The sequence below is a fragment of the Anomalospiza imberbis genome, chromosome 20 (assembly GCF_031753505.1).
Source record: "Anomalospiza imberbis isolate Cuckoo-Finch-1a 21T00152 chromosome 20, ASM3175350v1, whole genome shotgun sequence".
NCBI classification, from domain to species: Eukaryota; Metazoa; Chordata; class Aves; order Passeriformes; family Viduidae; genus Anomalospiza; species Anomalospiza imberbis.
In genome coordinates, this window is record NC_089700.1 from 193,198 (window position 1) to 315,093 (window position 121,896).

The 121,896-nt window shown below is 52.9% G+C and overlaps 6 protein-coding genes and 2 long non-coding RNA genes across 13 annotated transcripts; 3 read left to right on the plus strand and 5 right to left on the minus strand.

The window, feature by feature from the left end:
• Window positions 1–2,321: 2,321 nt before the first annotated feature.
• FKBP6 (FKBP prolyl isomerase family member 6 (inactive)) lies at window positions 2,322–26,962 on the minus strand. 2 transcript variants are annotated; one of them, XM_068210079.1, is made up of 8 exons: window positions 26,893–26,962; window positions 20,444–20,533; window positions 19,660–19,862; window positions 18,391–18,510; window positions 17,213–17,407; window positions 16,815–16,924; window positions 13,506–13,593; window positions 2,322–2,442 (listed from the first exon to the last, which is right to left on the minus strand). In XM_068210079.1, the coding sequence occupies exons 1-7, from the start codon at window positions 26,945–26,947 to the stop codon at window positions 13,518–13,520; spliced, it is 849 nt and encodes a 282-aa protein (XP_068066180.1). In that variant the 5' UTR covers window positions 26,948–26,962; the 3' UTR covers window positions 2,322–2,442; window positions 13,506–13,517. The 2 variants fall into 2 exon arrangements, with proteins under 2 accessions (XP_068066180.1, XP_068066178.1); XM_068210077.1 differs by lacking the exon at window positions 26,893–26,962 and adding an exon at window positions 21,881–22,088.
• A 720-nt stretch (window positions 26,963–27,682) lies between these two features.
• On the plus strand, window positions 27,683–31,010 carry NSUN5 (NOP2/Sun RNA methyltransferase 5). The gene is made up of 10 exons (XM_068210076.1): window positions 27,683–27,861; window positions 27,981–28,103; window positions 28,230–28,404; window positions 28,482–28,590; window positions 28,852–28,990; window positions 29,364–29,479; window positions 29,797–29,975; window positions 30,055–30,259; window positions 30,331–30,483; window positions 30,589–31,010. Exons 1-10 carry the CDS (start codon window positions 27,769–27,771, stop codon window positions 30,689–30,691), a joined length of 1,395 nt encoding a protein of 464 aa, XP_068066177.1. The 5' UTR covers window positions 27,683–27,768; the 3' UTR covers window positions 30,692–31,010.
• A 221-nt stretch (window positions 31,011–31,231) lies between these two features.
• On the minus strand, window positions 31,232–44,004 carry POM121 (POM121 transmembrane nucleoporin). Its single transcript, XM_068210066.1, has 13 exons — window positions 43,746–44,004; window positions 43,455–43,658; window positions 43,045–43,209; window positions 40,817–40,897; window positions 40,369–40,540; window positions 39,380–39,471; window positions 38,576–38,646; window positions 37,761–37,885; window positions 37,250–37,352; window positions 36,859–37,029; window positions 34,792–36,534; window positions 33,837–33,965; window positions 31,232–33,626 (listed from the first exon to the last, which is right to left on the minus strand). The coding sequence occupies exons 1-13, from the start codon at window positions 43,979–43,981 to the stop codon at window positions 33,532–33,534; spliced, it is 3,387 nt and encodes a 1,128-aa protein (XP_068066167.1). The 5' UTR covers window positions 43,982–44,004; the 3' UTR covers window positions 31,232–33,531.
• A 1,608-nt stretch (window positions 44,005–45,612) lies between these two features.
• Window positions 45,613–90,082, minus strand: HIP1 (huntingtin interacting protein 1). 4 transcript variants are annotated; one of them, XM_068210071.1, is made up of 31 exons: window positions 89,899–90,081; window positions 60,693–60,756; window positions 60,005–60,147; window positions 59,401–59,457; window positions 58,849–58,929; window positions 58,134–58,210; window positions 57,913–57,974; window positions 56,534–56,674; window positions 56,100–56,157; window positions 55,205–55,280; window positions 54,624–54,755; window positions 53,932–54,029; window positions 53,706–53,778; window positions 53,155–53,338; window positions 52,971–53,059; window positions 52,763–52,879; window positions 52,575–52,676; window positions 51,659–51,853; window positions 51,407–51,554; window positions 51,229–51,315; window positions 51,021–51,128; window positions 50,478–50,614; window positions 50,261–50,371; window positions 50,084–50,142; window positions 49,881–49,974; window positions 49,442–49,542; window positions 49,224–49,329; window positions 48,970–49,093; window positions 48,426–48,487; window positions 47,789–47,900; window positions 45,613–47,320 (listed from the first exon to the last, which is right to left on the minus strand). In XM_068210071.1, the coding sequence occupies exons 1-31, from the start codon at window positions 90,013–90,015 to the stop codon at window positions 47,196–47,198; spliced, it is 3,240 nt and encodes a 1,079-aa protein (XP_068066172.1). In that variant the 5' UTR covers window positions 90,016–90,081; the 3' UTR covers window positions 45,613–47,195. The 4 variants fall into 4 exon arrangements, with proteins under 4 accessions (XP_068066172.1, XP_068066168.1, XP_068066169.1 ...); XM_068210067.1 differs by having other exon boundaries at window positions 45,613–47,171; window positions 89,899–90,080; XM_068210068.1 differs by lacking the exon at window positions 89,899–90,081 and adding an exon at window positions 68,516–68,660 and having other exon boundaries at window positions 45,613–47,171.
• A 431-nt stretch (window positions 90,083–90,513) lies between these two features.
• On the plus strand, window positions 90,514–91,670 carry LOC137485548 (uncharacterized). The gene is made up of 2 exons (XR_011005362.1): window positions 90,514–91,028; window positions 91,380–91,670. It is a non-coding gene; the product is annotated as an uncharacterized lncRNA (long non-coding RNA).
• Window positions 91,671–101,861: 10,191 nt separating this feature from the next.
• On the plus strand, window positions 101,862–107,577 carry TRIM50 (tripartite motif containing 50). Of its 2 annotated transcripts, none has more exons than XM_068210075.1 (6): window positions 101,862–102,530; window positions 103,185–103,284; window positions 105,127–105,350; window positions 105,455–105,477; window positions 106,039–106,151; window positions 106,652–107,577. In XM_068210075.1, exons 1-6 carry the CDS (start codon window positions 102,093–102,095, stop codon window positions 107,221–107,223), a joined length of 1,470 nt encoding a protein of 489 aa, XP_068066176.1. In that variant the 5' UTR covers window positions 101,862–102,092; the 3' UTR covers window positions 107,224–107,577. The 2 variants fall into 2 exon arrangements, with proteins under 2 accessions (XP_068066176.1, XP_068066175.1); XM_068210074.1 differs by having other exon boundaries at window positions 101,863–102,530; window positions 103,185–103,280; window positions 105,120–105,350.
• Window positions 107,578–109,147: 1,570 nt separating this feature from the next.
• Window positions 109,148–110,300, minus strand: LOC137485549 (uncharacterized). Its single transcript, XR_011005363.1, has 2 exons — window positions 110,099–110,300; window positions 109,148–109,598 (listed from the first exon to the last, which is right to left on the minus strand). It is a non-coding gene; the product is annotated as an uncharacterized lncRNA (long non-coding RNA).
• A 4,392-nt stretch (window positions 110,301–114,692) lies between these two features.
• LOC137485534 (C-C motif chemokine 4 homolog) lies at window positions 114,693–116,407 on the minus strand. Its single transcript, XM_068210058.1, has 3 exons — window positions 116,070–116,407; window positions 115,472–115,586; window positions 114,693–115,023 (listed from the first exon to the last, which is right to left on the minus strand). The coding sequence occupies exons 1-3, from the start codon at window positions 116,137–116,139 to the stop codon at window positions 114,936–114,938; spliced, it is 273 nt and encodes a 90-aa protein (XP_068066159.1). The 5' UTR covers window positions 116,140–116,407; the 3' UTR covers window positions 114,693–114,935.
• Between the last annotated feature and the right edge of the window lie 5,489 nt (window positions 116,408–121,896).

Here is a 121,896-nt window from a genome sequence, read left to right on the forward strand (position 1 = left end):
GAAATACAAGACCACTGCTGAGCTGGGACCAACCTCTGGAACAGCTTCTCCAGGGAACACACTGAAGATGTTTGTCAAAAACTATTTCATGGAGAGTAGAAAGGGAGGCATTTTGGCCAAAATTAAAAATTCCAGTAGGAAACTTTTCTCTGATTCAGTGTTTTTTTGACTACCACCCCAGAAGTGTGGCTCTCTGTAGAGATTTTTGTCTCTTTCGCTCAAGAACTAGTATTTCTGCTTTAATGCCAAGTCAGGATCCAAGCATACCTCTGATTTTGCCCAGAGGCCAAAAGATTGTATTTCCTCCTTTAATAACAAAAAAGAAAAAAGGAGGAGAGAAAGAAGCGGGGGAAAGAGGGGGAAAAAAGAAAATAAAAAAAGGAAAAAAAAGAAAGCAGTTTTTGGACATAATTTGGTAAAGAAAAATGCACTTCAGCAAGATCTACATCACCATGGGAAGTCTCCAACAGCAAAAAACTGCCTGCCAACAGACTCTGGGTAAAGTACAATTAACCAGCATGGCCTGGGTGGCAGGGAAGGGTGGCTGCTGTTCCTGAAGTGTGCACTGCTGGCAGCAGGACGGGAGTGGATCTTCCAGAGGCTTGGAAAGCTCCTCACTGTGCCACAGCAGCCACACCAGCCCTACACTTCAGATTTAGCAGATGAAACGTCTTCCTCAATGGACTCTGTCCCCACAGTTTGGGGTCCAGGAGATCCTGCCTTTCCAAGGTTGTTGGTGGACAGAGATGTGCTACGTCTCCACTCATGGATCCAGCTACCCACAGTGGTTTGACCCAAGGGCTGGCAGGGAAGTGCCAGCACGGCTCACATCAGGGAACTCCAGGGAGGCAGAGCTGGCCCGCTCTGGAAAACTTGTCTTGTTTATGTCTTCAGAACTATCTTATCCCAGGAAGCACAAGGTTCTCTGCTTGTAGGGAAGAGGCATCAACTCCCAATCAGAGTTACTACAAAATTTATGCAGAGAAAGACACATAGCCAGATTTAAAGACCATCAGAAAGGAGTCCCAAACACTGCTGGGAAGGAGGCATTGCCATCTAGTGACAGGCTAGGAAAGAGCTCAGGGACACACTGGCCCTGCAGCAGGAGCTGAACTGGATAATCCCAGTGGGTCCCTTCAGCTCAGGATAGTCCATGCTTCTACAATTCTCCTCTTAGTGCCATCCCAACCTCTATTGACTGGAGATACGGTTTTAGACCCTTCTGCAAAAAAGGCCAAGAACATGGACAGACAAGGCCACCTGCAATGCATGGATGGCTGGGAAGCCCTGGCTAATATGGCTGGGGAAGTCAGAATCATGGAATGGTTTCAGTTGGGAGGGACTTTAAAGCTCATCTTGTTCCACCCCTTGCCATAGGCAGAGACACCTTCCACTAGACCAGGGTGCTCTTAGCCCCATCCAACCCTGCCTTGGGCACTTCCAGGGATTCAGAGGCAGCCACAGCTTCTCTGGGCAAGCTGTGCCAGGGCCTCACCATGTTCACAGGGAAGAATTTCTTCCCACTATCCCATCTAACCCTCCCCTCTATCAGCGGGAAGCAATTCCTCCTTGTCTTGTTACTCCAGCCCCTTGTCCAAAGTCCTTCTCCAGCTCTCTTGGAGCCTCTTTACACAGAGAAGTGGGCTCTAAGGACTTCCTGGAGCCTTCTCCAGGTGAACACCTGCAGTTCTCCCAGCCTGGCTCCAGAGCAGAAGGACTCCAGCTCTTAGAGCATCTCTGACTCTGCATTTATTCAATCCCAGCCACAGTCTCATGTTCTGAGCACACGAAGTTCTGGAGTTTGCTCCCATGCTGGTATTATTCAGCAATTTTAGAACTAGCATCAACATTCACAGGAATGTTCAGCCAAAACAAAGAGTACAACAACCAGTTGCCCACGAAGGGAGCCAGCTCTACAGACCCCATTCCAAATTCCAGCTCCTTTCAGGCATTAATCACTCTTGCAATCACTTTTATTTGTGCAATAAACTGGCACAAGTCCTGCCAGCTTTAATGTTCAGGTTGGTTTATTTCCTCAGCACAAAAATACCAAACATTTGTTTTTAAGAACAACCTGTGTAAATAGAAAACTTCATGGCATCCTCCTCCTACTTACAAATTCCCTGAAAGCAGCCCGGAATCTATCTGCAAGAGGCAGGACGTCAGGAAAGAGTTTTCTTCAAACAGTGTGCATGGGAGAAGAGAAAGAATTTACACAGACCCATTCCTCTCTCCAACAGCACGAATTTAATTATTCTGGAATCTGCTTCAAAACATAGCAAACAAATCAAACTTCAGGAAAATCAGGAAAATCAGGAAAATATAAACACTGAACCTTAACTTCAGTCTCTTGAAGTAAGACAGTGCTCCTGCCCCTTCTCCCAAAACTTGTATGTGATGCTGAGATCTCCATGTGCCAAAAGGTGGATGGCTGCAACAGTCCTAGGATGACAAAGTATCACAGTCAGTGTTTCCCCAGCATCACCTGTACAGTTTATTGAATTTCAGCTTTCAATGATCCATGGTTACCAGCATACACCTCCAGTGGCCCTGAAAAAAACACCTAGAATTCCACAGATTAGCACAAGTGGAACAAACACAGTGAAATCCCCTTAAAATCCATTCAACTTCCTCATGAAAGACTTGGAGAAAACAGAGGATTAAGTGACAAGAGCTAAAAACAAGCCAGGCCCCCTCAGGGAAACCCCCAGAGTACTCCTTGGGCCACTTCCCTTCCTACACAGGGTCATCCATGCTTCCCATCGCTTACGTTTTTCCTCTCTGGTTCTGGGAAACTGAAGCCTGGATAACTTACTCTGCCTTTGGGAGAAAGGTGAATCTTGTATGAGACACAGGAATTTATCCTCAACCCAGATTTCTGCTGTTTCTTGTATTTCCCTGCTCCCAGCTCCTTCCTGTGGCAGGACAGGAGCACGGGAAGGCTTGGCCATCTGGCTGCATCCCAGCAATGGATCACAGAGCATCCCCAGCACTTAGGGCAATTGTTTACCTCACCCCATCAACCTCGCAGTTGGGTCCTTGACGGTCTTGAAGCCCTGGCAAGGGAAATGACAATTTCCACATCCAGCAAAATCCCTTTATTTCATCTTAGCCTCCACCCATACCTCCCCTTCTTTAGGGTAACCAGAAGGAAATCTGTATCTTGGTGCAGCATCAGCTTGGTCTGGGTAAGAACCAGGACTATTTTTAAGTGGTGATTCCTCCCTCCTCAGCTCTAAATTTGAAAGGGGAACCTCTCTGGTCACTGATCAGGACTTAGTTCACCTACCTCACCTTCTAATGGCTTCACTGACCTTGTTGCCAAAAGCTCACTTGCTCCTCCAGTGCCTCTCCCAGTTGGGTTTTCCCTCTGCTCCTGCAGAAGCAGCACCTTCCCCTCCCTGGTCCTCAGGAGGACCTTTCCCCTGTGTCTGGTGCCACAGGTCCTTGATGTAGCTGCAAGGGGCTCCTCTCAAATACCAACACAAAAAAACTCCTATTGGAAGTATTTCCCCAATTTTTGAGCACAAAAGACACCAAAATACTGTTGGAACATAAGCCTTGTCTCTCTCTCATCCATAGGATTACCAGCAGAAGGAAAAATAGAATGAAAACCCAAGAAAATCCTTAGAAACCTGTCCCCAAAACAACCCAATGTCTGTCTCCTACAGGAGCTCTGAGGATCAAAGGATCCCATTCAAAAGGTGCATGACCTGCTCACAGCTCAGGAATACCAGGAGCCCAAACCAGTCTTTATGCTCTTCCAGCATCTGCATGCCACCACAGCTGGCCCAGCCAGCTCAGCTGGCCATTCCAGCACATGTAAATCAAATTACTGGTAGCAAAATAGGGAAGCCTGTGCCTCAGAAGATATTGAGTTACAGGCTGCTAACCAGGAGGCAAAAAACAAAACCCAGGAACTGTGAAGGAAATAGCTTCTTTACAGACTAAAAGAGGAGAAGATGAAGCATCACATGATGCTCAAAATCCACACCTCATTCATTATACATCCTTGAAAGGCACCACAGGATCACGAGATAACTGGGGCTTTGAGGAACACCAAGACTCTCCAGCCCACCCCAATGACTCATCTCCCTCTGATGACCCTGGAGCAGTGGGATCATAAGTCCATGTGCTCAGAGCCACACAGAACCCATGACCAAAGGCCACCCTGCCAGAAAACTGGGTCTGAGTCAGCACAATATGCCTCTTACAAGGGCTGCACCCAATTTAAAGTTCGGAGTAATAAAAGCACAAAAGAGTTGAGGAACTTTTAATACTGTCAGAAACACAGGAGTGAGAGTTCCAGCCTACCACAAACTGTGAGTTAGTGCACTCACCAAATCCCATGTTACAGCCTCATTTAATAGGCCCCCTTGTACTGCCAAACCTTCCAAAACTGGGGGGACACGAGGTTCCTGACACACAAGATATCAGTTGTCAGTCCAGGCTGGCAGCACTTTCCAGGAAAAGGGGGAAAGGAAGTCCATAAAGAAGGAAAATGACTGAAAGACACGTCAGCTGATCTCCTCTTTGAAAATGAATCAGAGAGAGAAACACTTAAATCATTTCTCCAGTTCACAGCAGAAAGTTCTTTCAACCAGGAGAAGGAAAGAAAGGCTTCAAGTGGGAAAAAGGAATCCTTATCCTGGATGTGCTATAGTGTTCCCTGCATTGTTAAACTAAAGCATCCTTGCTCCTCCTACAAAACTGATTTCCACTCTGCTCCTTGCCAGTCTAATCCCATCCCCAAGAAGCAGTTCCTTCACATGTTCCCCACAGGAATACTTCAAAGCTGGTCACTGGGTGTTCCCACCAGCTGGTAGCTGGGGTTTGGGGTGTCTAATTTGGAACGAGCCTACAGCTACTGAGGCTTCTTGTACACCAGGAAAATAAGGGATCAGACCAAGAGGTTCCTGGTTTCATGGTTGCTATTTGAAGCAGTAAAGTCTTTACGTGTAGCTAATTAAAAAAATATTCAAACTGAAATCCTAAAGCCATTTCAGGGAGTGTTTGATCAGTTTATCTCTTTCATTCCACCAAACGGCTCCACAATCAGAAGAGAAGTGGAGGGGAGTCACAGGACCCTGCAGACACAACAGCTGGATGGGGTTCAACACCAGTGCTGCTCCTGCATGGAGGAGAACAGCACACTCCAACCAGAACCCTCCTCCAAGATTTGTTTCCTTCACTACAGCAGGTTGGCAGCAACTCAGCCATGAAATCCAGCAAGGCACATTCAGATTTCAAAGGTCAAACACAAGCCTGTTGGTCTCAGCTATTTTAACTCATCCTTTGAAACTACAAAGCTGATCATCAATTCATAGGGAGTAGCACACCAGGTCATGGGTCATTTATAATCATAATTATGATATCATTATAACACCTTTACTCTGCATTAAAACCACAATTAACAGTTAATGCTTAACTAAGGCTTTACAATTTGTTTAAGCTGCTTTTCTGCATAAAAGACTGCAGGTGCATCTTCCCCAGCTCCCCCTTTCCTGCCTCTATCTCTAGAAGGGCTGTAGGGAGGCACCAAACACAGCAGATAAAGTTCCTGTCAAAACATGAGGAAACTGGAAAACTCAGAATTGTGCACTTAAACATTGCTCCTGCCAGTTCAGCCCTCACTGCCCCCATGCCTTGAGGCAGCAGCTCCCAGAGTGCCCCACTGGGATAACACTCAGTGAGAAAAGTGCTCCTCAAGGCAAGTATCCAAGAAATCAGGTTGGTGGTGGCAGTCTGGAAAGCTTTCACATATGAGAAAAGTGACCTCAAAGGATATTCAGAGAAATGCAGCCTCCTCTCTTAGGGGAAACGAACATCTTCTCTTTAATGCTTCTGTTCAGATCTAAATGGGACTCACAATTGAGCATGGAGAAGAAAGGAAGGGAAGTTGTGACTCAGTAGCCAGAAGAATAAAGCACATCCTAACACCGCAGCTCCACATGAGCCTGGCTGGGAAAGCAGATGTTATGAGCACACATCAGCAAAGAGCCAAAACCGTGAACAGCAACTGCCTGAGAAGTGCTCTTCACTCAGAGCCTGACCAGTCCCACAGGCACTGACACTGGAGAAAAACCACTGCGACCAAGAGAGAATAATCTCATGGACTCCACGAGAGGTTTCTGACAGTCTACAGTGCTCTGGAGTGCTGAGATGAAATTCCAGCAGCACCAGGGTGCTCTCAGCAGCTGATAACATTATGTGCTGGGCAATCCACCCTGACATCAGGAGAGGAACAGCTATTTACAACACCAGCCTGTCCTGATTTATCTGGGCATGAGTCACTGCCATCCCAGGGAGCTTTCTCTGAGCAGGTGACATGCCTTAGGGAGAAAATTCCCTAATTAGGGACCATATATATGCTCTCTGTGGAAGTGGCTCTGCAGTCAGCCACGCTTTCTTCTTTTCTCTGTAAATGCTCTTTAGGGATGTCCAGCTGTGAGGGCTTCAAGTGGCCACTCCAACGGTTGAGGTGGCAGTGGATATATTCTCAGAGAATGGCAGCACACAAGCACAGACACTCACCCTTCCCACATCCAAAGTCAGAGCCACATCACAGATGTCCAAATCCACAGAGGAAAGTGGAAGGAACAGATATGCTGCTCCTCTTTTCTAGAGCCAAGCCACATAAACTTGAACTGCCATCTCAAGATCTGCACTTCCACACTTTTTTCCCTCAGGACTTTTTTTTCCAAGTCAATTTACCAAGATTCTCAGCTCTGCAAATGATCCACAGCGAGTTCTAAGAGCTGTGTGTATGCTAGATAGACACTCTTTAGCAGGAAGAATTCTTCAGAGATCTGTAACAAGTCTTGACTCCGAAGGCCCTGAATGCTGATGACATGCACTATCATCCCAAACCTAAAGCGATGGAAGGAAGAGCTGTGAAGTCTGCTTAGATCTGGGATAAGACAAGGATACATAAAGCAAAAAGGAAGAACACAAAGCAGAGCTCTTTCCCAAGCACACCTTAAAAAAAAAAAAAAAAAACAAACCCAAACCCTTAAAACAGCAACCAGCCAAAGCAACAAAAGTTCTCGTTCAGAGAGCAAGAGGTCTCATAAGAGAAACGATTATGGGAAGGCGAAAGAAGTGATGAACTCTTCAACACACACTTCTGACTCAGGAAGGACTTCACCCAGCAAGTGGGGGCTGAAACTGATCCTCGGAGCAGCTCCCAGTCCTTCAAAGTGCTCAGATAACCTCTATGACAATAATGTTCAGCATTCTATGGAATCAACAGCCTCTGATAAAGCAGGGTGGGCTGCACAAGAGGCACATTAAGGTCATGTCTATCCTTACTGGAAATAACTTGAGCTCTGCAAACCAACTCTCAACAGTGCCAAGACACTCCCTGCATCTGAAGCAAAAAGACTTTCCAAAAGCTCATTCCCTAAATATGGAGCCCTTGTGGGGCCTTCCTGCTGCCGACAGCCAAAACCATCACCTGTTTGCAAAGTGCTGCTGCCACTGTGTCAAACACAGCTGCTAGTGCCCAGATGCTGTTTCAGCAGGGATGCATCCCCCAATTCCATCAGGTGCTCTATGCTGCTGATGATGGAAAAGACACTCCAATATGGTGCAGCTGAGGGAGCTGGGGAAGGGGCTCAGCCTGGAAAAAAGGAGGCTCAGGGGGGACCTTCTAGCTCTGCACAGGAGGGGGCAGCCAGGTGAGGGTCAGGCTCTGCCCCTAGGGAACAAGGGACAGAACAAGAGGGAAGAGCATCAAGCTATGCCAGGGGAGGTTTAGTTTGGATATTCTGGAAATTCTTTTTCACAGGATGGATAGTCAGGCACACAACTGCCCAGGCCAGCTGTAGAGTCTCCATCCCTGGAGGGGTTTAAGAGATGTGTGGATGTGACACTTGGGGACATGGGTTAGTGGTGGCCTTGGCAGTGCTGGGGGAACAGGTGGACTCTGTGATCTTAGAGGGCTTTTCCAACCTTAACAACTCTGTGATTCAGTGATTCTATGCACAAGTGAACAAGGGTGAACAAGGCTTAGGAGCTCACAAGCAGATGAGTGTTTCTCAAAACCACAATTAACACTTTTGAGGGCCCTCAGCACTCATCACATTAACCTCAGCTGCCCCTGTATCATGACAGCTACTGCAATGTCCAATTAGAGCATTTAAAACTCTGCTCGAGTTTGTGTTTCACTGCTCACTAGAGCAGAGAGCTGGCAGGACTCAGACTAGCACCAACACTCTCTCATTACCAGGAGAGCACTTCCCCTGAAGGGTATGAGGACAGTAATAAGCATCCATGATCATTTAAAATCCCTGGATTAAAGACTAAGGAAAAACAGGACAAAGACATCTCTGTTAATTCAAAGGGAAAGTCTGGAGCCTCCAAAGCAGGAGGACTGGTGCCCAGACAGAGCACAACTTGAGGTGAGAAAGGAGGCCTGAAAAATTATAACTCAGAGAAAAACTTAGGATAATCATGTGCCTCTTTGCTGCTAGAAGTGAGGGATAGTAACTCTGAATGCTCTGCAAAGCTGAAACTTCATTAAGAAATTCCCATCTTACACATAGCCAATTCTGTTTAAACTCCACCTGCATGATAAACCAGCTGTTATCATGGGAACGGAAAGAGCCCAGCACCTTTTTCATGTTCTACTCATTTGTAACACCAGAATATTTTATATTAGAGCTGCTGGCAAAGGCTCTGAGAAGTAAAACCTCACACGGGGATATCCCTTGGGGTCTCAGCCTGGCCTTCCCAGGACCAGTGCCAGGTGACAGGCAGGAGGTGGAGGAGAACAGAATCACAGAAGGCTGGACAAACCCTCTAAGATCAAGTCCAACCATCAATCCAGCACCACCACATTCACCACTAAACCATGTCCTGAAGTCCCACATCCACACATTTTTGGAACACTTACAGGAAGGGTGACTCCACTACTGCTCTGGGCAGTCTATTCCAATGCTTTACAACCCCTTCCATGAAAATTTCCCAAATACCCAATCTAAACATGGTACCACTTGAGGCTGTTTCCCCTTGTCCTGTCACTTACCACCTGAGAGCACAGCCCACCCAACCCCACCCGGCCCCAGCCTCCTGTCAGCAAAGTTTCCTTTCAGCACTGCAGCCAGGAATCTGCTCCTACCTCACCTGGGAGCTTTGTGTTTCAACACAAAAGGAAATTACAGGCTTTAGGCACTTCCTAAATCAGAGAGAACAGCCGAGGGCCCATCCTTAGATAAGGCTGGAGGACCAATACTTCACCACAGCCTTGAAGGACAGGCACAGTGGGACACTGGGATATTGCACAGGTCTCTGTCCTTTCCATTTCACATCATCTTGTGGCTTCTAAGCCCTGGCCAGACCTCCCAGTCTGGGCAAAGCCAGCCCTAGTGCATTCAGACCCATGTCCAGTACATCCCCTAGGAAAGCATATCAGGGACCCCTAAAACCAGGTGCCACAGTAATTTCTTCACTTTCCAGAAGAAAACAGAGCCAAGGATCCTTACAGAGAGGTATTGCAGGTACTACTGCAGGCAGGAACTGTAGAAATCCTCAAAAAAAGTGCAAGATGCTAGAAGAGGAGAGAGCTAGAAGGAAAACAAAACCCCCAACTCAACAACTTCATTAAAGCTTTTCTCCTTCCTCTGCTTAACAAGGAGAATGCTTAATTAGGTCCTCCTTCAAGGCTTCCCTCTCACCTGGGAAGGCTCAGCAGAAAGCAGAGATGTAACAATTTCCTCTGCAGCACAGGGCACCTCAGTGGGACAGGAATTTGCATATTCTAAAGGAGCAGTGAATCGCTGGTTCGCTATTGTTCAGCCACAGTGGGGAGGGACATTTCAGCTCTGCTCAGGAATAAGAGAGAGCAGGAGGGGAAGGAGAAAGTTGCTGTTTATTCCAAGTCTGGAGCTTTCCCAAGGCAGGAGTTTGATTGTGTTATGCACAGACTTCTCAGTTTATTCGCAAGTCTCTTGCAGCTTAGTAGGTCAGTTCAACTGGCAACTGCTGCTGATTTTAAGCCCAATTATAGACACTTCTACCTGGTGACACAGCCTCAGTTCTGTAGCCAATTCTCACCCATTAATGCCTCCAAAATTGGTAGAACTTGCTATTCATGGCAATCACCAGTTTGACCTCAAAGTTACTATTTCCTGTCATAAATTCAGTCTTATTTGTTTTCATGGAACATCTCCCTGTGTGTTCCCATCTCCTGGGACCACTTCTCCTGTGTACTGAGCGCAGATACACATTGGAGACAAGCTTTCAACTCTGGCTCACCTGTAACCAAAAAATAAGAGCGCAGAGACTCATCCTCCTGGGACAGAACCATCACCAAGGTCCCTCTACTAGAATCCAGACATTCTTAAGGAAGTTGTCCCCAGTCCTCATGATTTAGTTCTCTTATGAGAGAGAATCCACAGCAACACAACAATGGATTTTTTTTTTTTTGTGATGGGTCTTTCAATCAGAACAAAAAGCTCCAAAAAGCCAGAGGCCTCAGCACACCATTCTGCAGTTTAGGGGACACCAAGGAGGACTTCCAGCTCTGCACATCCCAGCAAACTAGGCTCTACATACCTGTACCACACAAAGTGAAGAGACAGGTAAATAAACCAAACCCTCAGAGGGGCCAGCTTGAGGCCCAAGGGATTTAGAAGAAACTGCAGCAGGATGGATTTTAAAAGGAGTTTGTGCTTCTGTCTCCCTCTGAGTACTTCTAAATTCCCCCCAAGAAGCAACACAAGCAGCCTTGCATTTTGCCAAAGGGAAGATCTATTCTGACACAAAATTCCATTGCAAAGTTAGGAAATGTGTTCTGAGCAAGATGTTTGTGGCAATTAGAAGAACTGGGCTCTACAACTGGCAGGGGATATAGAAATCATGGAATAGTTTGGGTTGGAAAGGACCTTAAAACCCATTGGTTTCACTCCCTGCCATGGACAGGGACACGTTCCACTAGACCAGGGTGCTCAGAGCCACATCCAGCCTGGCCTTGAGCACTTCCAAAGATGGTGCAGCCCCAGTTTCTCTGGGCAACATGTGCCAGGCTCTCACCACCCTCACAGGAAAGAATTTCCTCCCTATATCCAATCTGAATCTTCCCTCTTTCAGCTTAAAGCCATTCGCCCTTTTCCTGTCGCTACAAAATCCCTTGCAAAAATATCAGGCAGAAGGAAGATGCTCAGGTGCAGCCAGGTTTGAGCATAATTATACAAAACAGCCCTGAATTATTCAGAACAGAGAAATGAACTTTGTTCTTGTAACACAGCAGGGTTCAGCAGAGGTACAGCAGTTTCAGCTTGGAAAGAGCTCTGAAGCAAGGGATGGATGCAGCAATGTTCAGGAGGGAAGAGATGCTACAACTACAGCTCTGAGCCATTCAGGAGCTGGACCACAGGTCAGCTCAGTGCTCCACAAGCACCTGTCAGCTGGTATATAGGGAGGTTTTCTATAACTTTTGTGATTCCACTGGTCCATTAACCATGGACTGCAGACAGCATTCCCAGTCCATCTCCTCACTCAGTGTCTAAGAGAATGGATGAAGCTGGCCTGCCAAACTGCCCCAGTACAGCCTGTACCCTAAACTTTACTGGTACAAAGCTGATGGAAAACACTAAAGAATGTTCTGTCTCAATGTTGACCAATTACCAGTGTCTTTGACAGGGAGCAGGAGCTCCTGCTGGAACTGCTTTGCTCCTCTCTGAATGTATAATGAAGTTTTAAAGCAGCAGCAGCCCAAACTTCAGCTCACACAGGGCCCTGCAGGAACCTCCTCCAGCAAAGGACTTCTTTTGCCATGAATAAACAGTAGATTTTTGTTTGGGTATCAGTGATTCATGTTCATCTGGGAGACTTAGTTTCCTTTTGATACTGCAACAAAAATCAACTTCAAGGAAGCTTGGAAATATTTTTGACTGACAGCTATCCATCAGCTGTGTAGGGTGGGAGAAATCCACACACAGGAATCAGTGGATAAATAGGCTGATAAGCAGTTCAGCCCAGCACAAAAGCTTACCTACAGAAGAGATTTTGCCCTTTTCCTTTGTACTTCTCAGTCTCCTCTAACCAAAATCACTGGTTTTACTTAGACCAGATGTGTGGAAATCAGAATCTTCACAAGATGCTTTTTGGGAAACAAGTAGTCACACAATCTTCCCAGGGGAGGACCTGTATGGTGCTCCAGCAGATCATTACAATCACTCTGACTCCCACCAGCTGATCCCAGACTCTCAGAAGAACTTCCCAGGTCAGACACCACCAGGGATGAGACCCAAGGTCCTATATGCTTCCCAACTGCAACTTCCTGAAATGCAGCAAGTGGAAATCAGAGCCTCTTGCCAAGTCTAGAGCCACAGACTTCCTGCACAAGATCTCATCAGTCTTACATCCCCTTTCAGAGCTCCTTTCCTGGGGGCAAGCACCTGCTAACACACTTAGTAAGTCTCATCCCAAACCCAGGGCAGGGATGACTTGTGCTCTGAGATCACATGCCCAGCTTGGACCAGAGCACAGGGGCAGCAGGAAGGGTAACGGCTCCACAAGGAGTCATGTCCAGTCAGGAGAAGGTTGTGTTCCTTTAGGAAGCAGTGTTCAATCCAATCTCTTCCTCAAACACTGCCTTAGCTTCCTCACAAGCACAAAGAGACAACCTTAAAACACCAGAGCTGATGGAAAGGCTGCCAATATTCATTTTCTGCTAGCAAAGAGGTACTGTCTGTATTGCAGGAAAGACAACAGCAGCAAACTAATGGTCCTGAGCTGGGGATGGTTCATGACAGAAGGATTTTGTCATTTTCCAGAATTCTTTCCCTAGGGTTTCTCCCAAAGCAAGAGACCAGAAAAGATTTCTGCTCCTGCTTGCACCTCACTGAAGATTTTGAGGAAAAAATGAAGGATCAAAGAGCCTTTGTGCATTTATAAACCTGTATTTATAAACCTGTCAATTTTGCTAGAAGATTTAAGGCTTTAAAGAGTCCAAAACATCTACTTCAAGTTTTCTATCCAAACAGACTTATTTTAATACTTAAAAAAAAACCCCAGAAATAAAATATTTGGATTTTTCTAAAGTGAGGCATTCTAGAGACAGAAGTGCTGAAGACAGAATTCCAGACAGAAGTGCTGGAGGGGAGGAGGAAATCCAATTCTTAAGTTTGACAGGAACTTTTCTTTTTTTTCCCCCTTTCTTTTAATTGGCAGAGAAACAAGACTACAGAGCTATTTCAGCCCCTGGCTCTGACCAGGAATAGCTGGGATGAGCAGCACAGGAAACAACAAACCAAACTTACTCAACTGCTGCCAGTTCCAGGTCCCTGTCCCACACATTTGCCTCACAGGAAAGATTCTTCAAGGTGATGATGTAGCAGTATTTCACCCCACCATCCTGCCCTTCCTCTCCACACACTCCCATCACTTTCCATTTTGCCTCCAAAAGCCTCCCCCACAGAAGAGAAGCAGGCTCTCCACCTGAGAACACTACAGGCATGACAGGTTTTGGGAGAGCTCAGCCCTTTTCAAAACCTGGTTACCTTGATTTCTTCTCAGCCATAAGAATTGAGAGGGTCAAACATCTGGCAGCACATTTCTTTTTCTGTTTCCATGTACTCCTTGTAGTATCTGCAAAGTAGAGCACAGGATGGTGTCAGAGGCTGGAGTCTGTCTGTGTCACCCCCTGAAAATAATGTTATTTTTTGGATATAAATAAATTAACATAATGGAAGAGTGTGCTGGCAGCAGAGGCACAGCTCTGCCAAGCCCTTCTTTCTGCAACGTCAGGGAAAGAGAGCTGGGAATGTCATGCCTCACCCCCTGACCTTGGATCTCTGCTCTGCTTGGGACTAATTAGATCATTTGCCTTCTGTGAGACAGATGCTTTCTACACTAGTTTTGGAAACATGAGATAGTGCAGAGGAACTCCACTTGTGTGTTGTGGGATACTTTTGTGTGTCCTTATGCAAGCTCTTTTAGCACCCAGGAGACACTGTTCGACAGCCATACAGCAGGATATAGGATCTGGGCAGAGGATGGGAAGGAGACAGCAGGGATTTGTGTCTGGACTAAGCGGATGACAAGCAGATGTATCCTCCTCTGTTCTCTCTTCCTTGCCGGTGTGACAGGATGGCAAAAGCTTTGCACTCTGCTCCATTTGAACTTCTTCAAGTGCAGCATCCTCTGCTCTCTGTGCTCTCACCTCACTGGTAAGGAATCTCTAAGCTGCAGGCTGACTCAGTTTGGGAACACTGTTCCAGGGATCAGTGGCTGCCCACGAGTTCAGCTTTCCTGCATCTTGCTGCCTTATAAGGCCAAAAGCAAAGGGTTTTGTGCAACACACTAGAACCAGCCCCAGTGAGAGGCTGGCTCAGGTTCTCTCAGCCCCAGCATCCTTGGGGCACAGAACCTTAGAGGGTACGAAATCCCAGCACAACTAATCTCTCCTGGTAAGTCTCACACAGAAGTTGCTGACCAAGGATGCCCACCTGTAGCTGGCACATTCCCACACCTATGATAGCAGGGAATCCAAGGGCCCCTTGTTTGGATGAACAGATTAATGCCAGATTTTGGAAGAACCCAAATTCATTCTGGTTTTGATGCAATGCAAGCCTTCCAATAGAATTCCTAGATCCAGCAGCAGAATTTGCACCAAATCAATCACAGCTGGTACCAGACACATTCTGCATACCTCTCACCCTGGATTCTGCCTGTTGTTTTCCAGAGCATTTTGCATGCATTCCAAAGCTTTGTTTTAGACAGCAAAAGGGAGCTTGCTAATTACCACACAACATTGCTTTTAATGAAGTATAAATGTACTCAGACTCAGCAAGGAAGGGAAAAGCCACTAAGAATAAGGTTTTGATTCGTATTCGCTTTCTGAAGCATTTGTCAGCTCACACTACAAGTTCTCAGGCAAGGCAGGCTGGCAACATTACATATCTAGCCAGAGGTAAGGCCTCATAAACAACACCCAGTAACACTTGCTTCATCTGTTTCACACTAATTCCACTCTTTGTCACAAGCAGAAGACCTCTCCTGCAGTGCTGCCTCCAGCATGGAAAACACATACAGCTGCTGGAGCAAGTCCAGAGGAGGCCATGGAGATGCTCCAAAGGCTGGAGCCCCTCTGCTCTGAAGACAGGCTGGAAGAGCAAGGGTGCTCACCTGGAAAGAACTCCAGGAAGACCGCAGAATCCCTTCCTCTGCCTAAAGGGGCTCTAGGAGAGCTGGAGATGGACTTTGGACAACGACAAGAGGTAATGGCTTCCTGCTGCCAGAGTGCAGGGTTAGATGGGACATTCCCTGTGAGAGTGGGGAGGCCCTGGCACAGGTTGCCCAGAAAAGCTGTGGCTGCCCCATCCCTGAAGTGTTAAAGGCCAGGTGGGACAGGGCTTAGAGCACCCTGGTATGGTGAAAAGAGTCTTTGCCCATGACAGTGGAATGAGCTTTAAGGTCCCTTCCAACCCAAACCATTGCATGGTTAAAAGCAAAAAGTACACCAGTTTTAACAGGAAGTGAAGCAGGAACGCCAGGACAACAGTGCTTTAACGTGCACTCAATTCTGACACATGCACACTCCCTGAGCATGCTGTTCTCTACAGAGCTGGAGCTGACAGAGGCAGAAATGCCTTGTTGCTTCCCAGCCACACCACCTAAACACCATTAGCACAATTTCTCTTTTATCTACCAACATATTTCAAACAAATCTAAGTGAATACATGAGGCTTCTAGAATCAGGCCTTCTAGCACTACACATGTACTAGCCTCCAAGAGCAGCCAGCCAGATCTAGTTTTTAACTCCCCACCCTCAGTGGACAATATGGTAGCTCCATACCTAGTGGAAGATCAGGATGAATACAAGAGATTAATTTAAAATTTCCAGACCAGCAGCTAATACTGCCTTCAAGCTCTTTGTACTTCAGAAGTAACAGAACAAATTTGCAGACTTGGTGTTATGACAGACTACTAAAGATAACATGGATACGCAGGACAGAACAGCCCTCCACCAACATATCCCCTGGCAGAAGGCACTCAGCCCACCAGACTGGCTTTTCCAGTAGCACCAACCACTCTTTTTAGGTGTTACTGCTGCCTTTCTGCAAGTGCCTGGCACTGACATACAGAAGAGGGTTTGTATTCAAGAGCTGCTTTGTGAGCTCCAGAGCCGAGGACAGCATCGCTCCTGCCTCAGTAAACAGTGCCAGGAGGGCAGCACACACTTTTAGGAAAAAGCTAATGCTTTTGGCAGTTTCAAAGGAAGATCATCATGAGGGCATATATAAACATTAGTCATGTTTTGGTGGGGTGGGGGCATGACTAAAGCTGGCAGGATAGTCCTGAACTCAGTCTGTGGGGAAAAGAAGAGTTCATCTTCAGGGCTGTTTATTTATTATCTCCAAGATGGTAAGAAATTCACTTTTAATGAATATTAGTATTGTGCATTGAAGCACCTGCAGCTGTTGAAAATAACCAACACATCTTAAAGGGAATGAAAATCATACTTATTGAGAACATTAACAGCTGGATCATCAGCCAACTGTATTTCACTGTATTTGAGATATTTTAGTAGCCCCCACATCCCTGTCTTCATCCTGATCTGCTCACAAGTCAGGAAACACACATCCCACCAAAGAAATATATGGAAAGGGTGGGTACTCCGAGTTCCTGACTTGCAGCTTCTGGGCCTGAAAAATGTTTCAAGCTGTTTTCTCCACATGTGTTTTCCCAAGTCACTTATTAACCCAATAGTTTGGGGTTTTTCTTGAATATTTTAAATATTTTGGAATGGCTATTACAGCCTGTCCAAACACTCTCTCTTCCCCAGGTATGGAAAGGAGGGCTCTCACCTTGCCAACTTTTTCAGCTCATTGTTGATATCACGGTTGAAAGGCTGGATGCACTGAGCTCTGGCCAGGAAATTCCGGGATTTGCTGTACTCCTTCATGTAGAGACAAGCCTGTCATGGAAAGAAGTTAGATGCATCACAAGATAAATACAGACCCACAGCCCTTCTTCAGGCCTCATGCCAAAACAAACTTTCCTGTGACAGAGAAAAGTAATTCAGGAACACTCCAGGAAAAGCTCCATGTGACACATTTCCAGAGAGCCAGACTTTCCAAAAGGGCAGATGCAGACAAACCACCTTGACTACTGCAGCAGCCCAGAATTCAGAGATTCTCCTCAGTTTATTCTGGGCTCCCTCCACAGCCAGGCTGGGATGTTCCATGATGATTTATTTGCCCACCTGGCCACACCTGAATAGCGCTTTGGCATTTCCTTGGTCCATCTCCAAGGCTAACTCCCCGTATTTCAAAGCTTGGTCAGCACGTTCCAATTTCAGGTAAGTGAGTGAGAGATTCAGGAACAGCAGCAGTTTGGAAGCGTTGATCTGGCTCTGCTCTGCCTTACTGGAAGAGCTGCGACCCAGGATGGAGAGCGCCTGAGCAGAGAAGGAAAACCAGCCAGTGCACAACAAATCCATCATGGAAAGTGAGAAATCCATTTCATCCAACAGCTACACCCGTATTTCTGTTCACCTAGGTCACTAAAAAGTATTAACAATCAAAACTCTAAATACAGGGCATGGCATTCTCAGCATGACTAGTCATGCTGACCATATGACCACAGGTTTAGAAACTAACAATGAAAAGCAGCAGAATCAAAAAAAAGGACCCAGGACTCAGATTTAATATGGATATCTTACAGGACAAACATCCATATCTTACAGGGGAGAAAGCAAGGCAAATTACTTTCGTTTCAAAAATACCAAGCAAAGGCAACTTTGAATCATCTCTACCTCTGAAAAAGTAGCAGATGCCTTCCAATTTGAGAATAACTGAGCATTTACCCTGCTGGGAGAGGGAGCTGAAGAGGCTCAGACTGGGAAAAAGGACCAGGGGATCATCTTCTCACTCTCTACAATTCCTGGACAAGAAGGTGCAGCCAGATGGGGGTCAGGCTCTGCTCCCAGGTAGCTGGACAAGACAAACAGCCTCAAGCTGCAGCACAGGAGGTTCAGGTTGGATACTGGGGAAAATTTCTCATTGAGAGTGTTGTCCAGCCCTGGTACAGAGGCTATTCAGGGCAGTGGTGGAATCCCCACCCCTGGAGGGATTTAACAGTCCTGTGGATGTGGCACTTGTGGACATGGGTTAGTGGTGGCCTTGGCAGTGCTGGGGAACAGTTGGACTTGGTGGTTCCAGAGAGCTTTTCCAACCAAAATGATTCTGTGACTATTCCTTCATTTACCACTGCTGCTCACACAAAACCAGGTGTGCAAGCCCTGTTCTGAAGTAACAAACTATGCCTGGAAAATTCCATAAAGTTATTTGATCTCTGACCTGTATCTGTTGTGGTGAGCTAAAATAATCCCTTCTTTCACAGCTTTCCCAAAGCACACCCCACATTTTCCTGGTGTCATACCCTCTTGTATCTGTCCTTGGCAATCTTGAAGCACTGCTTATAGAAGAAGTAGTTGCCAAACTCTCTCTCTGTGGCTGCCACTTTCAACAGCTTTTCTAGAGGAAGTCTATCCCGCTGTTCCTGTGTGAAGAAATACCTGAATTTCAGCTCAAACTAAAGAAAACAGGCAGAGAGCTCAGACAGGGCAGTCCTGAACAGCCCTCTCCTATTCACAGAGCAGAAGCCAGGTCCTTACCAAGGCCAGGCCACCACCATGTTGTATCTCCCCAGCCAGGCTGAAACATTACAGTGTTCTTGTGCTGATTATTCCCAGTAAAGAGGTCAGGAAGCTCCCCAGGCCCAAAGTGGGACTGAAAAAAGCAGGAATGTGTTCTTAAAACCTGCCCAACTCCTTCAGCACACAGTTGAGTTAACACAAATGCTGCCACTGGCACAAAGCTGCTTGAAAGGTTCTGTTGCTCTAATTGCTCTCAGGCCAGCTCTGGGACAGCCTGACACTCCCAAAGACAGCAAAACAAAAATCCCAACAATCGTTAAGTAAAAAAGATAAAAATGGAGGGACAGGTTTTCTTCTGGGTTTGCAAGTTGGAACCAGCTCATAGAGAGAGGTCAGTCAGCCAAAATGGGTGGGCAAGGAGGGAGCACAACAAGTGTGGTTTGCTCACAGGGCTCTGGGGAAAAGTTTGCCTGTGCAGGGGCTGGAGGGGCTCCCCCATTAGCTTCTGCCTCCGCTCACTGACCCACAACGAAAGCCCAAAGCCCTTGACATGAAAAGGTGAATTAACAATAGCACTGTAACTCACCAGGAAGGAAAAAAAAGGGAGCACTTGGGAGAGGAGCCAAGAGGCAGAGACAAAGGGTGGGGGATGGTGGGGCACTGGGACACTGCAGACTGAAAAGGATTGTTACAGCCAGCTCCTTACTGTTCCTTAAAGAAATTCCTGGAAGTTAGTGCCCTCTAGTGCAACCATGAGGTTTCTGGTAAAACTAAAAATAAATGGGAGCCATTCCACTGTCTCCATCCAGCACAGAGGAGCAAACAAAGGCAAATCTCACCTTCTCCCTCTGCATGGGAGGGCAAACAGAGTGAGACATGGAGGGACACAAAGGGCAGGCACATGGATCAGAGCAGAGTTGGGAGCCCAGGGACTAGATACTTGCACCAACATTCACCTGAACACGTCACACACAAGCCACAGCAACTGTGAGACAGGACAATAATGGTTCACCCTCCAGATTTTGGCCTCAAGCCTTATTAAAAAAACTCACATAAGTCAACTCAAAGAAGGCATCGCACTCCTCTGAATCTATGAAGTCCAACAGCTCCACCTTGAAGAGGACCGTGGTGTTTGGGGGGATGGAGGGAGGACAGCCCCGCTGGCCGTAGGCGTATTCTGGAGTGAGGATGAACAGTGCAGCCTCGCCTTTGGTCATAGACAGCAGCCCGATCTCCAGTCCCCACAGCGTGATGTCTGTCACAATGAGGGGTGGGACAGGTGAGGTTCACAAACAACAACACCCTCACACACCAGACAATGATTTCTCCTTAAGCCTGAAGGAAAAAAAAAATCCCTGGGAGCTCCTGTCTCAGCAACTACAACAGCCAGCTGCTCCAGAATGGATTATCAGGGGGACTGCTGCTGTGTGACTGAGCATGTGGTATTGTAAATCCAGAGTGGGATGAGTTGGAAGGGGCTTTAGAGATCATCCAGTCCAAGCCCTGCCACAGGCAGGGACACCTTCCACTAGACCAGCATGCTAAAAGACCTGTCCAGCCTGGAAAACATCATCTCCTCTCAAGAGATTTAAAACTACCTGAGGGCAGGTGGCAAACACCTCCCCTACCACTCCCAGGCAGAGGGTGAGCAGGTCCAGATTCCATCTCCTGTGTGAACCAGGAGGATTTTGGACTCCATGAACAAGTGTTAAAGGTTTCAAACAACCTAAAGACACCAAACAGCATTTAAACTGAAATGCCTTAATACAACTCCAGTTCCCAAAATGCCTTAATACAATCCCAAGCCCCAGGACAAAGTTTGTGGCTCAAACCTACCTTTTCCAAGTTTCATCAGCCTTGGATACTTGCTGTTCCCATGTGAACAGAAGAGCTTATTCCAATTTCCCAGGTACCCGGAGTACTTCACTGTACAGCCCAAAGCGAGGAGTGGGGAGAAGGGAAAAGCAAGAGGTTGATTTCATATCCCATAACAGCAACATCAGGAGCACACCAGGAATTGTAACCACTCAGTTATCCTGCTTCTCCTTTCCCACTCTGCTATAGAACAGCAGAGGCAGCAAAAACCCTGCTGTTTTACACCAAAAACCTGGTCACATCCAAGCAGCCAGCTGCTGTGTGTTTTAGCATCATTCCCAGACAAAGCAGCTACTTTACAGTCCTGATCTATTGAAGAGATGTGATTTTGCACATTTAAGAATTGGAAACTTCAGCCGAGTGGATTAAAATGCCCCAGTTATATGCAGAAATATTTAAAAATAACTCCCTAACCAAAGCTGGAGCTCTAGAAAGAGGAACAAAGGGGAAAATGTACCGCTACCCCAAGCTCTGCATCAGTAACTCCAGTTCTGTCTCAGAAAATACACTGTACTAGGCCTCTCTTGACACAGCATAAGGGCCCTGCTTCCAATTTCAAACTTCTCTGTGAGCACAGGCGGGTCCTAAAAATCCTTCATTCCTCAAGGTCAAGATGTCTTTTCATTTAATGTTTCAGCCATGAGAAGTTAAACAGAGTATCCCAAGTGTTAAAATACTGATAAGGAGAGGAGACAGTCTAAGAAACAGAGACACACCACAGTATCATATCAGCACTTTTAACTCCTTGTTGTGGTCTTTGCCAGTCACCAGCATGTCAACATTAAAGTCTTGAGGGATCTTTCCCAACAGGCTCTGCCCTGTTTTCCTCAGCACCTGCTTCAGGTCCAGCTACACAGACCAAACTTCACATGGAGACACAGGTGACAGAGATGAGCACCAGATCCCCACTCCAGCCCACACTTCCAGGGATTTTCTCGTTCTTAGTCCTGCTGAACACAGGCTAAACGAAACAATTCCTATTTAAAAGCTGCTCAGGAGATGGTTACTGATGGTTACTGGTGCCTGAACTACCAGTGAATTCAGGCACAACATTACTGCAGAGCACCCTGAACCCCACCCCGGGCAGTCAGGCAGAGCTCAGGCAGCCTCACTCCAGGACACCAGCCCTGGAGAGACTGCGAGACTAATGGAATGGTTTGGGTTGGAAAGCACCTTGAAGATCATCCAGCCCAACTCCCGGCGCATGAGCAGGGACACCTTCCACTAGAATAGGTTTCTTCAGCAGGGCCTTTAACATTTCCAGGAATGAGGCAACCACAGCTTCCTTGGCCAATCTGTGCCAGAGAGCTGGGACATCCTTAACAGGGGTGCCCGGCCCTGGCCACGGGACCTCTCAGGGCCCACAGGAGGCTCCGGAGACCCCAGACCCGGCTCTACCTGCCACGGAGGCGGATGGCGGCACGGGCTGCCCGGTGCCGGGGCGCAGCTGCTCCTTGCGCACCCCTCCATCGCCGGTCAGGTCCTGCAGGGGTTGGAGAGACTCCGAGGCCAGAGACAAAGACGGTGTCGAGGCCGGGGTCGGGTCCAGGTCCGGGTCCCGCCAACCGGCTCCGAGCCCCTGCCGGCCGGCGCCGCCCGCCATCATGGCCGCGCCGCGTCTCTGCCGCGCCCCGCCCGCTCCGCCAAGCACCGCCCCCAAGCGTGGCGCCTCCAACCAATGACGCTCCGAGCAGCGGCCCCGGCCCAACGCGCAGCTTTAGAGCACGCGGGAATGGACACGCCGCTGCTCTGGACCAATGGCAGGAGGGACGTCACGGAGCACCGCGGTGCACGCTGGGGGATGTAGTCCGCGGTGCGCACTGCCTTCCGCACTTCCTTAGAACAAAAACCCCAAACCAACCCAAAGCTCAAAAACCAAAACAAAACCCCACAAAAACAACATCAAAAAACCCAGACAAGTCACAGAAAAAAACACACAACTGCAGAAAACAAACAAACAAACAAACAAAAAACCCAAAAACCCAAGTCAAAACCCAATCAAACAAAAACCCAAACCAAAGGGAGAACAAAACTAAAAACACCCCCACCACCAACCAACCAACAAACCAAACAAACAAAACCAAAAATAAACAACCCCCCCAAAACAAAACAAAGCAAAAGCAACCCCCCCCGAAAAAAAACCAGAAAAAAACCAAACAAACAAAGGAAAAAAAAAAACAAACAAAAAAGAGAACCAAAACCCCCAACCCAACCAGCCAAAAACCATCACAGGCGTTCTTCAGGCACTTGAAATTTTATAAATACAAAACTAGTGAGAATGCAAAATAAAAGCAGAAAGAAACCCACATTATTGAGAATTTGAGATCATCACAAAAGAACATAAACGGGAGGGAGGGAGGGAGGGAGGGAAGAAGGAAGGAAGGAAGGAAGGAAGGAAGGAAGGAAGGAAGGAAGGAAGGAAGGAAGGAAGGAAGGAAGGAAGGAAGGAAGGAAGGAAGGAAGGAAGGAAGGAAGGAAGGAAGGAAGGAAGGAAGGAAGGAAGGAAGGAAGGAAGGAAGGAAGGAAGGAAGGAAGGAAGGAAGGAAGGAAGGAAGGAAGGAAGGAAGGAAGGAAGGAAGGAAGGAAGGAAGGAAGGAAGGAAGGAAGGAAGGAAGGAAGGAAGGAAGGAAGGAAGGAAGGAAGGAAGGAAGGAAGGAAGGAAGGAAGGAAGGAAGGAAGGAAGGAAGGAAGGAAGGAAGGAAGGAAGGAAGGAAGGAAGGAAGGAAGGAAGGAAGGAAGGAAGGAAGGAAGGAAGGAAGGAAGGAAGGAAGGAAGGAAGGAAGGAAGGAAGGAAGGAAGGAAGGAAGGAAGGAAGGAAGGAAGGAAGGAAGGAAGGAAGGAAGGGAAGGTCCCCACTGCCTGTCCCCAGCCCCCCTTTGGAGAGAAGGTGCTTCATTCTCTGCTTTGCTGTGTCTCAAAGACCTTCAGTGTAAGGCTGGGGGACAGCCCCAGGGTGATCCTTCCATCATCACATTCCTGAAGTTGGACACTCCTCAGGGGAGAAGCCAGGACCATCCCCAGCTCCCTGGGAGATGCTGAGAGGGAAGCCAGGGGATGGGATCATGATAGGATTCGTATGAAGGATGCTCATAAGCCAAACACATCCATGAACCAGGAGTTATTATATGAGAAACTACATTTGTTTCACAATCAGACAAAATAAATCCTTGTGCCTTGACCCACACATTTAGAGCACTGTTTGGTTTCCTTGTTTTTTTCCCAAAAGCATAACAGGTTTTCACCACACCACAAAAAACCCCACCAGTTTAACAAAAAAAAAAAGTAGTTAATAGCAAAGTTAACCTAGTTGATAACTATATCCTAAAGTCAAGTCATCTTAAACTTAGGTGATAACAAAGTGCTTTGTTGAGAACATTCTCTCTGTTGCAGTGGGGATAAGGGAAGTCCTATGGGGACTTGGAGCCCCTGGCTGCTGTGGGAAGCAAACATGGCTGGTTCTTCTCTTGGTCCTGTCCAGTCATGTGCTATATGTGCCCATGCAAGGCTTCAGGCAGCCCTTCCTGGGGTGTGCAGGGACAGGACAGGGAGACAAGAGCCTGCCTGGCTTTCCCTGGGAGCAGGAACATCCCAAAGGGGCTGAGGCTGCAGGAGGGGAGCCACTGGGGTCCCCATCCTGAGGAGGAGCTACCTTGTCTGACTGGGTCCTATCAGCTTGGCCAGGAGAAGCCGAGGAAGGTTGGTCGGGTCCATGCACTGGGAGACGCGGAGCTGGAGAAACCCGTGCAGGCCACCTCAGTGGTTGGGTATAAGTTGGGTCTCTGGGAGGTGTTTCTCTGTAAGCACATGAGGGTGGTCCCTCTGCTTGTGCTCTGGGGATATCTGGTGGATGCCTGAGCTTCCCTTGGTTCACCCCACAGCAACATCTGACACCAGCCCAACTCAGGTCACAGCCTCCCTCTTTCCCTGGGGAAGTAACCAAGCTCCTGACTTCAGGTTCATTTTCTTCAGTTTCAAGGCCATGTGTTTGACTTGCCCAGGTGTCTGGCAGCTCTGTCCCAGCTGCAAACAGCAGGGAAGGCAGTGCTGCCTGAGCCTTACAGCTTGGAAACACACTGCTCTGTGCTCCCTGAGGCTGATGGGAGAGGCTGGGATTTCAGCTCACATCTTTTGGGGCAGAGCATGGAACATGGAAGCAAGTTTCAAGCTGTGCCTCAGCTTCCCAAATCCAGGCCCCCATCTCCAAGATAAATGTTCTTTTCATGTTTTCCTTCTGCTTCTTACTTAGATGTATCACTTGAGTGATGCCAGTCTTTCTGATGATGTCCATGTGCTGAGATAAGCCCAAAGAGATCTGTGGGAGTTCATACAGGGTCAAGACTGGGATTTTTCAGCGGAAAATCCTTCCTGGCTGTGTCTGAGCCCTGGAACACAGGTAGGACTCCACTGTAGTCTGACATCCCTGCCTGGGCCAAGGTGGGAACAGCTTGGGGATGACTGCTGACACCTTGGGCAGACCCAGGACACATGGCCAGGTGTGGGCCAGGTGTAGCCACAAACCCATTATGGGTTCAAATCATCATCTCAGACTTTGGAGTTTTAAGGGTGGGTCTGTGCTGCTGATCTTGGTCTTCGAACAGGACTGATCTCCAATCAGTGTTTCCCAGCCCAGATCTGTGTGGGAAGGTGGCAGGACGGCTCAGAAGACGAGCATTGACAAGCTGGAGGAGCAGCTGCTCCATCCCATCTGCCTGGAGGTATTCAAGGAGCCACTGATGCTGCATTGTGGGCACTTGTCCTGTCAGCCCTGCATTCTGTCCCTCCCCAGGCTGCTGGAGGGGCAGCTCCTGTGCCCTGTGTGCTGCCAAGGAGTGGCCTGCAGTCCCCTGGCACCCAGTATTGTGCTGGCCCGTGTCATCAAGGTGCTGCGGAGCGAGGGCAGAGCCCACCTCAGAGTCTTGCCCAATGCACTCCACAGGCATAGAATCATGGAATGCTTTGGCTTGGAAGGGACCTTAAAGATAATCTTATTCCACCCCCCTGTCATGGGCATGGACATCTTTCACTAGACCAGGCTGCTTCAAGCTCCATCCAACCTGGCCTTGGACACTTCCAGGGATGGGCCAGTCCCAGCTTCTCTGGGCAGTCTGTGCCAAGGCCTTTTCACCCTCACAGTCGTGGGATGATTTTTCCTCACAGGGAAAAATCTCTTCCATTTATCTAACTTAAATTTCCTTTTTTTTTTCAGTTTGAATGCATTTCCTCTTGATCTATCCAGTTCCTGATGAAAAGTCCTCCAGCTTCCTCGTAGCCCCCTTCAGATACTGGAACTTTCTCTTCTCCAGACTGAACAGCCCCAGCTCTCTCAGCTTATCTCAGTTAAGGCTGTGGCAGAGTTGTCCTCCTGTGGAAACTGTGGTGCTGCACAACAAACTCCAGCAAGAGTCCTTTCCTCTAAGGACATGAAATGTCAGCCTTGACCTCAGCATCCCCATCCCCAGCTTACCACACTGAAACACAGCTTACCTGCCAGGATGTCCCCACGGGAAAGGGCTGTATGCCTGAAGAGGGTGAGCAGTGAGTGTTCAGGGTCTTTGTGGCCCATCCTTCCCAACAGAGTTTGAGGTGGGTGGGCTGGTTGCTGGCTGACACAGGGACCCTCTCTGAGAGAACAGCACAGCTGGAGCCGAGCAGGCAGCCATGGTGAGAGGCTGCTGAAGAGGCAAGTGGGAGCACAAAGGCAGCAGGTCAGTCCTGGTCATTTCAGCTGCCCAGGGCTGTGAGCTGGCATGGGGGACTGTGAGCCCAGTCTGCTAGGGAGGGACACTGCCGAGGGCCATGGGCTGAGGGGAGCAAGGCACATGAGGGGCTCAGCCACACCCTGCACACAGCCCAACAGTGGCTCCTGCAAACTGCAAAGGGTCACCAGGGACCCACTCCTTGGGCCTGTCACCAAAATGCACAACCAGCCTGTGCCAATCAGAAGTCAGGGAATAAAATACCACCACCAAGATAAATGTTTGTTCCTGCATCCCTGCCAAACCAGGGCTCCTGAATGTGCCTTTCCACAGGTTCAAGTATTGTAGAATTATGGAATATCCCAAGTTGGAAGGGACCTACAGAGATCATCGAGTCCAACTCCTGGCACTGCACAGACACCCCAATAATCCCACCTTGTGCCTGAGAGCATTGTACAAATGCTGCTGGAGCTCTGGCAGCCTTGGGGCTGTGAGCATTTCCTGGGGAGCCCATTCAGTGCCTCAGCACCCTCTGGAGGAAGAACCTTTTCCTGATACCAAACTAAACCTTCCCTGACAGTGACAGAGCTCCAGCCATTTCCCCAGATCCTGTCACTAGAATAAGATTCTTACATCCTTTGATTGTTCAGGTACAAGATGACTGATCCCCAGCACCCACTGCTAACCCTTCAGACCCTGCAAAGCAGCTCTCACCTGTTCCTGGATCCAGGTGTCCCTGAAGCTGGTCGTGCTGGAGTGACTGATCCATCGCACCGGATGTTTTGGGGGCAGTTTCAAAGCCATGTCCAGGTTGCTGGGATACTGCCTTATGGTGGCTGTTCTGGGGTATCCTTTACCCTCATATACAGCTCTGAGCTTCCCAGAGCAGATCCCTCTTTCTCAGAACAGATCTCTTTCCTGGAGCAGACCCCTTTTTCCAGGGCTGGGCATCCTTTGCTCTGTTTGAGTGCATCATGAACACCACTAAAGTCTGCAGCAAATCCCCACCAACCCATCACCCACAGGGTCTAACAATCAGTAGTAATGTCAGTGTGCTTCCACATGCAGGGACCGGATGGGGTGTCCGGGGCTGGTGACCAAGGTCACTGGGGTGATAGAGGTGGCTGGGATGGCCGAGGTAACCAGGATGGTCAGGGTGGCTGGGATCACCAGGATGAACAGGGCGACAGGGGTCACTGGTGTCACTGGGCTGGCCAAAGTCACTGATAATGGGGTGGTCAGGATGATGGGGGCGACCAGGGTCACTGGCTGGCCGGGGTGACCAGAGTAGTCGAGGTCACTGTGATGATGGGGTGGTCGGGGTGGCCAGGGTGGGCAAGGCGGCTGGGATCACCGGGGTAACCAGAGTGATGGAGGTGACCGGGGTGACTGGGTTGGCCAGGGTCACTGCGATGATGGTGTCGCCCGGGCCCTTCCGCCGGCGCTGCCCGCCTAGCAGCGTCCGCACGGTGCCCGCTCCGCTCCGCTCTGGGCCCTCCTCCCGCTCGGCCCCGGGCACCGAGCCCGGAGCGGGGCCGCGCTCGCCCCCTGTGGCCCCGGAGGCCCCGGCGGAAGCGGCGAGGGGCGCACATGGCGCTGTACAGCGCGGCGGCCGCGGTGCTGGTGGGGCTGGAGCGCGGCGAGGGTGGCCTCAAGAGTCTCGTGTACAACAGCGGCTTCCCGGTGCGCCCGGAGGGAAAGGGGCTGCGGGGCGGCCGGGGGGGAAATCGCACCCGGGAGGCCGAGGGGAGCCCCGGAGCCCGGCGCGGGCCCGGTAGCGCTCACCGCTGACTGCTCCGCAGCATGTCCGGCAGCTGTACGCGCTGGTGTCCGAGACCCTCCGCTACGCCTCGGTGCTGGAGAAGCTGCTGGATGGAGCCGCGCTGCTGCAGGCCGAGAAGAAGCTGGCGCCGCAGCTGGCGAAGGTACGGGCATCCGCGGAATCCCTGGGCCGCGCTGTCCCGGATTCGCAGAATCCCTGGGCCGCGGTGTCCCGCAGCCGCGGTGGCCTGGGGCGGCGGGGCCGGGCTTACCTCGTCCCCTCCCCGCAGGTCTTGGTGTATGACCTGCTCTTCGGCAAGGGGCTGAAATGCGGGGGCCGGTGGAAGGCCGTGGCCCGGCGGCACCGGGCACGGCTGGAGGCCGAGCTGGCCCGCATGAAGGTGCGGCACAAGGTGAGCCGCAACGAGGACCTGCTGGCCTCGGAGAAGGCAGTAAGCGCCGCAGGTGAGTGGGCTCGGGCTGGGTGGGCACCCTGTTTTGGGAGCAGTGGGATCTGTGTCTGACCTGTCCGGCCCCTGCAGCCTCCCAGGTCCCGCGCTATGTCCGGGTCAACACCCTGAAGACTTGTGTGGATGATGTGATCGACTTCTTCAAGTGCCAGGGATATGCCTATCTGGGCAAGGCAGCCAGGTGAGTATTTCTTTCTGCTATCCCACCTTTCCCAGAATGTCAGCAAGTGGGATGAGGTCTGGTGGGTTGAAGGGTTGCTGAACTTGGTGCTCAGAGTGGTTGGGTTGGGGTCTCTATCACTCCCCACTCCTAGATGCTGCCTGGAGCTGGAGAGGAGCTGTGGAATGAAGGGATTTCTCAGCCTGGGCTCTGTTGTGAGCCCTGGGCTCTGCTGTGAGGGATTAGGACTTTGTATTCATGCTCCCTGTGTCTCATGGACAGTGTGGAGGAGCTGAAGGCCCTTTCTGGAAAAAAATTCTTGCTGGATCTGCATCTTCCGGAGCTGTTGGTTTTCCCTTCGCAGACAGACTTCCATGACAACCTGCTGTATACTTCAGGACACATAATTCTGCAGGACAAGGTGAGGGAACTGGGGAGCAAAAAGTTTCAGGGGCAGGAAAACTACTGACAGGGATGAAAGTTGAGCTCCTTCCACAATGGCTCAGCTTGCTGCAGCATTTAAGTCAAAGCAGACACTGTGGAACTCCCCTGGGAGTTTTCCGTTGGGTTCAAACTTCCATTGTTTGAAGGTTCAGGATGAAATCCTGGGGTATAAAATCCCTTGGGAGTTGGGAGGAGCAGGGGGCTGTGGCTTGGGCAAGGCTTTTGGTGGAGCGTGGTGGTGGCCTTGGCCCTGTGTCATGGTGGTCCCTGTGACCCCACAGCATCAGCCATGCCTGAGGAGGGGCCAGGTGTTTCTGCCCACCCTTCTGATGATCTTTGCCCTCTTGCAGGCCAGCTGCCTCCCTGCCTTCATCCTTGGCCCTGTTGCTGGCTCCCATGTCATTGATGCCTGCGCTGCCCCTGGAAACAAGACAAGCCACCTGGCTGCCATCCTGAAGAACAAGGGGTGAGGGCAGGGTTGTGTGCAGGGATGGAGGGAAGGGAGGAGGCGGCCCTGGTCCCCCCCGAGCCCACAAGAAGGTGGCAGGAGGAGCTGCAACCTGTCACCAACTCAGGCGAGCCGGTTACTTCTGGGCCACTGGAAGGACCTGAGGGGACATGAAGTCACATGGAGGTTCACTCCCAGCCCCCGGCCCTGGGCCTGTTCCATAACCCTGCCGGAGGGCAGGCAGCTCTCAAGGTCTGCCTGCTCATTATTTGAGTGTTCCTGGGGGTCAGGTGGTCTGTTCATGGCTTGTCTTAGGCACTTGGCTCTGCCTTCAGACAGATCTTTGCCTTTGATGTGGACCCCAAGCGCGTGGCCACCATGAACACGCTGCTGACACGGGCAGGGGTCACTGGCTGCCAGCTGGTCCAGCAGGACTTCCTGACCGTGGACCCCAGAGACCCCAAATACAGCAGAGTAACCCACATCCTTCTCGACCCATCCTGCAGCGGCTCAGGTAATGTGTGGGGCTCCAGCTGCTCTCCTGGAACTGGGCTGTGGGTGTGCAAACCCAGGTGACAGCTCCTGTCCCGCAGGGATGGTGACCCGGGGGCCAGGGGAGGAGGTGGCCCCGAGTGCTGAACGCTTGCAGGCACTGGCTGGCTTCCAGCGCCACGTCCTCAGCCATGCCCTGAGCTTTCCAGCTCTCCGGCGCCTGGTCTATTCCACCTGCTCCCTACACCGGGAAGAGAACGAGGATGTGGTGCAGGCTGTGTTGCAGGAGTGGGGCTCGACCTTCAGGTGAGTCTGGCTCAGGGAACCTGGGGGGCTGTACGGCAGGGTTTGGTGCTGACCCCTTTTCCATGCTGCAGGCTGGTGACTGCCTTCCCATCTTGGCCCTGCCGAGGACTCGCGGCCTTCTCTGGAGCAGAGAGCTGCCTCCGTGCTTCCCCTGCAGAGACCCTCACCCATGGCTTCTTCGTGGCTGTGCTGGAACGATGCAGGGAAGGGGCTGCTGCCCCCAGGTGAGAGGGGGCTGTGGGGGACTTCAGCTGCTTCTGGGGGGGCACCAGGGAACCCCGGGGAGGGTGTGAGAAGGCGTGGCTCAGGCTGTTCGCTCTTGTCCACAGCTCCCTGCCTGCAGCAGCCAAAGAGAACCCACAGCCAGGAGAGGGAACAGAGCCAGGGGCAGCTCCCAAGAGGAAAAAGAAAAAGCAGCAGATGAAAGAGTGAAACATTTTCTGGACAAACCCCTGCACAGCTGGGGACACATACTGGCCTGAACACATGTGCTAACTGCAGTCATAGTGAGAATTCTGTAACACCAGAGACTGAGTGCCAACACTGGGACCTGGTACCAGGAAGGGGCAACCGCTTACCCAGGGCTGCCCCTTGCAGCCAACCCCTGCCCCAAGTTTACCCCCAAGGCAATCCTCACTCTGCACCCTGCAGGGCTGGGGTCCTCCAGCTGGATTAAGGGTGGTTTATCATGTTCCCTCTCGAAAAAAAATCACTGTAGGGATGAAGCAGATTAAAAGTTTCTCTCTCTCCACTGTTTTTTCCAGTGTGTTTGTGTAGTCCTGCCCTGAAACTGCCACTGCTTATAGCAGAGGCAAAGTGGGGGGAAAGAGGTGAAATAATAATAATCCTATCCCTCTCTTTGAACTGGGGGAGCAAGGACATATGAGCCAGAGGGTGCTGCACCTGAACTCCACTAGCATGACCCTGCTCTGGGAATCCCAGCCCCAGGAAACACACATGGGCACAGCCAAGTGAACACAGTCATTTTATTTTAAACCCGAGACATAAGAAGCAAGGAAACAAAAATTGCACATTCACACTAAAATCCTCATCAGCCACACCAGGAATGGTCCAAGTCCTCAGTCAGTTAAAACTCAGCCTCCACCCAAGCACAAGGGGCTCTCCCAGCAGGGCCTGTGTGGCAGGGAAGGGACAGCCTAGCTCCTCACGGGTGTGTGGGACTACGTGGGGAAGCCACTTGGGGGCAGGACCCACAGCCAGGGTGCCCTCAACCTTCTCCCAGCTCATCCCCATCTTCTCAGAGCTGACCTGGCCAAACCCTGGCACCTCAAGGATGGGGAGCAGGTGCTCTCCTGGCCAAGAATCCTAACTGGGGCAGAGGGAAGGACACCCAGGGTCAGTCTTGGCAGGCACTAGCCCCTGGCCCTCTGCTTCGTCCAACCCCAAGGACACATTTTCCCAGCCTGGCTGCTCTTGGCCCACTGCACCCTCAGCCATGCTGGCGGGTGATGGCCAGAACATTCCCACCAGCACTTGCAGGTCCTCTATGTCCCCTTACTACAGGGCTGTGTCCCCTCTGTGTCACACAGAGCCCATCACCTGCCCTTTCTGCTGGAAGAGATGCCTTGACCCTAGCACTCAGCACCATAACATGAGAGCTCCTGCTCTGCACCCTCAGAGAAATAATTAAAAAACTTTAAAAAACAAACAAAAAAAGGTTTAGTCACATCCACATACATCACATTCAAAAGGAAGGGGATGATGAACAGCGGTGGGGAGCATGGTAGAGCCTGCAGGATGCAGCTGCCTTTCCCAGCACAGGGCATTCCCGCAGGCACAGCCAGGGTGAGAATAGCTAAACACTAACAGCTGCAGGGTAGGCAACTTCACTGAACCAAGCTTGAAGGAATTTGAAGGCAATTTAGCTTAAATATAAAAATAAATTTTTGTTAAAAAATGTTTAAATATTTGTGATTTTTTTTTGTTTTGGTTTTTTTTTTTTTTTTTTTTAATTTAGACCTCAGCAAACACACACACTCACACGGCTCGGAGAGTAAAAATCTGGCAGCAAAACATTTCTGGGAATGGAGTGCCCATCCCTCAGCAGGGCAAGGGATGGCTCTTTGGTGACCCCCAGCTCTGGCAGTCTCTTCCCACAGAAGTTCCAACGCAGGGAAGGGAGAAATCTCACTCGTGGCTGGATGGGGACAGGGGAGGCAGCACCACAGTTCCTAGGAGCTAGTAAAACCCACTGGGATGGAGATGAGCTGAAAAATTAAAAACAACTTGGACTTGGGATGGACGGGAGAATGCATCTGCTCTGGACTCCTTCTGTGAGCAATTCCAGAGCCCCCTGAAGTGCTGAAGAGGTACTAGGAGAGAAGGGAGGGGAGTGGAGAGACTGCCACAGTTGGAATCCCCTGTCCTAGCTGCCTTTTAGTCACGACGTGGAAGGGACAACTCCCCAGCACGAGCAGCCACGCAGTGATGCTACTGTCAACACCCAATTAGCTGGGGCACGTCTCCCCCAAGGACTGGTGCCCCCAAAAAAGAAACTCCAAACAGCAAATCCGGCATAACCAACATGCCGCCACACACACGGTTTAGCTCTTCCTCCAAATTCGATTCAGTGAGTGCAGGAACAGGAGCATGGATAAAGCAGAACCAGGGAGCAGGGTGGGGGGCAGCCCACAGCCCCATGGAGCAGGGGAGATGGGAGAGGGGTGGGGGGACCCCCATCCTCACCCCGTGCCTCCAGCCCAGGACCCGGGCTATGGCATGTCCTCAGCTGGAGGTAGCAGGACATTAGGTCCCAGGGGTGTCACTCAGCCACACCCATGCCAGTCACCTGTGGCACCAAAATAGAGCCAGGTTGGAACCAACCCTGGCTGCAGGCATGGGACCATGTTCACCAGGCCATGGGATGAACTATGGGAAAGATTTCGGGACCTGGTGAAGACAGTGTCTGACAGCAGCTTGGAACCACAGCATGTTGCTGGCCAAGCTCTGAGTGGGACACGGCCTTGGGGCTGGCTGAGGGCTGGGGAGGAGCACGGAAACAGCTAGAAGAAGCAAATGGGGAGAAATGTACACATTATTAAACAAGGCAAAATAAATTGAGGGAAAGAACATTGTGGATATGTACAGAGATTTGTCCAGCCTTTTCTCTGGAACTGTTCAAGTAACAAGAGTTTGGTTTATCCAGCATGGTCTCCAGTGGGTGTCAGGGACTGGGCCTGGTCCCAACATAGGGACAGCTCCAGTCCACAGCCCCCCCACACATGAGCCAGTGGAGCCCAGCAGCACTAGGGTTACTTTTTGCGGGTGTGCTGCCTCCGTGCCTGCAGCCGTTGGCGAGTGCCCGTCTTGGATCCTGCCCCAATGGAGAAGGTGGGAGTGGATGAACCTGGAAGCAGAAAGGTTGCTCAGATTGCTAGCTTTGGGATCAGTGCAATCCTCACCCTGGGAGGAATGGAAGGCTTGGCATCCCTGAGAGTCCAGCATGAACTCCCTGAGCCATCTGTCAGAAAACACCTGGCCCTACCACTGTCCCCAGCCTAAGGGCACACCATGACCCATGAGCTCCCCAAGGCTGCAGCACCAACTCCCTCCTTACCAAAGGAAGTGCCGACTCCTCCAAAGCTTGAGGCAGGAGTGCTGGGTGTCCTGAAAGAAATGGTGCTGCTTCCACTGCCCACGGCTCCAGGGACAGGTGTGCCCTGCCCAAAGGTGGGCACTGGAGATCCTGGAAAGCAAGATGTCACTGTGAGTCAGGGTTGGCAAAGGAGAAAGAGCCTTTGGGAGCCGGTGGCACTCAAAGGAGGCACAGGATGCTCTGGGGGCTGAAGCACCACAGTCCATCCCCCAGAACCAGCCTCTGCTGCTGAAAAGCCATTTTAATGCAAAAGTTACACTCTCCAGATAATCCCACGGCTCTCTGAACAGCAGGGCCACACAGAAGGATTTGCCAGGGAGGAACAAAGACCTTGGCCTCTCTAGATCAAGGAGTTGCTCACTGTGTGGGTTTCAGTTCCATGGAAGCTGGGAGTATCCAGCGAGGATCTGAAGTGTTAGGGAAACCCTGAGAGCAAGCACAAAGTGATGGCAGTTGCTGGTCGGCAGCATTCCAGCTTGCTAAGGTGTTCCAAGTGGTTCTTAAAGACTCAGACAACTTCAGCTCCTGTAGGACACTTGGATGGGCAGAGTTGGGGAGCTGGTGCCTTCAGAGGGGCCAATGAGCAGAATTTAGGGATTCCCCTCCCCAGAGGAGCAGGATATTAACAGGGAGTGATGGGAGTGCCTTCCCTTTGTATGGCAAGGCTCTGCACTGGCCTCACCAGGGCTGTGGAACCTGGGAGCCTTGACAAGGTCCATCAGGAATACTACTGTGCCCAACTCTAGAACCTCAAGATGGCCTGTCTGCTCCCATCCCATCCTGGAAATGTCCAAGGCCATGATGGACAGGGCAACCTGGTCTAGTGGAAGGTGTCTTTGCCCATGGCAGACGGATGGATCAACGTTATCTTTAAAGTCCCTTCCAACATGACCCATTCCATGATTCCATGACTCACCTCCAAATGCAGGCTTGCTGTTGGGAGTGCTGGTCATGGTGAAGGCGAAGGGCGTGCTCTGGCCCTGCGCTCCCAGTGCACTCTGCGGCAGAGATGAGCCAAAGGGTGCTGCTGCCGGGGCTGCCCCGCTCTGCCCAGCCCCAAAGCTGAAGGCCACAGCCGGGGACCCACTGCTGAGGCCTGGTGTACCCATCCCGAAGGCGCTGGTGGAGGGGCCCGGCTGGGTGCTGGCCCCAAAAGTGAATGGAGATGGGGTGGTACCAAAGACAGTGGCACCGGTGCTGTTGCTTGTGGTCTGGGTGGTGCCACCAAAGCTGGATGTGGTGGAGGTGGCTGTTCCAAAAGAGAACACCGAGGTGGTGGTCCCAAATGCTGCCTGGGTGCTGCTGGTGCCAAAGGAGCCCTGGGCACTGGTTGTGCCAAAGGCGGGCTGGGCACCACTGCCAAATGCTGGCTGAGCTACTGACTGTGCTGGGGGGGCTCCGAAACTGAATGAGGGGGTGAAGCTGATGGGGCCAGAAGCAGGCTTGCTGGTGGGCACCTGGCTCTCAGCAGCCCCAGTGCTGAAGGTGAGCTGGCTCCCAGTGCTGGGGTACAGTGGCGGTGGCTTTGTGCTGGCTGAAAAGCTGCCAAAAGCTGAAACGGAGGAGCCGAATGTCAGCGGCGCTTGAGCTGTGGTGGCTGGGGCAGAGGTGGTCAGTGTAGTGCCCCCAAATATGCTAAAGCCCACGGTGGTTGAGTTTGAAGGTACCTGGCCAAAGGCAGGGCCTCCTGGGACACTGGTGGTGGCAGTGACTGTGGCTGGAGGCAGCTTCCCAAACTGGAACACAGGCCCTGAGGTGGCAAAGCTGGTTTCTGGGCTGGGAGCAGAGCTGGAGAGGCCCCCAAACAGGAAGGGCTGTGTTGTGCTGGTGGAGGTGGCAGCAGTGACAGTCACACTGGCAGCAGGGCAAGTGGAAGTAGGCGGGTTCGGTCCAAAGCTGAAGACAGGTTTAATGGTGGCATCCGTGGAGGAACTCTGGGTGGTAGCAGCTGTAGCTGCAGTGGTAAAGATGACGTTGGGAAGACCCGTGGCTCCTGCCAGAGCAGCTGTGGAGGCAGTTGTCGGCTCTGAAACTGGCTGTGCCGCGTGTTTGAAGGCGAAAGGAGAGACTTTTGCTGGAGATGAAGCTGCACTGATGCTGCCAAAGATGGGCTTGAATATGGAGGATGTGGAGGACGTTGAGGCAGGGCCTGAGCTTACAGGCACGGTGGCTGTGGTGGAAGTCGTGCAAACGGCCGCATTCTCACTCTTCGGCACAGCACCAAAGATGGGCTTGAAGATGGGGGCTGTGGTGGGCACGGCAGTGGGCGGGATGGGCACAGCAGTGGATGCAGTGGGTGTAGCAGTGGCCGTGGTAGGCATAGCAGTGGCTGTGGTGGGCACAGTAGTGGCTGCAGTCACTGCTGGCTGGCTGGCTGGTGGGGTGTTCAGCATCCCAAACAGGATGCTTGGCTTTGGGAAGGAGGGAGGCTTGCTGGGGGTCTGGCCCAACTCAGTGAACACAGGAGAGGCCAGGCTGCTGGGGGGTTTCACTACCAGCGCAGGGGGAGCACTGGGGGCAGATGTGCTCAGTAGAGGCACAGGCTTGGTGTCAGCAGAGATGGCAGGCAGAGAGCTTGACTCCAATGACACAACAAGAGCAGGTGGTGGCTGTGCAGCTGACGGAGGTAGCTGGGATGCTGCCACAGTTCCACTGGAGTCTGGAAAGCAGAAAGAGCTTATTTATGGACAAGGGGACACCTTCAGAAGCCCACCCTTCTGCCAGGTACCCACCCACAGCTGCAAAGGTTCCCAGAGCTCCCAGCACACCCAGCTCTCCATGGTTACCATAGCCTGGAGCAGGACCAGGGGCTCAGCATCCCCCGAGGCGTCCCCTCAAGCCCTGCATGCTAGCTCTGCTGCCAGAAGAGCATTTGAATAGAGGGTTTAGTCAGCTGCCTCATGCAGAGGCAACGAGGAGTTCCTGCTGCATCTGCCTGACTCTGCTGGCACTCCACTGTGCCAGCTCTCCTCCTCCTCCTCACCTGGTGTTGTGGATACAGTCTGGCTGCTCTGCATCGTCTTTAAACTGTCCAGAAGTGAGGAGCTGGCTGGGGCAGGAGCTGTGGAGGCAGGCATAGGCCCAGGGGAGGTCACAACAAACACCGGCGGCTTGGACACAGGCATCATCTCTGCAGTGGTGCTGGGGACTGTATCTACAGGGAAACAGAAAGGTATCGGGACCCACAACTGGCTGTGAGGAACAAACCCTTAACAGAGCTTCCCAGCAGGCAGGGGAACTGCACCTACACCCTACAGCCCTGGGCAACCTCACCCACCACCACAAGGCATGAGACCTCTTCAGCTGGAAGGCATCAAGAGCACCCCCAGACCTGAGCTTGTTCATACCCCTCCACATTTCCAGCCCATCCTTACCAGCCTTATCCTCCAAGACACTGTTGAACCACTGCAGCACTGCCTTCTTCTCTGCGTCCAGGTCCTCTGAGGTGATGGTGTAGCCCAGTTGAGGTGGCGGGGGCTGCCAAGAGAGAGCAGCAGCAGCTTAGCTCCTTCCCAGGGAAGCGGGCAGAGCCTCTCTGAAGGTGTACTGGCGACTGTCTGTGGTGAGCCCTGTGAAGCAGGTGGTCCTGCCGCAGCTACTCCGGTCCCCAACTCTGGTGGGCCCCCAGCGTGGCACTCAGGGCACAGCAGGCCTTCCCCAGGCCATTACCTGGTCCGGCAGCAGGCAGCACAACCACGCACAGCCCACCAGACACTGGGGCTGGGGAGAGCGTCACTTCCCACTCGATCAAGGACGGGGCCTCCTTCCTGAGGGCAGGCAGGTCAGTGTGCCCCCAGCCCTGCAGAAATTGCAGTGAGCACATTCTATTGCCCATTCTATTTGGTCCCAGAGCAGGACCAAAGGGGCTGTGAGACAGCGACGTACCAGCACCAGCTGGTCCCCACAGAAAGACGACAGCAACGGGATCTTCCGCTTGCGCTTCCCACTGCTCCCCGAAGCAGATGGTGGGCTCGGGGAATTCTGCTTCTTCCACACTGGTGACTCCACAACTATAGAAGGAGACAAGTCAGGCTGAGCTCTGGGCAGAATAGTGTTTGGTTGTAGTGATGGGTCTGTCCCTTCTGACCCCACTCTGGGTGGCCCCGCTCAGAGGGCAGGGCCAGGGGCATGGTTTGAAAGTGAGGACAAGGTTGTGATACCCTGAAGAACAGCTTCACATCTAGTAGGTCCATGACATGAGGCTGGTGGGGCAGTGGCCCCTTCCTAGCTCCATGGATTGTGCCAACACACTGCCTTACCCAAACCACATGCCACAGCTGGCACTATATCATGGGACCCATCTGCCATGGGCACAGAGGATTTCCTCTCCATTTTAGCTGAGGAAACATTGGAATAAGATCAGACTGGAATTTGGTCAGAGTGCTACTCATGCCACTGCAGGTTGTGGATCAAGGCTAACACCTGACCCACGCTGGGTTGGGAGCAAGAACTCCCCCTTGCAAGCCAACTCCCAGGCATCTGCTAGCACCCCAACACTGTCAGCACACCCTTATCACTTGGAAATCCCACTAGGGCAGTCACTGAGGCCAGCAGAAGTGCCACTGCCTTGGGACCAGTACATGCCAAGTTTCCAGGTGACCCCTCAGGCCAATCCCACTGCAGACCTCAGCTGCCTCCTGTCTCACTCTCTTGCTTGCATTGGTGACCCGGGTGCAGTGTCGGGGCACACCTACACTTACCTTTCTCTGTCTGCAGCTCCTTGTCTGATTTCACTGGGGTGGAAGCGTTGGAACGATGTGACTCCTCTTCCCTGTGTAAGCAGGAGGGACAGTTATGGTCAACCCTGGGCCCAGCCCTGTCCGCAGGGAGCAGGATGAGACTGAACAGGCTGAACACTTGCACGGGTATCCCTGGTGTTTATTTGCCTCCTGCAAACAGATCTCAAGACAAAAGCTTTGCCCAGCTCCAGGCAGAGGAACTGCTTCCTGCTCCAGACTCAGCTTGGCTGAGCCTGTGCACCCTTCACAAGATGAGTCAGCCTCAGGAGGGTAGCTGGGGGGTCTCAGATGGCAGTCACTGCCCCTCGCAGGTTGGACCCATCCAGGTGGTTGTGTCAGTTTTAGTTCTGACATAAGATCAGGCTCCCCTGACTTGGGGAAGAGGAGAACACAGGCTGTTCTCCAAGGCAGGCACTAAAATACAGATCCCGGGATTTGACTTTGACATGGCAAAAATCAGAGCCTCTCTCCTCCTAATGATCCGGCAAGCCAGGCTATGCCAATGTCACCAGGCACCATTGCTACTGTGGCAACCTGTGCCCTTAAATCTCTGACCTGGCTTTGGAATGGGCCAGAGGTGACACAGCTTAGACATGCCACAGCATGACAAAGGTGACAGGGAGACCAACTGACACAAGTGAGTCTCTACATCACTATGTGTAAGACAGGGGCCTGGACTGTCCCAGCTCCAGTGGAAAGTGGGACCTGCATGCTAAGATGGCTGGGAAAGACTGTTTTCTTGCTGGCTGGCCATCAGCTGATTACCTGGCTTTCTTGAGAGGCCACTCTGGTGTCTGGGGGCGGGAGGATGCTGGGCTGGACAGAGGAGACACGCTCACACCTCTTCTCTTCCAAAGCTGGAATGCAGAGAGATATCAGCAGTAACTTGGCATAGGTCTGGCAGAGAGCCCAGGCCCCCTGCTCACCCTCAATAAGCCCCATTGCCCAGGGCCATGGTTGTTGAGCCAAATGAGCTCAGAGCATCTCCTGCTTCACCACCACTTAAACTCCCCTCCGTATTTTAGGGAGCACAAAATCTGGCCACCCTAATCTGAATCCACATAAGGAACAAGCAGCCTCCAGGGCTTTTACTGCCCTGGCTGAGCCCAGGGAGGGAGTACACTGCTGGACCCTTGCCTTTGTGTGACACAGGTAGAGACCACCCTACTGCTTTGGACACCCCTGTGTGTGGGGCTGTTCTGGCAGGAGCCAGCACCTCCTTGCCAGGAGCTCAAACCAGATGGATTCCATTGCAAGGGTGAGATTCTTTGCAGCCCCAGCACACCCCTCCCTCCCACTGCCTGGAGCAAACCTTTCCCCACACAGACAAAGCTCCATCACAGTCAGCAGGTGCGACCTGGGTCAGAGTGGGAACACATGGCTCCCACACTGCTGACTCCCACTGAAAATATGGCAGCACAGCAAAACTTTTTTTTTTTTTTTTTTTCTTTCCCCTCCTTCACCTGGATCTATCCAGTCTAGGAGGCTGGCCAAGAAGCAAGAGAGAGGGGAACACAGTCTCGTTCTTGGTTTGGTGGAAAAGCAGCAGTACAGCTCAGCCTGGGACTCCTCCAAAAACAAAGTAATTGCTGCTTGGCCCACGGCCTACAGCTCACCTGCTCCCCAGGGTGGTGCGACTGCCAGGTTGAGCCACACTGGGTCCAGACACACTGCCACACCAGTGTCTCCTCATGAGCCCAGAGCTGGGATCACATGGGTGATCCCAAAATAATGTCAAGATACAGTGTCCCTACCTGTGTGAGGCCCCGGGTAGAGCTGTAGGAGCTGGCAATGGCATTGCGGATGGAGCTGGGGATCCCACCAGCATAGGTGTTGTTGAGGGAGCTCATGGAGGAGGTGCGAGACCTCTTGTTGGAGCAGTCATCTGGGCAGTGTGAGATGAGGCCTCTCTTCAGAGAGCCTGGCCTGGAGGGGGATGAAGGTTTGATGAGCTCCTCACCTCTCCTGCCCACCAGTCCTTTTCATGCATGGCAGGTGGAGGAAGGAAATCCTGCTTAGAAACAACCCTCAGCAGCAGCACAGCCTTGCTGTCACAGGGTGACAGACTGAAGGCACATCCACAGTCTCTCTTGCTCTGCCCTGAAGCCAGGCTCTGCAAGAAAAACCCAAGTCCCCTTTTCCAGACCCCAGACATTTGCTCCCTCCCATTCTCGGAGTTGCTTTTGGCTGTTGGGCACTTACTTGGGTATGAGAGAAGCAGGGGCACCATTGGCTAACAGTGGCTCAAATGCTGACTGCCCACTTCCACTGCTGTCGTGGCGCCTGTGGGAAGAGAGTGTGAAAGCCTATGACAGTGTGGAAGCCTCTCTCAGCCTGGGGAAAGGAGGGCTGAGTACCCAGAGAGAGATTGAACCTTGCTTTTTTCCTGGCACCCAACACTCAGGACAGAGCTTTCTCCCACCTACACCCTGCTGCAGATTTTCTCTCCCTGTGGGCTTGTCCTCACTGACTCTCACCCCAAACACCAGCAGCTCCTCCAGCTGCCTGCTTGGCACAGGAGTTTAGTGTAAAAAACAAAAACAACAAACAAACAAACAAAAAAAAAAGCTTAAATCCGTTACTCTAAGCCAAAATACTTCCAGAAATGAGCTGCTCAGTCTTTCTGAACAGACCTGAGCTCTGAAACTCCCACCTCTGACCTCTTCTTAACCAGTGCCCAGGACAGTTCAAGTCAAAAACTGAATTCCCCTTCCCACTATGATTTCATGAGGATCTGAAGTGCCAAAATTACAAAAGACACCCTGCTGTAAAGTGGAACTGGAGGTGTAGAACAGCCCTGTCACTTGGTCATTTGGCCAGGCGCTCCCCTCAAGCCCAGGGCAAGCTGACCCCAAGGCACAGGTGGTCCCACACTCTCCAGCAGACACAGCTCCCTTCTGTCCATCAAGGAAATTTTCTATCTACAAGCATTCCTTGTGCTTGCCAGACATTAACGCCTTCAAAATTGGCTTTTGTGGCAGAGCTGTGTATTGGCGTATTACAAAAACAGTTTGAAGAAAATACTCTGAGCTGATCTTGTCTGTGCGCCGATTCTGTTGTTGTCCTGATTTGCTCTTGTGGGGCTCAGATCCAATGAGCCAAGCATTCAGAGAAGGGAATTCCGTGCTGAAGGAGGACGGTGTGCCCTGCTTTATCCTGCTCTGCTCCCTGGACCACCTCCAGCAGCAGCCCCAGTGCAGGACAATGCCCCAGACACTGCCCAAGCAGTGTCTCAGCTCCCTATCCCAGCCCAGATGGAAGAGCCTCCATGGACACAACTAGGAAGGACAAGGCAACTGTTGGAGCAAATCCAGAAAAGAGCTACAAATTCAGTAAGGAGACTAGAACGCCTTCCCTATGGAAACAGGCTGAGACATCAGGGGCTGCTCAGCCTGAAGCAGAGAAAGTGGTGTGGAGATCCCAGCAGCCTTTCAAGATCTGAAGGGGCCTGCAAGGAAACTGGAAAAGGACTGCATCAAGAAGTGCAGTCATAGGACAAGGGGGAAAGGCTTCAAATTGAAAGCAGGGTAATTTAGGTTGGATACACAGAATAAACTCTTCCCTCTGAGAGTAGTGAGGCCCTGGCACAGGTTGTCCACAGAAAGTGTGGCTGCCTCATCCCTGGAAGTGTTCAAGGCTAGGTTGGACAGGGCTTGGAGCAACCTGGTCTAGTGGAGGGTGTCCCTGCCCATTACAAAGGGTGGCAATGGATGAGCTTTAAGGTCCCTTCCAAACCAAATCATCCTGTGATTCTAGGAAAAGCAGGAGGGTGGGATAGCAAGGCAGTGCTGTAGCTGGGTGGTTGGAAAGGCTCTGGCAGACAGCGGCTCTCAGGATTTACTCCTTGACCTTCCTGTGGACACTGGCAAAAACATAGCAGCCTCCCTCCTTCGAATTCAGGGATGGAAGTTGCTGACCTCAAGTAACAAAAGCAGTAGACAGTGTCTCATTTACTCTCTTGTTTCACCTCCCTCTGCTAGATCAGGTCACAAGGGAAGTGCTTGGAGCTCTCCAAGTGCAATGCTTCCACTTGGTAATCCCATCTCTCCTGGGAGCCTGGGGCTGACGGAAGGATAGAGTCCACAGCAGTGGACTTTCTTAGTCTTCAAACCCTGGTGAGGAGACAAGCCACTTCCCACCCAGGCTTCCCAAAATATATCCCAGCCAGGCAGGGGAACACACTGGACCCACACCTAAACCACATTCCTTCAACTGCAAAGGAGGGCTTTTAGACGAAGCACCAAGAGCTGGGTGATGCTGGGTGTGCTTCCTCTGCAGTTCACTTCTCACAGTACTTTTCCAGCCCTGACTCCAGGTCTCATGGGGCCTGGCATGCTCTAAGACACATCCCATTTGTCACCTCTGGAGCAAGAATCCCATTTGTGACCTTCCCAACACACTGGCTGCAACTTGAACTGCTCCCTTTTTACCTTCTTTTGTTCTCCTGATCATTCCCAAAAGTCTGGGCGTCCTCCTCCTCCTCCTCCACAGCCCTTTTCCTGCTCTCGCTGATGGCATTCAGCACAGTCTCCTTTGCACATGGGTCAGGGCTGCTTGTGGCTGGGAAGGCCAGAGGTGAGACCAGTTGTTCTAGACTGTGGAACAGAGCAGAGTGAGGTGTGAGGCAGGCTGGGGTCCTCGGTGTGATCCCCCCACAGAAGGGAAGACACAGCTCTCCCCTGCAGCCCTTCCCGGAGGTTTGGGCAGCACTATCCCCCCCAGCCACATGGCAGCGCTCGGGATGGGATGCTGCTCCCGGGCACAGCACAGTCGGCTGAGCGCTCCCCACGGTGCGTCCTGGTCCCCACAGTGGCTGATAACCGGTCTCCCCCGTACTCACGCCGGGGAGCGGGCGATGCCGACGGCCGGCGGGGCGATTCTCACAGTGACGGGGCTGCGGAGCGGCCCGGCACGGCGAGCCCAAGGCGCGCTGCGGGGGGAGCCGCCCTCCCAGCGGGCGGCGGGCAAGCACAGCGGCACGGCCGGCCGGGCCTCAGGCAGCGGGTACCGGCGGCGCGGGGCCTGCGGCCGGCAGCGCGGGACCCTGTGGGGACAGAGCGCGGTCAGCACCTCCGACGCGGTCTGGGGGGGGCTTCCCCGTCCGCTTTACCCCCATTTTCCCCTTGCTTACCCGGGCTGGGGGCGACGCGGCGCGGCCCTCGCGGCCGGGCCCCCGTTGGTGGCGGCTTTGCCGGGCGGGCGCGGCGCGGGCGGGCCGGGCCGCATGGCGCACCAGGCGCCCGCCGCGCCCAGCGCCGCCGCGCCCAGCAGCGCGCCCCGCAGCAGCAGCCAGGCCAAGGCGAGCGCTAGCGCGGCGGCCACGGCCAGCGCGGACCTCACGGCCCCATCCCGCCCCGCGCCCGCCATCGCCGCGCGCCCGCCGCTCCCGGCGTGCTCTGCGGGGCGGGGCGGGGCGGGGCCCGGGGCGGGGCTCAACAGCAGGGCGGGAGTTTCCCGAGTGGGCGGAGCTTAGCGTGAGGGCCGCCGGCCCTCGCGGCGCGTGCCGCGGGGGCAGGGCTTAGGTGGAGGTACACGCGCAGTAGGCGGGGCTTCCCGTCTCAGTGCGGCGAGTCCTGCCCGCATGCGCGGAAGGGCCGGGGCCCCACGGGTAGGCGGGGCTTAATGGGGCGGGCGGGGCCGGCCCTCTCGCTTCAACGGGGGGACGGCGGTTTATGGGGCGGAGCTTCTGGGGTGGGCGGCGCTCCCAGCTGCGCGGGAGAGGCGGGGCCCCGCGGGAGCACGGCAGGGCCCGTCTCCGCGGGCTCCCGGCATGCTCTGCGCGGGGCGGGCGGGGTTGCTTCCGTCTCTGCCCCCCGTCCCACCCCGGTGGCCCCTAAGAATGCCCCTGTCCTCCCCTCTCGTTCCCCGGTCAGGGTCTCCCCCCCGCCCCGTCATCCATCTCCCGTGCCCCAGGCCACGTGCCCCTCTTCCCACCGGGACTTTCGGGCTTGCCCCACCCCCATCCCTTCCCCACCACGTCTCCCCCACCCAGCTTCCAATTTCCCCATCTCCAATCCACAGCCCTGTTTACGATCCCAATTCCCATGTCCTCCCTCTCCCGGTCCCTGTGTTCCCGCCCTGTCTCTAACAGTCCCCCTACAACATTCCAGCCGCTGTGATCCCCCCTCTGCCCCTCCCTATGTCCCTTCCCCCATCCTGTCCCCTACAGTCCCCCTATACCATTCCAGCCTCTGTGTCTCGCTGTCCTAGTCCCTGCATGTCCTCATAGGTCCCAAATCCCGACCCCGTATCCCTCATGCAGGATCCCGGGGTCACAGTCCTGCCTCTCCCCAGTCACCCAGCTTGTCCCCTTGTCCCAGCTGAAGGGTGCCATTGCCACCATCCTGCTCTGAGGACAGGGCTGGGAACTGTGGGAAATTCCCTCTGGCTGGCTGAGCCCTTGGGCTCCTCTGGAGACATGGCTATCCCTGGGGATATCCCACCCTACTGCCAGTCAGCTGTGTTCTGAAGGGCAGGGACCGTGGCAGGCAGGGACAACAGCAGGGAAAACGACAGGGACAGTGGCTGCTGTCACAGAGCTTTCTGCATCCCAGGCGTCCAGGTGGCCCTGGCAAGGCTGGAGGATACTAGGTGCTGCCCAGGGTGGGTCAGTCATGCTTAGGAGGGGACATTCCCGAGATCCCTGTCTGTGGACTCCACGGGCCACCCGGCTCTGCCGGGGTGACAGGATGATCTGCATCGCCTCCCCACTGCAGCACCATCCTCCCAGGAAGGGAGGACAAAGCCATCCGTGCTCCTCAGGGCTGGGCTGGGACCACATCCTGGTGCCCTCACAGCAAAAAGAAGTGACACGCAGGCTGGCCGTGGAGACAAGCAGGTGGGGAACAACGGGGGCAAAGGCTGGAGGTCATCACCAGAACAACACCCAGGTCACCTTGACACCAAGTGATTTTGGGGGCCACTGAGCACACTGATGAGGGCAGAGCCCACAACCCCCTTGTGACACGGGTCCCCTGTGTCCCCCTCAAGCTGTGGGGCTGGGCTGAAGGCTTTATTGAAAAATCCAAAACAACTAACATGGTCATTATCATACAATGAAAACCCAAATCAACTTGCCCTGCAGTGGGGGGGGCACCCCTGCCATCCCCGTCACCAGCTGCCATCACTGGGGACACCGCAGGGACCCTCCGCCCACGGCTGGCTGAGATACAAAAGGGACAAGTGGATTAGGCTGAGAGCAGTGCAGCTGTCCCCAAGCCCCCACTGCCACTGTGACCCCCATGCCGCTCCCCAGCCCCAAGGCCTGAGGTAGTTGGGCGTGCAGGCGAGACTCCCCCCCAAAAATAGTGGGGAGGGTTTTGGGGCTCCTTGTGTCCTGCAGGAATGGGATGGTTGGTATTGCATCCGAGGGGAGCAGGTGTGGGTTGAAGATGGGAAAGCAGCAGGAGCCCCAGGGGCAGGCCTAGGTCCCTGCAACAGGCTGGCGCACAGAGCAGGTGGTCCGGCAGCAGGGCTGGCAGGGGACAAGGCAACAGCAGGTCCCTGCACACTGGACGGCTGTGTGGAGGGGTGGCAGCTCTGAGGCCACGGTGGTGGCAGGTCCCACTGCTCCAGGTGCCAGCTGGGTGCTGACAGGTGCGTGTTGCTGGGAAAGCACAGTGACAGCCCAGCCTCTTCCCAAAGGAAGAAAGGCCAAATCCCGTCCTCAGCACCCCGAGTGGAGGGAGACTGGCCCCAGCAGGGTCACCAGCAGGACTGTGGGGGATGGGGACATTGCTGCATGGTCTGACGTCACCATCTCCACTGCTGCGAGATGAGCTGGGGGGCCCGGAGGTAGCTGATGGCCCCTGCCCTCTGAGTCCCCTGCTCAAGGCACAAAGGTTCCCTGGCTGGTGCCAGCTCCATGGCCACCCCCGCCCACAGCCACACTGGCCCTGGTCCCCCTGCACCCAAGAGGGTGGGAATGACACCAGAGTGGCACCAGTGGCACCAGCTGCTCACTCTGGCTTTGGGGTGCTCTGTTTTTGGGGCACTCTGGCTTGCCCCCAAACCCTCTGTGCTGCTGCCCTAGAGTCACCCCCCCCATCCCCAGGAGCTGGTGGCTTGTGGTGGCACTGTGGTGGCTCAAACCCACACCCAGCACCTTGCGGAGGGTTTATTGCTGGCATGAACACAGTGAACTGTCAGGGCAGAGCAGCCCAACTCAGGGGGTGCTTGGGAGGTGTTTTGAGGACCTGGAATGAGGGACAGGAGCTCATGGCAGCATCCCTCCTGCTGCTGCCCTTTTCCTAGCTGTTCCTAGTACTCTGTGTCACTGGCCAGGGTATCCCAAGGGAACACCACCTCTCAGCCTGCAGTGGCCAAAGGCACTCGGTGTCCCCGCCGAGGGGGAGCACACTTAGCACCAAGCCCATCAGCACCCCAAAGGCTGTCCCCCACCCGGTGGTACCCCCGGGGCCTACAGCAAGCTCATTCCCAGGGCGGGGGTACGTTCATGTCGAGCCAGGGGCTGGATTAAGGCTGGAAAAGCAGCGAGAGGCAAGAGAAGCCCAACCGCTCTCGCTCAGCCAGAGAAGGCTCTAGGAGTTCCCAGAATCTGTGCAAAAACAAAACTAAAGGGTTAAAGGTCCCCGTGTAGACACGCCCCCCACCCCCAGCAGCTCCAATAAATACAGGTGCGGTTTGCGCCCTCGCCCCAGCCCTGGGGTCTTGCTGGCGGCTCAGCTCTGGTGTTGGAGGCAGCTTCTGGGGGGACACAGGGGATGTGTGCTTCAGGGGGACTTCTGCACCACGTCCTTGGGGTTCTTCTCAACAGACTGCACCAAGTGGGGTCCCAGGGGTGTCCCCCACAGGGTTCCAGGTGTCCCCTGTGGGCTGCTTCTACCACTGGTGCTAATCTGCAGCTGTAAGTGGGAAGACAGGGTCAGGGGGTGTGCTGCCCACTGGCATCCCTCTGCCCCATCCCTCTGGGATCACAAGGCTGCTCTAGCAGCACCTGAGCCCCCTGCCTGGGGATGATGTAGATCCCACACGTTGGGTTTTTTCCTGTGGAGAGGCCCCATAGGATTTGCCCATGTGTGCCAACTATCCTCAGGCTGGTGCCAGCAGCAGCAAAACCTTCTCACTGCCATGGATGGCAGGCAGGGCTTCTTCACCCTGCCCCACCTTTTCTGGGAGCAGCTGCCCAGCTGGAGCAGGGCTGGCACCACTCACCGTCCTCCTCCCAGCCCTCCGCCACGCCAGCCAGCTCGTAGTGCTTCTTACGCAGCTCCCCCAGCTTCTGCCGCTCCTTCTGCAGCTGGTTCTCCAGCTCCAGCACCCGCACCTGGGGACATGGCCCAGAACATGCCCACCCCAGTACAGAGCTGGGCCAAGCACCCCGCTTTTACACCTGTTATGCCCCCAACATCGAGCCCAAAGACCAGAGAGGTGCATCCCACGAGTGCTCCAATGATGAGTGGACCTGGGGAGGGGATGGAGCTCAGGTGGGCACTGCTTGTGCAGACAGGTGAAGGCACAATGATCTGTGAGGGCATCCCAGGAAGGGGAATTCCCCCCTGGGAATGAGCTGCGCCATGACAGGCAGAGGTGGGTGCTGTGGGTAGCACATGGGGGGCAGGGATGGCCACAGGCTGCTATGTCATGATGGGAACAGCATCGGGGAGGGATCGAGGACCAAGTGGATGTGACTCCTGGGCAAGCCCATCTGTTGCCTTCACACATTGGGCTTTGCCTTTGCTTGTGCTACCTGGGGGCAGCTGGGCATGGTGACCCCAATTTGATGCCCCACCCCAGGCAGCCCAAAAGAGACTTGCCTGGGTGTGTTTCTCAAAACGTGGGAATCTCCTACCTGCGAGTCCATCTCCTGACGCTTGATCTGGGTGAGTGTCATGCTGGAGAAGTCCATGCTATCTGTGGAGAAACACACCACCGGCCCCCCTCAAGCTCTGCTCCCCCAGTCAGACCCCCCAGCAGTTCCCATGCTGCTGGCAGGGTCTGGCACCTTGGGATATGCAGGGAGGGAGCGAGGGGCAGCCATGGGCAGAGACCACAGGGGCACAACCAATCAAGAGTGGTGAGTGCCAAGAGGAGAGGTTTTGGGGCAGGTTTGTGCTCCAAGCATTAGGACCAGAGAAAACAGCCTCAAGTTGTACCAGAGGAGATTTAGGTTGGAAAGAAAGGAAAATTTCTTCAGGGAAAGGGTTGTTCAGCACTGGCAGAGGCTGCCCAGGGCATGGTGGAGTCACAATTCCAGGAGGGATTTAAAAACCATGTAGATGTGGCAATTGGGGACGTGGTTAGTGGCGGGGGAACAGTTAAACTCAATTGTCTTAGAGAGCTTCTCCAACCTTAGTGATTACACGATTCTAAGATCCCTGCAGCCCAACACTTACCTTTCTCCTCCACTTGAGACTTCCCAGCCTTGGTGGAGGCCACCACACTGGCCGTGGCCTGGTTGACGCCCCGGGAGGCTTGCTGGAGCTTGCAGAGGTTGGTGCTGTCTTTGTCTGCCTTCACCTGACAGGACAGTGAGGAGGGGGGTCACACCCTGCCAGGTGAGCAGAAGACCAGCCCCAGGATTTGGGGTGACCACATGGTGCACCAGCATCACCCTGAACCATGGGAAGGGTAGCAGCCTTGCTCCTACCTTGGAGGCTGCCACCAGCTGAGCAGTGCTGGCCGCGATCTCCCGGGAACAGACCATCAGCTCCTCAAACGTCCCCTTGCCTTGCACTACCAGGTCAGCAGCATCACTGCGGGACAGCAGAGAGGAGCTGAAGCATCATCCTGCCACCCATGTCCCCTCCCTGTGATGATGGCAGGACTCTGCCATCCTCTCCCTGCTCTGTTGACAGTGGCACTTACACCATGACAGTGGCACCCCAGCCCACTGCCTTGGAGGCAGAGATGAGACCCTCAGTCCAGCGTGAATTCTTGGCATAGAACTCCTTGGGGGATGCTGCACCCTGCCATTGGTAAAGGCACAATCAGTTACTGAGCACCCCCAAATCCCTGCTCTTGGGGGGAAAGGAGGAAGTCACGGTGTCATTCAGGATGTGTGTGGGAGGAGGGGACACACTGAACTTCGGGGTTGTGGGGTCCCCTGTATGGGAAGGGAGATCAGGGATCACCATGAGACGCCAGGAACCATAACCAGGGTGAACCCCTGGGGTCGGCAAGGAGCTCCAGGCAGCTGGTGGGAAAGTCCCAGCGGGACAATGGTTGGAGCAGCATGTCCCAACAAATGCACGATGACCTCCAGCTGGACAAGCACCCCCTTGCCCCCACCCCTGTTCCAGCTCACCCGTCCACTCTCCACGATCTCTCTCTGGAGATCCTTGGAGGCCAGGACCAGGACACGGATGGCCTGCATGAGGCCTGTGCAGGAGCCCAGAATCCTGTGAGACAAACACCACTGAGTCCCCTCTGTGGAGCAGTGGCCCTGCCTGCAGCATCTGTCCCCATCCTGTCTGCCTGGCTCTGTCCAGTGCTCCGATCACCACTCACCTCTCGTTAACTTCCAGTTTGACCCCAGTGTCACCAGCCCGTGCCTTGCTCAGCATCTCCTGGTTGAGGGGAGAGAGGCTGTACTGAGCCAAATGTGTCTCTCTGGCTTCTACAGTGGTCTCAGCAGGCCCCCAGCATCGTGCCTGTGGGCACGTCCTTGCTCGTGGTGACCCTCACCTCAATACGAGCAGATGCTGTTTCGATCGCCGCGGCCGTTGCTGCCATCTCCTTGTCCACTAGGTCACCCAGCTCCTCCTGCTTGACGTCCAAACCTCTGGGACGCAGCTCCTGGGGATAGGATGAGATGAAAGGAACCGTCCAGGAGCACTACAGTCCCTCTGGTGGTGCCTGCCATGGCTTGATCCCATCCCACTAGCCCTCCTGGGCCACCCACCTCCCCAATAGCGCTGATCTGGCCCAGGCAGGCTGTCACCAGGCTGCAGTCAGCAGTTGCCACCATCCCTGGGTCTTGCAGGGCGCTGAGGTAGCTCACAGTCTCATTACCACACTGCTTGCACAGCTCCAGCAGACCTGCGTGGGCAGCATGGGGGGTTGAGGGGGCCACATATGGGGAGGAGATGTCTGGTTCCTACCCTCCACAGCATCCTGCCTGTGCTGGCCTCTGCCTGCCCTGGTTTCTGCCCACTTTAGCACTCTACTTGCCCCAGCATCCTACCCACCTTATCCCAGCATCCTGCCATGACCCCTGCACACCCTGGCCTCAGTTCACCTCAATATCCTCTTTGCCCTGGCGCCTTCCCACCTTGACATCTACTCACCCCAGCCCCTGCTCACCCTGATCTCCTGCCCACTCAGCCCCCTGCCCACCCCAGCCCTTGCCCACCCTGACCCCTACCCACCCCAACCCATGCTCACCCTGATCCCCTGCCCATTCGGACCCCTGCTCACCCAACCCCTGGCCTGGGGCAGCACTCACGGTCAGCAGGCTCCACAGGGGCCACATGGGAGGTTGCACTGCCCTGCAGGAGGGTGTTGCTGACCAGGTGGGCGAAGAGTGCCAGACAGGGCAGCAGGGAGCCCACGGCTGCGGCAGGACAGCGGGCACAGGCCTCAGCCCCCACTGCGCTGCCCACCTGCCCCGTGTGCCAGGGCTGTGCCCAGTGCCCGGGGCTGCCACCTCTCACCTGCACTATCTGAAAGGTACTTGCTGTGTGCGTCCCGCAGCCGCTCTGTGCACTCGGAGGCTGCCAGCGCCTGGGACAGGAGGCAATCTGCAGGCAGACAGCAGGCAGGGCTCAGCTGGGACCACAGGGAGGAGGCAGGCTGTGAGAACACCAGATTTGGGAGCAGCAGGGGCATCACCTGCTGAGCCAGTGCAGCTGATATGAGCAGGATCCTCCATGCGAGCCAGGGCATCCTGCACCATGCGCTCGGCCTCGTGCGTGGTGCCCTGCAGCAGGGACAGCTGCTCCTCGGCCAGGCGCTGCTGCAGCGCCCGCTCTGTGCTCTCCTGCTGGGTCAGAGCCGGGCTCAGAGCCCCTGCCGAGCCTGCACCCGGCTTGCCCAAACCCCTCTGGTCTGGCCAGAATGGGGATGGCAGGACCCTCATGGTACCTTGTCTCTCAGCTGGGTCTGCAGCATCTCCAGCTCTGTCCTGCTGCTCTCCTGCTCGCGGCTGAGTGTGTCCCGCAGTTGCTGCAGCTCAGCCTGCAGAGCTGCCATTTTGTCCCTGTGCTGCTCTGCTGCTTGGTTCAGCCTGTCCCTCTCCTGCTCCAGGCTGGCAATCCGAGTGTTTTGCTCCGCTCCTGCCTGAGGGGGCATGAAACGGCAGTCGGGGCTGTGCTGAGGGTGAACCCTCCAGTTTGGGAACCCATTCTTCGTCCAGGCTTGGGCCACCCCAACTGTCCCTGCTGGGTGCACCATGGCCTGCACAAGCACAGCTTCCCCACACCTGATCTTATCTGATGATAAGCACTGATGATGTTATCTGGTAACAACCAAGGCTCCTGGCCTTTTCACTTTTATCAGTGAAAATGCATTTTTATCACAACTGTCACCATCCTGATGGAGGAGTGGATGCAGGGTGGTGCCTCTGCCCCATCCCCATCCTGCTGCTGAGTCTGCCCATCTCATAGATGGGTGACTGCAATTTCCTGCCAGCTTCTGCCTCCTACAAGCCCAGGCACCTCTGCTGTCTTCCACAGCTCTGTGGGCGTGGGTTGCCTTCTGGCACATCTTGCAGTGTGATGCCACACTGCTACCTGGGCTTACAGCAGGCAGAGCTGCTGACTGACCCTGTTCTTCCAGGCATTTTTATTCCACCATCCCTGCTGCTGGAGTCCATTGCTCCACATACTACCACACTCAGGAGCGTGAAACTCCCCTATGTCATATCAAACCCACTTAGATGTGGCAAAGATGATGACAGGGAGCTAGTTTTGAGGCCAGTGGTGGGTATCACCTCTCAAATGGTTAAGGCCTGGCTATCCAGCCCAGAGGGGTGCTAGGCCCCCCCCCCATGTGCTCTCACCTGTGTGCTGGACTCCAGTGTGCCCTGGAGGACCTGAAACTCCTGTCTGCTGGCTGCCAGCTCCCGCTTCAGTGTCTCCAGCACCTCTGCCTGCTCCTGAGACTGCAGCAAGGAGAGAGGTTGGCAGCACTGATGCCCCATGGGGAGCCCCAGCTCATCCCTGGTGTGTCCCCCCCATCCCTACTCACCTTCCTCTGTGCCTGCTCGCTCACACGCTGGAAGGAGTCCTCCAGCTCCTTCTTCTCTCGCTCCACATCCCCCTGGGCCTGCCTGGCCACTGTAATCTGCTTGGTCACCTCGGCGTTCTGGCGACATCAGAGAATGAGCTGAGCAGCCCCTGGTATCAGAGGGCACGGCTGGGAGAGGGGACGCTGGGGGGCGGTTTGGGGAGCCCACCTTGCGCAGCAGGTCAGCGTGGTTCTGCACCAGCTCGCTGTACTTCTCCTTCAGTTTGCTGTACCGCTGCTCATTGGCCTGTGCCCGTCCTGCCATGCACGCAGGGACACAGAGCTGAGCACCTGAGACCCCCCCGCCCAGGGCTCACCCCCACCCCACGCCAGTGCTGGCACTCCCTGCTCACTCTCAATTTCAGTCAGGCTCCGCTGAGCCTTCTCCGTATCCTCCCGCTGCTTCTTCAGCTCCTCCAGCTCTGCACGCAGGAACTCACTCTCATCCTGTGCCTGCTGCTTCAGGTGCTGCTGCTCGGCCAGCTCAGCCTCCAACTCGCTGGCAAGGCCACGCAGCTGCACTGCCCCCCTTGCGCTCTGCGGGGACGGGTGGGGGCTGATGGCACTCTTCAGTGCTTGCCAGGACCATTCAACGCCCACTGGTACCACCCAATGCCCACCAGTACTGTCCAGCAGCCCCCCCCATGGGTATCACCCTGCCGGCCCCCAAGTGCATCTGGGCAAAGCACAAGGATGCTGGGCAGTGGGCCTGAGCCCACCCTCCCGACAGGGATGCAGCCCCCTGGCACACCTGGGGACCCCCTGTATGGGGGAAGCCACTGGGAAGAGGGCAGGACAGAGATGAGGTCACTCATCCCTGGGTGATGTGTCACCCAGGGACACAGTCACAAGCCTACCCAATATTCCCAGTGGGTCTCATCCTGCCCACCTGGTTGTCACCCACCTCAGCCTTGAAGTTTTCCAGCTCCTCCTTCAGGGCTGCGATCTCCCCATAAAGCTGCTCAATTAGCCGGTCCCTGGGAAGGAGACATGGGATACACTCTCAGTGCCATGGGAACACAGCCTGGGAGAGGAGGTATCCCGTGTGTCACCATGGCTGTGATGCCGTTCCAGGCAGGGAGCTCCTATTACCATCTTGGCCATTCCGCAGCATTGCCAGGATTGCTTACTTGTCATCCTTGTTCATCCCGTTCTGGCTGTTAAAGTTGAAGGGGTCACAGCTGAAGGAGCTGCCAAAGATGTCATCAAACTTGTTGTCAAACAGGCTCTGTGGGAAAAGCAGGACAGACCTAGAGTGACCCCACTACCAACTTGGGAGCTCTTTCCCTCTGTGTCCCCAGTGTCACTGCCAAGCCAGCCTATGAGCTGCCTAAACACCGGGGCTGGTTCCCCCCGCTTCCAGGACACTGAATGTGATGAACTTGATGAACATGGAGCATCAGTGGTCCATCCCCACCTAACTCCTGGAGGGAGAAGGTCCCCAAAGCCACGTCACTGCATTCTCCTTCCCCTCCCCACTCAATGCCTGAGGACAACCCTTGGTGGAGAGGAGGGTGAAGACCTAAAGGTCTCCATGGCAATGCTCGAAGACAAACCTCTCCTTGCCTGTCACTGGAGGGCACCACACCACTGAGCAGCACTGGGAGAATTCAGACTGGGAGAGTTCAGCCCCAGCAGCACCCAGACAGGACACCCAGCATCCAGATGGGACACCCAGCACCCAGTTACCCAGCACCAACCCATCTCTCTCCAGTGACACTCCTCAGCTCCCGAGGCCATCCCCACCATCTCAGCCCTCACCGCAGCATGGATTTAGAGAAATAACCCCAGCTCAGAGCCAGAGAGCCCCCACCATCCTCACCTGCGAGGCTGCGTCCATCTCCACCAGGTCTGTGATGGGCTCACTGTCAGGCGAGGACGCCTCAGCGGGGATCACCACCACCGGGCTGATGTGCTCTGACAGCGCAGAGGCACGCAGGAAATTGGGAGGGTTCTGGGGAGGGAGGGGAGCAGGGCTAAGGTGGAAGGACTGGCACTGCTGCTGGACTGAAGGCACAGTTGGTTGAAATCCTGCCCTGGAGCCGAGCTGGCCATGCCTTGACCCATGAGAATGGAGCCAGGACCCACAGGGATGGAGTCAGGATGCGGAGGAAACGAATCAGAACCCGTAAGGATGGAACCAGGACCCACAGGGTTGGCTCTCAGCAAGGGCTAAATATCAGTGAAAGAGGGGATCTCAGCTTCTAGTTGGAGGGCAGCTACATCCAGTTGGATGCCACAGAGTGAGGGATCAAAGAATCCTAAAGGCCCAGGAGCCCCATGTTGCCACCAGACCTAAGAAGCTGGGCAAGGCAGCAAGAGGCTTTTTTGGGCTTTTTGCCAGTGCCCCCACTGCTGCCCCTGGGCACAGGAGCAGGGAACATGGGGACAGCAGGGTCTCACCTCTGGCAGCTGTGGGATCTGAATCAGCCGCTTGAAGTACTGGAGGTTGCTGGAGCGATAGAAAAGGTCCTTGAGCCTGCAAGGAGCAGGGAATGGTTAGGGATGGTTCTTGTTCAACCTGGACAACCCCTTGCCTAGCTCCAGGGGTTGTCACCTGGCCACCATACTGCTCTGGAGGGGAATGTGTTTTGTGCTGCCACCAAACTCAGGGCAGGTCCTGGAAGTCCTCCTACTGCTGGAGGGTTTACCTCACAAATCCCAGGCCTGATGGGCAGGGAGAAGGACCTGAAACTTGAGCAACCTGGTCAAGTGGAACGTGTGCCTGCCCATGGCAGGGTGTTGTACCTGATGACCTTCAAAGGTGCCTTCCAACCTAAATCAATTCCTGCCTACCCAAAGTTTTCAGGAGCAGGGGGCGCGTCCTGCCTGGAGCCAACACCCTCACCTTCAGTTCTTGCGGAAGCATCTTCCCCAGAAGCAGGGTACCTCCCTCCAGATCTTAAAGTTTTGGGGAGGAGGGACAGTACCCAGCCACACCACTCCTAGCTCCCACCTCTCCCAGTCACCTGAGCATCCCAGTCAGGATCTTGGCGCTGTGCTTACCACACTGTTGATCCCTGTCCCAAGGTTAGTCTTTGTGTGGTCAGAGCACAGTCAGCACTGCTATCTGCTCTTTGAGTTTGTGACCTTGAATCAAGCTGTCTCTCAGCACAACGACATCCTCCTCTGGCGCCATGACATCCCCTCCCTGCTGCCCTGCTCTTGATGGCCAGTTTTTGTTCTGGTTACTCTAATCACGTACCAGAGACCACAGCACGTCCCTGCTCACTAATTTTTGATCTCAGTGCCTTGGGAGCACTCCCAGAGCACCAGTGCTCTGGATCTGGGCACCTACTTTCGGAACTGCTCCAGGAAGCGATCCCGGTGGCCCTGCAGTGTATCTGCTGGCAGACCTGGAAGAAGCAGAAAGTAGAAATGTCAGCGAGTGTCTTCATGGATCAGGGAACAACCCATCAGCACAGGCACGTGGAAATAGCTCTTTCCCAGAGATGGCCACCCTCCTCTGGGGGTCCAAATACTCCCCGCAGTGTCCCGCTGCAGGAGGGGACCAAACCCCACACTCCTCAGGGCAGAGAGAAGTGTGGGCTGGTGTCTGCCATAATTCCAGATCCTGAAGGATATGGGTTTTGCCATGGTGACTCCCTTCAACCCCCAAAAGAGGTGGTGGAAGAGGTGGTGGTAAACAGCCCAGGCTCATCAGGGTGGTGGACCCAGTGCCTCCCTGTGTGTCCCCCCCCCATCAAAGGCAGTGGTGCTGGGGACACTCACAGGAGTGGAGCTTGAAGAGCAGCTTGACAGTGTAGTCATAGAGGTGGCTGCAGTCCAGGATCACCTGGATGAGTGGGGCCAGACGGCACTGACCTGCTGCTGTCACTGACACTGAGCGTGACATGTCCAGAGAGCTGAACACTGCAGGGAAGGAGTGCAGGATCAGATCTGGCAGCAGCAGCAGCATCCGAGGGTGCCATACTGTGTCTGCCAAATCCACAGATGTCATCCAGAGCAAGACACCCACTCGCCCTTAGGGACACAGCCTGCCACCCTGCAGCTATTTGTGAGCTCACTGGGAGGCAAAATTCCCACCCAGGTCTCCCACCCAGGCCTGGGAACACTCCAGCCTGGCACCATAGGCCTCCAACTGGGACCGAGCCCTAGCCGTGTCCCTGGGCAGAGCTGAGACGTGACCCCTGTCCTCTGACTGTCACTGTTGTCCCACTGGCCACTGGAGTGTGCTGGGTGTGCCAGATGGAAGATGCTCCAGAACAGGCTTGGAGCAGCTGAAGACCATCTCATTCCAACACCTTCCACCAGACCAGTGTGTTCCAAACTCTATCCAACCTGGCCTTGAACTCTTCCAGGGATGGGGCAGCCACAGCTTCCCTGGACAACCTGTGCCAGGGTCTCACCACCCTCACAGCCAAGAATTTCTTCCCAATTTCCCACCTAACCCTGCCCTCTGGCAGTGGGAAGCCACTCCCCCTTGTCCTGTCACTCCAGCCCTTGTCTAAAGTCCCTTTCTGGTGCTCTTGGAGCCCCTTTAGGCACTGGAAGGAGCTCTAAGGTCTTCCTGGACCCTTCTGATCTCCAGCTGAACACCCCCAGCTCTCCCAGCCTGTCTCCAGAGCAGAAGGGCTCCAGCCCTCAGAGCATTTCTGTGGCCTCCTCTGGACTTGCTCCAGTAGCCCCATGTCCTTCCTGTGCTGGGACACCAGGGGTGGAGGCAGCTCTGCAGGTGGGGTCTTACCTAAGTGGGGCAGAGGGGCAGAAGGGCAGAATCGCCCCCTCACCTGCTGCCCATGCTGGGGGATCAGCCCAGGGCATGGGGAGTTTTGGAGCACACATGGCTGGGGCATGTTGAACTCCTCATCCTCCAGCATCCCCAAGTCCTTCCCGGCAGGGCTGCTCTCCATCCCTTCATCCTTCAGCCTGGATTGATACCAGGGTTTGCCCTGACCCAGGTGCAGCACCTTCCACTTTGCCTTGTTGAACCGTAATTCAGGTGAAGCGCCCATAGAAGAGCTGAGCTGTGGTGGCCTCAGCCAACATCCCCTGCCAGAGCCTCATCCAGCTCGGATCAGCCCCACAAAGGGGCTGGACTCCAGCAGATCTCTCACTCCACCGTGCCTCAGAGTAATGCAGGCTTTTACCTGTCTGGAAGAGGTTCAGCTCACACTCCAGGTAGTCAAACATCTCCACCGTCAGCTGAAAACTAGGAAACAGGGTTGAGGATGGTTGGGGACTGTCCCCAAAGACACCCATGAGGAAGGGTCCTGTCCCTGCTTGGTCATGCTGCCAGTGGGGTTGGGCAGATTGTGCCACCCACCCGCACCCACTCTCCCTCCCAGACCTTCTCCTGCCCTGTACTCACAAGTTATTTACGTCGTTCTCCCCAGCCTCATCAAGCTGCCGGTCAGACATCTGCAGATTTCCAGGGAATCGGGGATTCTGTGGGGAAAACAGGAGTAAGGAAAGGGTTCCAGAGGATCTCCTGGTCTGGCCACAGCTCTGGGAGCACCAGGGCTGTGATCCTGCAGCCTCAGAGTCAGCTCTTCGCTGAGCCAGGGGAGAGATGTGGGGGAAAAGGGAGGTAGCACAGGGTCTCAGAACCTTGGGTGACCACAGCATCCCTAAAAGCTGATTCTTCCTGGGCTGAGAAACCTGCCTAACAGGGAGGAGACAGGGCTGCCAGCAGAGAGCTGGACAGGATGGAGTGGTATCTGCCCCAGGGGGTACCTGCTCTGGCCTTTTGGGGAAGGTCACATCACACTTCCAAAACAGGGTAATGGGCACAGAAAACACCTCTTTCCAGCAGTTTTCCCATCTGGGATAGCTGGGGGAGAATAGGGTGTGTGTGTCTCCTACTACTTGCAACCCACCAACTCCCAGCCCAGCCCAAGGAGCTCTGGGCCGCCAGGAATCCTGCCACCCCCGAAGCATTGGTCCTTGGGCCATTTTTGATGGCCACTGGCAGCTTTGGGAATATTTAATGAAGGCAGCAGGATGGCCATGCTGGTACCTTGCTGTCACCCCAGTGCCCACCCCTTGCTACATACAGCCTTGGGGACAGGGACGGGGAGGCTTACCTTGGTGTGAAATTCCATCTTGGTTCTCAGCAGTTTGAGGTAGATGCTGCAGAGCTGACCGTAGCCCTCACTCAGGTGGCCCTGTGGGGACCCCAAAAAGCTATTGAGGTCCAGCACAGGCTGTGGAAAAGCTTTTTTCTGCTGCAGAATGATTGACCTCTCCCTTATCTCCCCAAAACCACAGCCAAACCCTCCTCAATTGCACCTGGATGCAGACTGGCTGTACTGAAGGGATTTGGTCAGACCTTCTCATCACCTTCTCTGCATGTTTCAATGCTTCATTTGACTGTCAGAGTCGAGTTTTTACTGGGTTTTGCCATAAAATAGGAAGGAGGCATCTGATTTTGGTGGAAGGGAACATAGAATGCAACTGAAACCCAGCCCATGTAGGTGATAATAACCACAGGTCAGCCATGACTGTGCTCTGCTTCCTGGGAGAGGGAATATCCTAAGCCTACACCAACCCCCCCCCCCCCCCCCCCCCCCCACCCCCAGCCTGGCCATGGCAACCCCAGGGTCTCCCCACCATGGCTGGCAGGATTGGTCACTTACCCACATCCTGCTCATGTCACTCAGCTCATTCTTGTATCGCATGGAGTCTTTCAGGACCTGGAGGAATGATGGTGACAATCAGTAGGCAGAGCACCAGGACACAGTGTTCCATACTTGAAACCAGGAACTGGGTGACAAATGGGAGGTCTTGATGCATTCTCAACCCTTTATTGCCCCCACCAGCCCTGCGTGCCTCCGCTTCCCCAAGGAGGATCCTTGCTGATGGCTCTTGCAGGCATGCCATTGCAGTTTCCTCTGGCACCAGCACTGCCAATGGCACTGGGGTTTGAGGCACACGGGGTTTTGGGCAGGGTGGCACCAGCAGGGCACCCAGGGTTGACCTGCAGGAGGGCACTGACCCTTTGGGAAAGCTCCAGCTCTGGTGTCCACATAGGATTGACCCCCAGGAGGGCACCAACCCTCCAGCAGGGCTCCATCTCCAGGCCCTACTCAGGACTGACCCCTGGGAAGCCAATGACCCTCTGTGAGTCCCCATCCCAGGACTGACCCCCCAGAAGGATACTGACCCTCCAGCATCTCCCATCACCCGGTGCAGCCCTGCAGGGGAAAGGATCTGGCCCTCAGCTGAGCTTTGGGCACTCACATTGGAATGTCCATCCCGGAGGAGCTTATGGAAGACATGGCAGAACTTCCAGCAGAGCACGGCATTGCCAGACAGTGGCAGCCGGTTCACCACTGACCAGAAGGTCTGTGCTCCCTTCTCATGGTGCGTGCCCAGGATGCATGGTGCCGGTGGTCAAGGAAGCAGTCTTCTGCCCTTTGGTGATGGAGAATGGCCACCCGAAGACAGCTGCATCCAGAGTGGCCAGGCCACCACAGGGAGCTAATGATGCCCAGTCCAGGTATATGCTGTCCCCAAAGTGGCACAAGCCACCCACTCTCCCCCAGCCCTGCTCTAGGAGCACCATGGCACATGCAAGGCTAGAGCTGTGCCTCTGCTGAGCCTTCCTAGATGCCTGGCTGGGATGCTAGGGATCCACTTTTGGTGGCAGTGTCCCTGCCTGCTGTGGCCACCTTCTCCTCCTGCCCTCTCCTGGGATAGCAGTGCTGGGAGCACCAGCCTGGGCACCTACCAACATTCAAAGGCTGTGACAGCAGTTGCAGGAACCCCGTGCCATGCTAGAAGGATATCCAATGTTGTTAATAGCCCCCAGCCTCCCCAGCACCCTGGGCACCTCTTCTCACACACCCTCTTGATGCTGCCCCTTTTCCAGGCTGCCCCAGCCCTGCTCCCACAGTCCTTGTCCCATGGCCAGCTTTGAGAAGGATATTCCTGGCATGTTTCTCCTTGACAGCAACTTCCTGTGCATTAATGGCCTTATTGATGCTGACGGTCTGCAAGAGAGAAGTGATGGGGGGGGGTGAGATGGGAAAGGTTGAGGCTCCCTCATGGTCCCCCCACTGCTCACTGAGACCCTCCGGCTCTGCAGTGGCTGGGTTCCATCCAAGTCCCCAATCCCTGCTTGTGCTAGATGGATGCTGACCTTTCCCGGATGCCTTTCTGGGATGCAGTTGGCACCCACCAGGTTCAGCTGCTGCCAGGACTCATTTACTCAGGATAATAATGAAGCAATTAAAGCAGCGCTCACAAAGAAGCCTCTGCTGCCCTCAGAGTGGTGGGACAGGCAGAGGGAAGCTAAATTCCTCCCCTGCCCTTGGATCGTGGGCAGCAGCTGGTGGCTCCCACCCCACTTTTGGGGTGCTGAATGGGGAGGACAATTTGGGGGGCCACAAAAAATTGGGCAGTGGGATGGGAAGACCACTGCCAGGGCTGCCTGGTAAGGTCCTGTCTGCTCCATGGATTAGAGGGACAGGAGTGGAACCCACACGCAGGACTTTCCATGCAGGTGTTGAGGACCTTGGGGAGTCCCCACTGAGGAGCCTTGGCACAGCCAGCCACCAATTAGCCTATGGAAGGCAGTGGCAGCCACTGGAAGAATTTTCCAGGCATGATTTTTAACTCTACCCCATTTCTGATCCTTCACGGGGACACAAAGATGCCAGCTCAGGGTCATCCTCTCCCCAAGCTCCCACATCACCAAGTACTTCCTTGGCACCACCTCCAACGAACATCTCGCTGCCAAGGGAAGGAACCGTCTGGCTCAGCCCTGCCAGAAGTAGCTCATTACTGATAAAAACCAATTAAAGCCGTGAGATTAATTTCAATGCCTTTCTCACTACAATCCTTGCTTGCAACCCTGCTTCCTGGCCCTCTATGAGGTGGCCCCACGTGGCTTCATCTCTATGGACCCCAGCGAATCTATGCTGAGTGGGGCTGGAGGGGCCCACAGGAGCCCCAAATGCAGTGGAGTACAGCCCAAATCCCCCAGGAAGTCCCTCTGCCACCAAAACGTGTGCCAGCTGGAGTGGGAATGATGACAGCCTGAGACAGATGAGACCCCACCCACAGCCGCACCCCCAGCCCAGAGCCAAGCGCCCCCTCAGCTGAAACTGTGTCCAGATGTTCCAGTTCTGCTGCAGGGATGCCACTGCTCTGTGGTGTTTGCAGCCCCATCCCCATGGGCTCTGGGTGGTGACCATGGAGGTGACCAGTAAGGACCATGGAGGTCATCTGCAAGATGCAGGAGGCTCATGTTGAAGTGTCAGGGGACCTGAATTCCCAGTTGCAAGACACCCATCCCAGGCATCCAGAGCAGAACCTGGATCTCAGCTTGGTTTTTTAAGGAGAGCTGAAAGGAACACCAGCAGTGGAGAGACCCATCCATCCCCTCCTGAGGGGCTGGATGGAGGCAACAGGTTCCCAGCACATGAGGGCAAGAGTGGGAGCTAGCTCTGCAGTTCTGCCTGTCTCAGAAGCCACAGCCCCTTGTCAGGAAAACAATAAAATTAAATTCAGTGTTAAAAAAATGCTTGGGAAGGTGCCTCTGCCAGTCTGGAGAGGGATGCCCATGTCCTAGAGGCCTGGAGAAGGATGCCTGCATCCTAACATCCATCTGTGACACATGTCATGGATCCAGCTCCAGGGGCAGCTTGTCCTCATTCAAAATCTCAGTCTTCAGCCCCAAAGCCCCCAGGATTGTCAGGACAGCTGTGATGAACCAGCCGGCACAGTGAGGAGTGCCAGGATCAGCATTTAAATGCACGTTCCACCTCAGAATGGAGTCCTGGACCACAAGGAACAAGCCAAATGCAAAGCCAGAGCTGGGCAGCAGAAGCTCATAGCCAGAGGCGGGATGTAGGCCCCACTTTCCCGAAGATGCTCCTGCCGTTCTTGAACGACCAGAACAGGGGTGGTCTCTGGAGGGAAGCTGTGCTGCATCCCTGGGAAAGCTAGAAATGGAGCTCCCAGTTTAACTGCTCTTTCTTGCCAGCTTTTCCCAGCAAAGCAAGGACATTGTTTTCCAACCAACGAAGCCCCATTGACCTCCAAGAGTGAGGAGACACAGTGGGAGGGTGATGGGGGCTGGCAGCCCCTGGTTCCAGGCAGGTCCCCTGGGACCAGCTGGAGCTTCCATCCCCAAGTTCCTCAACTCCATTTGAAGCACACATATCTGTCTGGAAGACAGAAAGGTTTCCGAGGAAAAGCTGGATTTCGCTTTCTGGGTGTAGCTGTGGACACCCCACTTTCACACTGCATCCCCAGGAATGCAGGGCAGGGGTCCCATCCCCAGAGCCACTTGGCATATGCCCAAATTGCCATATCAGTGTCTCTGGCAGCGCCCACATCAGCAAACTGGGGGAGCACAGAGCACCAGCAGGAGACCAAGGCTAGAATTGTCACCTCTGGGGGACAAGCGGGGTCAGGGAGGGTGATTTGGCTGCAAAATTGGGTTAGAGCAGAGGGAAATTCGGGGCTGCCTGGACAGCAAGCCCAGACCCCTTCCCCACAGAGGGTCTTTTACCCTGACTCAGAGATGCCACTCCCCACCACCATCCCACACCTACAGCTGATGGAATTTTAATTTAATTATGAGCTTCCAACCCATGAGGGCGACTTCTGACCCACCAGGACACATTTGGGCAGCACTACTGGCCCCGCTCCAGTTTCGTGAACAGGGCAGGGGACATCGGGGACATGGGGCAGCCTCACACCCCACCCTGCTGGTGGGACAGGAAACCCTGGAGTTTCCTCTTGTGCAACGGGCCAGGCAGGAAGCAGGACGAGAGTCCATAGGGGTCTATTGCATAAGGAGAGGTGTGAGGGTGACACTGCCATCTGGTCAGCCCTGAAGAGCCACAGGGCCAGGATTGAGCTCAGTGGAGCAGGACCTGGGGCAGGGCTGCGCATGGGGCTCTGCCAGGCTGGGAAGGACACTGGGGCTGGGAAGGCTGCAAGGGAATGCTGCAAGCACTGTTAGCTTTCCAAGGGCCACTTGAGCGGGGTGAGGAAACCCTACCTACGTGTGCATGGAAAGGCACAGGCCATTTGGGAGAGGAGCAGTCTGGGGCTATCTATCCCTGAGCAATGACATTTTTTTCCTGCCTCTGCAACATCAAGGAGATTCCCAGAAACCTGTAGAAGGTCTGCTGCCTGACAGGCCACCATATGGCTTGACAGGCCACCATAGCTTTGTCCCATGGGAATTCCCAACCCCTGACCCAGCCCAGATCTTCTCACATGGAGATCCCACAGCAGGGGCAGAGCCATCAACAGCTCCGCACTGGGGTGACCCACGGACCAGGTCTCATGTCACCTCTCTGGGCATGTGTCTGCAGGCTCCAGACAGAGAAAGCCAAAACTGCATGGAGGAAGAGGGTCAGTATGACAGAGGCTTTCTGAGCCCTGACACACACTTCCCTCTGCCACACACACCCTCACTCCCCACCAGTTCTCCCCAGATCACTCTCTGAATGCAAAATTTCCCATTTGGAGGCAAAGAGCCAAGCTTGGCTCAGGAGCAGCATAACGCCTTCCTGCTTCTTTCATTTCCAGAAGGAAACGAGTGTTGATTAAAGAATCCAGAGCTACTGCAAATTATTTGGACAAACTGAGTAAGTCACAGTGCAAATCCTCTTAGTAATGCTCCCTCATTTCTCCTTAATTCCTTTCTATAAATGGAGAGCCGGAATGGAGCATACCTCTGGAAAACTGCTCACAAGCCCTGCAGACGCAGGAGCTTTGGAGAAGGGAGGGAGCAGGAAGACTTGACTACAACAAGCCTGGAAGAAAAATCCATGGGCTTAATTAAAATGCAAATCCCAGTAAAGCAAAGCTTGGCTCAGGCTCTGGAGGCTGTGCAGAACATGGGAAGCAGGCGAACTCTTCCAAGGGCACATCTTAAGCTGCACCAAGGCAAATACAGGTTGGATATTAGGAAAAAGTTTTGTTTGGAAAGAGTGATAAAGCACTGGAATGGCTTGCCCAGAGAGATGGTGGAGTCACCATCACTGGATGTGTTTAACAAAGACCAGATGTGGCACTGGGTGCCATGGTTTAGTTGATGTGTTGGGGCATGGGTTGGATTCTATGATCTTGAAGGTCTCTTCCAACCCAGTGATTCTGTGAATTCTGTGAATCTCTTTAAACATCACCCACCTTCAGCAGCTAATGTCAAAATCCCAGCCTCAAGGGGCTCAAGGAATGGTTTTGTCCAGCAAAATCCTGGAACAAAGCCATCTGGGTAACACTTGGTGTAGTCAATGCTCCACTGAGGACTGGCGAGAGCTCCTGGGGACACAGGTGCTGGGCACCTGTGGCCTGACAGCAGCAGCAGGAGGAAACAAGCCTGGCTTTGTGCCTGCCAGCAGATGGAGGGAAAGGGAGGCAGGAAGGCAGGAAAGCAATGCTGGCAGGCCTGGCCAGCCACATGGGATGTAAAACCCAGGGATAGATTTCTACATATTGGACAGGAGGATGCTCAACCTGCCTTTCCGCTCAGTCCCATAGGCTTCTTGGGCGCAAGGAGTCAGGAGATGTGAAAAATACCTTCCCACCACTTAATCCAGGCTATTTGGCTGCATCTGATGCTGAATGCATAAGTTTGTATAGCAAGTGCTCCTCTCCTGGCTGGCTACATCCCAGAGCTGCTCTGGGATGAAGCTCCTTGTCCAGGCTGTGTGAACATATCCCAGAAGATGCTGTTGCTCTTCTTACCTCCTGGTCCCTCGAGATGAGAATAGTTCTCAAAATGACACAAGTCTCAAATTTCCCACTGCTTGGGCCATAAAAACAACCATTTTCCTTAAACCAACAACATATTCCAGTGACAGAGACCCCAAAACCTCACTGCATCCATTGGGGTCACTCCCAGTGGTGGTGGCTTCAGATGTCCCTCTCCAGGAGGAGATGCTGATGCCACCAGCCCAGATGGCAGCAGGAAGAGAATCAAGGTGTCCAGAGATAGCCCTGAACCCCAAGTGATACCAGTGTAGGTGTTTGGGGTCACCTTGTCCCATAGCCTGCACACAGAACACCCCAAAACAGAGTCACTGGGAAGATGGCAATAAACTCCGTGAGCCAGCTGGAATCCAATGGCATCACCGTGATGCTGTTTTTGGCAGAGACCTTGCTCTGGCATTGCTGCCTCCAGGTCTGCTTTCCTGAGGCCAGGAGGATGATGACTTCAGATCGACAATACCACTGGCCCCTCCGGCACTCAGCAATGACCGAGAGAGGAGTGTTATGGAGCTCTTCCAGCACAGCTGGTGTTTCCTGGGAAAAAAACACCTAGGCCAGGAAATGGAGTGGTGGTGTGAGTTTCAGAGGTCTCTGACCACAAGGAGACATGCGAGGCTGGAAGCTGACACCCAACTTCTAGCGTACCTTTGCCTTGAGAGTGTAGTGCTGTCATCCCAGTAACAAAACCAAAATAAAGTTGTAGGATGTCCATTACGTCCATTTGGAGTGTGCCTGGACAGCCCACTCCACCAGCTCCCAGCTCCTCCTGAGGGTAGCAGAGGTCGGGATCCATAGGAGGATGCACCCATGAGCTGTGTGTGCAAGGACTTGACCCACCGTTGGCTCTTCCAGAGCCTCCAGTGAAAATTCCAAATTCCACACCATCAGGAGAGATGGGGTAGGATGAGACAGTGTGATCCAATTGCTCCTTCCACCTTCGAGGCAAAGGAAAGAAGGAAGACAACCAGCTAACCATTCTGTGGTGGATCCCAAGGGCTCCAGTGAGACACTCAATGCCAGCAGGAATGATCAGGCTGGAATGATCACAGGGAGAGTTTGGCTCCCAGAAACGAGAGTTTCCCACAGTGATCACATCACAAGGAACCAGTATGTGGAGTGCTGGGCAACTGGCTTCCTCCAGCCATAAAAAACTTAAACAGTTTAATTACTTGGACATGGAATTTTAAAATCCAGTTTAAGGAATGTGGACTTTTCCAATACACAGATAAACCTTAGAGGAAAAAAATTATGGTAAGAAGACATTTTGGAGAGAACAGCTGGCAAAAAGCAGGCTACAAAATCCAGACCTCACAGAGACCAGCTGGGGAAGCTGTAAAGTTCAGAGCCCAGCCTGCTGCTGCCTGGCACTTCCAACTCCAGAGCACAATCAGAGCCCATCACAGGGGGCTGTATCTGAGGAGAGGCAGAAATCCAGGAGGACCCCCAGCATACCCATCCTTCCATTAAAACATGCACATCCGCTCATTACTCTTCTCACTTAACTATTGCTCAGGGCAGTCAATCTGTGCCCAGCTGGCTCGGCTGCGGCCAGAGCCTTTCCCATGAGCTGCCCCAATAGCCAGGCTTTTAATTTTAAATGAGGACTTTATGCAGGGATAATCTCTTCCAGCAGTGGTGATTTCTGTCTGGGGAGGGAGTGTGTCCATGTCTGACAGGGTCAGCACTCCAGGAAGGCCTACCACCACCTTCAAACATTCCTGAAACATTCCCAGTCATGCTAACCAGAGTCTTCTACTTCCCAGCAGATGCAAAAATTTAGGCATTTTTTGGAACAGGAAGAGATAAAGGCATGAGCATGAAGGATTCGGGGAGCAGATGCAAGGAGCTCATCCAGATGTGCGTTTCTATGATCAACTGCCACCCAGGACCCACCTTTCTTGGGAAGCATCACCCCAGCAGCTCTTATTGTCCTAGCAGGATATTCTGAAATTAAGCTCAGATCTAGTGTAAACGGAAATTGTTCCTTGCAATGCTTCTGGGTAAAGAGCAACTCCCAGGAGCAGGATGGGGCACCCCTCTCCTGTTATCCCCCCAGGATGTCCGGATCTTGCAATGGTGCCAAGAGCAGCCATGACCATGTGGGCTTAATGCTGCATCTGAGGGACATGCTGGAGCACCGGGAAAAGCCAAATCCCTCTTCCCAGCTGAGCAGCGCAGGAGTGAACATGCTCCCTGTAGGAACAGTCCCTAAAAACCCACTTCTCACCCCAAACTTGTTTTCATTCCTTCTACCTGGGGGAGGGGCAGTCCCCATGGGCTGGAGGAGCTGTGACAGCAGCACTGGGCAGGGGGACACAGGTGCATGGAGATACAGGTAAGTGGGGACACAGGTGCTCGTGGGGACGTGGCAACATGGCTGCATGGGGAGTGCTCGTGGGGACACAGATGCAAGGGAAAACGAGTGCTTGCGAGGACACGGATGCATGGGAACACCAAGGCTTATGGGGACACGAGTGCTCGTGGGCACACGGATGCATGGGGACACGGATGCATGGGGACACGAGTGCTCGTGGGCACACGGATGCATGGGGACACGAGTGCTCGTGGGCACACGGATGCATGGGGACACGGATGCATGGGGACACGAGTGCTCGTGGGCACACGGATGCATGGGGACACGAGTGCTCGTGGGCACACGGATGCATGGGGACACGAGTGCTCGTGGGGACACGGGTGTTCGTGGCACGGCCTGAACCCGGTCGAGCCGGGGACTGGGAAGATGACTCACACGGGCGTGTAGGAGCGAACCCGCCCCGGCCGCAGCCGCACGAGGAGCTCCGCATCACCACGGAGACGAGCCCCCCACACCCGCCGGCGGGTCCCGCTGCCACACGAAGCATCCCCGCTCCCCGCGATGTTCCTCCGGGAACCGCCGGTGTCGAGGGTAACGAACTTCCCCGGGAAGGAGTTTCCCTGGATGCGAACCCTGATTCCAGGAATGAGCCCGGGAAGGGCGCGAGGGTCCGCGGGGGGTGGCCGTGGCCGCGCACTTACCACCTTGCCCAGTTCCATGGCGGGGGCTCGGGGCGCCGGATGCGGGCTCAGCGCGGAGCGGCGGCGGCGCCCATGGCGGCGGCCCCGCGGGGCGGCGGCGCTGGAAGGTTCTGCCGGACAGCGGCGGCGGAGCGGGGCGGGGCGGGGGCGAGGGGGGTGCTCCTGCGAAGGGCGACGCGGCCGAGGCGGGAGGAGCGGCCCCGGCGCTCGGGCAGAATAACAAAGGAGTCCTCGGGGGGCGGGCGGTTCTGGGGGACGCCCCCCGGGCGTGCCGCCCCCCGCGCCCGCCCACCCCTGCCGCGCCCGCGTCGGGGCAGCAGCAGAGCGTAGGAGAGGACGATGGCCGGAGGGGTCGGGGGTAGCGAGCTTCGCATCCCTCGGCTCAGCCGCCCCAGCCCTGCTGCCCTGCTACTAGATGCCCGCTTCATTCCCTGCACGACCCCCACCCGAACTCCTGCCCCATTCCCTGCCTCATCCCTTGTACCACCTGCACCCTCCTGCTCCGTCCCCTGCCCCACTGCCTGACCCTCTACTCCACTGCTAGACCCCTCTCCTACTCCCTGTCAGACTCCGTACCCCTTTGTCTGCCCCCTCGTCCATTCCCTGTCAGCCCCCCTGCTCCATCCCCTGCCCCACCTCCTGCCCCATCTCTGTGCCTGGGGGTGAAACAACACCAGTGGGTCTGTCTGGGACCTGCACAGAGTTCCCTTGTTCCAGAGCCTACTCGGCTGCTAGCATCTTGCTTCCAACGACAAAAGCAATTAAATCAGTGTAGTAACAAGCCCCTGGCCTGAGTCAGTCCCAGGGGCAGGCAGGAACAGCTCATTGACCACCATGACCACCCCACCGAGGGACAGGAAAGCATCTGGACAGGAGGATTTTGGTATTTCCCAGCTCCTCCTTGTACTCAAGGAATATCTTCTGATGGAAAGGCACAAAAGAAACCCACACCATTCTTCTATCACTCAGTGAATCTCCTAAAAGCAACCCCAAAGCACTGCCAGGGCCCTTGGCTTGCCGGCAGAGGAGATGCTTCAGGACCTGAAGAACCAAGTGCTGCTGCGGGGCCAGCCCAGCCAACACACTAATCTTTTGGAATTACTGCAGTCTAGTCACGGCTCAGCCACTTATTCTGGGATGGTGACTTGGCCTCTCTTAATGAGATAACAGGATCCCACATCCCCATGGGGATAGAGCGCTGCCACCCCTGCACTCTCCCTACACTCAGCTCCACAACCACCCAGTTCATCTCAGCTTTGGGGGAGCTTTTAGGGCCAAGTCCAGGTCGTGTTTTCCTCAGGTGGTTCTTAAAGCCCCTGTGAAATCCCTGGGACGGACAGTGGGATGGAGCACTGCTCGGCAGCACTGCTTGTCTCGGAGCACACGGCTCGCAGGTTTTTTGCTGGACTAAATGTGTTTTGCTAGAGCAGATGGTTTCAAGCAGCAGTCAAATTCCTTTGGGAGCAGAGTCTGGATACTGCTCTGAGCCTGGGAATGAGCACAGATCAATGCTCTGCAATCAGGGCAGGCACCTGCCCCTATTGGGGGTACCTGCTCCTGTCACAAGTGCCATCATGGGGCCAGGTTTTGTGCCCTCCCCCCAGTGAAGCCACACAGTGAGTGACTCCCAGCTGTGTTCTCAACATGAAAAGTGAGAGCTTGGATCCTTGCTGTGCAGCCCACCCCCCAGCACAGTGTTCCCCCCAGCTCATAGGGATCCTGGAATTAATTGATTCCCCCTTAGCTGGGTTTAGCATCGCTTGGAACTCAGTGCCACGACCGCTGCTGCCTGCCCCAGGATATCCTGGAGGTGCAGTCCAGAATTTCCAGGGCACCGTCTCCAGAGTCACCAAGAAGCCAAGCCACAGCTTCCAGAGGCCACAGTGCTGCAATTAGCACTTGGTCATCAAGTATTAATGGCTCATTTGCATGAAGAGACCTTAAGACAGGTATGCAAAGAACACAGCCAAAACCAAAGAGGATCTGGACTAAACCCAGTCCCTCCCACATGCACAGGATGGATGGGACTTTCTTTACAATGCCACCTGCATGGAAAATATCACCTAAAATAATAAGCAGGATACATCCATTTTTTCATAGTTACTGGTGACATGCTGTAATGCTACTGGAAACTGCTTGCAGCCATGCTAGACTGCCCACCCCCCCCACTCACAGGCTTTGTGCTCCCAGCATCCCTACTCAATCCCCCAAATTAAAATCAGCTAATCATTATTAACCTTATTTTTCCAAATCAAGCTTTCAGACCAGCTCCCCCTGAACAAAGTGCTCAGCTCAGGGAGAAGGTATCTAGGGTCTCCTGTACAGCCAGGACATCCAAGTATTTGAGGCCATGGCTGCAGTGTGGTTCCTCATGGCTGAGCTGCTCCAGCTAGCAAAGTCCAGAGTTTGGACACCACCAGGAAGCACTTGGGGTGAAGGCAGAGAGCTCCAAATCCATCTGGCTTCACAGCATGGGGGGAACTTCAGCCAGGGGGCAAAAATCAGAGCCAAAGGCAGCTTGAGGAGAAAATCTGGAAATTAACTTAAAGGCAATTTTGGGAGGGTCCTCAGAGCACAGGGAAACCCCAGTTCCAGAGAAGCCAGGAAAGCTGGAAGCACCAAGCAGGAATGACAGCACCCACCCAATCCAGGGCTCAAGAAAGGCTGGTGCAGCCTATGGGGATAAATCCCACCACTTCAGGGATCCACTAAAGTGGAAGGAATTTCATGCTCTTCCCAAGGGAGTTCCTTGCTGTAGTTCACTGCACCACTGTGAGGATACAAGGGTGGAGAGGCATTCCTGGCCCCAGGGTGCTCTTGGGTTATTCCCAGGTGGTCTCATGAAGAGCAGGGGATACACAGAGTATCCCAGTCAGATGTGCAAACCCAGGCTTCATCCCAGGCTCCAGCAAACCTCTCCAGGGCTGCATCCTATCTGAACAATTCGGGATGCACTTGTAGAGGCACTAGCAAGCCTCTCCAGGTGGGATGGAGGGAATTAGGAGGGATGCAATGATGGGGCTGCTGCATCAACTGCAGGGCATCACAGACACTGCCTCCACTGGAGTAGGAAGGAGCCTTTCCCACAGGGAATAGAGAAGGCAAAGTGAGGGCTGCTTCCCTGGAGAACCAGGGAGGAGGCAGCTCCTTGCTTCACCCTGTCCTCTGAGGGCCTTCATTCATCATCCTCTGGTCTGATCTGGAGAGGCGCAGATCCCTCCTCTCCCCCTGGCTGTACTGAATCTGCTTGGCTGCTTCACTCCAAGTCCCTTTTCTCTACTCTGGAAGCACCCTCCACCCTCCTGCGGCTCTGTGACTCTCCTGCCAGCTTCCAGGATGGGATGTGTGGTCTGGATCACGATGGATGAAAAAAGAAGAGAAATTCAGCATCTTCCCCCACCTGCTGGAGGCTCTGCAAGCAGCTTTTAAACTCTATTTCAGCAATCACCTCTCATTAAAATGATGGGAATTAGAGTAAAATGTCTCAGCAAGTGTGGCCTTTTGTCATTGCAGCCTAGAGAGGCTCCTCAGAACGCTCCCTAAGGCTTTGGCTTTTATTGCTTTTTACATTTCTGATTTCTTTTGAAGCAAATCTCTGCCTCATCTGCTCAGGATGAGAGTGGGAAGCATGGGCCAAGCTGCTCCAGGGAGCATTTATGTTCCTCCTCTTTTTTCCTCTCCTTCTGTTCATTTTACCAAGTCTAAAAATACTCCACTAAAAACCCTCTTCCTCTGCAGCCACCTCCCTCCTGGATGACTAATAATATCTGTTGCTCCTTCTTGATCTCTCTGTATTTCCCAAGTCTTCCCCAAGGAAAGGAACCAAATCAGGGCCGTGTTCTCAACCAACTCCTTGGATTCAGACTCCTAAATTAATTTTCCTCAGAGAGTGGTATTTTTTCCAAGCTCCTCCAGTGTAGCAGCAGTTTAAACCCACCTCCCCAGCTCACAATAAACTAATCCTGCTTCATGGCTTACACCTGCCCAATGCTGCTGAAGCATTGTTCTGATATGGGAGCTCCAGGATCCTGGCATTTGCAGGGCTCTAGGGAGACTAGCAGATTCATTGGGAAAACCACCAAGCACTTGGAAAACTATTGTCTGTTCTTTTCAGCTTTCAGTTCTTTCCAGCAGCTTTCCAGCCCTGGAGCACTCCCTTGGGGAGTATGCTGTGGAGGCTGGGTTAGACTGGGTTTGGTGTCTGGTCCTTGGAGCTGCATGACCAGCACTGGCCGTGCAAGAAGCTTGCATTTTAGGAGCAGGGGGTGAATGCTGGGCGCTGGGGGTGTTTGGGATAGTGGGACTTAGTGGGGAAAAAAGCTATTGCCACTAATGTGGTGACAGCAAGGTGAGTTTTTCCTCTGAGTGGGCTGTTAGAACACTGTAACAGGGTTTGTCTTTCCTGCACTGCTCCATGTCCTTCCAAAACAGAGCCAAGACCTGCACCAGGCATGCTCCCCACTGCCAGCAGCACATCATGGATTAGTCAGGATACAGGGATGGAACCGTACTGGCAGGAGCTGGAGGTGTGATCAGTTTCTCTTGTCTCAGATACTGTAGTACAGCCAAATCCCTCACGGCTCAGCCCACTGTGATTTTCCAAAGAGATCCATCAATGAACAACCTTTGGAAAACCCTCATGCTGACACTGCTGATGTAAAAATGTCCCCAAATGGTCACAGTCCTGGTGAACCAGCTACTTCCAGCCCCAACCCTGTCCTGCATGGAGGCAGATTTAAAGGGTGTTTGGCTGCTCCAACACTTCTGGAAATCCCCCTGGCCAGCTAATGCCCAAATACCTTTGCAAATCTTTATTTAGGAAAAATATCTGCTTGGGAGCAGTGCTTAAAAAGCTCAAGGCCATTTTCAAATCCTTGTAATGCCGCAGTTTCCTGGACATGTGAAAGTGAGAGGAAAAAGCAGATCAGGCTGAAGCAGGCACAGGGCCAGGGCTGGTGGCTGTGCCCAAGGCTGTGCATGGAGTGCCAGGGGTTATTTCAGCACCAAGCTCCCCCAGCTGCTCACCACGACTGGAGCAGCATGGAAAGCAGGGAGGAGAGCAGCCCTTCCACATCACCCCAGGCAGGAGATCCAGAAGGGCTCCCAGGGCCCATGGACAGAGAGGTGTGGGTGAAGCTGCTGCTAGTCTGGCAGGGAGCCGAGTTCCATTATCCCTCCGCCTTTACAGGAAGCCACTTGGTTGAGCTGTCAATATAAAGATTTTCTTTAATTAAAAAAAAAAAAAAAAAAAAAAAGCCAGGTTCATGGTGCCATTATCGATCATTTGATATTTTTAGCCCCCTGTTCAATCCATCCTTGTTGGTGTTACAGCAGGCACACAGCCCTCTGGAACATGGCTCAGTGGGGCCACTACAAGGTAAGCAGGAGCTCAGAGAGCAGCAATACAATGCCAATGGGATTAAAAATGCAGGAGGGAAAGAGAGAGGTGGGATAAGCAACATCCTCCCCTCTTGCTGCTTCCAGCTCCTGCCAATGTTGAAAGGAGACAGGTAGATAGACCACCCCACCTAAACCAGAGGTATATGAAACTCCTGTTTCCTACCTGGTGTGGAGGGTTGGGAACCCATAGAAAAGTTGAGACTGAGCTGAGTGGTGCCATCAATGGGCTGGAGGGAAGGGAGGGCATCCAGAGGGAGCTAGACAGGCTGGAGCAGTGGGTCCATGGGAGCCTCATGAGATTCAGTCAGGCCAAGACCAAGATCATGGACCTGAGCCAGGGCAATCCCTAGTGCCAGCACAGACTAGGGAGGTCTGTGGGGACCCCAGAGGTCTGTGAGGATAAACACCCTCAGCATCCCTCTCCACCCACGGGGCCATTTACTCCCACCAATGGCCCCCAACATTGTCCTCTCGTCTCTACTTGCATGCCTTCCATATCCTGGACCCACCGATTCCATTTCTCATCATTGCAGATTCCACAGTGATTCAGTGTATTCTACCATCACTGATTTCATAAATGGAGGATGGATGGATGGATGGATGGATGGATGGATGGATGGATGGATGGATACGACTCTGTAGAGGACTGGGGGATTCTGGTGGGTGACAAATGGGACATGATCTAGCCATGTGTGCTGACAGCCCAAAAAGCCAAGTGTCTTCCGAGACCTGCCCTGGGCCTGCATCTCTGGGGTCCCAGCACAGGACAATGATGTCAAACTGAACAAGGGTGGGGTCAGGTTAGAGATGGGGGAGAAATATTCAACCATGAGGGAGGTAAAGGGCTGGCACAGGTGAATCATGGCAGTGGCATGTAAACCTGCACACTTAAGCTCTATGTGACGACTTTCTCGTTATTGCAGATGTCTCCTGGGTCCCCTGCAGCCCCATCCTTACATGCAGTTTATCTGGGAACCCTCCTAGGAACCCCAGGCTGGCTCTTCCTTTGCACACACACATTGCTCTGCTGTGGTGTCACTCCCTTCTTGCCTCACGCTGACACCACTGAGATGAGCCAATGCCCAGAAGAAGGAAACAGGGTCAGCAGACAGCTGCAGTGGGAACTGGCTCATCCTGCCATGTCTGACCCTCGCGGCCCCCTGGGCTCACAGGGACTGGAGCTCCAATGTCACCCACCACCTTGCAAGCCCCAAAGTTTACAAGTGTCAATGCCCCCAGCAGCTCTCCACATCCATGGAGCCATGAGTCCACTGACCCCCAGCATGAGTCCACTGACTCCCCCATCAACAACCCCAACTTTGTCCTCCTTTCTCTACTTTCTGCCCTTTCATACCTGGATCAATGTCACCAGTGACTCAGAAGATGGTTGATAAATCATAGAATCTCAGAAAGATGTGGGTTGGAAGGGACCTTAAAGCCCATTTCATTCCACCCCTGCCATGGGCAGGAACATTTTCCACTATCCCAGGCTTCTCCAAGCTGCATCCAACCTGGTCATGGACACTTCCAGGGATGGGGCAGCCACAGCTTCTCTGGCTAAATTCCTCCCTAATACCCAATCCAAACCTATAATACCCAAGCCATTCCCCCTCTCTTTCAGTTTGAAGCCATAAAACACATCTCCCACTCATTTCCTTTTAAAGTTGCCAAGTTCTGCCCTGGAGACTTCATAAATGGGGAGCTGAGGCTTCGCACTAAGCACAGTGCCAGAACACATTCAGCATCTGCCCTTGGGTGCCTTCCTCCCTCCCCCAAAGCATTGTGAGGCCCTTGTGAATTTCCAAACATTTGCCTTAGGTGATCCTTCCATTGCCCCATCAGAGGAATCACTTTAATTATCTGCTTTTGCTTGCCCCCTGAATTGAGGCAGCAGAGCCTGGCAATGCCAAGTGTGGTGCTCAGCTCAGTGCCCAGCCCATAACCACCTTCCAGGAGCTTCCCACACCTTCTCCTGAGCTTTATACCCACGTTGAACCCGGACAAGGGAGCAGGAGGCTGTGTGGATGCTCCACTACAGGCACACAAAACTCAGCACCTCCCACAAGTCTTAAATGTGAGCAGTTTGTTGCAGATGCGTAGCAAAGGTGGAACAAACTCGCTTGAAGTGAAACCACCGGATGCAATAGGTTGGGAAATGCCACAGCACATGTTTTCCCTGCACCAGACCATGTCCTACAAGGTCAGCCCCTGGCCAGCCTCTGCCTGCAGCCCCCTCAGCAGTGCTGGGGTGGTGGGGGGAGATGTGGGTGCTGTGCCTGCCTCTGGCTAATAGGCAGCAGTCAAGGTATTTATTAGAAATATGCAACATGCTCCCAGCCGGGGGACAATTTCCAGCCCTGAGCTTGTTCCTATTTAAGTGCTGTGTGGTTGCAGGGGGAGGTTGGAGAAGAGCAGGCAATGCTAGCTCACAGCAATGCTGCCTCCTCCTAGTGCTTCCAGAGGTTTGGCTGCTTGCTTTGGCCCTAGAGGCCACTTCCCAGGTCTCTCCCCCACCACCAGCTACCGAGATCCCGCCCAACTCCCCATGTCCCAAACGGCTGCTTCCCAGAAAGGCTCTGGAGCAGCGCACTCTGGAGAGCTGCGGGTTTGCAGAGGGGCCAAGAGCTGATCTCCCTCTCAGCAGACCCAGCAGGATTGGGGTGCCTAATTCAGTCCAAGGGGAAAATGTTGGAGCAAATAGGTGTCCAAATGACAGCTAAAAACGACATGGTAAATTCCCTGCCTGGCATGCCCTATTATGCACCAGTGCCAGGATGAAACACCATCCTGGGGTGAACCTTGAAGGCTGGAGCCCCTCTGCTCTGGAGCCAGGCTGGAATACCTTGGGGTGTTCACTTGGAGAAGAGAAGGCTCTAGGGAGACCTTAGAGCCCCTTCCTCTGCCTAAAGGGGCTCCAAGAAAGCTGGAGAAGGACTTTGGACAAGGACTTGAAGTGACAGGACAAGGGGGAATGGCTTCTCACTACCAGAGGGCAGGGATAGATGGGATATTGGGAAGAAATTCTTCCCTGTGAGCATGGTGAGGCCCTGCCACTCATTGCCCAGAGAAGCTGTGGCTGCCCCATTCCTGGAAGTGTCCAAGGCCAGGCTGGGTAGAGCTTGGAGCAACCTAGTCTAGAGGAAGGTGTCCCTGCCCATGGCAAGAAGTGGAGTGAGATGGTCTTTAAGGTTCCTTTCAACCCAAACCATTCCAGGATTCTCTGCTATGCAAGTTCAAGCGTTCCTTGTGCTCTTTTAGGAGTCCCTGCTCCCACGTCCAACACCTCTCCAGTGCCTGTGGCTGCTCCTGCACAGAGGATGCTCCCGCAATAGCCTCATAACTTTGCCTGGCTGAGAGCACCTGGCAAGCTGCCTGTCCCCTGAGTGTCAGAAGAGCCTGGGAAGCCGGCAGGGCTGGAGCAGGGATCTCTGCTGCGACCAGGGTGGAGCCCGAGGTGGAAAAAACCCGACACATAAAGGAAACTGTGTTTCATGTGTTATTGCCGCCTGTCTGAGATGATTGAGGAGGGAATAGCAGGCATGATTCCATGCAAAAGGTTGCAAAACCCCTTCCTGACATATAAATATTTTGTTTTCCTCATTTTCCTTGTGTGGAAATAAACACCACTGGCTGGAGCACTGCCAGCATACCCTTAGGCTCACCCAGCCCAAGGAGAAGGGTTGCACTGTCCTGCTCTGGCCAGCCCCAGCACCAAGGCTGGAGGGGCACTAAGAGCATGAAACCCAGCTCTGGGTGTGGAAAACATGCCTGTGCCTACTGGAAGCATTGGGAAAACGGATGGGACACACTTGGAATAAGCACAGATGACAAGAAGCAGCTCCATCGGGAGCTTTTCTGGCAGCAGGGGATGCCCCCTGTGCTGGGAGCCACTGGCTCCCCATGGCATGGGGGGTATCCCCCATGTGTAATTCCACAGTGGAATGGGCTGGGCATGGATGGCTGTGCCTGCCATTCTGTTCCCTGCCTCCTCTGGCCCTATGAGTAGGATGATACATCTTCCACACAAGGATGAAGGTGGGAAGAGGGGTGTCTGAAGGGCTCTGCACCCCAGGGATGCCCCTGCTAGAGTTCATCAGGGCAGAGGGAAGGGCAGTCCCAGGACTTCCATGTTGTTCCAGGAAAGCAGGGGGTTTAATGTGGGAGGGAAATCTCTGCTCTTGAATGCAAACCACAGGAGCACACATAATACCACTGACACTGGCAGAGGGGTATGTGGGACACCCAAACACGAGGAATTGGCTCTGAGAGACACTAAACAGACCCAATTTTCTTCTTTTCCAGCAATTCAGCAGCTGTCAGCCACTGCCAGGTCAGCCCAGCCCAGCACAGAGCACCCTGGTCCTCATACACCCACCCCACTCCCCTGCCCCGCCCCTGGGCATCCTCCTGCTAGAGACATATTGCGTTGGGAGGTGACAGGGTCGGGTGGAGTGACACAGGGACAAGGCTCCTGGGACACAAAAGCCAGAGGAATCAGAGTAGCCTCAGTGAAGGTGATGGATGGCTAAGCCAGGCACCAGCCCAAGGACCGTGGGAACTGCACCCAGTAGTGCAGTAGTTTCTTCTGTGGAGAAAATCCTTCATGTTCCAATGATGTTCAGGGAATCAGGACTTTTTTTTCTTTTCACATTTCTGGATAAATAAAGAAAAATGCACAAGAAATCTGCTGTATGATATTATCAGAAACAACCCAGAGAGCCCTGAGCACAGCTTAACCACCATGACCAGTTCCTCTGCTGTATCCTGGTGAAGCAGAGAAACAAATCCATGTGGGGACAATTGATGGAAATTTCCAAATGCTGTTTCTTTCCGGAAGTGCATATTGAACCTAAACACAGGACCAGGAACATCTGGAGGGAAGAAGCAAACATTCAGGTCCTGAAACACCCAGGCTGTGGGACCCACTGGGGATTGCTGTGGAAGGAGCTGAGCACCATCCTTACCCTCCAGGGCTGGGAAAGATGGAAATACCCAGGGGAAGAAGAAGCAGAAGACCTCAACTGTGGTTACATACCCTGATCATAAGATGCTTGCTATTTCCCAAAGCAGAAATCACAGCACTTTCTGCTGCAGCTGGAAAGAAAGAATCCCTTGGAGGTGCTGGGAATGGCTACCCAAAATTTGCTTATTATTCAATGAAAGGGTCTGACTTCACCCCTCTAATAGGAATCCATAGTTCTTAGCATTCCCACCACGTGAAAAATTTCTTTTTCCTGCTGATGGGAAGAGAAGTTGGATTGCAACTACTCCCAGAGTTAGTAAGTGCCACAGAAAAGGAAGGAAAAGGGTTAAAATGATAAAAGATCTAACAGAGACACTGGCTAATTGTCATTTCCATGTGAAGGCTGACGAGAAGAAAGATTGGTTCAGATTTGACCCCAGATCTATTTTTCCCTGGCATATCCCATTCCCAGCTTATAGAGATGCTGGTGCGCACACATAGCACTCTGGAGGCTGACAGACAAGGGACAGCAGGGATCCAAAGTGGTTCTGTGCTAAAAAAACCTCTCAGAGGGGAGATTGCAGCTAGGGTATGCCCCACAGTGGTATCCAGGTATTAAGGGATCAATGGAAAAGTCTAGACGTGACACAGTTAATGATACCCTGCTCCTATGGGAGAGAGGAGCCGACCCCAGGATGCTGTGGATGCTGTGCCAGGACAGCTCTGTCCACATGCCTCTGCCCCAAGCATAGCACCACAACAAAAATCCCAGATAATAATGGGCTGGAAACCACAGGTTTTGTCCAACTATTTCTACTCTTTCCTTTTCTCTGGTTTATTTGTGTCTATGCTGCTGCCAAAGCTTTGCTTCCCTCCCTGTAGGCAGAAATTGCTGGATATTTAGTCTGAGCTCTTTGTCTGAGCTCTTTGCTCAGAAGCTTTGGCTGGTACCTGATTGCTCCTCCATCCCCCAGACACTACTAGCTCCTCAGGAGCTCTCCTGCCAAACCAGCTGTATTGAGGGGTGAAATGTGGGGGTTACAGAAAACACAGGCAAGGATGAAAGACCCCATTTGCTGGGAAAATAATCCCGAGGGGGCTCAGTGGCTGGTGTGAGGGCACTGGAAATAAGGCAAAGGAGAAAGAGGATCCAATGTGAATGGAAAAAAATGTGGATGGTTCCCAGTTTTGTGCCTGTGGCAATGGAAGTCTTCAAATTTGGACATTTCAGCTAAAAAAAAAAAAAAAATCTGGAATGCAGGAGCAGAGAGCAGCCCTATTTCTAGCTGTGACTCCTCCCTGTGTGCTTGGCCTCCAAGACGACTCAGAAACTCAAGGCACTTCTTCCCGAGCTATAAAAAGAGCTGGAGTGGGACTGCAAGAGCCAGGAAAACAAACAAGGGAGCAGTTTGCCCTTGTGTTGAGGACATGGGTAAAGCCAGGGAGAGGGTTTTGCTCAACCCACCTCTTGAGGCGCCCCCAAGGAAGGAAAGTTTTGGGGCACAGCAGAAATTCCAGGCTGGATCCCCCCCACCAAAATGTTGTCGGTGCCATGTCCCAAGGCACCCGACCACCTCCCACCCCTCCTGTGTGAGAAGGCCTAGGACTGGCCCCATCCATCACCTCAACACAATTCTGGGGAGGATCAAAGGTACCATGATGATCAGGAACAGAGCATGCAGTGTCCCCTGGGACCACGAGGTGGAAGGAACTTCACCAAAACGCAGCTCCCCTTTCCCCAAGCTGCTGAAAGGGTTAACAGCCTCACCCGACACCTGCTCCATGAATCCCAACAGGACAGGGTGGACTATACTCAGAATACTCACCTTTGCCCTCTCCAGACAAGTATTTACCTCTGCAGAAGCAGCCAAACCCTGCAGACTGTTGGAACATTTCATTCCCATTAGTGAAGTGCACAAAACATTCCTGGCTGGAAAAACACCATCAGGTCACTGACTGGGAACAGCACCACCAGAAGAGACAAGTTCTTCAGTGGTTTCACTGACTTAGTGCAGAAGAAGCGTCTCTTCTGGCACAGCCATTCCCAGCTTCTACACTGACTTCTTCAACACCCAGAAAGTTGAAGTCTTCCTCTGCCACTACTTCAGCATTTCCTTAAGACCTCAGAAGATCTCCTCACACCACTAATTGGTGCTGTGGGACTTTCCTCCTGAGCAGCTCCAAGGGTTGTAGAGCTGGACTGGGTAGTCCATACGGAGCAACCTGAAGTTGGCACACTTGGTAACCACGGTTCAGGATGAGAGGGACAACAGATGGGTCAAGAGGTTTTGCCAAAGGATTCTGTGATGCCCATGGATCAGCAAGGTGAGGGCCAGCAGCCAGCACCGGTGTGACTCCTGCCAAGCCCATGGAGATGCCAGAGTGCTGATCCATGATTTATTCAGTGGGATGCAGAGGTTGCATTTAGTTCGTTTATAGGTGGGATGCAGAGGTTGTGGATGAACTGTGACTTCACCAGGATCAGGCTGGGGATCTGAGGGTCGTATCTGGCTTGTGCTGAAGATGCCAATTGCTCTTTCCAGCAGTTAAACAGAGCCCTCCTGTGCCCAGGTGCCTGATCCTAGACAAAGATGTCTCTGCCCATGGCAGGGGACTGGGAGCAGATGATCTTTAAAGATCCTCCAGCCTAACCCCAAAGTTTTATAACAGTCTCTGATCACACGGAGCTGCCTTTTGTAACTGCGGAATCTCAGTCCCTTCTTTGGTGGGATACTTCTCCAGTTTGCCAAGCCTCACACCAATGGAGAGCATGTCCTAAGGGTTGGTTGTGGTTGTGGCTGGCGTTGTGTGATGAGGATGGGATCAGCTCTGTATCTGCTGCAGAATCAGACGCTCGCCACGGCTTCCAACAACATCTTCAGACCAACACAGGGTGTCAGTCCCCACCATGGGCTGGGCTAGGAATGTCCATCTACTTTGTCCTGGAGCCTGTGCCCTCCACAGTGCTCGGCACTCACTCACCGATCCCCTCCTGCCCCTTGGTTGTGCCAGTTTGGTGCTCTAACAAAAAGGTGCCTTTGTTCCCACCAGTGCAGAAAGTATCAGTCCAGTGGCTGGGAACATTGTGGACAGAAGAATCAGGCAGCTCCAGAGTTGCTCTAGCTGTAGTCAACTCATAGGGAGGTTGCCAGGCTGGTTTGATGGTTTGGCCATGTTCAAGGGGACCTGGGGTTGCCCCAGTGTGCCATACTCGAGTCTTGAAGTGAAGAAGATCCTTTGTTGCTTGGCAGTGGAGCAAACTAATAAAACCCTGCTGAGCTGTGGCTACTTTATTCCAAGACTTCCATAATTTTAGATGCTATTTTTACCTAGTCTGATTGGTAGCCAGCTTTGTGTGATGACACTAAATCCCAGTTTAACACTATTAGCCTGTGCCCTTCCTGGGTGGGTGTTTAGTCCTGTTGTGCCAAGTGCTTGCCATACAGGAATGAGGAAACTTCCATCAGAGAAAGGGATCCTTTGGGAGAAATGGCTTCTTTTGCCAGGGCCAGGCTGGAGACTTGCTGCTTATTGTTACCATTTGTCTCTTTTATTGGAATAAAAGACAGATGTGAGCAGCTCAGCACTCTCAAGAGAGACTGTGGCATCATGCTTTATTTGAATTAGTAGATGCTGGTTGGAAAATAGTTTTTTCTAGTCACCATGTTCACAAGGAAGTGAACAAGAATACAGGGTTTATTAAGTGCAAACTGTGTTGCAAGGTGCTTGTGCCAGAACCTCAGTGAAACCCAGGAATTGTCCCCTCTCCTCTTAAGAGCACAGAAAACATGGGATGGCATCAGTGGGGAGACCTCAGCAGTCATGGCCCAATGGGCCTAAAAAGTACAAGGAAAGCTTGAACTCACATAGCATAGAATACTGGAGTGGTTTGGGTTGGAAAGGACCTTAAAGATCACCCAGTTCTACCCCCTGCTATGGGCAGGGACACCTTCCACTAGAAGGAAGACCAGGGTGCTCCAAGCCCCATCCAGCCTGGCCTTAGACACTTCCAGGGATGGGACAGACACAGCTTCTCTGGGCAACCTGTGCCAAGGCCTCACCACCCTCACAGCCAGGAATTCTTCCCAGTATCCCATATCTATCCACTCTCTGTCAATCAGAAGCCATTCCCCCTTGTCCTGTCACTCCAACCCTTCTATGAAGTTCCTCTCCAACTCTCCTGGAGCCCCTTTAGGCACTGGAGGGGCTCTAACATCTCCCTAGAGCCTTCTTTTTTCAAGGTGAACACCCTCATCTGTCTCAGCCTGTCTCCAGAGCAGAGGGGCTCCAGGCCCAAGCATATCTTTGTGGCCTCCTCTGGACTCGCTCAAACAGCTCGACTTCAGTTCCTGGAATTGTCCAAAGCCAGGCTGGACAGGGCTTGGAGCAACCTGGCCTCTCCTCTTGGAGCACCTGGTCTAGGAAGGTGTTCCTGCCCATGGCAGGAAGTAAAACAAGCTAAACTTTAGAGGTGCCTTCCAACCCAACCCTCTCGGTGAGTCCATAATAAACTATTCAATGTCTGTGTACGCCTTTGAGAGAATAATTCACCTTTCTACTGTGGACTGGGATCATTTACCCTGCCCTGATTAGCCCAGAACAGCACACAAGGTATAATTAGTCCAGCTGTGGGCTGGACTTGCACATCCGGGCTGAAACACTGTCTGTGCTGCCTATTTCTGCTATCACCCGGGGAACAGGTTGTCCCCAGGAAGTTTTCTTATTTGGTGACTGCAAAATAAATCAGCCAAGCTGGTGGCAGGCATGAGGGCCAAGATCCAGTCCTTTCTCCAGCCCTCATGCTGCTGTATGACCCCCGGCTGCTGACCCTCTGTCCCAGGTCCAGAGGGTACAGAGCCAGCAGCGGGTGATGGGATGAAGACGGGAAGAGAATCCAGGTGCTGGGGCTTGTGCTGCAGTGCCATGTGCCAGACAGTGCTGGAGCAAGTGATGGGATGAGGATGGGCACAGAATCCAGGCGCTGGAGCTCACTCTGCACTCTGTGCTGGACAGTGCTGGAATATGTTGGCTGCATGTCACGTACACAGGATGATGCAATGGGCTGCAATGGGCACCTTCTCCCCATCCTTGGATTTTCAGTCTTTCAGCCAATATTGTCCCTCCTGCAGCTCCAGCCCCTCTCCAGAGGTTTTTTCTTCTGGGAGAGAGCAAAACTGGGATGAGTCACCCCCTCCTCATGACAGGAGCCCACACCCCACATGCCCTTCCTGACTGTTTTCGCTGGACTTGGGTCATGGCCAGGGGCAGCAGAGGGGACCACGCTCAGTCCAGAGTCCTGTGATGGGGAATTTAGTGAAAACCCTGCTTTCCTGGCTGTTTCTCCTCAGCTCTGCAAATGGATGGAGTTAAACTGGATAAATTTCAGAGGGCAAGAACCCACCTGCACCCCTAGGACAGGATATCCTTGGTGGGGAAGTTCATGCTGAGTGAGAGGGGAAAGGGGTTTTGGGGGCAGCAACATCCCCCAGCATCCCTGTCTTCCCACTCAGCCTCTGGTCTAATTCAGGGCAAGGTTTCCCCTTGCCACTTGGTGGTCCAAAATGATCATGTTTTCCCAGCTACAGAAGCTCCTGGACTTGGTGGCAGTATTTTCAGCACGAAAACTATTCGTCCTCCTGAGGCTTAGCTGCTTCTGGAGTCCATTCCATTCTGGAGTCCTCATTAAAAAACTCAGATATTTCTGCATCTAAAACAAGTATTTCTGTATCTAAAAAAAAAATCCTAAACCCCTCCATCCCTGCGTGAACTAACGAGAAAAGCAGACCCATATCTGGTTCTGGGCAAACGATTTTCTTTCCCTGGGGATGGAAATAAGTTTCTAAGAGGGACTCTCTCAAAAGAGGTGACTCATTACCTCACTGCTGAAGCTGCATTCAATCCCCAGCACCTCTAGTTCCTAATAAAAGCCAGGAGACCAAAAGCATGGGGGTTCACACAGCACCAAACCCAGGAGCTCCTTTTCCTGGAGATGAAAGGGCCATGAATTAATCCCCTGTACCACCTACTCCCCTAGGATGGGCTCAGCTGCCGTCAGCCCTCGCTCCCCACAGCCAGGAGCTATTTTTTCCTGTTCTTGCTAGTGTCAATATGTTTCTTTAAATATCTTTGTTCAGAGAGGCTGTATATATATAGCCCCACACTGGTGCTTTGAAAGGAGCCTCATTTCCTGTGTAAGAACTGAATTTCTTGGCAAAGCTGCTGGTGGCTGCAGCATCTGAACCACAAAAAATGGGGTTTTTTGCAGTAGTAAATGGTATTTCCTTTGCAACTGTGAATTGGACCGAGCTGGGTCTGATCTGAAATCAGCTGGATTGCTGTGTCTGGAAGACACAGGACCATATTCCAACTTATAAGAATGATGGGAGAAAAGGATCAATTGCATTAATGGGGCTGTGATGGTGGCCCAGAAGTGACACAGCCCATGGTAGGGACAGGATGGGCCCAAAGCTGCTTTTAACCTGTATTTGGCTGTGAAAAAGTTGGGTGGTTCACATATCAAAAGAATTTATTAACTGACACTGAGGGAGAAAAAAAATCAATTTCATTTGCACCTGATACTTTTTCTTTTGCACCATCTCTCTGCACCTGATTTTAGAGAAGGTTCCTCCAGCAGCAAGGTAGGAAGCAAAACAGCTTTGCAGCCCCTGAGGGATGGCTCATGGATACTAAGGACATGAAAACCTTCCAGAGGAGATGTGGCATCAGCTGCATGCAGAGTTCTGCATCTCCCTGACATGAAAATGCCTCACCATCCCACTGGGAAATCCTTAGCAGGAGGGTCTGATATCCCCAGCAGCACTCTGGGGACTCTGATGGCAGGAGTGGAGACGTAGCCAGCAATCACCTTCTGCTGCAAATATGTCTTTGCAGGGTAATTTCTGAGTCATAAATTGCTTTTATTGTTGCATACAGTCCTAAGGACCCATTGTGTAAATGTGCCAGAGGTAGTGGCAGCTTCGGGCAGTCCAAGTGGTCCCTGTTCCCCTTTGCTACTCCCTGAATTTCCTAGAAAAAAAACCTGCAGCCAAAGAACCTAAAATGTAAGTTTTCTAGATTTTCTGCAGGAATTTTAAAGAAGTGTCTCCTCCCAACCCCCACCCTTGTCAGGATGGACTACCCTTGGAATTGTCCCTATGGCAGGGACCATGCTGGGCATGCAGCCTCACTGGATGATAGGAAGCCCCAGCAGCCATGAGCTCTGGGAAACAAACATGGAATTTCTGTAGCTCCTCCACAGCCCCAGGCACTGTCTCCACCTCATGTCCTCATCCCTGGGACACAGCACAGACTCAGGACAGGGCAGCCTGCAGTGGTGTGGGACATGATGGCTCCTGATGGAACACAGCTGGGCACTGGAGCAGGGCTCAGGATGGGAGACACAAGATAATTATTTGGTGACTTTGCAGCCCAGGGGATGACAACACACCACCACAATATGCTGCCTCCCTTCCATCCAAAACCCACAGGGCAGGGACAAGGACTAAAGATCAGGGCATGTCCTGCTACAACTTCAAGGGCACTTCCCTCAGTTTTGATGTCTGAGCATTTTTGCCCGATTCAGTGATGGGTTTACAAAAAGAAGGAACAAGTCAGTGCAGGAAGAGCTGAGCTGTGTAAGGATCTTTCCATACCTCCAGACTTCCAGGAGTCAGCTGATGCTTTGCTTGGGAATGTCACGTACCACCTCTGGGAGTCTGCAGTTACACCTGCACTGATGCCCTGCTGGCCATATCCCTGCTGGGAATGAAGGGAAATATCCCATGGCAGTCCAAAACATGAGTCAAGGAGCAGGAGAGCCTGGGACATCACCCCTGGAGCATCATCCCTGTCCCACTGAAGTCCTCTGTCCTTCCAACTCTGACTTCACCCTCAACACTTTGGCTCATCCAGTTGTTGAACATCCAGTCTTTGCCAACTAGCCAAGCACAGAAGGAATTTCAGTCCTTGGCTCCATCATGGCACAAGGATGTCTGCTGTGGACAATTACAGTGTGGAAAGAGGAAGAAGGAGGAAAAGTCCCAAGGAGGGAAGATCCCAAGCACTACCCTGAGCAAAGAAGACCTTCCCTGCAGAGCTCCAGCACCAGGACATATCCCTTAATCCAACCAGGAGAATTTGGAGGGGATGCAAACATCAGACAGCATGCGAAACATTTATCTTAAAATATGGCAGAATTTTCACTTTCAGTGTTTTTTTCTCCTGCATTGGTGACCTTTGCTGTGCCCAAAGATTTGTGCCGAGGTTGAGGTGATGAATGGTGAATCACCACGTGAAACACCAGCAAAAGGGGAACAGTCATTGCAACACTCATACTCCCACAGCAGGGCTGCACCCAGCTCATCCTGATGGCAGCAGAACTGCAGGATTTGGTGTCCTTGTTGCTCAACTTCCTATGAAAACTTTCAGCATTGACAGAAAAGGAATAGAGGAGTCCTTGGCTGAGTCTTGTTCTTCCTAAGCTGCTCTTGCCCAGCAGGCAGCAAGAACAGCATGAAAGAAACACCATGTCTGGGCATGTCCTCAGGTTTCCCACATTTGCATTCCCAGGAAAATCGAGATACTTGCACAACTGTGGGAGCAGAAGAGAGGCCACCAGGAAATTTACTCCTGTTTGTCTGCAAGCCAACAGATAGAGGTTGTCAGGACAGAGTTGTTGTGCAATGCAATGACCACCATGGAAGTTTTCCACCACCAGAATATCCCACCACCATGGGACAATTCCAGCACCAGTTTACCACCACCAGAGGAACATCCCACCTCCAGACCCCACCACTACTAGGATGTCCTATCACCACCACCACAGCTTTGTAGGGTGCTCTTGTTCTTCCAAACTGAGCTCAGACCACAGAAATTGGGTGCTGCCAACCCAAGCAGGTGCTCCTCAGGCTCCCCAGAGGCCCATTTGGACACACTTTCTGCCTGTTTCGGCACTTTTAAGCCCAAAACAGGCTTTGCGATGCATGTGCTGCTGCCCTAAGACAGCCAGGATTGGAGGGAAGGGAAGGAGTCTGTACATGCTGAAAACACAGGGAAATTTTTCATCTTAAAGCCATTTGACAGATGAAAGTTTTCTTAAAAGAAGTCACTTTCAAAAAGAAAAAAACCCAAAGCCACAAAGTTTCTCTTAAAAAAAACCTCAGAAAGAAGAAGTTGGACAAAAACTGTACAACCAAGACCTAAGGGGTGCCTGGCAAGTTCTCTAAACTGGAGAGAGAGAATTATGCAAAAAAAAGAAAAAAAATTTAAAAAAAAAGAAAAAAAGAAAAAAAAAAAGAAAAAAAAGAAAAAAAGAAAAAAAAATAAAAAAGAAAAAAAAAGAAAAAAGAAAAAAGAAAAAAAATAAAAAATAAATAAAAAAGAAAAAAAGAGGGGGAGAAAAAATTAGTTAGAAAAGGAATTGCACGGAGCTGAAGCACAGAAGAAGAAAAAGCTGAACAAGGCCATGCTGTGTCATTAGTCTGGAAATCAGATGAGGAAGATGAAATCCAGCTCGTAGTGATGTGGGGAGTGGCGCCACTCCACCACCCTCTCCACTCGGCCCTTCCCAGGAAACCACGAGTTCAGGGGGAGCCTGAGAGAGAGCTCCAGGCCCATGGGGCTGCTGCTGACACAAGGAGCCAGGAGGTTCCAGGAGCAAACCAGTGCCATTCCTACCTTTAGCAGTATGAGTAAATAATTGATGTCTGAGGTAACCTGACTGGGAAGGTGAGCAGAGCCCTGCAAATGATCCTGCATCCAAATTCACGGCCTGGTGGGTTTTCTTTCCACAAAACCCCCTCAGACATGATCCTTGGTGTTTATTTCCATCTTTAAGCCATCTCCCATGTGTTGTTCCCACTCTGGGCTCATTCAAGTCTGCTCCCACTGGTCCCAGTTCTACCCTTGCTTCTGCCTCAGTTTCCCTTACTCTCCCGCAGTAGGTTTGGAATGTTCTGCTTCACTGGTACTTTCCATCCCTGGACATGGAGCAGGGCCAAGCTGTCCCCAGCTCCCTCTGCTGCCACCCCTCTCTCTTCACTCCCCCCATGCCTTGTCCAGGCATATTCCCAGCTGCCCCAAGCACATCCTTTCCCCAGAACGCCAGCTCTTTCCACCAAAGCACCCCTACTGCCCCTCCAGCTTGGCTGCCACCTTTCCTCTGTGCAGGACATCAACCCATCACCTAAAACTTGAGTGAAGGGCCCCATCCAGATACTCTGGATGCTGCTGAGGAGCAAAATCTGTCTGCTTTTCAACATATTGGTGCCTCTTGCCAGGAGCCACCTGCAGGGACAGACCCTGTCCACACCTGGGGTCCCTGAGTGACACGGGAGCAGAACCCAGTGGGGTGACTGACTCCACTGGCCAAGGAGCCGCTCCATGTCCCCTCCAGCCAGTGAAGACACAGGCGATGTGTGCTCAGGATGGTTCCAAGGACAGGGTGGCACTGTCCTGGGCGTGATGGCCGGCAGTGGCCGGGCTTGGAGACCCGGCAGCTCAGGCCAGCGGGTGAATGTTCCCTAGCCCCTCTGGTGGGGAGGCCAGGCTGAACAGACGCTGCTGGGCTGGGGCACCCTGGGCGACACCGCACCCTGATGTCCCCGGGTGCTCCTCCAGGGCCGGGTTCGGCCCCAGCCACGAGGTCCGGCGGGTTCCAATCCCTGTCGTCCCAGGACGACCCACTGCCCTCCTGGCAATCCCCACCTACCTGGCGCAGCCCTGCCCACTGGCGCCAACCCAGCTCTCGGGCCGGCCGCGCCCACCCTTCCCAGCCCCGCCCCTCGTGCCAACTCCAGCCTGCGGGGCAACTGGATCTGGGCCCGCCCCGGCTCACCTGGCTGAGCGCGCCCACCCAAATTACCCTCGCCCACTTTGGGTAACCCCGCCCGCTCGGCACAGCCGTGTCCCGCGGTACCCACTCCAGGTACCGGGCGGGCCGTTCCCATCGCACCGCCCCCTCAGCCGGCACCTTCCCTTCCTCGCCGTTCGCATCCCCCGCCCCGCCCTGTCCCGCCCGCACCTGGGCGCGCTCGAAGTTCTCCCGCTCCGCCTCCAGGCCGCCGCCGCCCGCCCGCCGGCTCAGCACCTTGGGCAGCGGGTTGGACACCTGCTTCATAGTGCTGCTCACACGGTCCATGGCCGCCTCGGCCCCGCCGCCGCCCCGGCCCCGCCGCCCCGCGCAGCGCCGCCGCCGCCGCGCGGGCCCCGCGCCATTGGCCCGCCCACCTGCCACTCAGGGCGGGGCACGCCCCCGCGGGCTCCCCCCTTCCAGCCGCAGCTCCGCCCGCCGGCCCGGCTTCTCGCTCTCATTGGTTCCCGGCCTCGCCCCTGGGGAGGAGCGGCCGGCAGGCCCAAGCCCTCGCGTGGCAACCGCCAAGCTCATTGGTTCATCTGGACGTCAGTCAACGCTAACTCCCGCCCCCAAGAGTCCCCCGCCCTTTGCTCCGCCTTCAGGGGCCGCGCCCTTAGCACCGCCCACACAAGCGCTGCGGCCACGCCTTTGCGCAGTTCCCTGCTGTGATTGGCCCACGACCCTGCCGCTCACACGTCGGTGTCCCGCCCCGCCCCTCACGGGTGTGGGGCGCGGCGCCCCCTGGCGGCGGTGGACATGATCCCTCGCGGGCATCGGGCCTCGCCGGGCCGGGCTCGGCCGTGTCCGGGGCGCCGCCGCGGGGCCCGCTGGGCCCGGGGGGCCGCTGTCCAAGGGCTCTGAGCCGCGGCTGAGCCATCCGCGTCAGCAGGCCGCGGAGGTCCTTACAGGTCGTCCGTGCGGCCTGCGAGGCTGCAGCCCCTCAGTGGAGCCCAGAGTGTGAGCACGGGGGTGACACGGCACCGCTGCCCGCTCCCGTCTCAGGACCAGGCCGGCCCCTCTCGGGGCTGAGCCCCCGTGGCGCACGGGGTGTTCGTGGCTCCCCAGCCCTGCCTGGGGCCGGGGGTGGGGAGGCGGCTCCACCGTCTGCCAGCGCGAGCAGGGCCCCGGCAGTCTGCGGAAGGTTCGTGTGAGGCTTTTCCTCTCTGGGATCCAGGCTGTGGAGGGGAGCTCTGGAGGGGGGTTGTGGAGGCACAGCTGGCAGAGCCCAGCAGGAAGGGTGTAGCATCGGCAGAAGGGCAAAATGTGGTTACAGGTGTCTGAAAAAGAAGAGAGGAGAGGTGACAGAAGGATTTTGTTTCCCCTGAACAGCTGGACTGGGTTTTATTATAACCTGATCTGAGCCTGTGTCTCTGGTCCCGTCACTCTGATCAGAGATTTTTGTAGAATTAGATTGGATATCAGGAAGGAATTATTGGCTGTAAGGGAGGTTGAAGCCCTGGCACAGGTTGCCCAGAGAAGCTGTGGCTGCCCCATCCCTGGAAGTTACCCAGGCCACATTGCATGGGCTTGGAGCAACTTTGTCTAGTAGGTGTGCCCATGGCAGGGGGTGGAACAGGATTGTTGGAAATGATACAACTTCTAAATTTTTAAATTAACTTTAGTCAGTGGTTTTGTTCATCTTTGCCCAGGAAGGGAATGGAAGTTTCTTTTCAAGAGACTGTTCCCTGGGCAAGGCCTGATGAGCTTAACATCTCAAGGGACTGGGAGCCGCTAGAGGATGCACAAGAGATAAGCGACCATTAATGAACATCAGCGTCTGAACATCCTTCCTGGTGTGTCGGAGACACTTGGTCCGGGAAAAGATCATAAGAGAAGAATGAGGACCTGATTAGCATCAAAGGTTAAGAGATCAATAACCACTAGGAAACCAAATTCTAAGAACTGTGTCACTTGGGACCAATAAACATTGAACCAATGAATCTCTCTGAGTTTTGACTGTATAAGTATGTGAAAAATCTAGAAAAGTGACGTGTGATGGAATTATTTTCTTTGCACAACTCCATGTGTGGATGAAATCACTTCTGTTGCACATCCTGGCCAAAACATCATCCTGGCCAGAATAAAATAATGCTTGAGTTCCGTAACACTAAAAATTGTTCAAAAGGTTTTGTTTTTCCTTCTGTTTCAGTGACAGGATGAACTTTAAGGTTTCTTCCAACCCAAACCATTCTGGGATTCTCTCAACCTGGTGAATTGCTGACTCCTGTAATTTTGACCAGGACTATCATCCTATTCCAGAGGCGAATTTCTCACTTGGAACATTTCTGCAATACTGGGAGAAATTACTTTTTTTTTTTTTTGTGAAGAGACTGAAAACTGAATTCCCAGATATGGCAAATGGGCCATGCTGGGGTTGTGCCAGCTGGGTTCCTGCATCCTTAAAAGCAGATCATAACAAATCAGTGACTTTGCTCCAGGTGGGGAGGAACTGTGCAAAACACTGCTGGGGTGATGGGGCAATTTGGAAACAGCTGTTTAGCATGTGGGCTGTCAGGAGCTCCTGTATAAGCAATTCTCCCAGTATATCTCTCTTTCGTGGCTTTTTCAGTTGAAATAATTGCCACACCAGGACCCTCCTGCTGCCCAGCAGGGTGTGTGGCAGCCTGTTTGCATCACAGGCCTTCCCAGTCCCTGTGCATTGGATATCAAATCCCAGCTGATGGGAAATGGCCTGCATGGAGCAGTGAGAGCATTCCTCCCACTTGTCTAACCTGCCTGTCTGCATTGTCCTTAATGTACTTTCTGGAAACATGCCTACTTTCTTGGGGTTGCTCCCAGGGGAGACTTAATGGGTTTGATTCATCCACTGTTGCAGCGACATGATTAATATTGAAGAAATTATGTCATTGCTGAATAGAGATGGAGGAAAGGAAGAGCAAAGGAGGGCACTGGACAAAGGACAGTGGTATCCCTGTGATCTGGACCTCTCCCACCCTCCACCTCACTCAGAACATCCTGCTCCTGGAGCCCATGGCAAGGGACCACTACGCTGAGGCCTGGTATAGCTGCTCCCTCCTACTGAAGAGCAGAGCCACATCTTCTTCTTCCCTAGCCAGGGCTCAATGCTCACTCTGGGACCTGGGCAGGAGCAGATGAAGGTGCTTGGATGTGAGTCAGAACAGACAGTTTCTACTGGCTGCTCCTGCCTCCCCCAGGAAGGGGCTGTAACAGGATGGAACTGGGATCCAGCCCATGAGCTGCTGGTAAGACCACCCTGGGCTGTCCCATTCCACGCAGCTTCTCTGCTGGAATGTGCTGTGGGGCTTTGCAGGGATTTGAGAGGCTCCTTTCCAGTGGGAAAGAGTGCCTTGTTTTCAGGTAGTTGAGAGGGGAAGGCACGGAGCTGTCCCTGTGGAGCGACTGTTCCTCTGTCTCAGGTTCCATGGGGAGATGAGGGGAAGGGCTGAATCTGAGCAGGGTGGAGGTAGAGCAGGTTGGGCATTGCTCTTCCTCCCCAGCAGGTCCTTTTTGGAAGCCATGGCTGGGGTTCACCTCCTCTCAGATTGCTCTGTCCTCACTCCTGTCCAAGAGGCTGGACTGAAGGGTGATAGCAGAGCCCCTCATGTGGGTGTCTGGCCTGTGTGGGGACAGACATTGTCTGGACATGGAGAGGACAATGTGTGCCCTCTTTTTTTTCCTGCTCAGCAGTATGTGGCACCCATCAAGTACTGCTCAGGTCAAGCAGGTGGGACTGGACCTCATCCTTCCCCTGTTGCAGGGCTCCGTAGGGCAGTTCCCCCTTTCTGCTCCATGCCCAGAGGCTCCTGTCCACCGGACCCTAAAGGCAGTCTGCTTCCATTCTGTCAGGACACCCTTAACCCAAAGAGGAAGGACAAGTAGCAGGAGAGGGGCCAGAAGGGACTGCAGGGGCTATGGGCCCTGTCCGGGGCCCAGGGATGCTCTTTTCACGAGGCCTGGGAGCTCGAGTCTGTTTTTACAATTTCCTCCCCAGCCAGAGCTGGAGAGTCCCAGGGTGCTGCTGCAACACTCATCACCCTCTCATGTCCTGGCCTGGGCTCAGGGAGAGCACAGATCCCCCTTGTTTCAACAGGAAAACAGAACCACAGAGATCCACAGTCCTTCCTCTGTTATCCCGCTGGCTGTGCTGGAGTGGGCTGCCACAGGGCTCTGTGCTAAGATCCTTCTCTTTCCCCCTTGGAGGTGGGAAAAATGGATCCCAAATGGATCCCCTTCAGTAGTCCCTTTACACAATCCAAGGCAGCCCCACATGCAGCCCTGCCCTGGTGATGGGGTAATTTGCTCAGACTCTGGGACAAAAACAACTTTTGAGCCAAAGTATCCAGCTGGAGAGGGCAGGGTAGTAGTCCAGACCCAGCAGGAGGGTCCTTGGGGAGCAAAGATTGTGCCAGGAGGAGCAGGCATGGGAGCATGGGGAGGATTTTCATCTTTTGATCCCATGTTTTGAATGCTTTGGGCTAACAGATGTTGCTGCTGAGTTTTTGCTTGTGCTCCCGAAGAGACCCTGGGCTGCTATGTGGGGCAGGGACAGTCTTGGTGCAGGATCTGGGAGTGCATTGGAGACAGAACAGCCTGGGACTGGGAGAGGGTCTTGGAAAGTACTGCTTGGCTAAGATGCATGAGGTCCAATGGGGCCCTCACCTCAGTCCTGTCTAGGTCTCCTACTTGCCCAGGTGTACAAGGAGGGCTGTAACCCCAAAACATCATCTGCTGTGTTTTCTGCATGGAAGTCTCAGCGACTGCTTCTGCTTGCCCAAGAATTCAAAAGCAAAGCTGAAGAGGTTTCCAGATGGATCTGCAGAAAACCTGAGCTCCACAGGGACACTGGGCTGCAGAGGCAGATGACTAGGTGAGAAACCAGCTCACGAGCAGGACCTGGAGGTGGGAAGTGTTTCTGCCACTTGCTGGAGAGTGTCCCCGTGGCATGGCCAGCAGGTCCAGTTGGAGCACCCCACCAAGCCCAGATCTCTTCCAAGGCAGGACATGGCAAGCCTGATTTCACAGAATCAATTGGTTGGAAAAGACCTCTGAGATCATAAAGTCCAACCTATGACTGATCACCACCATGTCAATTAGACACTAAGTGTCACATCCAGTCATCTCCAGGGATGGTGGCTCCACCACCTCCCTGGGCAGCCCATTCCAATGTCTGAAACCCCTTCTGTGAATAAATTCTTCCTAACTCTTCCTTTATTTCTGTGTTGGGAGCTTTGCCTGCCAGAGTTGTATTACTGAGGAAAGGATTTCTGTGTAAGATGTGGGGTGTGCAGAGTTGAGTGTGGGAGCCCTGTGCTCACTGCAGAGCAGTTTTGGGAGAGCACAAGGCAGGTACTGCAGCAGGGCATGGGCATGGATCTGGAGAGCCAGTATATCCCTGTCTTCTCTTTATGATACAGGAAATGTTCTGGCTCTCTACAGCTCCCTGGCAGGAGGGGGAGCCAGGTGGGATCAGGCTCTGCTCCTAGGGAACAAGTGATAGGACAAGGGGAAACAGCCTCAAGTTGAAACAAAGGAAGTTCAGGTTGAATATTAAGGAAAATTTCTTCACTGAAAGAGTGGTCAAGAATTGGAATGGGCTGCCCAGGGCAGTGGTGGAGTCACCATCCCTGGAGGAATTTAACAGAAATAGAGATGTGATGCTTAAGGCTACAGTTAGTGGTGGCCTTGGGAGTGCTGTACACAATGATGTTAGAGGTCTTTTCCAACCTGAATGACTCCATGGTTCCTATGTTTTCCATGATCCAACATCCACCAGTACTCTTGTCAGATGTTGTTTTCAGGATTCCTGCAACTCCATGGCCTGACTTGCAAATGTCCCCTGTACCTCCAGCTGATGACAACAGGCGGCAGAGTGTGCAAGGACAATGCAGCTGTCACTCTGGTGCTCGGCAGCCTCAGGCCCTGCCCATCTCAAACCCAACACCAAATGGTTTTATTTTCCTTTCTCTGAACCGTGGCTAAACCTGTCATGCCGTGCTGCAGCTGCTGGACAAACCCTGCTCAGCTCCAGGCCAGTTGCTGCTCAGTACTGAGCACATTGTTGGGGAAACAAAGGAGTTGTGGCAGAGGCATCATTTGGCTGTCCTGGGAAGTACCACCACATATCTGTGAGGGCCACATTCCAACATGGCATCCAGCCACCTCCTGCTCTTTTAGACTCTTGGTCACAAAGTGAAGCTTTTACAGGTACCCCAAATTTGTCTTGGAAAATTGCATGGACTGCAGCAATTTATTTCTGCCTTGCTGTGTGCTTAGAAACTGTTGGAGTCTTTCTGCTGACATTTACTAAAAACATTTATCTGGAGGCACATCCTGGTGTGCCTGAAGATTTCAGTCCAGGGATTTCAATGCAATTTCGCAAGCTGCTCTGTAGCCCTGATGGTCCTGTTGGACCAGTTGCCCTGGGGAATCAAAGATGAACAGTCGCAGAGGATGTAGACTAAGGATCCATCTACATCAGCCTTGATACCTCTAGATGTGGCCACAGCAGAGCCCTTGAAGAGACAGATCAATATTTGTACTGCACCCTAGAGTGTGCTCCCAGCCCCCAACCATTCTCATTTTCCAAATCTTCTCAAGCTTATCGCCCTGAAATCCAAGCTCAGACTCAAGGAAATTTCCTTGTGCTCATCATGTCCCTTGGCAAGGAGCTCCTCATGTGAAGAGCTGCCTCCCTCTCTTCCTTGTGAACCTTCCTCTTGCCCACTCCATTGAATAATCTGTGGCTCCTGCTCTGGGACAGACAGTGACTATTTGCTTTGTCCTTCTTTCTAGGCCACTTACCATCTTGCAGACTTCAATTCTCATGTGGAAAGTTTAAATTCTTCTTGAAAGTACTTCTTCTCATCTGAGCTCTTGCTTGGAGCTGCACCACCCTGGGATCTCTGGCCCCAGTCATTTTCTTTCTTTTTCCAATTGGTTTGCTCACAGTTAAACCCAGTTTCCCACATTAGTGATCCGGCAGCTCCCAGGAGCACTGTGATAAAGTGATCCCCCAGACATGACTCCAGCCCAGGAGTCCTGGTGATGGATCCAAAGATACTGTGTTTGGTTTCTATCTATAGCTGAAGCACACCAAAAGGCGGAGGTTTTACAGACTCCATAAATAGCCACTATTTAGGATGTATAATATGGAGGATGTTTTAGAAATCAAAATATTTAGAGGTTTGCATTATTTGTCTTGGTAGGAAGGAGGAAGAATACAGAATGTTTAAGGAAGGAACAAAGTTGAGGAAAACAGTGAATAAGGGAAATAACAGAGGTGTCAAAACCTCCAAGAATTCCTTTTGGTTGAATAGAAGCAGGAAATACAGCACGATATATCCAAAAGGAGGGAGAATTCATTGACAATGTTGAGGCACATTTATATTCCTGCTATAAAATACTGATTTTTCAAAACAAATCTTGTTTTGAAAAATTTAATCAAACCTGTAGTTGAATGTTGTGGAATAACCAGAACACTCAACTAAAGCTGCTCTGAGCTGGGCTGTGTTTGTGTGAGCCATCAGCGAGGAGGTTCCAGCTCATGCCTCAGTCTATTCTCCTCCTCTCAGTTTTTTTCTGGTCCCTGTTTGGAGATGTGTCAGAACAGTGTAGGGTTGGTCTCAATGGGAATTTGTGCAAGTTTGTTTCTGAATGTGTTGGTACAAATGGAAGGAGTAGGGGATGGAAGGAGTATATGTTGGTAACACCTGATCTTGGAGGACTTTTCCAACATTAATTATTCTGTGTTTCTGTGATTCTGTGACTCACACGGAGCATTTTATTAGCACAGCTCAGAGAAGAGTGTGACAGGTTTAGAGGTTGCCACTGATAATAACTGACTGCAAAAATGTTGGAGTCTCCTGACCTCCCTCCCTACTTCAGCCATATTTATATTATTTTCTTGGGAAAAGATAAAGTTACTGTTGATGTCATTTACAGTTTAGGTGGAGTTAGATTGACTTTAGTTATTAGCATAAATAGAGGTGAGGAAACTAATATGTATTTCCGAGTTAAGCAAAGCTCAGCTTTGGATTTCCATCTAGATCATTCCTTTGGCTTGGTTCCCATTAGCTGCATTGTTTTCCATGGAGTCTGTCCACAACACTGCTGTGTCACTCCATCTTTTGCTTTATATTTGCTTTGATTTCAACAGAGAATTACTGCAGTACCTCCACGTTGCTCCATCCTTTGTTCTATGTCTCTCCTGAAGTGGCACACCAAGCTCCATCAGCATTCCTGCTCCTAAGGTGTGCAGCCAGTTTGTCTCTGTCCTTGCACTCCTTCTTGCTGAGCTCTGGGTTTCAGTCTCCTCACACCTTTCTTGTCCCACTCTGTGCAGTGTCGGGGGGAGTGGATCCATGATGGTGGTAGGACTTCATGCCCTTGGAGGCACCAAGTTTCATCCCAGTATCTGAATGGGTTCTGGAACAGAGAACAAGGTAAGTAATGGAGCAGGAAGGATCCCAGAGGAATCCTGAGCTCGTCAGCTGTTTGGAGCAGGATATTCTGAGTCTTCTTCACAAGTAAAACCTCAGCCTTGATTCTGACTGTCTCAACTGACTCTCACTCTGGGAGTTTAACCCCTTAACAGGAGCTGGGATGAAAGCGAGCCAATCCATGGAAAAAGAGCTTCAGAGAAGGGAATGGATGTGCCAAGGCTAAGCTGGGGACTGGGCTGTGATGGCAGCAGAGAATCCGTGGGCTGCATGGAGCCTGCCTGCCTGCTGTGGGAAGGGGCAGGTATGTCTCTGCTAAGGAAATGTCTTTCCAGAGACCTAGCAACACGCCATGTACTCCCAGGTCTCTGTAGGCAGGTCCTCCTCAGCTGCCCACTCCCCATGCTTGTAGCTGCACCTCCGTAGCACCAAAGCATCGTGTGTGGTCTCACCCAGGCTCAGTTTTGTTCATGCTTAGTAACAGAGTATTGTAGTCAGAGAAAAAGCTTTGTGTAAAACAAACCCCACCATGGCAGCACCCTGCACCCTCCAATGAGTCTGCCTCACTTTTCCATGGAGTTCAGTCTCCTGAGATGTGCTGATTATCTATCACATGCCCTGGAGCACTTGGGAGCCCCAGGTCTGCAATCCACCCTTCCAGGGAATATCTTCATTTCCCTTTGATTTCCTCTTCTGGCTTCCTACAAGGAACCCCACTTTGGGTGAGAGATTCTATTTTGTGATCATCCTCCTCCATAGAGGAGCAAGACCCCTTTTGTTATTGGACCATCAGGAAAGGCAGCCTGCTCCTATTGCTTTTCCATTGAGACTGTGGTTGCCCAGCACTTAGACACATTTCCTAGCACCATGGAGACTTTGCTCTTCCTCCACTCTCGTGAGGTTTTGTCCACAAACCTTTGCCTGGAAAACAGCAGAGCCCTTCTGGAGAGATGTAACATTTCCAACAGTTTTCTGACAGTGCAGAGACACCATTCCCATCCCAAGCAATATGCGCTAAATCAGCCAATCTTTTCTCTATGTGTGTTTGGCAGATGGGGCAATGACAGAGCAGTGTCAGGAGGGTGCTAGTGCTACACTGCTGGAACCAAAGGACCATCTTTGTCAGCTTTGCTCTGCTAACATGGTCATCAGCTCCTAAAGTTCTCTGTGGGCATCAGTGGCTGATTCCCATGTCCATGAAGAACTGAATATTATTTTAGCTGTCACTAGTATTTGAGAAGTTGTGATGTAGCAGAACCGTTTCCCTAAAGACTTGTTGCAAGGGATGCTCAAGGACATAAGAGGAGCCCAGGTCTGGAACTGTACCATGCTCCACCCTCTGCTCTGCACATTTATGCACCAATGGCCTTCAGAGTCCCACGAGGAAGACCCCATTGCAAGTGGGACCCAGCATAGCTGGGTGGGCACATGGGTGGTCAGCCTGACTCTCAGACTTTCCCTGCTCCAGTTGCTGTGGCAAAGGTGAGAACTCCTGTTTGTCCATGATGCAGATGTTCTGGGAAATACAAGTGCGTGACAATCATGGTTGGCCTTTATCCACTGCTGTGACTTCTAGGCAAGAGGTCCACCTACTGATCTTTCAAATTACTAATTCCGGGTTTTCTGCAGAGCCCTTAGGTCAGGGGAAATGAAATGACAGGTCATATCCTGTTCTCTGTCCTCTCATGGTATCTTATCACCCATGGTATCATACCCTGTGCCATGTCAAGACGCTGCTGTCATCAGGGTTCTGGACGGTTTCCTCTGCAGGGCTGTGTGGTATCCTTGACACTGCACTTTTTCCATTGTGTCATGGCTTTCAGCAATGTTTCCATCCTTGGCTGCTGTCTCCCTATATAAAGAGGGTTGAACCCAGGGATCCCACACCAGGCACAGTGAGCGACACTCTGCAACAGTCCAGCCTCACTCCTACAATTCATCTCCACCCAACAGGACCATGAAGACCTTCACAGCAGCCCTTTCTGTACTTTTTGTGGTTGTCGTCTGCTACCAGGCCACCTCTTCTCCAAGTGAGTCCAATCTCTCCAGGAGCTCTCTCCTCTTTCTGTCTGCTGCATAAGGTCTAGTAATGCTTGGCAGCTCTCTCTTACTAGCATCTGCTGCAGGAAAGAAGAGGCCTGTCTTAACTGGGCTTCCTGGTGGGAAGATGGCTGTGGTGGGAGCCCACTGTGGGAGCAGCACTTCCTCCAGTGGGAATCTTCTCATCTTCTGACCCTACTTCTCCCCACTGGCTCTTTTCCTGGTCTGTTGTAACAGAAAACTTCTCTTCCAGTTTCTCTCAACTTTTATGGTCCCTGCTGTGTTGAGTACATCACCAGACCCTTGTCCTTGAGCCGTGTGGTAAAGTATGAGCGCACGGGCAGCCACTGCTCTCCACCAGCTGTGATGTAAGTAGATCTCCTGCCCTGCTTCTGAGGACCCTGCTTGTTCTGACAGTGTGAGGGAACCCCACATTATACCTCATCCTACATGGAAAAGCACTGGGCAGGGCTCTCTCATGTGAGAAGAACAGCCTGGGAACATATCAGAGGGCAATCCGACATCCAAGGCAGCCAGTTTGTGGACCTCTTTATTAGATTTGAGCCAAAAGAGCTTTTGCTGGTCACCCCCCTCACCCCAGATAGTGGGACCCAGCCAGGATGGTGTCCCAGATGTAGAGATGCTGGGGACAAAGTGGTTTAAGTGCAGAGAGCAGGACACCTGTAAAGAAATGGGCCCACCCCCACCCCATTTCCCTAGGGCTGTTTTGCAGCCTGTAGAGGTGTCTAATGGGTGTCACTGTTGGCGTGGAGCAGGTAGTCCCACTCTCCTCTCTGTTTTCCTTTCCTTCTCCTCTCCTCACTGGATTTTCTTTTTCAGATTTACCACCATCAAGGACAAGCTGGTCTGTGCCAACCCTAATGACAAGTGGGTGCAGGACATAATGAATCAATTAAAGGACAATAAACACAGTGGATGAGCAATACCCTGCTCTCTCCAAGCACCACTTCTACAAGGACGTGCTCTCATGGACACCTCCATGGCATAGTCTATTTTCTCATTGCCTGGGAATTTGGCAGGGTATTCAACTCAGTGTTTAGCTCTTTTATGGAAGTTTGTGCAAAGGCAGTCTTAATTTATTTGACATTTTCAGTGAAACTTTTCATTCTCCTTTGTACTGAAGGTGTTGAAGTTATTTTTGTATAATAAAAAGGAGCAAAACTTGCAACTTCTCCCAGCAGTTCTTGGGATGCTCCACAGAGACTGGGGTGCATAGCAATGGCTGGAAGGGGGTCAGGGCTGACACTCGAGGGTCTCTGGGTGATGGGGTGACACGTGGCTGTCCCCCAGCCCCTCTGTGCATGCAAGGGAGAGCACTTCTCATCCTGCCTGTCCCGCCTGCCTCCTGCCGCGGCACATCCCCAAACTCCCGGCTCTTTGCAGTGGGTGGGTGTCACGGGGGATGCTTTGGCACAATTGTTAGTGTGGCAAAGGGTCCTTTACCTCGGCCAGCATCTCTGGGCAGCGGGCAGGTGCCTCGGGGGCTCCACGGGCTGCTGAGCTCAGCCATCACCAGACTCGACCCCATCTCCACCACCATCCCGGCCCGGGGCTGTCTTTCACGGGTTATTTCTGGTGCTTACTGATCTGTCGCGCTCTCCCCGCGGGCTTTTTCTCTGGCTTTGCCCCGCCGGGCTGGAGGCAGTCCCAGCCTTTGGGGCTGGCTGCAGCTGTCCCGGCCGGTGCCAGCTCCTCCCCTCAGCAGCACGGAGGCTCCGTGGCCGGTGCTACCCGGTAGCGAGGCCGGCTCGTCCTCCAGGCTTTCATGGCACTGCCGGTACTTCCTCGCCGTGGGGCTGTGCCAGCCATGCCTGCCTGCGAGCCCGTCTTTGCTGGTTGACGAGGGGCGAGGGAAGTGCCCGTCGAGACCAGCGGGCCACCATGGCGTTGGCAGGTGCCCTGGAGCGGCTGCAGGAGGAGGCCATTTGCCCCATCTGCCTGGAGTACATGAGCGAGCCGGTCAGCATCGACTGCGGCCACAACTTCTGCCGAGGCTGCATCGCCAAGCACTGCCAGGACAAGGGGCTGTGGGCCGACGGGCCCTTCTCCTGCCCGCAGTGCCGGGCCTCCTGCCACCGCAGCGGCTTCCGACCCAACCGGCAGCTGGCCAACATCGTGGAGAGTATCCGCCAGCTGGGGCTGCGGGGCGGCCTGGGGCCCGAGCTGGAGCCCGGGACCCCGCTGTGCCCCCAGCACGACGAGCGGCTGAAGCTGTTCTGCGAGGAGGATGAGGAGCCCATCTGCGTGGTGTGTCGGGAGTCCCTGCAGCACCGCCCGCACACCGTCTACCCCATCGAGGAGGCGGCGCACGTCTACAAGGTACGGGAGGCTGAGGCACCGGGGTCCCTGTCCTGCCCCGAGGCACTCTGGCACAGGGGTGTGCGGCCACCGGGGCCCCAACATGCCCAGTGGCATCGCTAGGAAAGCAGAAAGAGGGGTGGCACAGGCGGTGACACCCCCCCCCCCCCCCCGGCTCCACAGCCGCCCTCGCTGCAGGGATAAGGCTGGACCCGCCTTATCTTCCAAACTGTTGGTGGACCGAGGCTCACGCCATCCATCCAGCTCAGGGACGCAGCCTGGCTCCCTGGCCATTCACAGCCCCTGGAGAACTTGAGCTGGTGGGTTCCAGAGGACATTTTGCCCCGGTGGAGGGATACTGACACCCAAACCCCACATCCCAGCTATGATCCTGGCAGTGCCACCATCCACCCTTCACGCCAGCGTTGAAAGAGGGCTGTTGCTTTGGTCTCTAGAGCCTTAATAGTGAGGAAAAACACAGGGGAAACCTGCAGAGCATGGGGAGGGTTAATGCTGTGAGCGGAGTGAAGAGCACAGCTGCTTTGTTCGGGTGCCAGTGCCTGGCACTGCCTGGCACTGGGTCAGTGTCTCCCCCCAGGCAGAGGGGACCCAGCCAACCTGCAGTGCTCAGCGGGTGCTGTTGGGGTGAGTTGAGCCCATTTTTCCTCTTTCCAGGTCAAACTCCAGAAATCCCTGGAGAGTCTTTCAAAGGAAGTGGAGGAGGTGAAGAAGCGTGAGTCAGCAGAAAGGATGAAAACCCAGGAGTGCAAGGCAGGTGCCTGTCTTAATTCTGTCTCATTCTTAAAGAATGAGCTTCAGAGATATCAGGATTTTTAAAAAAAAATCACCCTGAATGATCTTGTCTGGGAACACAGATTTATTATTGTCTCCAGGCTGTGTCCCTGTGTTCTGCTGTCACATGGATGAGCAATGCTGGAAGCCAGGCTCAGTAACCGTGTGCAGCTCTATAAAAAGACTTGCAAGGAGCAGCATGCCAGATTCCCTGGAATCATGAGGAGTTTATGCTGGTTAAACAAGTAGACATGGGCTATTTTTTTATTGCCTTTTGTTTTACAACATGTGCTTGAGTTCCAAGCCGTGTGTGAGCTGTGTGGTGAGCTCCACTCCACAGGAACAGGAACCAGAAGTGTTTTCATAAGGAAAAAAAAAGCTGAATTACTGCAACTCTGCCCCACTCCAGACAGTTCTGGGAAGAGCAGATGCCAGCAAACAGCTGCATTTCAAGTCTCTTGGGGTGAAAGCTGGAAAGTAAAAGTAACTGCAGAAAAGGAAATGAAACTGCTGAAAGAGTTATCCAGCCCTGAATTTGAGTGGATGGTTAATCAGCTCTGGCAGGGAATACAGGTTTCTCTGAACTCCCCTAGTTTTTTGCTCAGCTCCCTTGCCTGTGGCAGTCCAGACAAGTGGTGGTGGGTTTTGAGGATGTCCCTATGAGCCCCTCTGTCCCCACTGGGGGAGAGGGACAGAGATTGTGAGAGCTGTGTCACTGTCCTCCCATCTGCCTGAGTCAAGGCTCAGGTCTGTGGCTCAACTGCCTCCAGTTTCCTCTGGTTGTGCTTTTATAGCAAAAAGAGCAAATAGTCCCATGTGAATGGTGGGGGGAAGAGGCTGTCCTGGCTTATTAAATCTTCATGACTCAGGTCCAAGGAATGGTGTACTTGGATGGGGAAAAAATAGGAGTTCAATTTCCTTTCCTTTGTCTTCTTCATTCGGAAGTTTCCTGGCCCAATCTCACTGCAGAGTGTCTTTCTGCAGCTCCAGGTTTCCAGCCACCTTTTAAGGATAAGGTGAAAAGCCCTAAAGCACTGGCAGACCCTGCCAATTGCTGGCTCTTCACCTTGTAGTGAAACCCGCGGAGCCTCCTGGGCTTTGCCTTTCCATCCCTCCACAGCCCCAGGGCTTCCTTTACATGGCAGATAGAGACAGGACATGAGGGAACCATTTGAAACTAAGTGAGGAGAGATTTAGATTAGATATAAGGAAGAAATTCCTCCATGTGAGGGTGCTGAGGCTATGGCACAGGTTGCTCAAATAAGCTTTGGCTGGCCCATCCCTGAAAGTGTCCAAGGCCAGGCTAGATTGGGCTTGAAGCAACCTGGTCTAGTGGAAGGTGTCCCTGCCCATGGCAGAAGGTGGAAGAAGATGGTCTTTAAGATCCCTTCCAACTGAAAGCATTCCATGATTTTATGACTTTTCTACCTCTTGCCCTTTACTGGGGATTTTTCCAGCATTGTCCACCTGCCCAAGCAGTTTATTAGCCTGGATTTGGCTGGAGGTATGAGTTGTAATAAAAACCTGCCTCGATACCTGAGGGCACCTCCTTGCAGCCCAGCACAGCCCAGACCTCTGGGGTCCAGCTGAGCAGAAATGCCCCAGGCAAAGTCCCACTGCTGGTAAACTGAGGATGTGGAGCAGAGCTACAGTGAGGTGGAAGCACAAGTTTGTCTCTGGCTGGTTTTTAAATTCATGCCTTTATCACAAAAATCACAGTGTTTTCCCAGGGCCTGATTCTGGGCATGGATGCCGGAGCATCCGACTCTGTCTTGGCTGCCTGGATAACGTTCACCCCATGAATCTTCTTATCCCAAGGAGACAGTAAAGAAAAAGCGGGAGAGGATTGTAAGTGAGTTTGGGAAGCTGCATCGTCTGCTGGCTGATGAGGAGAAGCTACTGCTTCAGAAGCTGGAGGAGGAAGAGAAGCAGATTCTGCTGCTGATCAATGAAAACCTGGCCAGGCTGGTGGAGGAGAAGTGCTTGCTGGAGGAGCTGATCCTGGAGATAAAGGGGAAGAGCCAGCAGCCAGCTGATGGGCTGCTCAAGGTTAGGCTTTGCCACCAGCACCACTAACTCAGCCCCGGTGCCTTTGTCACCTGGGTAGGTGGCTTGGCCCAGACAAACCCAGAGTCATTTTTGTCTTCTTCTAGGACATGAAAAGCATCCTGAGTAGGTGGGTGATTTTTCCTGGTAGGTGCCATAGTTATTCCTGGTAGGTACCCATGATTATTCCTGGCAGGTACCCATGGTTATTCCTGGCAGGTACCATGGTTGTTCCTCCTACTGTCCTAGATGCCTCCAGGCTTTGAGGCAGATGTTTGTGCCTGTTCCACAACAGCCACCCCATCCTCCCTGCCCAGCATCTGCTTTGGTCCTCCTGGGGTAGACACAGGAGGGACTGAGACAATCCCTCAGAGGTTCCATCCTCTTTTTCCAGGGGTCAGAGCCAAGGTCTTGCCTGGCTTGTGACATGTGAACTGCATCCCCTCCTAAGGGATGGGCTGCCCAGTGGCTCTGTTCCTTCCTTCCCCAGGCCTGACACTGCTGCTCCCTGTATCATTTAACTCTGATCTCATTTGGATTGCCAATATGCAAGTAATTATCCCTAGTGCTCTTCCCAGCCAGAGCTCCAGGGAGGCGATGGGCAACAAAAGGCTATTGACCCCCCTCCCGGCCGGAGAGGGGCCATGGCGAAGGCTCTGGATACAGCCCAAGGGCATCCCTCCCTTCTCAGGTGTGAAGGGGTAAAGTTCCAATCCCCCAAGGCTGTGTCTGTGACCCTGAAGGAAAACTACAGCATTCCTGAGCGCTGCCTGGGCATGAGGGACATGCTGAAGAAGTTCAAAGGTGAGGGGGCAGTTCCTGGCAGATTTGGGCTCTGGTTTTCCCCAGTACCCTGGGGCACAGGGAGGTTTTTCTAATAAGCTTTGTCCAGCTGCTCCAATTTTGGGCACTGATGAGTTCAGGCTGGTTTCATGGTAGGAAGACCTTTGCTGTGGTCTTGGATGGATTGTGAGGGGACCCTGAAGCCCAGGATGTCCCTCGTGGGTTTCAAGCACCATGTTGCCCATGACCTCTTGCTTTCAGAACTCTTCCTGAAGCTGTGGAACTGCCCTCCTTGGCTTGGCTCTGTAGCCTAACAGCAAATATTTCGATGTGGCTGATTTCCTATATTACATTTCCCCACTGCCAGGCAGTGCTGGGAGCTGTGCAAAACCACGAGCAAATAATTGCGCATTGTGGGATGGTTTGGGAGAGCCCAGCATTCAGGTCACAGGCACCTGCTTGTGTCTGTGCCTGCAGATGCCTGAAGCCTTTTCCATCCTTCCAATCTTCTCTCTATCCAGTGGACGTGATTCTGGACCCAGAGACAGCACACCCAGACCTCGCTGTGTCAGAAGACCGCAAGAGCGTCCGCCGCGGGAGCAAGAAGCTGCTTCTGTCCCTCTTTGACAACCCCAAGAGGTTTGGCAGCGTCCCGGTGGTGCTGGGCAGTCCGGGCTTCTTCTCGGGCCGCCACTACTGGGAGGTGCAGGTGGGAGACAAGCCCGAGTGGGGCCTGGGGCTGTGCCGAGAGGCTGCTGGCCGGAAAGGCTCTGTCCTCTTCTCCCCCAACAATGGTTACTGGGTGCTGCGGCTGCAAAACGGGGGCATCTACGAGGCCCTGACCATACCCATCTCCCCCGTGACCCTGAGTGTGAGACCCCGGCGCGTTGGGATCTTCCTGGACTACGAGGCAGGAGAGATCTCCTTCTACAATGTAAGCGACCGCTCCCACATTTACACCTTCACTGACAAGTTTTCAGGCAATCTCCGGCCTCTCTTTTTCTTGGGTTCCTTTTTGGGGGGCAGAAATGCAGAACCCTTGGTGATCTCCTGGGTCAGGGACCCACAGGGAACCGGATGCATCATCTTGTGAGAGTGGCTGCCCTGGTTTGTCAGTGGTGGGCAGAGACATGGGAGCCCAAACAGCTTCTCCCAGTGAGTGGGGCAGCACGAGGGGAAAACCTCAGTGCCCTGGTGAGTGTCCTGGCAGGATTCTCACATGGTTCTGGCTGCTGGAGTGACCTGCCATGTGTGACATTGTGTGCCATGTGTTGGGAAGGCACTTTGAAGCAGCCAGTAGTGGGGACAGGGGAGTCCCCTGATCACTGATGCCCTGATAGCTCATCTCACAGGCTGCTGGAGCAGGATATGTGCCCAGCCTGCCATGTAGTGCTGACTTTGACGTGAAGTGTATTGGAATAAAGCAATAAAGGCTAGATTTGGTGAACCTTGTGTGGTTAACTGACGCTGTGCCTCGGATGCAGGAGAAGGGGGTGGCTCAGGCCGCCGGCGAGCTCCTACCCGCTCTCCCCACAGAGCGGCCGCTCCCCGCCCCAGCCCCCGGCAGGCAGAGGGCAGCGGTTCGGCCGCGGGCTGTGGTCCCTTACCGACAGAAGCGGCAGGTCAGCGCGGACCTGTGTCGGAGGATCGAGGCAAAGGAAAAAGGGAAGGACCCTTGCTCGCGTGTCCCAGCCGTGTTTATTTCTCCCCGCGCAGGGAGCAGCACAGGTGGCATAGTATAACACCTTGAAGGAAAGGCAGAGGCAAAAGGGTACGAAATAGACAAAAACGGCGACTTTTAAAAGGGGGGGGGGGGGGGGGGGGGGGGGGCTGTCCCCAGGCGTGGGGCAGCCTAAAAACAAATCAAGTGCTAGATAGGAGGAGTATGGGGTGGATATATGTAAACATTAAACCAATAGGGAAGGAGAAGGGGAGAGTGCATACTTAATACACCAATGAGTGAAAGAAAAGAATCCTGACAAGGAAGCTTCTGGATAAATGAGTGTAGGAAATAATGACAGACAAGCAGCAGGGGCAGGATTTGGAGAATGGATAGGGAAGGATCTGGAAGTAAGGGAGGCATACACCAGGACTGACACGGGGAAAGGCAGAAAAACAGGTGGAAAACAACTTTGGGGAGAGACTATTAGGAAAACTGAACAGGGATGAATAGGAACAAACCATTACAATATTTTAAAACAATTTCTTAAACATAAACTTGAAAATCCCACTGCCACAATTAACAGTTTGGGTTTGTAGTGCTGCTACTCTGAAATATCTCAGAAGGCAAAGGGTGCTGCTGGACTTGATCCTCTCCAGCCCGGAGAGGCTCCTTGAGAGATCCCACTGTGGCATCTGTGGGACACAGCAGCACTCTCCAGGCAGGGATTTGGGAGTGGCAGCTGCCTGTGTGGTGGCTTCACCCCAGGCTTGTGGTACTGGGGCCTGGAGTGAAGAGAGAGGACAGCTGTTTGAGTGTGGGTGGTTCCTGGGCTGCTGTCTCTGGTTCCCTGGTCAGGAGATCCCCTCCAAGTCTGTCAGCTCCAGCCCCTCCACCCCCACTCAAAACCCCATGTGTTGGAAAGCTCCAAGTGTGGGGAACTGTCCATCACAGGGCAGGGGTACTTCTGGGCTGCAAGATTCAGGGAAAGAAATATAGCCCAAACTCTGTCTCTAATGTTCACCTTTGGTCTGTCTATCCCTTGGGACATCCCTTCTCCAGGCTGTCTTGCTGCCCCAAGGCTCTTGCCTTGAATAGGCTGCCAGTGTGTCACTGGAGGAAAAGCTCATCTGAAGCTGAGTGGGGCCATGGTCTCTTTGCACAGGGCCAGGAGGCAGGAGACACTGCCCTGGGTGCACAAAACACTGCCCCATGGCACATGGGGTGCAAGCAGTGCCACCAGCCCTGGACTACCAGCTAGAGTGTCTATGCAGCATGTCCTTCAGGCAGAAATCAAGAAGCTGTTCAATTTGAAGTCTGATTCAATGCAAATAAAATGAGATTTGGTAAAACATAGTTTGAAATGCTCAGCACAATTTATCATAGAGTCCTGGACTGGTTGGAGTTGGAAAGCTCATGTTGTTCCACCCCCTGCCATGGGCAGCAACACCTTCCACTATTCCACGTTGCTCCAAGCCCTGCCCAACCTGGCCTTGGACACTTCCAGCGTTGGGGCAGCCACAGCTTCTCTGGGCAACCTGTGCCAGGGCCTCCCCACCCTCAGTGGGAAGAATTCTTTCCCATATCCCATCTATCCCTGCCCTCTGGCAGTGGGCAGCCATTCCCCCTTGTCCTGTCACTCCAGGCCCTTGTAAATTGTCTCTCTTCAATTCTCTGGGGATACCTGGATGATGCTTTAGGAGTCTTCTAGTGAAGAAATTAGCTGGACTCTGAGAGCAGTTCCTCTTGACTGAGTTTTGCTGTGTTTTGGGGAGTCCCACACTCCTTCAGGATCTTTCTTTTGGAGGCTGCACAACAGAGAGAATAGACTAGTGAGACAAGCTCAGTCACAGCTTTGACACATCCCAGGAAGGAGAAGGATGATAGGTTTTAGTGAGTCCTGCAGTGCATTGACACCCTGGAGATATTACATGGAGATTGTGATCTTACATTCACTCCATGGAGAAGGAGTTTATCCAGCCTGAGGAGATAAGAAAGGACATGAACTTCAAGGCCTTAACAAAGAGCAGAAAGCAGAGGCAGTTGATGGAGGGAATGGTGAGGATAGCCACAGAAACCTGTTGTGTAGGGAAGGAACCAGGGTAAATGTCACTGAAGTAGGAGTAGGAGGAGGTGATGGAATAGAAACTGTCCAGAGCAACCTGCTCCTGGCAGGTGACAGACAAGTGGCACTTGTTGCAGTGCTGGGGGGGTAAAGCATTTCCAGAAAAAGCAGAAGGAAGTGCAACAATTCAGAGATCTTGCAAATAGGGGAAGAAATTAATGAGCAGAAAGGATGTGAGCTCACCCCAATGCAGCATCCAAAGTGTTTCTAGAAATCATGAATCTGCCTCCCCCGGGAAGGACAGTGGAGGTCAAAGGTATGAGATAGCTCTGAGTAAGCTCCCATATTTTCCATCTGGTGGACTCTGCATCACGTGCTTCCAAGGAGCTGCTTGGAGCAGATACCAGTCTGCCCTCTGATGCCCAGACTGGATGGCAATGGGCAGCCTCCACACAGACCCTGTCCTGCAAGGACCAGATCCTGCTCAGCCTCATCGAGAGGGAATGGCTGCACTACACAGCAGAGAATCATAGAATCACAGAATTGTTCAGGTTGGAAAACACCTCTAAGGTCATCGAGTTCAACTATTACCCCAGCCAAGGACAGTTCTGCTCAAGGGGTGTGGTTTGGCTGAAGGCAGGAATGCCTTGAGATACCAAATCCAGCAGAGGGACCATGGATTGGTTGCTGCTGTTTTTCTGAGCAATCAGTAGATTAAAGTAACTCTTTAGGCATTGGCTCCTGGGGCAGTTTGCTCACTCCCAGGCACTGGTGGTGTCCCCTGTTACGATTCATCACAGTTAACAGACCTACAGCTTTAGAAATGTGCTTTATCAAAAATGTTGCATCCTTCTCTTCTGGAAGAAAATGCTTCATCATCTCAGGGGGATGTGAGTCATCATCTGCATCTTTCTAAGAATTCAGCAGAAATGTTCTTTTGTGTCCTCATGGCCACTTCTGCCTTTTGTTTGCCATCATAGGGAAGGCAACAGCCAGGCACAATTTCGTCTGTAATACTTATGTGTTTTCCTTAGCCCTGGAAGTCTGGGATATTTCACCACTTTAGGAAAACTCTACTTTTGTATGCAGCATACAAACCCATCCCCTTTTACATGATATTTTTGGGTTCTCTTCCCTCAGAAGTGACACACTCTCTGCTCATGATATCTCTGGGAAGAGCTGTTCTGGATACAGGACTGAGCTTCCCCTCCCTGTGGCAAACCAGGGCTCTGGGATGGGGAGGAAGGCATGGAGTTGGCACTTCTGGGTGCACAAACATTTTGCCTTCAGTGTGTCTAATTCCTCTCTGAAAAGTGGAGAAGTAAAAGCTCAGACCATGAACATTGACTGACTTCAATCCACATCCCCATCAGCACAGCCCAGCTCCTCCTTCTGTGAGATGCTGGACTCCAGCCTCTGATTCCTCTGGTATTTGATGTACCTCAAAATGCCTACAGATACACTGGAGTGATGTAAACAACAAATATGGAGACATGCACATATATTATAATAACGATATTCTTATCACAGTAATGATTGAATTTTTGTTCACAGCTAGGCTTGCCTAGGACTTTTGTAAACAAACAAACAAACAAACAAACAAACAAAAAACAACCAAAAACAAAACAAAAAAACTTTACCAAACAAACCAACCCCCACAAAACCAAAAAAAGGAGAATTATTTTTATATACATTGTGCAAAACATTCAGTAAATTTCACACTCTGATTTCAGGATGAGTAGTTTACAAATTCCAAAGCCCTTGACAGCATTGTTCTTTTTTTGATCTGAATCTGGAGAAAATTCCCCAGAAAACCACCCTCCTCTTAGTCCCAGCCCCACTTTTCTCTTCATCTGTTGCCTCAAGCTTCAGGATCCCTTCTAGTTCAGCATGTTCTGTGATTCTGGTGTCCACTTGCTTGAGCACTCCATGAGACTGTTTATGGGAGGGGTGAGCACCACAATTAGCCCTGAGCCCTGGACATGAGCTTCCTAGGGAGAAAAAACTCTTTGCCATGAGGATGAGGAGACAGGGTGTTGGCAGCAGTCCAATTGGAATTGTGGCTGCAGCCCTCCTGGAGTGTCAGGTGTGGCTCTGTTGGAGCAGTGATCCTGTAAAAAAAAAAAAAAAAGGGGTGTAGTCTTCCTGCAGTGGAAGAGGCAGCTGTTCCTCTGGGAAATCCAGTGCAGTAAAAGCTGTGCTGGTGTTCCAGAAACTCAAGATTATATCCAGGTAGGAATGCTTGGCTCCTCCCTCTGGACGCAACATCTCGCAATGGGATGTTACAGTTCTTATCAGTCATGCAGTGACATTCAATAGCCCATTATCAGCAGATGTCTCCCCTGAGGGAGGGTTGGTTGTGGAAGAGAGAAGGAAAACTGCTCACTTAACAGAAGACAACTGCCATCCAGATGGCAAATGAATACATCTTGCTTCTCAATCTGGGACATTGGCCAATGGTGATGGTGTTTGGATTGAAGGACCAATTGGGTCCACCTGTATCATAACTGTCTGTAAAAGCAATGGGTTTCTTAATTAGTGTAATAAAGTGATTGATCATCATTCTGTGAATGATGGAGTCCATGCTAATTATTACCCAGCTGGGGGCCTGCAACAACAGAAGGTGTCCCTGTCCATGGTAGGAGGTGAAACAGGATGAGCTTTGAGGTCCCTTCGAACTGAAACCATTCCATGACTTTATGATTCCATGATTTTGTGACCCAAGGATTGCATGGTGTGAGAGTCTCCTTGCCTGCTTCAGCTGTAGCAGCAAAATCAGCCTCAAACAGCTGCACCAACCACAAATACATCCAGTATGCAGGGCAGGGTGATCCCTGGGTGAGGATCTGAGCTGATGGTGCCATGGGTACTGCAGCCCCTGCCTGCTCTGGGCCACTCCTCATCCTCTGCTGAAGGTGCTTAGTTTTCACCTCTCTGCGGGCGTGTGGAGTTACAGCTCCTCGCTGGCTCCTCTGAGCTGTCACACACAGGCGGGTGCAAGATCAAGAAAGACCTGAGTAACTCCAGTCTCCTACAGGCTCTGGAACAGCTGTGAGGAGCTAGCTGAGGCACCGTGGAGCTGAGGGGGAGGGCACGGCTGCGGGAGGCTGGAATGTGTCCCAGGAGCTTTAGGACACTGCACAAGAGGTTGCCACAGGCTGCAGCAGTGCCCAGGCTGGATGGAACTCACTGGATAACTCTGTGCCCTTCCACAAGAAACCTGAGGCTGTGGGACTGCTCCCAGTGCCACAGAGGCAGGCAGGGCTTGTATCCAAGAGGGACTGTGGAGGCTCAAGTGATTTTGGGATAATCTCATCACAGGTCTTCCCCCTCCTGTTTCCTGTTCCTGCTGTTCCCTGGAGTGAGGGCAGCTCTGGGCACTAGGCTTTGTGTCAATCTCAGTCCTCAGGGTGAGTCTATCTAGCAGCACCCAGGGTGGCTGGTACTCAGTGGCCAAGATGAGTCTGCCTTCTGGAGCTGGCCCTAGGGTGTGCAGGGTCTGGTGAGTCCAGGCTTTCACCAAAGCCAGCCCCTTCCCATGCCGGTGGCGATGTCCATCTGAACCTCCCAGCCATGGGCTCCCTTCCCTCCCAGCAGCGTCCCAGGGAAGGGGGCTCTGGTCCGGCTCTCTACCTCACTTCCCTCCTCCCAGGGTGCTATTTTAAGCTGAATGCAGGGGGTGGGATGACTGATGGGATCCACAGGGCCCCATGGGCTGAGGAGCCGAGGGCTGCAGTTCCCTGAGTGAGGAGCGATGTGTTCCTTCCTCCCTCAGACACATCCTGATCCCTCCCAGCCCCACCTGATCCTCCTCTCCCTGCTCACCGTCCACCCTCTGTATCTGCTCAAGGTCACCCCTCCCCAGGGCCGCCTCCTGCCCTGCTGGCCTGTGTCCCACTGGTGTTTATGTTTGAAATCCCAAATCCAGTATGGAAACACAGTGTGGTGAGCTGAGCATTTTTCCGTGGAGTCCACTAGAGATCTGGGCAGGAGGAACCCAAATACTCCTTGCTGATCCAACAGAGCCTGTCCAGAGCTGATCAGAGCATCCCAAATACCATCAGTGGTGTGGGAAATGCCATCAGGGATATGGGAAATACCTTCTAAGTACCCATACTAAGGTGGGCTCCATTTTCTTCAGCTCCACGGGGGGACCAGGGGAGATGCTTCCTTGCAGGTGCAGGTCCTGCCCTGGGCTGGAGTCTGGCATGGTCATCTCTGGACAAGCATCTCCAGAGATGAGCAGGTTTTGGAGTCAAAGTATTACTGACAGGGAATATCTGCCAAGCTTCATGTCTCAGCTAAATGATAGCTTAATGAAATAATTTTAAAATTCTTGCAGTGAAACATATTTTTTCCACCCATGGCTCTGGAAATAGCTGATCCATTTTATCTGTAGCTCTCAGAAAGCTTTCCCTAAAACAGCCAATATGTTAATTTTCAGCCCCTAAAAGTAATATTTTGATTGACTATAATGGGGCCAGAAACAGAATTTAATGAGCTTGCAGTTGTCATAATGAATGGAGATTAAATACCTTATAAAAAGCTTGAGACGAGTTACCTGAATGTAATCCCTGCCCTCCTCACAAATCCTCCTTCAAGGCTTTTCTTTTTATTATTTTGCAAAACTGGTTGTTCAGACACAGAAAGCTCGTAGGAGTTTTGACAGTGTGGAAAAGGAAATAAAGAACCTGCTGTCACTATTATAATTTCAGCTATTGTCATCCCAAAGGACTGTAACAAAGGCAAACACAGAAGATTCTTATAAAAATATTTATTTATTGACATCTGAATTGAATTTTATGTCAAAAATATACTTACTTAAATACAGAAAATATAAGCTGAGTCTACATATTTAAAAATATATATACATATTAAATAAAAATATTTTTTATCTCAGAATTATTGCACCTGATCCCTATAAAAAATTAAATAGCACAACATTAAGCTGGGTTTTGGAATGTTTTCAGTTTCTCAGCTAGCTCTAAATGACATTGAAGCATTTCCAATGGACCCCAGCTGGTCATGCTCATCCATCCTGGCAGCTGGGGACATGGAGTAACTGGATCTGTACAGGACCTCAGTCCAGCTCCAGCTCATTCACGTACTGCTGGACCCAGTCCTCCATGGGGTTGGCACAGACTTCCCGGCCCTTCCTGGTGATGAAGCTGTGGGGTGCAAGGAGGTCAGTTTTTGGTGGGAGAGCACTGAATGGAGAATCACGGAATCATAGAATTATGGAATGGTTTGCGTTGGAAGGCACCTTAAAGTTTATTCAGTTCCACCCCCTGCCATGGGCAGGACATCTTCCATTAGAGCAGGTTGTTTCAAGCCCCATCCAACCTGGCCTTGGATACTTGCAGGGCTGGGACAAGAGCCCTGCCCAAGCCCCACCTCTCACAAAGATGAGCAGCTCCATGCCTTGCCCATCCTATCCAGCAGCTACCAGTTTTATCTGCAAAGGGGTAGAGCAGGAGCAGCATGTGGCTTTTGTGCTGCAAGCATCACCTTGTACTTCTTGTCTATCCCAGCCTTCCTTCCCTGTCTTTGGAAAAGGGCCTTTCCCTCCCTGGCTCCTCAGCCCAAAACCACCTCTGCCCTGGAGGAAGGACTTACACGACAGCAGGCTGGGAGCACTGGCTGTTGGTTTCGTAGTAATCCTTCACAAAGCTGCGGGGCAGCTGCCGGGAGATGTAGGAGAAGCAGCAGGAGGTTGGTGGGTCGGAGCCAACTGTGAAGGGCAAAGACAGTCATGAGCAGTGGCAAAGGATGGGGAACAGGGCAGGGAGCTGGGATTACCATCCCTGGGTCTAGGGAGCAGGGATTATGTGGAGGAGGAAGAAAAAAGATGGTGTCTTTTTCTTCTTCTCCCTTCAGTTATTTCCCTGTTGGGTTCACCCTGAGCTGGCACTGACACAGCCCATGCCACCAGGCAACATCTCCCAGCCCAAACCTGGTCAGCCCTAGACTTCCTAAGGGAGCCCACGTTTGACCCCTGTAGCAGGGGTGGGGGGGCATGGTTGTGCTTTTACCCTAAAAAGGGTAAAAAACCTTTAGCTTTTATGCTAATGGTCTTTGAGCAACCCTAGAGCACCTGCCAGAAGATGGTGGGACACAGGGAGAGACCCGGGGTGGAATTGCTGTCAGAAAGGGCTGTCCCAGCTGCGACATCTCCTGTCCCCACTTAGGGAGGGTGGGGAGACCCTGGACTTACGTGGAGCAGCAGAGGTCTCGTAGCAGAAGGCAGCAATGAGGATGGTGAGGGCAACCACAAACACCTTCATGTCGCTGGAGAAGTGGTGGCTGGAGCTGGAGCAGGCAAGGGTAGCTTGGATGCCTCTTTGCTGTCTGATGCTGAGACCATCAGCAGCCCCTCAATTTATGGGGCGAGAGGTCTGTGCAAAGGCTTGCGTAGGCATGGTGGAATTTCCACCAGAGGCCACTTGTGGTGCAGTCTCGTGATGGAACAGAGCAGCCCCAGCTCCGGAAGAGTGAAGCTCCCTGCTCGATTTAGTGCCTCCCCAGTGATACAGGATATGAAACAGTCATTGTGGCTATTTCTGCTTCTCTCATGCCTGTAATAAGTTCCTCTGTGGAGGTTCCTGCATTTGTTAAGTCCCCTGTTACCCAACCTTCCCAACAGCTTGGAGGGGAGAGTGTATACATGAAAAAGCTGTGCTGGAGGGCCCAGAAGCATCAGTGGGATGAGGCTGGTTAGGGAAAAAGAGATTGAAGTCTCCCTTACCAAGGACTTCTCCCATATTTGCAAAGCCCTTGGTGCCCCAGGAGCAGGAGGTGGGAGCTGTCACCAGTGTCCTGCATGTGTTCCCCATGGTTGGAGGTGCCTCCGGGCATGTCCTGCAGCTGTGACAGCACTGATAGTGGTGGGCATGAAAGAGGAATCTGAGAAGCTGAAACACTCGTTTCCTCCTCAATTTAAAGGAAAGGAATGCTGAGATGGGGTACTTGTTATCTCCTGGAACTGCCTGATGCAACCCAGGTCCTATAAGGAGACATTAAATTATAATTTAATTTTACAGGTTTGTTGGTTTTTTTTGTTTGTTTGTTTGTTTTGTTTTTTTATTTTTTAGTGAGATTATACAGTTACATTTCAAGAGCTACTGGTAGTCTGGGCATGGGGATGCAGAGAGCAGAAAGAAGTGTGGATATTTGTAACCCTGAAGATGAGGCAGAAGAAGTTCCAGGAGCAGGGTGAGGAAGGAAACAGTGATTCTGAAAATGAGGAGCAGATTAACTGTGGGGTGAGAGCATGGGCAGAAACTGGGATGTTGGGAAGAAAAGGGTATCCTGTCTCAGCTGATGAGGGAAAATGACCACAGACTGGGGAAATAGTACAATGTGTAGGAGAGAGTAAGAGCTCTGTGAAGGCTGGGCAAGGGCTGAGACAGGGATGTGCCACTGGGAAGAAGCCACCATCCTCCACACAGAAAGCCATGGAGGTCTGACAGACTTCCTGAGGAGAGGGAAGGTCAGGCAGGGAGGTGATGAGTGCTCTGCGAAGAGCTGAGGGCTGTCCAGCTGTAGTGGGATGTTCTTAGCAGGGTATCTGTTCTCTACAGGAAAGCAGACATTTCTGGGGAATGTGTCCATTTTGTTATTTGGAGTGGTGATGTCTTGATAGACGCTTCCTAAATACCAGTCGAAGGCTTATAACATAAATGGAGCAAACCAACCTCACCCTGGCACCTCTGCACTCCCCCTGGCAGCACTGGCTACTGGCTCATCCTATTTCTATTAAAGGTTTCCAGTTTCTGCCCTTGGAACCTTCTGTAAATAACCTGGTGTTTTCCCAATATCCTTCAGCCCTCCACCAGCCGTGCCGGGTTAGCTCCATACTCCAGGTGGGCAGCAAGGGCTCCAGAGGACAAGGCACAGGAGATGCCCCAGACTTATCCCACCCTCAGGGAGGCTCCTGCTGGGAGCTTTGGTGTTGTCTCTGACTCAGGCTGGGGAGGGCATATCTACCCCATGGAGCAAATATGGTTCTTTCCAAGCTGAGTATCCCCTTCCATAGCTGATCTGGCCCGTTTCCATCTTTCCCTTTGCAGAGAGGCACCTTGCAGGCTTACCCGTCAGTTTATATCCCATTGCCTCACTCTGTTTGTTATCTTGCCTGTGTCCAAATATCCTGGGAAGATGAGGAGAGAGCCTGCCTCCACATGCAGGGCGCCCAGCCAGGCAGGAGGTGGGAACCTGGCGTTCCGACGGATGCCAGCTGGGCCGGGAGGGGGTGAGCATCAGCTCCCTTGGATCCTGTCTGGTTGCTTAGGGAATATAACTTGTACATGGATGTAGGAGCGTGGTTTGCCTCTGAGCTGTCCCCTCTGACTGTGCCTTCAAGCATCCGTGGGTTATGCCTGGAGACCTGGCACCTCCAGCCAAGTGCTCCCGTCCTGCTCCTGAGGTGCACGGTGCCAAAATGTGGAGAATGTTCTGCTAAAAGACGAGTTTCATGAAAACAAGAATTAGTTTGGGAGGTGCTTTGATTATTCTAATATTTTCAATGAGAGATTTTTCCTTTCAGGCAGCTGGACACCTCTATGCCTTAATCCATTTGTCAGCAAGCATATACCAAATTATTTTCTGGTTTCTAGGAATCTAATTCTTCCTTAGAAATCTGATAAAAGATCCTGCTCTGCCAGCTCATGGCCAGATGGATGGAGGTGGTAGGTTACAGTCATGCCAGTGATGCCCTGGGATGTTGCAACATGCTCCTAATAAATGTTTTCTTACCCATTTCCCTCGTTCCAGTGATGATGAAAAGAGAAAGCAATCTCTTCCAGCTCTTCTTCCTTTTAGGAAGGGAGGTTGAGTGTGTCTCAGATGAGGAACCATCTTCCCTGGGAGTTGCCTTGAGACATGAAGATGGCTATGGAAGAGTGGGGAAAGTGGGCTGGAGCATCTCAGGGGGGATTAATTTAATTACACAGCAAAGTGGTGGTGTAAGAAGGAAGTTTTCCCATCGGGTGGTTTCAGAATTCCTGACCCAGCAGACAGTGCTTGGAGTCAGGGGGATTTGTCAGCTGTAGGAGTCTGGTTGATGTTGCCCTGTTTTACACAGAGGGATATGACTGAGGTTTTCTACAAGTCCCCCAAAAAATCCCAGGAGAAAGTGCTAAGTAAAGCGAATGCCCAAAATAAGTTCCGTCAGAAATAGGGAAATTCTCTGTCTTGAATTAAAGGAGAACCTGGAAAAACTGGTGAGACTGGCTGATGTAAGTTCCTATTTATAGCAGGGTTTAATGCTGAGGAATTGGGATTCACTCAGAAAAGGAAGTAATTAAAGATGTCCTGAGTTCAGAAATTGCCCCTAAGCCAAGATTCACCAACCCCTGTAGCAGCTCTATCCTGCTCTGCTCCAGCTCCAGCACTGATGACATTCCACCAGTGTCCAGAAATTTGACCCCCACCATTCTTGTCATTGCTGGAGAAATGTTGGAATTTTTCAGATGATGTCACATCCTGGAACTGACTTCAGTAAGAAGCTGTGCCTGTGGGAGTGACTGGGGACCATTCGTCTCCAGTGCGGTGGGTCCAGGGGAGAGCACGGCCACCTTGGCTGGTCACCTCTGGCTGGTTCACAGAAAACACTTTGTGTTTCCCCAAAGTCATGTCAGCACAGGAAGTTGGTCATAGCTGATAAGAAATGTGTATCTCACCAAAGGTCCCATCCTTCTCCAGGAAAGGCATTTTACAAAATAAAATATTCTAGGGAATACTCTTCTTTCTAATGGCTGATGCCTCTGATTTTTCCTGACCTTTCTTTTGAAGCAGAGCAAACCAAAGAGGATGAACTGTACAGCATTTCAAAGCAAATTAAGGTGAAACAAAAAAAGCCTCTTTGCTCCGCACCCATCTCAATTCTCGGCATGGAAAGAAAAGAAAGAAACGGGGAAAACCTGAGTTTTTTGCAATTTTTGAGCCTTAGGGAGGTGACTGTGGGACTGTGTCCCTGCTTCACCCTGACTGCTGGCTCCAGGGGGTGGTACATACCCAACCTACCCCCCTTCAGCATCCCTCAAACCCCAAATGTCTGGGAGGACCAGAAAAAGTGTCTCTGCTGGGGCTGCATCCTCTGCCCACCTTGCTCAGGTCATTGTTGAGTCCCCCAGAAAGAAGCAGAGAGGACCAGGCTGAAAATTCAGAGCTCTGCTGAGATGAAAACTAGAAGGTAGAGTTAGAATAGATATAAGGAAGGAATTCTTCTTTGTGAGGGTGGGGAGGCCCTGGCACAGAGTGCCCAGAGAAGCTGTGGCTGCCTCTGGATCCCTGGCAGTGCCCAAGGCCAGGTTGGACGGGGCTTGGAGCAGCCTGGGACAGTGGGAGGGATCCCTATCGATGGTGGGGGGTGGAACAAGGTGCTCTTTAAGGTCCCTTCCAACTCAAACCACTCTTTGATTCTATGATTCTATGAATACTAAACCCACTTTTAGTGAACACAGTGGGCCCTGCCTGCTCGTTATAATCAAGGAAAAATAAAAATAATAATAATAAAAAAAAGACACAAATAGTTTTCATTTTCATTGGTGCTCCTGCTGTGCAGCGTTCTAGGCATTTTTGGGTGGGATGGGTGGAGGTGGCCCCAGGGAGCACAGGATGTCTGGCTGATCCCCACAGGTTAGAGCCACAACCTCCCCTGAGAGCAGGGATAACCTTCTAACTTGTGTCAGGGCTATTGCCACAGCTGAAGAACATCCCTAATCATAGAATCATGGAATCATTTAGGCTGGAAAATCCCTCTGAGGTCATTGAGTCCAACCATCCTCCAAGCCAGAGCCACCACTAATTCAGGTCCTCAAGTGCCACATCCACACATCTGTTAAACCCCTCCAGGGATGGGGACTGATGGCCCCCTGGACTCCCTTGCCCAGTGCTGGCCCCTCTCTGCAGGGTCCTGGCAGGGCTGTATCACTGCGGGGAAGTCACAGCCTCACAGGAGGTGTGAGCCCCAGTCCCAGAGCGAGGTGTGAGCTCTGCAGCTGCCAGTGAACAGCCATGCTCATGCACTGCTGTTTGCTGGCCTCATGATTTATTCAAAGCTGTAAAACCACTTCCCATGTGTGGGGCTGTTTGGAGGTAGGGGTGCTCGGCAGGGCTTCTCTGAAGTGCAGGTACTGTCCCCCATAATGTGGAGGGTTTTTCCACCCCAGATGGGTTTATGCCCTTCAAAGGGGATATTGTCTGGCTGCTCCAGCTAGCACAGGCTGTGCCTGGCACCCGCATCCCCTGGGAGAAAGGGGAGGGCTTGGGGAGCTTTGGCACTGCTCACTGATTGTGCCACAGCTCCAGCCTTTCCTGCATCCCTTCATGGCCCTGCAGCCTCCCCCTGTGGGCCCCTGCATCCTTCCACAACCCTCATGGCCTCTCCTGCATCCTCCCACTACCTCCACAGCCACAGCATCCCCATTCCTCCATAGCCCCAGGGTTCCTGCATCCCTTGGGGACCATGCAGGGATGTGCAGCCACACGTTGGGACTTGGTGGGGTCAGTTTGTGAGTGGGAGTAGAGGGACCTGGGCTGAGTCAGAGATCACCTGAGGGACAGTCCTGTGACCCCCACAGCATTTCACATCTGCCCCAGGTGAAGCCACCAGCATCTCCCAAATGGATCATCCCAATCCCCAGAGCTTGCATCCACTTGTGGACCTATGGAAAGAGGAGAAAAGTCTACAGAAACTAACAGGGATGGAATAATAATCCTTCCTGTGCTCCAAGGTCCTTCAGTGCCAGGACTGGGATAGTGCAGCCCCCACAGGTGAGCTGTGCCCCAGGGGGAGGCTGACAAAGTCCCCCACCAGCCTGAGGAGAGCCCTCACCATCACTCATGGGCAAAGTACCCCCATTCCCCTGCCCTGTGTTCTTGGCTTTGTGACCCGTGTCTCTAGGCAAGGGCAGGATTTCAGGGGAGTTTGAAGGAGTTTGAAAGCTTCTGGGCTAATCCTGGTCACTGTTTATATCCCAGGGGTGAAGACTCAGCAGCCCCATAACAACCTTCCCTACATGTTTCTCCTTTGAATAAGT

Bases quoted from the DNA above. Each gene is read 5' to 3' on its own strand.
- HIP1 (XM_068210071.1), bottom strand. From the start codon at position 90,015: ATGGACCGTGTGAGCAGCACTATGAAGCAGGTGTCCAACCCGCTGCCC. The intron at 51,129-51,228 runs GTGAGAGGTGGC...GTCCTGCCGCAG, and splicing joins GTACCTTTCAGATAGTGCAG to CCGTGGGCTCCCTGCTGCCC. The intron at 49,543-49,880 runs GTGAGCTGGAAC...TACCAATGGCAG, and splicing joins AGATCGTGGAGAGTGGACGG to GGTGCAGCATCCCCCAAGGA.
- POM121 (XM_068210066.1), bottom strand. From the start codon at position 43,981: ATGGCGGGCGCGGGGCGGGATGGGGCCGTGAGGTCCGCGCTGGCCGTG. The intron at 37,030-37,249 runs GTAAGGATGGGC...GTTTCCCTGTAG, and splicing joins TGTCTTGGAGGATAAGGCTG to ATACAGTCCCCAGCACCACT. The intron at 33,627-33,836 runs GTAAGGAGGGAG...TTCTGCTTCCAG, and splicing joins AGGAGTCGGCACTTCCTTTG to GTTCATCCACTCCCACCTTC.
- FKBP6 (XM_068210077.1), bottom strand. From the start codon at position 22,088: ATGATGGCGGGCGGCGCCGGCCGGCAGGGGCTCGGAGCCGGTTGGCGG. The intron at 18,511-19,659 runs GTGAGTTTTTTT...TTCTTCACACAG, and splicing joins CCTTCTTTGAGTTGACTTAT to GAACAGCGGGATAGACTTCC. The intron at 13,594-16,814 runs GTGAGAGCCCTC...TCTACTTTGCAG, and splicing joins GAGCTGAAAAAGTTGGCAAG to ATACTACAAGGAGTACATGG.
- TRIM50 (XM_068210074.1), top strand. From the start codon at position 102,093: ATGGCGTTGGCAGGTGCCCTGGAGCGGCTGCAGGAGGAGGCCATTTGC. The intron at 103,281-105,119 runs GCAGGTGCCTGT...TCTTATCCCAAG, and splicing joins TGAAAACCCAGGAGTGCAAG to GAGACAGTAAAGAAAAAGCG. The intron at 105,478-106,038 runs GTGGGTGATTTT...CTCCCTTCTCAG, and splicing joins ATGAAAAGCATCCTGAGTAG to GTGTGAAGGGGTAAAGTTCC.
- NSUN5 (XM_068210076.1), top strand. From the start codon at position 27,769: ATGGCGCTGTACAGCGCGGCGGCCGCGGTGCTGGTGGGGCTGGAGCGC. The intron at 28,104-28,229 runs GTACGGGCATCC...CCCTCCCCGCAG, and splicing joins TGGCGCCGCAGCTGGCGAAG to GTCTTGGTGTATGACCTGCT. The intron at 30,484-30,588 runs GTGAGAGGGGGC...TCTTGTCCACAG, and splicing joins GAAGGGGCTGCTGCCCCCAG to CTCCCTGCCTGCAGCAGCCA.
- LOC137485534 (XM_068210058.1), bottom strand. From the start codon at position 116,139: ATGAAGGTGTTTGTGGTTGCCCTCACCATCCTCATTGCTGCCTTCTGC. The intron at 115,587-116,069 runs GTAAGTCCAGGG...TGCCCTTCACAG, and splicing joins CGAGACCTCTGCTGCTCCAC to TTGGCTCCGACCCACCAACC. The intron at 115,024-115,471 runs GTAAGTCCTTCC...TGCACCCCACAG, and splicing joins TGCTCCCAGCCTGCTGTCGT to CTTCATCACCAGGAAGGGCC.